Source organism: Schistocerca gregaria, chromosome 1 (genome assembly GCF_023897955.1).
Source record: "Schistocerca gregaria isolate iqSchGreg1 chromosome 1, iqSchGreg1.2, whole genome shotgun sequence".
Classification (NCBI taxonomy): Eukaryota; Metazoa; Arthropoda; class Insecta; order Orthoptera; family Acrididae; genus Schistocerca; species Schistocerca gregaria.
The window spans coordinates 745,997,612-746,141,790 of NC_064920.1; positions in this window are offsets into that span (position 1 = coordinate 745,997,612).

Consider the following 144,179-nt stretch of genomic DNA (forward strand, 5'->3'; position numbering starts at 1 on the left):
GAGGGAGCAATATACTGCTTGACTCTTCGGTGAAGGTATGTTCTCGAAACTTCAACAAAAGCCCGTACCGAGCTACTGAGCGTCTCTCCTGCAGAGTCTTCCACTGGAGTTTATCTATCATCTCCGTAACGCTTTCGCAATTACTAAATGATCCTGTAACGAAGCGCGCTGCTCTCCGTTGGATCTTCTCTATCTCTTCTATCAACCCTACCTGGTGCGGATCCCACACTGCTGAGCAGTATTCAAGCATTGGGCGAACAAGCGTACTGTAACCTACTTCCTTTGTTGTAGGATTGCATTTCCTTAGGATTCTTCCAATGAATCTCAGTCTGGCATCTGCTTTACCGACGATCAACTTTATATGATCATTCCATTTTAAATCACTCCTAATGCGTACTCCCAGATAATTTATGGAATTAACTGCTTCCAGTTGCTGACCTGCTATTTTGTAGCTAAATGATAAGGGACCTATCTTTCTATGTATTCGCATCACATTACACTTCGCTACATTGAGATTCAATTGCCATTCCGTGCACCATGCGTCAATTCGCTGCAGATCCTCCTGCATTTCAGTACAATTTTCCATTGTTGCAACCTCTCGATACACCACAGCATCATCTGCAAAAAGCCTCAGTGAACTTCCGATGTCATCCCCCAGGTCATTTATGTATATTGTGAATAGCAACGGTCCTATGACACTCCCCTGCGGCACACCTGAAATCACTCTTACTTCGGAAGACTTCTCTCCATTGAGAATGACGTGCTGCGTTCTGTTATCTAGGAACTCCTCAATCCAATCACACAATTGATCTGATAGTCCGTATGCTCTTACTTTGTTCATTAAACGACTATGGGGAACTGTGTCAAACGCCTTGCGGAAGTCAAGAAACACGGCATCTACCTGTGAACCCGTGTCTAAGGCCCTCTGAGTCTCGTGGACGAATAGCGCGAGCTGGGTTTCACACGATCGTCTTTTTCGAAACCCATGCTGATTCCTACAGAGTAGATTTCTAGTCTCCAGAAAAGACATTATACTCGAACATAATACGTGTTCCAAAATTCTACAACTGATCGACGTTAGAGATATAGGTCTATAGTTCTGCACATCTGTTCGACGTCCCTTCTTGAGAACGGGGATGACCTGTGCCCTTTTCCAATCCTTTGGAACGCTTCGCTCTTCTAGAGACCTACGGTACACCGCTGCAAGAAGGGGGGCAAGTTCCTTCGCGTACTCTGTGTAAAATCGAACTGGTATCCCATCAGGACCAGCGGCCTTTCCTCTTTTGAGCGATTTTAATTGTTTCTCTATCCCTCTGTCGTCTACTTCGATATCTACCATTTTGTCAACTGTGCGACAATCTAGAGAAGGAAGCACAGTGCAGTCTTCCTTTGTGAAACAGCTTTGGAAGAAGACATTTAGTATTTCGGCCTTTAGTCTGTCATCCTCTGTTTCAGTACCATTTTGGTCACAGAGTGTCTGGACATTTTGTTTTGATCCACCTACCGCTTTGACATAGGACCAAAATTTCTTAGGATTTTCTGCCAAGTCAGTACATAGAACGTTACTTTCGAATTCATTGAAAGCCTCTCGCATAGCCCTCCTCACACTACATTTCGCTTCGCATAATTTTTGTTTGTCTGCAAGGCTTTGGCTATGTTTATGTTTGCTGTGAAGTTCCCTTTGCTTCCGCAGCAGTTTTCTAACTCGGTTGTTGTACCACGGTGGCTCTTTTCCATCTCTTACGATCTTGCTTGGCACATACTCATCTAACGCATATTGTACCATGGTTTTGAACTTTGTCCACTGATCCTCAACACTATCTGCACTTGAGACAAAACTTTTGTGTTGAGCCGTCAGGTACTCTGTAATCTGCTTTTTGTCACTTTTGCTAAACAGAAAAATCTTCCTACCTTTTTTAATATTTCTATTTACGGCTGAAATCATCGACGCAGTAACCGCTTTATGATCGCTGATTCCCTGTTCTGCATTAACTGATTCAAATAGTTCGGGTCTGTTTGTCACCAGAAGGTCTAATATATTATCGCCACGAGTCGGTTTTCTGTTTAACTGCTCAAGGTAGTTTTCAGATAAAGCACTTAAAAATATTTCACTGGATTCTTTGTCCCTGCCACCCGTTATGAACGTTTGAGTCTCCCAGTCTATATCCGGCAAATTAAAATCTCCACCCAGAACTATAACATGGTGGGGAAATCTACTCGAAATATTTTCCAAATTATTCTTCAGGTGCTGAGCCACAACAGCTGCTGAGCCCGGGGGCCTATAGAGACATCCAATTACCATGTCTGAGCCTGCTTTAACCGTGACCTTCACCCAAATCATTTCACAATTCGAATCTCCGTCAATTTCCTGTGGGACTTAAACTTCTGAGGTCATCAGTCCCCTAGAACTTAGAACTACTTAAACCTACCTAACCTAAGGACATCACACACATCCATGCCCGAGGCAGGATTCGAACCTGCGACCGTAGCGGTCGCGCGGTTCCAGACTGCAGCGCCTAGAACCGCACGGGCACTTCGGCCGGTTGTAGTTATGTGATGTTGTCTCCGCAATGGAATTCTCACTCTTATAGATGATTAAAACAACCCTGCCATTGACAACCTACACCCAGGGTTTTCCATAAAACGAAGTATCTTGTTGTAGTTTCACTTGAATTTACCTTATCCAACCAATTATTCCTGTCGGAATGATACTAAAATTAATCACAACTTGGATACCGTAAATTATTTATTTTCAAAAAAATATGTGGAGTGCAAAAACTGTATATTTTGAAGCACACAATCTCAGGTTTACCCTAAATGTAATTTCGAGATTGGCAGAGCACACGTTTGACTTTCTTCAGACCTGCTGCTTTCATTAGAACGACACGCAGTTAGCAGTTGTTGATTAGCGGTGACAGACAGAAGACCTAAACCCTAACAGGCACTTTCAGCAAAAGCTCAGTGGATAAAGAAATGGAACTGAACACATTTACGGTGTCTCCCTATCGGCTTAATCGAAATGCCCATATCACCTACTGACTTACGTAGTACCGCATTGATGATCGGCTGTTTGGTCTGTTGGTCGCTGTGCATATGATGTAATTCCCTGCCTACTCAGTGCACCTAATACGCCGTCTCCAACTTACGTGAGTACTAGACAGAATACGAGTGAAGCTTCCTATTTGCTCTCTAGCTAGGAACAGAACTTCAGGATTCTTCCGTAAAGAAGCACTTCAGTGTGTGTCAGACTCCACAGAGAGGTAAAGAATCGCCGGTCGAGCAAACAGGACAACAACTCTGTTCACTTAGAAACAATTCCACGCCCTTATTATAGCGAAATCAACACTTCTCGAAATCTAACCACCATACTCTCTGGCGTGGCTCTCAGCAGCGAAATGTCTACGTCGATCCCTGGAGGGAAATGTCTCTACGTCATGTGCCTGCTTGCTCCTGGACAAGTGGTGTCTATGTTTGCGCACAGGTGATGCATCGCAGTTACCGTTACAAAAACATTATCTTTTCAGTTGACGACATAAAGTCTGAAAATCAGCCGGTGATCATATTTTTGGCACTTTATTTTACAGGTCCTTCTTAATCACACAAACTTTTACGCTTCACTATTACTGGTTTCGGTTACTGCCATTTTCAGATCGGTTACGAACAATGACAGTGTGTAAACAACAAAGTTCAGTTTACTGACGCTTAATTTTTCAAAGGCCTGGTGCGACATAAGAAAGATAAAAAGTGTTTACATGATTAACAATCATATATATACCAGTCACACGTATCATAAAATATCCTGATGTAGTATCATCGTCAACTCAAGCATGCAAGTACAAAGTAAATGTTGGAGATGATCAGAATGCGTCTGGTATTTATACAAAGAAACCGAGGCCAGCAGAGGGCACTATATCTAGGAAAAATGATGTAATGGTGAAAATCCGGTATGTGTAGTCATTACTTAAAATTACTTCACGAGGCAAAACGAGTGTCTGACAATAACACATCTACTGACATACTATACGTGGAATTAGATACATATTTAAAATCTAAATAAAAAGTGCAAATACTAGTAATGTGAAGCTCCTAGACTGGCAAGTTAAAACATACAATTGTAATAAAGCCAGTGCAAAAAGGATAAGACGAAAAACACATCTATAAAATGAAATCTTCCAGCCTTACGGATCAGTTACCGTAAACGTAATTGTAAAGTAATTAAGGAAACAGTGAAAATTAATTAAAAATTAAAAATATCGATAGTCGATAATACATCCAGACTGTGATCTCAATGGTGGCACGTCGTGGCTTTTCTGTATGACGTCCTTGTTTTCCTGTTCTTATCTCCCACTACATGGGTCATGAATCTGCCAGAAAATCGCCAGAAGCTCATACTCCTTTCAGAAAGTTTTCTGGAAGTTTCCGTTTCCCCTCTACATCCTTAGGACTCCGTCAATCACACGACTCTACTTTTCAGTGAGAAGTGTGCTCCGGCTCTTCCCATGAGGAGATTTCTTGGAGTCTAGCTCGCGACCATCCTTTGTGACCCTGCACATTCTTTTACACTAAAAAGGATGTGTTTCCGTCTTGTTCCGCGCCTGATACTCTTCCGCCAGGTATGATATTTTGAAAATTTTATTTTCGGTTCACCGGATAACAACATCCTACTTAGACTGTCTGCACTACGAGGATTCTGCGGTCTCCAGTGTTGTTATCTGCCACCTCCTCACGCTGCTCTCTCTCAGGGCAGTAAAAGTCCATCCCTGTCCAACATGACAAAACTTACCAGACTCTCTCTAGTCGATAGTGACCTCTGAGGAAAATGTTGCCTACATCACCATTTCTGTCAGCGCTCAGCTCTGATTAACTCCCAAACATGCAGTATAATAGAAACTGGAAGATTAAAACTCTGTGCCCGAACGAGACTCGAACTCAGGACCTTTGCCTTTCGCGGGCAAGTGCTCTACTATCTGAACTACCGAAGCACGACTCACTCCGGGTCCTCACAGCTTCACTTCTGCCAGTATCTCGTCTCCTACCTTCCAAAGTTTACAGAAGCTCGCAGAAGGTTCGCAGGAGAGCTTCTGTAAAGTTCGGAAGGTAGGAGACGAGATACTGGCAGAAGTACAGCTGTGAGAACCGGGAGTGAGTCGTACATCGGTAGCTCAGATGGTAGAGCACTTGCCCGCGCAAGGCAATGGTCCCTAGTTCGAGTCTCGGTCGGGCACACAGTTTTAATCTGCCAGGAAGTTTCATATCAGCGCACGCTCCGCTGCAGTGTGAAAATCTCATTCTGGATAATAGAAACTGTTAGTATCTAGTGTCACAAATTTAACCCAATCAAATTATTAATAATCCAGTTTTGCATTGTAAATTTAATAGTTCGCTCACCTTTCGAGAAAAATATCTGTAGTATTAAGAGAGAACCAGTCAAGAGAAGCTACACAGATAATCTATGAGCTATGAGAGAGATTTAGAAGAGGAAACAAGAGCGCAGAAGAAAGTTGCTTGTCACAGTGTATTGAAAAGTTGTTGGTGGATTGCCCTAAAGGCAGCAAGCGTCGTCAACGCAATTAAATCCTAGCGTGAATCTAGAACTACTAAGATCATTCTGTCTTGCACGTTAATCTTCCCATGTACTGTAATCGACCGACCGGATTCAGAAGCTGCTTAAAATTGAGCTCTGGAGCATGCTTCTCACAGTTTTATTACCTCAGAGGCGACACACCAGTGTTGCTACTCTGGAGAAAAAGTAGTTCTATACTGCTAGCCTGACTATAGAGGCAGTGATGATCCTCGTGCGACAGGTCAGACATTGATCATTCTGAGGAGATGCCAAACCAGTATTCCCATCCAGAACAATGCCTCTTTACGCAGACCGAAGTTTGAATGGAAGAGCTAAAGATTACCTTTTTCCTCAGATAAAGAGTTGGGGCTTTTACTAAATTGGTTTCTAGAAAACTGAAAATTACGCGGACCTAGTCTTTCAGTAGGTCTTTATCCTGCGTGCGCGTTGGGGCTTCAGAACTACTGGGAAAATTATCTAAAAGGGTAAACATTTCCATTAATTTTGCATATAATCCATCTGTAATCATCATAGTTTGATACGTTATCTCTCTTAGATCTGAACCTCTACTTAGAATTTAAATTACTGATATATTTCATACTCCTTTCTCTTTAAAGGTAAACTAAATAGTCTTTTAGACCTCTCGAAGTGGGTGCGTGAACATGATGGCCAAGTACCTTGTTTCAAAAGCTGTCTCCCTTGGGAGGTGGTACAGCATTTCCTGGGCACTGGATGTTGTGGTTGTGCTGCGAATGCTAGGTCGACAGAGGTTCGTCAATGGGAAAGGTACACCACTGCGAGGTCAGGTTGGTACTTTAGTGGGAGGGCTTATATTTTAACTTGGTAACCGCATTCAGAATCTTAGCTGTGCAAATAGATAATAAAGAGCAATGAAAATAAGCATGTCAGGAATTATTCAGGAGGACACAGAGACTAATAAATGGGTAAGAGAAATTGTAATCCAGGACGTCACTGTGATTTGTGGCATAGAAATAAATGTGCATATTGCATACAGCGAGATCAACTTGAAACGTCCCCTTAGAACAATTATACAAGACTGTGCTTAAACTGCCACACAGTATTTTTTTAGCCCAACGCAATATGACTTTCAGTAATCCCTCCAAGAGAATGGCCCTGACTAACATTAACCTATATGTTTCACAAATCACTTACCTCACAAAAATCTTCGTTACTCGAACTACTGCAATACAGCGAGCGCCACTACTGCCAGCTAACTAAAAGATTCAAACTACGGAAGTCACTAAATACTGATAGGCACAGTTAGCAAATGAAAGATTTTAATAGAGAACAAACAATGTATTTACCTTAATAGTCATAATATATATCAGTTCATGACACCAATTCTTACAAATTTCAAAACTCCGCCATCTCTCTCCCCACGTCCACCACTACTGGCGGCTCACCTCCAACTGCGCAACGCTACGCGCTGTTAGCATCCAGCTGCCGCTGCCCAACACTACAATGGCAGACAACAATGCAAACCAGCCACAGACTGCACACAGCACAGCCAGTGATTTTCATACAGAGCGCTACGTGGCGACGGCGTTACCAATAAAAAAACCTAAACAGCCTACTTACAAACTGAAACAAAAGATTTTCATGTTTCCTCTCTCTCTCTCTCTCTCTCTCTCTCTCTGTGTGTGTGTGTGTGTGTGTGTGTGTGTGTGTGTGTCTGTGCGCGCGAATGAGCTTGTTCCTCTTGGTAACATTCTACCTAGGCGACATCTGGTGTGTGTTTAGCCAGGTAAAAGCTGGGAGATTTGTGGATGAGAAAAGGTGAAAATTTTTGACACGTGAAAAAGTGTGGAAGATACGGTTCTTAAATCAAGCACAGGACAGAAATGCTGCTGATAAAGTTGATCACCTTTGTAGCAGAAACTCAACTAACATGACAACTAGAGTGCGCAAATTATTGATTACCGTTTTCTCTAAATCTTCCCATTTGATGGCGTGTACCATGACCCATGTAGTGGCAGATAAGAACAGGAAAACAAGGACGTCATACAGAAAATTATAATGCTGTTACTTTAAAAATAAGTTTTCAGTGTATTAAAATAGCCTGCGGCTGTTGAATACGACCGCCGCCCAACAGAGATAAACAGGGAAAGTAGCGAGAAACACAATTCACAGCTTTGGTTCACAGCTTTGGCGTGAAAGTGCTAAACATATAATTTGCTAAGTCCGTCGTGCGGCGACTTAGAGACCGTTAGCAGAGTTAGTTGGTCTCATATTCCAAGGATCATGTGCACGTTAAATCGTAGTTATATGGAATAAGTCATTTTACATTCAAATGTCAAATTAACTTGCAAATATGACTGCATGCTGATAATTTGTTAATATATACCCAACAAAGATGTGAGTTAATAAGACATATCCACCATCTTTCACACATTACAATAACGGGAAGCCTTCTTTGGAACAGAAGGATTCGTCAAGGAGAAACTTTATCAACCGACTGCGGTGGCCACATGGTTCTAGGCGCTCCAGTCCGGAACCGCGCGACTGCTACGGTCGCAGGTTCGAATCCTGCCTCGAGCATGGATGTGTGTGATGTCCTTAGGCTAGTTAGGTTTAAGTAGTTCTAAGTTCTAGGGGACTGATGACCTCAGATGTTAAGTCCCATAGTGCGCAGAGCCATTTGAACCATTTTTTGAAACTTTTTCAGTATGTTTTAAAATTTTACTTTATAGTCTGTCTACATTTTATATCACTGAACCAGTAATCAAAAGTTTTGGTTGCTCCCCCTTTGTACCCATTTCTGTGCTAAATACAAAGTTAATCTGGAGTAATGAAGAAGCTTTTTTCTTCTGGTATTGTAATTACGCACATCATTGTTCCTTTTGAACTGCAGTGGATTATTTACAAGAATATATTTACTGTGAAAGGGTAGTCAGAATGTCCAACTGCATAAACAGGTGTCTACAAGGTAATCTTGGGTTAACACCACATATTATTCTTGCTGCACGTTTATGGGTAGTAGATACCATTTTTCTTAAATATGAGTTATCCTGCAACAATATTCCGAATGACGTTAGTGAATGAAAGCGTAAAAAACATGTAACTTCGTCTCTTCCCAAGTTTCGCGTTGATTCTAAGTGCACCAAGTTATTCTAGGAGCTCCAAAACGTGTTTTTTTTATTTTAAATTCTTATCAGTGTGGACACCTAAAAACTTTGAAATTTCCACCCTGTTTTTTATTTCCTCGGAATGTGTTGCAGTTATTGTTGCAGCTCAAAGTGTAAAGAACTGAATATGCTGTTTGTTTTTGAAACTGAGAGCGAGACTATTCGCAGAAACCATTCAATGATACTTTTAATGGGACTGTTTACCATTTATTGTGTTGAGGCTTATGCATATTTCGATAGTTTACAATACTAATGTCATCTAAAAAGCGAAGTAATTTGGCTTATTGTACACTAGACGGGAGACCGTTCACATATTTAAGGTACAATGTAGCTGACCTAAAATTGAATCTCGGGAAACCCCGTACGCGATTTCTTCCCAGACAGAAGAATCTTCCCTGATTACACTGATTGAATTATTTAATACAACTTTCGGCATTCTCTTGGTTAGATATGGCTTTGTCCGTTAATCTGGTATACGAACACTAGCATAAACCGGGAATTTATCTCGGAAAACATTATGATTCACACTGCCAAATGAGTGAGACAGGTCGTACAAAATATCAAATACTGCTATTTTATTATATAATGCTTGTAAAATCTGGCGACTGAACGTGTAAATGGCATTCTCAGTCGAGCAACTCATCTAAAATCCAAAATGCAAATTACCGAGGACGTTGTTGTACTGGTTTTTTAATACGTATCAAAAGCACCAATTTCAAGGGTGGTAACGAAAAGCTGAACAGTTATGAATATGTGTGCATGGACCATAGACATTAACATATTCAAACATAGAAATAGACAAACATGGCAGTAATTAAATCGCTTTCACCCATTAAATCACTTTCACGCATTAGAGTTTGCATACAGTTGTATGTATTGGTACACACATTTAAGGATAGAGGAACCAATAAACATTAAATAAAATTGTTTTAGGCCAAAAATATGCTACGTCTAAGGCATTAGAGATACCCAGCCTTACATCTTCTTCGGTACATGAAGATGGACACAAATGGCAGCTGCGCAGGTGAGGCATTGTCTGCTCCTCCCTACACTCACAGGTTGAGGGTCCAATAAAGTGTCCCAGTTTTTCAAGATTTACTTTATGTCGCCCATCACCAGTTCGCAATCTGTTGAGGGATTTCCAGATACTTCAGTTCTAATTGTTACCAGGATGTAGTTCTTCTTTCGGTTTTCTCCAGCCTAGAGGAGCATTCTTCATTCTCTTTTCCCACATGTCTAGCCTTCGGATTGTATTGCTGTTGTTGATATGAACTCTTACAAAACATTTTTCGGATTTAAAACGTAACGGTGCTGTTGAGGGACCAAACAGCGGCTGAATATCAGAGGTGAAGCTCTATCTGTCCTTCTGCTTGGACAGCTGCTTCAGGCCTTATGTCAAACGTAGCTAGTACATGCAGCTGCTCCACTTAATTTGGTCTCAAGCATACAGTAATTTTGTGACACGCCTCATTCAGAGCGGTGCCCGCCTGTCTAGTATGACAGGAATTATGCCAGACATGCGCTGGATATTCGCCGGCAGAATGGCACATCGTAAATGCAAAAGCCCGGATAGTAGCTGGTTCTGCACCCCAGTTAGATCCCCTTCGTTTCTGGACAATATTGTTCCTTTCGGATAATTCTATTTTGGTTTTACAGCAATGGGTGTCAAAGGTTAAAGTGCAGTCTAAGGTCACTCCAAGGTACTTTGGGGTAAACAAATGTTCGAGTTGCGTGCCATTTCGTGACATATTTTGTTGTTGGTTGGCCGGTCTGCTTTTAAAGCGGGAAGCACAGGTAGGATACTGTTCTAGAATACCTCCTGAAAAATTATCTTCCACAGCGTAATTCGGCTTTTAGTTAACACGAATGGGCAAGGGCTCGATTGTAAGTCAGGGGAGTAGCAGTTTTCGAGATTCCCGAAAAGAAAAGCGAAGGTGAGGGAAGGGCTGCGATAAGCGGGCGCATCGCTGAGAAGCAATCCCCGCGCAGGCGGCGGACAGAGCAGATGGCGGCGATAAGCAGCGCGCTGCCGGCACGCACCGCCGTCCATCTTTCCGCCAATTGAAACGGTAGGAGAGGAGAGGAGAGGAATCCAATTCTGGGCTGACGGGCTGGGGGGCAGAGGGGTAGGGCGGAGGGCGGCAGGGCGGCAGGGCTGCAGGGCGGCGCATCGCCAGTCCGCAGAGCCGCCCATCGCTCACCAGGACAACAGGCGACCAGCCCTCTGCTACAGCCTCGCCAGGGGCGCCACACATCTACTTCTAATCAGAAGTCATCTCGTGTGCCACAGAAATTCAGTGCGTCTGAAATTCATACTCGTTTAGCAAAGAGCTCACATTAAATTATTGAATGACAAACAAACAAAATTGTGGATAAGTATGCACATTCACAAGCTCGTACGCTCTTACATCTCCGTATCTGATTCCTTGATCTATTCGATCACTTAATCCGGTGCCTGCTGAATGTCTAGCGCAGTTCCTTTCTATACTTGAAGTGGACAGTTACTAACGATATGGCGGATCGACTGTAAGGAGAATTAGCCAATTCCCATTCGTGCAGTGCATAACCGCACCTGTCATATCCGGCTCTAATCCGGTTCATGATCCTCCACTGATGTTAGGGGTCATCGAATCCTTGTATAGACAGAGAAATGGTCTCAATTGCAGAGGGTGGACAATAATATGGGAACGCCAAGAACCCAACACATTACCGTTCCCAATACGGTATACGAAAACCGACGACGTTCAAAACAGCTTCCAGTCGCCTTGGAATGGATAAATACAGACCCTGCATGTGTTTTCAAAGGAATCTTACACCCCTCTTCCTGCAAAGTAGTGGCAAGCTCAGGTAACGATGATGGTGGTGGACAGTGATCACGCACCTTTCTCTCCAAATTAGATCATAGAAGCAAAATGATATGGAGATCTGGTGATTGCGGTGGCCAGAGGATATGCGGCAATCAATCCTTGTGATTAAAAAACGCGTCTTGGATGATGCGAGCTGAGTGAACATATCTATAGCTTCCCTCAGGAGCCAAAGTTAGCAAGGGAATTGCAAGATCCCGTCAGACGCCGGCAGCGGTCGTGCAGGAACCAATGGACCCAATGGTGTACGCCCACCGAGTTATGCCTGCAGCAGGGCTAGACTACCAACGCCCTCTGCTGCCGCAATGGTGGTTCCCGACGGCAGCACTCGCATTTGGAACCTCTTCGCTATGTGACGCTACTCAGGCGCCATCTAGTCATGCCTCGAGCACCATCGTTCGTGATTTTTTTCAGAGGACCCATTCTTGTTGCTATAGTAGTAGCTGGACTTACTTCTTCCCAAGTCTTCGTAGTCTTGGAGAAATACAAGTTAAGTAGTTAACAAAACCTTATGTTTAATATGATAACTTGATAGCTAAAAATTTTTGCTCCTATCTAGCTTTCCTACGACGACAGTTCCTATATCAATCTTTAGTGCGTCTCTCCTTATTACTGTATAGGACGTTGTATACAACAGAACAGAACCTCAGTCATATGGTAACACAGCGTCGCCACTGACATACAATCACTGAACCATGGGTTCGGCCTGATCGGCCAAAACAGTCACATAACTCTTGACAGTAATGCGACCTTGCAGGATAACCATAGGGCTCATGGAGTATCAGAATATGTCTGTCCATGTCATCATCGAAACCTCAACAACATTCACTCTTGGGGTGTGAGCTCGATCCGAAGCTGGAAACAGTGTGAAACGAGTCTCATCCGACAGTGTGATATTCTTCCATTTCTCCACAGGCCAAGTTTCGACACCACGTTTTCCTGTAAAGGGCACTTGCATCAATGATGAATGGTTTGGAATTCCAGTTCGTCCTGCATTACTGTGCTTATGGAGCTCCTTTCGAGTTGTTTAAGTGCTGACAGGGTTCGCGAATGTAACAATCAGTTCTGTAGTCACTTTTGCAGATGTTGCCCTCTCAATTATCGTCACAGTACTCTTCAACGACTGTCCTTCTTTATCGCTCGACATACACCGTCGTCTGCGTTGTGAATAGTGGATGACGTTTTACTGATTTTCCTGTATGCGGTATTAATTTTCGATCTTGAAACTTCATCTAACTAGTTATCAAAACACACATCATACAGCCGCCAACAATTTCCCCATATTCGATTTCACATAGCTCCGACATAATCCAACCACAGTTCTATAGAACACTTTTGAACGCGAGCGACACTTTGAATGGATTGAGGACGTTGCACAGGTGACACTCGTGGTTAAGTGCCACAGTGAGGCCTGCAGGCTCGGCTAACAGTTGCACACATGTTCAGAATGCATTTCTCGTGGTGTTACCACATTTTTGTCCAACCCATGTAAAGGTTTGTTGACTACTGACGACCACTCTTTCTGTATTTTCCATGAATGATTGACACGCAAAGAGCATACGAAAACCCTGTTTGCTGTGCGCCATGATGGTTTCCTTGATTTCAAGCGTTGGTGTTCCTGTTGTGCAGTACGATTGATGAATGGGTAGCTGAGGGCTCTTCTAAAAGTTTTGTCAGACTTTCAGGAAAGATTCTGATCGTCTCAGAACTGGATGTGTGAAGTCACAAACAACAGGAAGCCACAGAGTATTTGTACTCTGAATAAATCCAGCAATGATTCACAATGGCTGATTCAGGTGCAAGTCGTCTGCTCAGTATCAATACTTTCGTGCCACGTCAAATAACAGTATTCATCAAAAGAGTATGATAGAAACAAGGCTATAGATCCAAAAACATTAGCATTAGCTCTTCAGACGTGCAGCTACATTTGAGAGATGGTGCTTGGAACTCTGATTTAGGTATTTTGGTTTATTACAGTCCGGCAAGATGTGGTCTTTGAATCTGACTTTTGATTTGTAATTGGGCAGACTACTCTATCGTTTCATTTTCGAGTAACATATGGTAAAAATGAAAATGTGAATGTTTCCGTAATACGGCTTCTCTTATTTTACTGTGCTGGTCATTTCTCTATGCTACTCGGAGTCGTCTGTAGACTGTATGTCTGGAGACAACTGTTCCAGTGGCTATGGCAAAGTGTCCAGCAAGGCTACCTGCTGTACTCCGTAGCCGTCTGCGGGCCCTGATGTTGAGATATTGGTATTCTTGTGGTTTTGTACACTGTGGACGTCCTGTACTGTAGCGCCTGGACACGTTTCCTGTCTGTTGGAATCGTTGCCATAATCTTGAGATCACACTCTGTGGCACACCGAGGGCCCGTGCTACGACCTGATGTGTGCAACCAGCCTCCGGTAGCCCAAGTATTCTACCCTTCATAACTTCATCAATATGTGTTCTTTGAGCCATTTTCAACACACAGTCGCCATCAACACGTCTGAAAAGGTCTGCACACTTACTCGCTGCAACGTACTTTGACATGCTCCAACACACCTTTGCGTATGTGGACTGCTGCTCGCACCAACGTGCGACGACCGCAGGTCAAATCCCCCGCATGGTCAAACCCCGAGGTGATTTAAACAGGCAAACAGCCCACCAGAGTGTTTTTCACCATGTAGCAGCATTATCTTTAATTTATGAGCATATATATATATATATATATATATATATATATATATATATATATATATATATATATATATATAGCATACGTCTGGGAACCATATACAGCTCACTGCTACAAACTGTGACGATTCAGATAGGAAGTCACGAATCCATTCTCGGATATGACCCAAGCAGTTTGATTAGAAGTGTCTTGTGAGGAACAATGTCAAAAGCCTTCTGGAAATCTAGAAATTAGGGACGACTTGAAAACACCTTTCGACAGTAATTATTATTTCGTGCGAGTAGAGATACACTTGTGTTTGATAAGAATGATATTTTCTGAATCCGTACTGGTTATATGTCAATAGATTGTGCTCTTCAATATATATCATAATGTTGAAACACACTATACGTTCCAGCATCCTACTATGAATCGACGTCACTGAAGTAGGTCTATAGTTCAGCGTATTATTTATTTTCCCTTTCTTACCTATTTGTGTCACCTGTTTCGTAGAGAGAGCAATTAGTTATATGTATTTGCTAAAAATGATATACAGGTAGAACCGGCAAACTTGCTTTTATTAAGTGATTTCAGATGCTTCCCTACAGTGAGGCTACCTAATTCCAAAGGAATCATATTGACAGCTATTGCTGATTTGTATTCTGGATTATGTAATGCATATTATTTGGCGAGGGAATTTCAGAAAACAGCTTTTAGTAGCTAAACTTTTGGGGCACTGTCGTCGATAAAGTTACTATTGCTGTTACGCAGTAAAGGTATTGATTTTGTCTTGCAGTTGATATAGTTTACATACGACCAGAATCTCTCTGGATTTTCTGCCGGATTTCTAGACAGAATTTCATTGTAGAAACTATTAAAACCTTGCGGCACTGAAATCCGCGCATAATTTGAGTATCAGTAAATCGTTGTCATTCTGAGAGATATTGTGTTCTTTTAAATCTGGCACGCTTTTTCATTGTTTCTGAAACAGAACCCTGTATCCTGGGGGATCTGTTCCATCTGTTATTAATTTACTTGATATATAACTTTCAATTGCATCAACTCAATTTCTTTGAATTTAAGTCACTTTTGGTTACCGCTTATGTAGCTAATATGAAAGGAATGGAGACTGTCTCTTAGGAAGATGTCAAAAGAATTTTCATCTGCTTTTCTAAATGGACATATTTTGTGTTTATTATTGGTGGATTTGGGTGCCACGGTATTTAATTCCACAACTACATAATCTACGTATAATAGCAACAAACATGTCATCAACCACTGAATGTACTCACTGTTTCTGAACGCCCGTAAGACGTTGCCTAAAAATTCGGCTGAATTTATTTCTGGCTTCTATGAGCCCTTGGTACTCTAGTTCTTTCCCAACACACCTTTGACAAGGTACAAAAATAGCAGCGATGTTTCCTAAGTCTACCACCATCCTCTACTCAGTTCCTTGTTTGAGCTGCTCTCTCTGACAGTTTACCACTTTTTGTATTTTTACGAGAATCTATAACCTATAAAGCCACCCATTCCACTCCAAAGAACCCAGCTATCCTTGTAGCAGCCTCCGTTGGCTATTCGATCCATAATCTACTAAGTTGACCTCGATATCTCCTCACCCTTTGACGCAGGTAAGAAGGTGTGCTGCCTCTGAATCAGAGCCCGCAGCAAAGGTGTGCGGTCGGTCTTGTGAACGATGTTACTGATGGTGAGCTCCGCTTTCATTTTGGAACCAAGACTCGTTCTGTTTACCGTTACAGACAGCCGTAGAAACTAAAGAGAATTTCTTAGGATCTAAACAGACACCGTTGGTACAGACAAAAGCCATCATCTGCAGCTGACTGCACCCTGCGGCATCTGGAAAGACCAGTTCCACATCTCACGTGAGTCACTACTGTATGCACACAAAGAGATCACTGAATTTTTTTCCCTCTTTGGCAGCCATATCTTCAAGGGGCTCTGTCATACGCTTCAGACTGGAGCTCCCAGCTATCAGTTATTTAATCTTCTATGCATACTAAGACACAGCCTACCGAGAGGCTTTTATGAAATATGGAGTACGACTCCATCTCGCTCAAGATCTTACAGATAGCGACTGGATCCTGATTCTCAATCAAACTAGGAAGTCTTTTCGTCGGTCCCCTGCTGCCTGCCAAACATTCAAACGACTCCAGACTAGATCACAGGTAAGGCGTTGCCATCAATGGGGACAGTTGAATGATTGGGACATACGCGCAAGATGCTGGACATCCCTTCAATCCCCACGTCCGGTTCCACAAAGTGATGCCCATTAAATTCTTTGACCGAACGCAGAACTGCCTCGAGCTGTGAATGAAGAGACTCCAGCCCAAGACTCTAGTGTAGACTACAGATCCACACAGAGAAACTTCCACTTGGAAGCTTGTAATACAATGCGGCTGATGCTGCTCGAACGGAACCGTCTACGACTGTCGCTGGCCTGTTATCATCTTGAGGTCATAGTCGGTATGTTGACATTAGGACTGGAAATAGACTGGAAGGTCCTGTGCCGATACTGCACTTGTTCATTTTCGCTGCTGTGAATCTCTTCTACAAAACCTTGCTGATAGCTGTTAAGGCATGCACTTTAGAGGCCATGTTTACGCTTTTTTTCTTGTATTGGTCCATACTACCACCTTTCAATATATGGTAATCAACAACCTTGCAGCTGAAGAGAATTGTTTCTCAGTATCGAAGGTGATGAAGTGGTCATAGCTGCTAAGGTATGCATTTTAGAGCTCATGTTTCCTAGACTTTCTTCACTGCTATTGGTCGTCTTGTCATATTTTTGAACACTGACCCTTGCTCCTGGAACACCCAGTGAGCCATGGCGACGGCTTCTTATCAATTCTACATGTGAAACAACCTCTTGGCGGTGTATCGAGGTGGCGCCGGAACGTGGCGGTAGCCGATACGACGAGGGCAAGCGAATCAGGACGAGCAGCGGCCGGGACTACTGGCGACGGCTATATTTCTCGGGTGTTTGTTTTGGTCTCGGCCTTGGAGTTTCTCGCCTGCTGCAGTTTTTTTTCTGTGGTGTTGGGGCGGCGAGGGGAAGCATCCTGTCGTGTGAATTCCATTCGTCTTGACGTCCGTTGGTTTGTGACGCAGGTGATTCAATACTGTGTGCGACTGGATACTTCCTACTGCCCTGACATTATTCAACTTACCTTTTGCACCTTTCATGCACAATGGTCGTACTACGAGAGATTCTGGCGTCAGCTGGTCCTGATGGCTTCCTGAAGGACTGAATTTAATGTAATTATCTATTGCAACCCCTTCTTTATTTATTGGCTTTTTTTATTAATTATGTATTTGTGCCTTTCAGTGCCTGTCTAATGGCGGTTACCTGATTTATTTGTTGCATGTGCAGTTTGGCCTCTTATGTCCAGTTACAGTGGCTATAGGTACACTACTGGCCATTAAAATTGCTACACCAAGGAGAAATGCAGATGATAAACAGGTATTCATTGGACAAATATATTATACTAGAACTGACAAGTGATTACATTTTCACGCAATTTGGGTTCATATATGCTGAGAAATCAGTACCCAAAACAACCACCTCTGGCCTTAATAACGGCCTTGGTACGCCCGCGCATTGAGTCAAACAGAGCTTGGATGGCGTGTACACGTACAGTTGCCCATGCAAGCTTCAACACGATACCGCAGTTCATCAAGAGTAGTGACTTGCGTAGCGTGACGAGCCAGTTGCTCGGCCACCATTGACCAGAAGTTTTCAATTGGTGAGATATCTGGAGAATGTGCTAGCCAGAGCAGCAGTCGAACATTGTTTGTATCCAGAAAGGCCCGTACAGGACCTGCAACATGCGGTCGTGCATTATCCTGCTCAAATGTAGGGTTTCGCAGGGATCGAATGAAGGGTCGTAACACATCTGAAATGTAACGTCTACTGTTCAGAGTGCCGACAATGGGAACAACAGGTGACCGAGACGTGTAACCAATGGCACCCCATACCATCACGCTGGCTGATACGCCAATATGGCGATGACGAATACACGCTTCCAATGTGCATTCATTGCGATGTCGCCAAACACGGATGCGACCATCATGATGCTGTACACAGAACCTGGTTTCATCTGAAAAAAAATGACGTTTTGCCATTCGTGCACCCAGCTTCGTCGTTGCCTGTGATGCAGCATCAAGGGTAACCGCAGCCATGGTCTCCGAGCTGATAGCCCATGGTGCTGCAAACGTCGTCGAACTGTTCGTGCAGATGGTTGTTGTCTTACAAACGTCCCCATATGTTGATTCAGGGATCGAGACGTGGTTGCACGATCCGTTACAGCCATGCGGATAAGATGCCTGCCGTCTCGACTGCTAGTGATACGAGGCCGTTGGGATCCAGCACGGCGTTCCTATTACTCACCTGAACTCACCGATTCCATATTGTGCTAACAGTCATTGGGTCTCGACCAACGCGAGGAGCAATGTCGCGATACGATAAACCGCAACCGCGACTTTTCAAAGTCCTAAACGTGATGGTACGCATTTATCGTCCTTACACGAGGCATCACAACAACGTTTCACCAGGCAACGCCGGTCAACTGCTGTTTGTGTATGAGAAATCGCTTGGAAACGTTCCTCATGTCAGCGCGTTGTAAGTGTCGCTACCGGCGCCAACCGTGTGTGAATGTTCAGAAAAGCTAATCATTTACATATCACAGCATCTTCTTCCTGCCAGCTAAATTTCACCTCTGTAGCACGTCATCTTCGTTGTGAAGCAATTATAATGTCCAGTAGTGTAATTATTTAACTAATTTAACTAATGTTATTTATGCTTCTTATTTTATTGGTGATTACTTTGAGGGTTGCCGCGTTTTATTTAAATGTTAGTGGCCACTCTTTTTTGATAATGGTGTTGTTAATTGCTGTTCAGTCTTTTAGTATTTTTTAAACAATTTAGTGGTGTAACTGGTCAGAGTTTTCTTATGGATGGTTACGTGAAATTCTGGTTGAACTGAAATGTTTAATTAGCCACATGAACTCCTGAGTCTAAAGTCAATTACATTTACTAATTGTATTTTATGCTGCTGGATTTTTTAGCATTTACCATTTGTTTTATTTGTAGGAGAGTGGATTTAAGTCTTGTACGTCTAATACGTATGCAAATTGTATTATAGATTTACTTACTTAAACTGTTGCGTAAGCAGCTAATGGGCGTTCTGTAGAGGTACGCTCATTCCTTCTTGCCTTGTTGTGATGTACGTCAACAAACCAACAAATTGCTTGGTGGCCTGGCAGTTATCGGCTGTATTTGTCCCTGAGCATCTGATTATAATTGTGACTACCCAGTCGATTAAAGCTACAGGCTGTCTTTAATTCTCACGTTCTCTTTTCTTGAATAGAGATCTTTGTTAGAGTTAAAGATCAGTTGCTACTCTCCGGTATGTTCTTTAAGGGCTTCATTTATGGTTATGAAACCGCTTCTTTGGCCGTCTCTTGCTTAGTACCTTTTTTCACAGCGCTGGCTTGCCTCAGATTGTGGCTGACTTCTCTATGCCTCATGGGCTCGCGGACCCGTTGATGTTACGCGCCGCCTTCTTGTTTTTTAACTTGTCTTGTGGCATGGAGGATTGTCCTAAGCACAGTAATTAAGGCCATCTCTTGGAGCGAGAAACTTTAATTAAGTTCTGTTGTGTATTTTACGCCCTGTATTCTTATTAAAAACTGTACCCTTTCTCTCACAACATCTTGCTTGTCAGAGTTTTAGATTTAAGTAAGTGTACTGTATCGGATTTCTCTCAACCATTAGCGATTCATAGTTTATGTGGCTTAAGCCTAAGTTTCCAATGTACTGCTTTCAGCTCGTATCCTCTTGAGGCACTTTAGGGTTATTTGTTTAGATTTTTTCTTTTCTTTTTTCTTTTATTGTAAAAGAAGGAATAGGGGGTCGAGTATTCGGCTTTAACCATATATTCGCTTCCTTTCTTGGTATAAAGAAATGTTGATTTGCTATGAATTAACTTGTTGCTTTTTATGAACTTATTGATTGTAGGATAAGCTGTAACCGTTTCTGCGATTAGCAATATAGCTTGGTCGAGTGCAGACTGAATATGGGAATAGCACCGAAGCCTCACTTTCGCCACTTTCTTAATGTGAAATGCTACTCTCCTTTTTTGTGTGTAAATCTCTGTTATACATTTTGAAATATTTGTCGTGTCGTTGTTGTTTCTTAAGAGGGAGTCTGATCATTACTGTGCTCAATATTATTGGTCGTTATTTGAATAAATGTAATCAAACAACAAATGACAGTACTACTCTCGGCTGCCCCCTCACGTTTCCTTATCCTTCCATCCTGTGTAGGGGGTTATCGGTATGTTAATAATCGATGTCCGTTTCCGTTCCCAACTGTGCCAGGATTATCACTGAGTCACAATGATTTTCGCTACTTAAATATTCTTTACCTATGAATGAAATGAAATCCAAATTACAGTGGTTCAAAGGATAAACGACTTTTACAAGCTGAAAATGAAGTTTTCGTCCAACCATTCGCGTTGCACATTAATTACAAGGCATCTTCAATGGGTGTCAGATCATCGTCTAATTCATTATTTCTAAGCCAACAGCCTTCTCTCTCGTGATAAACTGGTTGAAAGTTTGCACTTTTCCCTTTTGTCACTGTTTTCAAAAGAACAAAGTTTCAATCAGTTTGCCACCACAGAGAGTGCTGTTTGGCTTAGAAATAATGAATTAGTCGCTGAGCTGACATCCACTGAAGGTGTTTGTAATTAAGGTGAAACGTGTCTCGGTGCACAAGATAAATGAAAATACTTAATGTACAACATGAAAAAGGCGTTTTTCTTTTGAACCACTGTAATTTACATACATCTGTGCGAAAATGGTCAGCACAAGGAACTTGTGAAATGAAATCCGTTTAGAGTCAATTTGCCATTGAGTTTAGTTTATTTCACTTTCGCCAATAGGCTTTTAGTGAAGCTGGCGACTTTTAAATGTCAGTTAAGCAGGTACTGCTCCGATGAACTGCTGAGTTGGAGGCGTGGCTAATTCACTTAGTGTACAACGAGCAGGCCACCTGCAAGGATTACTAAAAATGTGAGTTTCTACATATTTGCCGCATTGACAAATGGTAACTATACTCAAGAATCAATGGTAATTAATATGTAGCTATGCTCAAACATATAGTTTTAATAAATTATTTCTCAGTTTTATGTCAATTCATTATACCCGCAGGGTTCTAATGCTGCACAAATTTTCTCAATTTGCTTTTGAAGGCTTCCTCACACATTAACATTTTATGTGATCTACCTCCCTGGCTAGCATTATTGTATAGTTCTTTTTATTCGGTAAAATGTATTTTTCACGTTCAGCTAGTCACTGGAATCCGTTCTATTAATTTTTTACAGGTTAATTCCATTACTCAGCCGAAACTGTTAGCTCTGTTACTATTTGATGGTAACCACTGCGTAGATCGATGGTGGAAAGATACCCACTGTTACCGAGATGGTCAATGGTGTCAGTAATGTTTGGTAATGGGTAAACGTCTGAAATGGTTTTGCTATTTAGGTGCCTGTAATCGCAGCAGAATCTGTATCGCTTCGTGCCGTCAGCCGATTTTTTCGGAACAATGACAACGTTCGTGTTATACGGGGAGTCCGAATATTCTATGATACCGTCTTTGAGCTGTTGATCTATGAACTCATCTAGTAATGGCTGTAATTTATGTGGAACTCTGTACGGTTTTCTGTAAACTGGGGCACTATTTCCTGTAGGAATTCGGTGTTGGGTTATATTTGTAGCTGGTAGTGGTCCTTGTGAATTAAAAAGATCTTGAAATTCGTTTAACACTGTTTCTATTGCCTCTCGTTCGCTTCCTTTCAAATGAGAAATCTTTTGGCGCAATGCAGTGCTGTGGGCGGCTGGCTCAGTACTTGAATCTGACCAATCAAAATCGTCCGCTTCCAGTGTACTTATATTAGCTATTAGCATTCCCTTCCTTAATCCTTTATCCTCAGACCCAAAATTATCTACATGTACTCTTCTGTACTCCGTCAATTTCTGTAACATGAACTACACTCCTGCGCACAAAACATTGTGCTGCGTTTAATTCGTCATTTTCTTCCAAAGGTTCCACTATGCATAGTACGTTTGTGGGTGCGGCAATATGAATGTCTACCCAAAGTATTTTTCCCGTACCTACCGGTATTGTATCCCGCGAATCTACCTTCAAGGAAATAGCGTGCAGTTTTGGTGATTCCTCATTCCGGGGTAAGGGATCTTGCAGCTGAATTTCCTTGGCAACGGTTTCACTTAGTCGAAACACGGTTCTACTAAGTTCCACGGTTTGTTGCCCGAGGTTGATTATGGCGTGATGTTTGTGCAGGAAATCTAACCCTAGGATAGCATCGTACTCGTCGCTCACCCTCGATACTACCTCCATAACTTCTTGGAATGTTACTCCATTTATGTGAAAGGAATTGACGTACAGCCTGCTGAACGTATGTCGCTTCCGCCAATACTACTCAACTTATACCTTGGAGGGTCGTATTTCTTATTTACTGTACATTTCTTACTAACAACTGACACAAAAGCTCCGGTGTCCACCAATAGCCTATTTTCTTTACCATTAATAATGCCAGATAACCAGCATTCCGCCTTTGCATGCGCTTTGATAGCATGGAATTTTACTGGGAACGCCGGGCGGAGGTTCCAGGGTTCCCTGATTCGTTCAACTGTCCCCTATTCTCTGATCTCCTTACACTTCTACATTCCCAAAATGTGTGACCTATTCTGTGGCAAATTGTGCACTGTGGCTGCCTGCAATTTTTTGCAATGTGTCCTTGTCTGTCGCATCGAAAACAGCGAATTCTTGTGGCGAATACATTTTTCTTTTCTTTGTATTTTGTCACGACATCGATTTACTCGAAAGCGGTAGCAATGCTAAGTGCTTCGTTTAAGTTTTTCGGAAATTCTGCACGGACACGGCGTGAAGATTCGGGTGGCAAACCACGTAAAAAAAGTATCTAATGCTCTATTTTCAGCTTCCATCAAAATGTACTTATTCGCTTCGTCGCTCGCGGTCAACTGGTATGTGTGACTATTGACTTTCCGTATCCTATACACAAAACTTTCAAGTGTTTCATTATGTATCTGAGACATGGTGTTTAGTTGTTCTCTGTAAAAACGGCAACTGTTCTGTTTTTTATATCTTTTTAACAAGCCTTGCTTCAATTCCTCAAATGTTAGTACATTCCGCAATTCCTCTTGGTATAAGACGTGTGTCTTTGCTTCTCCAATTAATCGTAATTTTGTCATTTGTAGTAGCTGTTCATCCGTCCAAAACCTTTGTTTAGCTGCTGCTACTAAATCTGCAAAAAATGCATCTATGTCCTCACCCGGCTTGCCAGAAAACGGGGTCACTAAGGTTGCTACTGATGGGTCTAACATGGTTGGGGTTGCTTTGGATGATGAACTATTCTGGGATAATCTGTTTAGCAAGTCATTGTTATCTTGTTTTAACTGAGCAACTTGATTAACTAAGCTTTGTATAGCTTCGGTTGCGGAAACTTCTTGTACCTGACTGTTTGCCATTGTACTATTTTCCTTGTTACACAAGTACAATACAAACCAATATTTAACTTTACTACAGAAATCACTACCAAGTATTTGATTTAATGAAAGAGATAATGAGTACTTGTCTATGTCATTACCAAGAGGGAAAAAGAAAATACAATATCAATTACTACTTGAAAAGAATAATAGTGACTCACATGAGTTTCGGTAAAAACAAAAAGAACGAAAGAGCAAAAGAAATATCGTTAGCCATTTTGCACTCACCAAAAACTGAATTAACGTCTGTTGATTGTAGATGGTTGCTAGCTATCTTGTGCCTCTGACCGATACTGGTGTTGATGACTTCTTGCGCCATGGTCCTCGGATCAATATAGCCACTACCGACGTTTAGTTACCGGATAGATCCAAGTTATTTCTGCCAATATATTTATGACCTACACCCGAAAGTGCCAAGGTATTCTGACACCAAAAATGTAGAGTCTCTTTTTATTTATTTCTTGTTATTCTTATTATTTGTCAGGCATGGACAGCTGGGCTACATGGGTTCTTCCCTTTGCTCAGACGATGAGGTACAATAAAACATCCCTTACTCCAAGAATTATTTATTGACAAACATTTCCTTGACAACAGTGCATTCAGTGGACTTCAACCGGTTTACTTTACTCGCTTGGTTCAGTGCTTCCGTAGTAACACGGCGTAGTGGCCTCGGTGCTGGCGGCGGCGGGAGATGCTAACGTAGACTGCAAGGAATGCCCCAGAAACAGCCGCTGACGACGGCCGCACGTGCCGAGCGCTGCTTACGCGGCAAGTCTGTGTGCCGGCGAGTGTACTGGCTTGCAATTCCGGGCGGCTAACCGGCCACTGCTATGACGAAAGTTGCCCCGTGATAGGAGCGAACCCGTGTTCTCAGATTCGGCGGCTCTGGGTGGCGTCCATTGAACTGGAGTTCTTCCCAATTCACGGGTGACTTCACTGGTTCGGCCGCATCCCTTCGTCCGAGCCAGTCACCCGGGTTATTCACTATACGTCTTCCTCCGTTGCTATTGGTGAGACTTCGACTTTAATGACTTGACTCAGAACGAAGACTAGACTTCTGTGACTTACTGGCGAAGGGACGACATCTTCTTCTTTCTTCGTAAGTCGTGGTAACTAGACGCTGCTATCAGGTTCGATGCTGTCCTATGACCTCCATAGCTTCCGCTTCTCCTTCATGCGTACCGTCGGGAGTACATCAGCCCGCCCAGCAACCGTCACGAGGCTTCCGAAACATGACAAGCGTACTCCATAAGTTGACCAGCACTTCCAGCAGACTTCGAGCATACTCCCAGCAGACTTAAGAAGAAGCTGCAAACTTCGAGCGGGAGCTGCCTCTTTCCGGGGTATTTATTTCGTGTTCCTGCTGACGGCGTGACGTTTGTAGCACAGTGACTGACCTCTGTGGTTCGATGCTAGAAGGTTCCCTCGTGTATCGTACACGTGACTTATGCTGGTTCCTGATCCGTCTGCCCTGCTTTCCAGCGGGGCGGGCAATGTCCTCCGGACGACGCCCCCAGTAGACTGCTGACTGCTTGGTTCTCATACTCGATCGGCCGATTACCTCTCCGCGGTCCTGCTCCACTTCCGTGTCTCTGCTAGCGTACTTGAGTTCCTGTAACTTCCTTCACCAAGTCTTTACTTAATTTTATAACTAATATTTACACATATGATCACTACACCTATTACAGCTCTTATCAAAAATTGGTCGTTACATATCGAGTAGTCTCTGCCCATTTTCAAATGATGCCTACAAGCCGTGAAAAATGACTTCTAAATACTCTCTAAGGCCGAATCTTGTCAGTCGAGCCATACCAATACATTTTAATTTTTATCGTAATCTTACAGTCCCGGTGGATCTCACGTTTTACCCTTTAATAAGAGCATAGTGACTATGGAAATTACAGTAAACAAGAAGAGGGCAATCTACTGATTCTCAGGTCTTTCTTCTTGATTTTGTTCTCCATAATCGAGTTGTAATCATAATTCTGACGTCATTCAACTGTTTAAAAAAAGGTTCCTTTCTTACTGGGCAGTATCATCTGGGAAACTCTGCACCGATATTTTTTCACTTACACTTCCATTCCTATTCGAAGTTGTTTTTGATTCTTTACTTGACACTCTGTAAGTCTGCAGTTTAAAATGAGAACACAGTGTCATTCACGATCATACGTTTTCTGAAGATCAAGGGGACAAAATTTCTAATTCGCGATTATTGAATGGACGAGTAGTAGGGACTGTCATCATGAGAAAGGTTGCGATGGAAGTGACACTGGTTAGCAGCAATCGTAAGTGCTGGTTTAGGTGTTGTGAATGTATACTAATAGAGAATGCATTCAAAGATATTGTTAAACAATGAAATGATGTCGATGGGTTCTAGGCGGATAAATTATAGATTTGTTGAGGATTTTTACGGTTTATGACGGAAGAACGTGTGAAGTATCACACAGCAATTGCAGGGAAACGTTACTAGGATGGAATGCAAGCGTTCTGTCTCTTTTAGATAGATCAGGTATTCATGATTGCCTCTTGTGATGCATACGTCCTGCATATTTAGCTTTGATTCGAGCATAATTCGCCCATGTCCGGAAAACTGTTCGGCAGTCACCTGTGGTAGCCGCACTAATGACTGCAAGAAGCAGTTGTGTACAAAAATGAGTGCATAGACCGAATGCGGCCGGTTTGGGCGTATAAGCCTGGTTAAAGTGTATGTGGATAGGGAGGCAGCCAACATCTGCTGCAAGTAAATGGGTGACTCTGTGACTCTTTTTGGACCGAAGAAGTGTTTGTAATACGCCGCACTACGTCGACCATGGGAAAGGACTGGATTTGGATAGGAGTGGGTAGCGAAATCGGCAGTGTTCTTTTGAAAGATAGCATCTCGTACACATCTCGTATTCGGCTTCACCTGACTCTGGATTCTGGACGGGAATTTGAAACTCATTTCTGCCAAATACTAGTCCACTTCAATCGATACAGAGTTGGCCCATTAATCGTGGCATCAATAACGACCATTGGTGAATAGATGAATGTGCTATTCACCGACGAATCTCGCTTCAGTCTGCAAAACCATTCCTTCTGCACACTATGTGATCAAAAGTATCCGGACACCCTCAAAACATACATTTTTGATATTTGTTGCATCATGCTGCCACCTACTATCAGGTACTCCGTATCAGCGACCTCAGTAGTCATAGACATAGTGAGAGAGCAGAGTGGGGCGCTCCGCGGAACTCACAGACTTCGATCGTGGTCAGGTGGTTGGTTATGACTTGTGTCTTACGTTTGTATGCAAGATTTCCACACTCTTAATCATCCGTAGGTCCACTGTTTCTAATGTGATAGTGAAATGGAGACGTGAAGGGACACGTACAGTACAAAAGCGTACAGGCCGACCTCGTCTGTTGACTGACAAAGAAGAGGGTCGTAATGTGTAATAGGCAGACATCTTACGAGACTATCACGCAAGAAGTCCAAACTGCATCAGGATCCAATGCAAGTACTATGACAGTTAGGCGGGAGATGAGAAAACTTGGATTTCATGGTCGAGCGGTTGCTCATAGGCCACACATCACTCCGGTAAATGCCAAACAACGCCTCGCTTGCCGTAAGGACATTGGTCGACTGAACAGAGGAGAAACGTTGTGTGGAGTGACGAATCACGGTACACAATGTGGCGATCCGATGGCAGGGTGTGGATATGGCGAATGCCTGGTGGACGTCCTCTGCCAGCGTGTGTAGTGCCAACAGTAAAATTCAGAGGCTGTGGTGTTATGGTATGGCCGTGTTTTCCATGGAGGGGGCTTGCACCCGTTGTTTTGCGTGGCACTATCACAGCACAGGCCTACATTGATGTTTTAAGCACCTTCTTGCTTCCCACTGTTGAAGAGGAATTGGGGGATGGCGATTGCATCCTTGAACCACCTTTTCATAACGCACGGCCTGTGGCGGAGTGTTGGACGACAATAACATGCCTGTAATGGACTGAAATGAAATGATCCTACGGCATTGCTGGCCGGGAGACCCCAGGGGGGGGGGGGGGGGGTTGTTCGGCCGCCGAAACTGCAAGCCCTTTCTAGCTGTCGCCACTTCGGCGACTTGAGAGTCAATGATGATGAAATGATGATTAAACACACACCACACCCAGTCATCTGGAGGCACAGAAAATCCCTGACCCCGCCGGGAATCGAACCCGGGGCCCCGTGCGCTGGAAGCGAGAACGCTACCCCAATACCACGAGCTGCGGACCCTGTAATGGACTAACCTGCACAAGGTCGTGACCTGTATCCTATAGAGCACTTTTGGGACGATTTGGAACGCCGACTTCGTGCCAGATCTCACCGACCCACTTCGATACCTCTTCTCAGTGCAGCACTCCGTGAAGAAAGGGCTGCCATTCCCCAAGAAACCTTCCAGCACCTGAATGAACGTATTCCTGCGAGAGTAGAAGCTGTCATCAAGGCTAAGGTTGGGCCAACACCATATTGAATTCCAGCATTACCGATGGAGGGCTCTACGATCTTGTAACTCATTTTCAGCCAGGTGTCCATGTACTTTAGATCACATAGTGCATATATGTTTGGATGCAAAGTAATAGGTGATATAAGTATACGTATGCTTTAGAGAGAGATCATTTTGGTGACAGTGAATTCCTATAGCGGGCAAAGATCTCCGGAACCTTCATATAATTTGTAAAACGTTGTTAGTGATAGGAGGAATTATGCCTTGGTCCAGAGTAGCAGAGTATGGCACCAGCATGTGTGACTTTTAAATGTGCAATTCCGTCTGACTTCTTCCATTTGGACAGTCGTTCCATTCGTATCAAACTCCGTTCCTATATGAGCCGTGCGTGCGTGAGAATCGATACCTATATTTTATATCGCAGCGACCGGTTCGTCGGCATCCCAAAAGAGGCAGCGCACCCCCGGTCTGAGAGGATTCAACCGCACGTGATTTCCCTCCACTCTCGACGTTTAATTGCTGTTCCGCATGGCAGCTAGGGTTGTTCACCGAGGCCTGAGGAGAATTCGAAGAATTACTGCTTCTCGCTGCCTTCGTGGTCACAGGTCGCATCTTCAGAATTACAATACACCCAAGGACCGGAATAGAAAGAAAAAGGTGACCACTTTTTGTAACTCGTGACTAAAGCACTGGTTGTGATTTGTGATAGCCCCTGTTCTCTGAACTTGGCTTTGTTATAGAAATTTAGTTTGGGTTGTCACGTGTAAAGCTGTCTCGCTTTGATCAGTGGCCGTTATACTGGTCTTAGTCCTCGCTCCGTACTTTAGTCGGCAAAACTGAATCATTATAGGCTTACTTTGTTGTCTGCCAGTCTGTCCGACTCTTAAAAAGCCCTTTCCTCAGCAAAGGATTAACATATCACGTTAAAGTTTATGTCACGTATTAAGGTAAGAACCTTCAACATCGCACCGCGTCAGCAATCGTTGATTAATATATAAAAAAACTAAAAACTCGCCTCGATTGCGAAAAAAGCACCTAGTGTTAAGTGTTAACCCAGTTTTCGGCGTATATAACCACCCCTTCTTCAGAACAACAATAAAACCCACAAGTGCCTAAGAAGACCTTTGTCAATGATTAAAAGAATACCATAGCTATACATTTATAAACGAAAAAGAAAAGGAAAACACAAACAGTACATATGTACAAAGTCAAAACCACTACTTAACTTAATGGTGTACGCTCCGTCTCATACCGGCCAATGTTTGATGGGCCATGACCCGCCATAAACTGCAGGCTTTCGGATGCTGGACTTTGGTCTGGTAAGGAGATATCTGGTCGATGCTCTGGCACGTGTGGTTGGTGCTTGGGACCTGTGGTAAACTTCTTACTGTACCGACAGTGTGACATCAAACGTCTAGTATTACTCATTTGTTGAGGACACACTTATTCGTTTTTGGTTTACCAGTCTTGACGTTTGGTATCCTTGGGCGTTCACATAAGTGAGCCAAACTGGCCCTTGTGACGACCAGCGAACGGGTGTGTCACACAATGAAATCTACCGTGATTTCAGGGCTCTGTTAGAGAGTAAATTGTGATCCGTCTGCCTGATTGCTAGACCGTGAGGTATTTATATTTCTTTCGTAGCCTCGATCGATTTACAGGTGCCACCTCACGTCTCTCGCCTGTTGCACACATCTCGCCAGGTGCAAGGTACATCACGAAGCAAAGAGGGCAATGTGCTGCCGCTCTGGCCCTCATCAAGGCCTCTTGCTCTCAGCGGCGCCCATATAGACTTCTGTAGATTTGAACAATCAAAGTCTGCTCAGCGTCAGATCAATTCAGATTGCGTTATCGACATTCTTAAGGCAAGAGTACTTGTCTCACCTCTGCCACCCAGGATCCTTGTCCATTGTGGTTTTAAACCACCTGTTAGTTGTTTCGGTACTCAATCAAAACTTTTTTTGCATAATTCATGTCTGTCTGCGTTTTGGGAAAAATAAATGTTGTCAGTAAACTAAATTTTGCAAACATTCTCATTCATTTTTTATATAAAGTCCCAAAAAAGGGTTAACTTTCAATAGCACAAAAAATTTTTTTGTGGTTTGTTATCCAACTGTCTGTCTCTCCTTCTGTTAAGATCCATTTCTCTCAGAAATGGGTAGATGTATATGTTGCCAGTATCGATATCGATAACAGGGAAAAATCGTCGATATTCTCGATTCCCAGGTGGACTGCCCATGTACATAATTATGTTTCTACGAAACCCTCGTTGCTTGAGTCCTACTCGCATTTATCTGGGCTTTTAAATTGTGTGTTTCCTTCAGAAGCCCATGAGTTGTAGCTACGAAAGGTTTGTCTTTCGAGAACTCATGTGTTAAACTGCCACAATTATTTATTAGACTGCTGAGTCGAAATATTAAAACTTGTAGTGCTCCTAGTTAAAGCCTGGAAGAGCCTGATAAAACGTTTCAGCGTATGACCAATAATCCATTTCTATTGTCAAATTTAGGTTACGTGCTTTCAGTATTTAGCTTGCATATGTTTTAGAATACCTTGTCTGAGCTGAATGGATGGGCCGAGCGAAACCTGGGCTAAGCTCAAGTTGGTCATCCTATGTCAACTCCTGATTATTAATCAAATATATTTGTTTTCATCTTTTTCAATTGTGGTTTAATACTGTTAACGTTTTCATTGATTAATTTTGTTACTACTGCTTCTTTCTATGTTTATGGACGAAATTTTAAAATTTTCTTTAAACATTTAAAGGAACAACTTCCACTTGTTATTTTCATTGTATGGTTCATTTTATAGAGGCTCTAATTTGAATCGTTCATCTTGTGGCAGCATTGTTTAAATGCCGCTGACGTTAATAATGCTGTGGAAAAACCTTGCTTCTTTGTGGATATGTTGAGTCCAACACCTTACCACTCCCTTATCCATGCCATACACTATTTCAGTACACCCAGCAACAAAGGGCAGACGAAAGGCAGCGTATCAGCTGACATGGAGGCCCATTCAGTCATTCACAACACTCTTACCCAGGAAAGAAATCGTCTGCCAATAGAGATTTTGAAATATCCAATAACATGTAACTTACGGTAGCTTCGGGTAATTACATTACTTATTAATCAAAAGGTTGTCCATGTTCAGTGTCACAGTCGTAACCAGTCAGTGTGATATCCTGTTTGAGAAATATCACCTCTTTTATCCTTAGTTTTTGGACATTACTATGGCAGTCAAACACATCCCACAACCGGAAAATGAGAAAAATTTACAACAATGAGAGAGTATTAGTTTGACTTAAGGATGACAGTAAGAGAGAATCCAGATCTAGTATCGGACCTGCGGCTGTTTTCAACAGCTAGTTTATCAGGTAAAATTCAAATATCCAGATTTATGACTCAGTTTCGGTATCAATCAGGAGGATGCGTTATATGGTTCCCTAGAGAGGCAGATACCTCATTAGACACGAGAGCATCAAGATAGAAGAAACACTAAACACACGTTTACATCGATCCACGCACGCAAACACGACACACACACACACACACACACACACACACACACACACAAAGACAGAGAAAGAGAACTGAAATAATTCTGACAATTAAGCATTATCCGTTATCTTCTGCTTTTCACTGTTAGTAAGATATTCTGTTGAATTCTTCGTGATTTCTGAAAAGATATGTTGTATAACCGGACAATACGTTATGGGATAAGAGATACATATGAAGAGATGTTTCACTGCCAATAATGACAGTTTAATTAATAAACAAAATACGCTCTCTTAACAGCAAGTTCCTCGAACAGTGTAAAGTGCTGCAATTAAGTACTCTCAGCTACGCAGCGGAGATCGCTGTTTGTTTACTGGGATGCGAGTGGTTCAACATAGACGTGTGCGTATCGTGCAAACACTGCTTGCCTGATTATGTTGGCCGAGCTCTACTTTCCGGTTGCGTGTTCACTGCTGGTGCAAGCAGATGAGCTGAAGTAAAGTAATGTCAGTCGGCAAACATGACCTCTAATTTGGCGGCCGTTATTAACTTCACCATTATATTCAGATTATGAAATTTACTCTCAGATTAATTACGTGGTTTATGCTGCTGCGGCAGCTCATACTTACCTTGTTTGTCCACGGATCGGATCACTGAGTTCTTCATGAATTTCCAATCATTTGTGTTAGCAGTCCTATTCGTAATAAATGCTTCCAATCCTCAATATAATCATTTTTGGTCCCATTCGACGTAGTTTCTCCGAAAAGCTCATCTCTTGCTTTTGTTTGCTCTGTTGAGCAGGCTGCGTGAAACGTCCCCTTCTCCCCCAGATTTATCTCCAAAATTATGGATCGAATGCTACTAACCCAGCGTACGTATCGGTAGAAATTACTTCAAAATTTACTGGAACTTAACTTGTAGATGCTGTAACGCGATAGAACGTTTAATAGCTCTGAGGTATAGGTTCGTTTTAAACATTAGTTAGTATGAACGTCAATATTTTTACTCAAAAAACGTGTGAGGATGCAGCCGGCCGAAGTCTTCGACGACTGTTGATATTTCGCCATGTGGGATACCCTGTCATATACAACTCACACACACACTCACACAAGAGGGCATTGTGCAAAGAAATTCAAACCCTCGGTAGGCGTGGCTACACTGACCGAAACCATGTAACGGCTTATGTAGAGAGACAACACACACACACACTCACACACACACACACACACACACACACACATACATACATACACACACAGTGATCAACTAGCGCCATAACACAACAAAAGATGATCAATGTCAGAAATTACCAACGTGTGAGCAGGTAACGTTAACTCCCTCCGTTTGCCGTCTGGCCAGTGGGAAAAAGCAATTCCAAGCAGAATTTAAGCAAAAAAAAAAAAAAAAAAAAAAAAAATGGCTCTGAGCGCTATGGGACTCAACTGCTGTGGTCACCAGTCCCCTACAACTTAGAACTACTTAAACATAACAAACCTAAGGACATCACACACATCCATGCCCGAGGCAGGATTCGAACCTGCGACCGTAGCAGTCGCACGGTTCCGGACTGCTCGCGTAGAACCGTGAGACCACCGCGGCCGGCATTTAAGCAGAAAACCTCCATCTCTATTTATAAAGTAAATTGCTAATGTGGTCACAACTACTTCGTTAATAACACTATCCCCATAGCTGGAAGTGAATACCGGTATCTTTTTGTTGTACCCCACAGAATGACCGGTATCGAGGCAGTGTTCTGAAACAGCAGGTTTACTTGGTCGTTGTTAGCTTGTGTGACGATTATTCTCTGTACACCAGTCCTCCTTGGTCTCTATGATCTGATCAACGCATGACATGTCACAACTGCAAGGGATACGGGAGACACATCTTTTACAGACCCTAAAGCGATTCTAAACTTAGATGACGGGAAAACATACTTCACACTGTGTTTCCGCAGAAGACGACCAGTCCTACTGGAAACATTACCTGTGTAAAGGAAAGAAGATGGTCGACATAGGCGCCACCTCGTTATTTCACCCTCCCACCTGATTCATCGTGGCTCACTACCAACGGACGTATGCCGTGTTTTCCGCTATAGCCAGCCATACTGGTGAAAGGTGATTTGTAGGTGGTATTGCTCAGCTGACAGACTTTCAGGGTCTGAGATGAGGTAGAGCGAATGAATGGGGTCCGTAAGCATGTGCTTCATAAGTGATGACGAAACTCCTCCGCAGTAGAGTATCGGTTATCTGAATGCCGATCAGCAAGTCGCCCACAGCAAATTCCAGTTTTCAAATGTGCCATGTGAAAGTCCCATTGACACCGGGCTAGGCTGTTTAGCAGTTTCCGTCCCTGCTAACCGTCATTGTTGCTGTTCTGTGTTAACATCTGAACCATCGCTTGTGACAGAGCGTGCCCTTATTGTACCGTTCGCAATAGCGGCTAAATCTAACGGAGATGCTCCTAGTGTTCCCGTTGAAATACTAGACCACTTGGCGAAATATGGTAGTGGATAAAGCTTAGTCTGGGACTACGGAGTTGGGAATGCAGAAATATCGGACGTTAAAAAGTAAAGATGAAAACGGTAACAAAAAGGTGGTTTAGACGTGTTTTATGCAGGCACAGAGCCAAGGATATTATAGCGTGTTGCAAATCTTGACATGGAATTAAGGAATAAGATATACAACGTGAAAACTGTCGGCTGATACATGATGAAGATTACAATTTTTTTTTGAAAACATGATTGATAAGGGTGTGTGTGAACCGGTGGGCTAGCAGTGGCCTCTTTGGCTAGTGAGCAGAATGTCCTGCGTCTTGGATTCGATACCGGTTAGTGCTTAAATTTTGAATAAAAGTCACCATCAATGGCAGCCAGAGACACCACATACAAAAAGTCACCCATGTTCTGCCAACTGCCTTGTCAAAGAGGGCAGAACCTGCCCCTAAAAAACAGGAATCTGGACTAGTGGCAATTTCGGATCTGCAGGAGGGGACTGCCAATGAGGAGATGACAAAGAGAAAAAGACTGAATAACCGACGAAAACGCAACATTCTATGAGCCGGAGCGTGGAATATCAGAAGTTGGGATATTGTAGGGAAGGTAGCAAATCTTAATAGGCTGAGTTTGTAGTGGGGAGCAGGGAAATGAAATGGAAAGGAAATTTCTGGTGAGAAAGACTTACTGTAATACCAGCAGCAGCAAAAAACAGGAATAGGATTAGTTATGAGTAGCGAGGTGGAGTGTGAGAGGGCTACTGTAGACTAGCAATAGCGTCTTTGGCTACTGAGCAAAATGTCCTGGGTCTCGGATTCGATTCCAGTTAGTGCTTAAATTTTGAATAACAGTCATCTTTAATGGTGGCCAAAGACACCTCTTATAGAAAGTCATCCGTGTTCTGCCAATGGCCTTGTCAATGAGCGCGGAAGAGCGGACAGAATTTGGATGTGAAGCTGCCCTTAAAAGGCGGAAAAATCCGGACAAGTGGTCTTTTTGGATCTGCTGGAGGGGACAGCCAAAGAGGAGATAACGTAAGAAAAAGATTGAATAACGGAAGATAAGGTAACATTCTTCGAGCCCGAGCTTGGAATGTCAGAAGTGGGTACGTGGTAGGGAAGCTAGCAAATTTCAGTAGGGAAATGCAAAGGTTCGGTTTGTACGGCGGATCAGTGAATTGAAATGCAAATATTTCTGGCCAGAAGAATGTAGAGTAATATCAATAGCAGCAAAAGCAGGAATAGGATTACTTTTGGAAGCAAGGTAGGGCAGAGAGTGGGTTACTATGAACAATTTCGTATAGGGTGATCCTCATCAGAACAGACAGCAAACCAACGCCAAAAACAATGGTTCAGATATATATGCCAATGTCATAAGCAGGACATAAAGGCGTACTGGATGTATATGAGATTATTGAATGGATAATTCAGCATTTAAAAGGATAAGACACTCTAATAACCATGGGGGATTGAAACGCGGAAGTAGAGGAAGGAACAGAAGACAGAGTTATGGCTTAGTAGAACGACGTAGAGGGGAGAAGGGCTGATTGTGGTTTACAATAAATATTAGTTAATAATAGCGAACACAGCAATCAAAAATCTCAAGAGAAGGAGGTATATCTGAAAAAAGGTTGGAGATTTGGGAAGATTCCATCTAAGTTACAGCATCGTCAGACACTTGATTGTACGGCATACCTCTGAATAGATACGGACTTGGATCTTAATAATGACGAAGAGAATCGTTTGGGTGAATCAGTGCGGAAACAAGTGGGATACCAAATAACTATGACGAGATACGTTTGACGCTCTCTGACATTGTACACTGCGATAATAAATACCAGAATACGCAGCTCAGTTGGAGAGGAATGAACATCTCGAAAAAGGGAAATGACTGAAGTTGGAAAGACAAACATAGGTGGAAAGAAATTGGGTAACAAGAGAGATACTTCAGTTGATCCATGAAAGAAGGAAGTGAAAAAATGTTAAGTGGAGTTAGTACAACAACTATGTCATGAAATGAATCGGAAGTACAGGGAATTCGAGACAAAAATGGTTGCACCAAAGATGTAACGAAATCTAAAAGGTAAATGTTTGAGGAAAAAGATCTTAAGTGAAATTAAAAGCAGGGATATCAGCATCAAGAGTCCAATGGAAATTCCACTGTTAAATGGAGGGGAGTGAGTGGACATGCACTAAGAGTAAATCGAAGGCTTGTACGAGGGGGAGGACATTCAAAGGACGCCTCTCAGGAAAAAATGGGAGTCGATGTGGAAGAAACAACAGATCTGTATTTTTGATTTTACTAGAGCTCTGAAAGTCTTGCGATCAAGTAAGGCAGTAGCAGTAGGTAAATCCCTTCTGAATTTCGGAAATCATTAGGGGATGTGGCAATCAAGTGAATACCTAGCGATTATTCCATCTGATGAGTAGAAGCTATGAACCTGGAGGCATACCATCACACTTTCGGAAAACTGTTATCCAGCAAAATTCCGAAGGTAGGAGGGGTAGACCAGTCGGAGAACTATCGCACAATCAGTTTAACAGCACGTGCATCCAGGCTGCTGATAACAGTAATATACAGAAGAATAGAAAAAGAACCGAGGATATGTTAAATGACGATCGCTTTGGGTTTCGGGAAGATACGGTCACCAATAGGTGCAGTTCTGACATTCTGATCGATAATTGTGGCAACACCTAAGTAAAATCGAGACAAACTCATAGGTGCTGTCAACGTGTAGAAAGTGTTAGATAATATAAAGTGGTGCACGATGTTTGAAATTCGGAAAACAATACGAGTAAGCTGTAGTGGATGAGTAAAATACAATATGTACAAGAACCAAGAGCGAAGAATAACACTGGAAGATCAAGAAAGCAATGCTCGGATGAAAAAGGGTATAAGGGAAGAATGCAATCTTCCGCCCCTACTGTTCAATCTCTACATCGAAGAAGCAGTGACGAAAATAAAAGGAATTTCCAAGGGCGGGATTATAATTTATCGTGAAAAGGTATCAACGGTAAGATTCGCTGATGACACTGCTATCTTCAGTGAAAGTGAGGAAGAATTACAGGACATATGGAATGTAATGAACAGTCTGCTAAGCACAGCAGATGGATTGAGAGTAAACTAAAAAGGAACAAAACCAGTGAGAAGTAACAGAAATGAGATTAAATGAAACTCAATTGTTTCAGAGACATTTACATGTCCTAAGCATATATATTCCAGAATTCGAAACACGAACAGCTGCTAGCATGAGTTTCTTAGAAGGGGTTGCGAAGCAACTCAAATCGCTTGATATGGGCAAGTCTTCAGGTCCAGATTGTATACCGATTAGGTTCCTTTCAGATTACGCTGATACAATAGCTCCCTATTTAGCAATCATATACAACCGCTCGCACACCGATAGATCTGCACCTACAGATTGGAAAATTGCGTAGGTTGCACCAGTGTTTAAGAAGGGTAGTAGGAGTAATCCATCGAATTACAGACGTCGGTTTGCAGTAGGGTTTTGGAGCATATACTGTATTCAAACATTATGAATCACCTCGAAGGGAACGATCTATTGATACGTAATCAGCATGGTTTCAGAAAACATCGTTCTTGTGCAACGAAACTAGCTCTTTATTTGCACGAAGTAATGGGCGCTATCGACAGGGGATCTCAAGTTGATTCCGTATTTCTAGATTTCCGGAAAGCTTTTGACACCGTTCCTCACAAGTGACTTCTAATCAAGCTGCGGGCCTATGGGGTATCGTCTCAGTTATGCGACTGGATTCGTGATTTCCTGTCAGGAAGGTCGCAGTTCGTAGTAATAAACGGCAAATCATCGAGTAAAACTGAAGTGATATCAGGGAAGCTTCCTGGGACCTCTGCTGTTCCTGATCTATGTAAATGACCTGGGTTACAATCTGAGCAGTTCTCTTAGGTTGTTCGCAGATGATGCTGTAATTTACCGTCTAGTAAGGTCATCCAAATACCAGTATCAGTTGCAAAGCGATATAGAAAAGATTGCTGTATGGTGTGGCAGGTGGCAGTTCACACTAAATAACGAAAAGTGTGAGGTGATCCACATGAGTTCCAAAAGAAATCCGTTGGAATTCGATTACTCGATAAATAGTACAATTCTCAAGGCTGTCAATTCAACTAAGTACCTGGGTGTTAAAATTACGAACAACTTCAGTTGGAAGGACCACATAGATAATATTGTCGTGAAGGCGAGTCAAAGGTTGCGTTTCATTGGCAGGACACTGAGAAGATGCAACAAGTCCACTAAAGAGACCGTTTACATTACACTCGTTCGTCCTCTGTTAGAATATAGCTGCGCGGTGTGGGATCCTTACCAGGTGGGATTGACGGAGGACATCGAGAGGGTGCAAAGAAGGGCAGCTCGTTTTGTATTATCGCGTTATAGGGGAGAGAGTGTGGCAGATATGATACACGAGTTGGGATGGAAGTCATTACAGCATAGACGTTTTTCGTCGCGGCGAGATCTATTTACGAAATTTCAGTCACCAACTTTTTCTTCCGAATGCGAAAATATTTTGTTGAACCCAACCTACATAGGTAGGAATGATCATCAAAATAAAATACGAGGAATCAGAGCTCGAACAGAAAGGTTTATGTGTTCGTTTTTCCCGTGCGCTGTTCGGGAGTGGAATGGTAGAGATATAGTATGATTGTGGTTCGATGAACCCTCTGCCAAGCACTTAGAAGTCAATTGCAGAGTAATCATGTAGATGTAGATGTAATGAATATATGCAGACTGAAGAGAAGAATGAATATTTGTACCAAGGCCAGGATTCGAATACGGGTCTCCTACTTACTAGACACATTCGCTGACCTAGTTTAGAGGGAATACCAAGTGGTCTGAGGCGTGAACGGGGATTTGGATCGAGGAGGGAGGCGTGCTAGGGCAGTCCATGCAGCTGTGCAAAGCCCCTGATCCAGGGTGGCCTAGTGGGTAGTCGTCCACCTAGTGAGGCGGAGTATGGGTTCAAATCCCGCCCTTGGTACAAAGTTTCAATCGTTCCTTCAGTCTGCACATACACGCCGTACAAATGAGATTAGCGACAAATTTACTGTGTAACTGGGGACCACGAAGCAGACGAAACTAAGAAATTGTGATACCTCGGAAGCCAAATACAACACGACGGAAGAAGTATGAACATAAAAGCGGACTAACACAGGTGAAGTGGTCATTTTTCGGGAAGAAAAGACAACTAGTATCAAACACCAGTCTTAATTTGAGGAAGAAATTACTGAGAACGTGCATTTGGACCACAGCACTGTTTGTTAGTGAATGATGGGATGAGGAAATACCGGAAGAGAAGAGACTCGAATGCTCAAATTTGGTAGCTTGATAAGAAATGACTGGTTTTCCGCAGAAATGGTGAGGAAAGGGACAATAAGAAGGAGGTGCTGGAATATAGAACACGAGGTAAGACAGGGAAATAACTTTCATGGTACTCGAGAGATCTGTAGATTGGGGACGGAATGTGCAAAAGCTACTCTGAGATGAAGAGGTCAGCGCAGGAGGGGAATTAGTGGCTGGCCGTATCAAACCAGTTAAAAAACTGATGACTCAAAAAATGCAGGGCTTAAAAAAATCTTTACAACATACTCTATAAATTCGTGGGAATAAAAAAAAATTGCTGGTCGCCTGAAAGAGCTACAGAAATTCATGGCCTGTGAGAAGTTTTTTAAAGAATGGTGTGACGTAGTATTTATCTCTGAAGTCAAGAGGCATCAGCTTCCTTCTAGGAATTCTGGAAATATTTTCTTACTGACTGAAAAGACTCAAGTCAACCAGTGTTAGTTCAGTCCTCCATTTGATGGATCATTGCATAGATGATAATGTCTAACATTCTTGCAAAAAGGCATTGCTGCATATGGCACTGACAGGGAAAGAACGTGAAAACACAAAGGAAAGTTGCAGTTGTTCTTTTTGTCTCTGAACCTTACTTCAGTTCAACTTCCAATGGACAATTCCGAAACTGAAAGCTTTTTAACGTTATTAAGGAACTGCATTCCTGTGTATTGTACTGATTCGAGAAGAATATAAAAATGAAACAACTTAGCAACTTATAGATCTTATAATTAAATGTTTCCCTGTGACATTTAAGTGTATTTTTATTGTCTATGATAATGATCGAAGCAGACGAAATGAATTACAACTCGTATTGCGACCGGAGCTCGAACCCAGGTCTTCTTACCTGCTATGCAGAAATGCTAGCCGTTACACTACCACAGCACGATGGTCAAGGTCGATGCACGAGCTACCTAAGCTGAGTGCCCTCCCTAACACAAACTTCAATTCATTTTTCCCTAACCTATTTTCACTACTGCCAGGGCTTCGGTAGTTCGTGCAGTTGTAGTTTAATGGTTAGCATTTCTGCCTAGCAAGCAAGAACACCTGGGTGCGAATCCCAGCTGCAGCACAAGTTTTAATTTATTTCCTCTGCTTCGATCATTAACTTAGCAACTGTAGGAAGTATGCTGTATGTATGGCAGCAGAAGCTTGGTCTACTCTCAGGGACACTATACAGCAAAGGCTTGGGGGCCTATCAAGAACACTGTAATGGCAAAAGTTTGGAAAAACTCCTTTCTCCAGATGAGTCAGTTACTGCACTTCAAGTGTCATCAAACACTCGTTTTTATCTGAATTGACTTTGCTAATTAAAGAACCTTCTGGATCTGACGTATGCTATCAGGGAAATATTCAAGATTGGTTCGAATGTGCTGTTGATGACCCTGGCTAGCAAATACTGGCGGTAATGAAATAACTGCCAGTATCGTCGACGACCGAGGCCCTTACGAACACGAGAAAGAAGGTTGGAGCAAGGTCACAAGTTTGATTTACGAAAGGATGGAGAAGGAAATCGACCGTGCCCTTTTCAAAGGAACCATCCCGGCACTTACATGGTGCGATTTGAAGGACTCACAGAAAAGCTACGTCTGGATGGTCGGGCGGGGGATGTGAACCGCCGCCTTCCCGAATGAGAGTCCATTTTGCTAATCACTGCGCCAGCTGGCTCGTTTGCAACGACGAAGAAAATCGTAACGACAACGATCGTGCTGAAAGTGGAGCGTCCAGTAAAGAAACTCTCACTGTAGTGAGAAGAATGTAGAGTTGTTAAACCAACAAGTGGTAAAATACGAGTTTAGGCTGCAAAGAAAAATGACTTCTGAAAATGTTACCTTAAGCTGTAAGCTTACCATAATGGTTATTTTGATCTATTCAAATTAAATCGTACAATCACTATCTGTCAAAAGCATTTAAGGATGGCATGAGAAATGCGGACACTTAAGACAGTTACTTGGCAATTTAAAGTAAATAAATGAACAGTAAATTGTAATATAGATACCGAAAGTTAGGTCTGTAGCGCTGTCTTTATTTTTTGCACTACGGAGTAAGATAATAGCGCTGCTATGCACATCGGATCATAACACCGCTAGGAGAGGTGCAGCAACACCACCAGCCTGTTCCCCCATTGAATGCCAGACGACAGCGCCTTTAATAACGACAACACACCAGGAGAAGTAGAGCACCCACGGAAACGGCAGGGAACCTACTACACAATCTTAGCACAGAATTGTTTTCGTGTATGTGGTGGGAAACGATGCCCCAGCATGACAGGCATAACATCTGCATCTGAACGTTAGGTCTGTACCGCTGTCTTTATTTTTTGCACTACGGAGTAAGATAATAGCGCTGCTATGGCTGTTGCAAAAGGGCCATGGAAGCTAGCAACGCAGAGCTGTTCATAATACTGCTAGGAGCGGTGCAGCAACACAAACAGCCTGTTTCCAAATTGCATGACAGAGGACAGCGTACTCTATAACGACGACACACCAGGGGAGTCAGAGCAACCATGGTAAAGGCAGGGCACTTACTACACGATGTGAACACAGCCATGTTCTGGTGTATGTGGTTGGAAACGATGCTCCAGCATTACAGGCATAACACCTGCATCCGAACGTTAGGTCTGTAGCGCTGTCTTTATTTTTTGCACTACGGAGTAAAATAATAGCGCTGCCATCGCTGTTACATAAGGGCCGTGGAAGCTAGGAACACAGAGCTGATCATAACACTGCTAGGTGAGGTGCAGCAACACCACCAGCCTGTTCCCACATTGCATCACAGAGTACAGCGTACTCAATTTAGACGACACACCAGAGGAGGCAGAGCACCTGCGGCAATGGCAGGGAACCTACTACACGATCTGAGCACGATCTGAGCACGATCTGAGCATGATCTGAGCACTTGTTTTCGTGTATGTGGTTGCACGATCTGAGCACGATCTGAGCACGATCTGAGCACTTGTTTTCGTGTATGTGGTTGGAAACGATTCCCCAGCATGACAGGTAAAACACCTGCATCCGAACGTTATGTCTGTAGCGCTGTCTTTATTTTTTGCACTATGGAGTAAGATAATAGCACAGCCATGGCTGTTGCAAAAGGTCCGTGGACGCTAGCAACGCAGAGCTGATCATAACACCGCTAGGAGAGGTGCAGCAACACCAACAGCCTGTTCCCACATTGGATGCCAGAGGACAGCGCCCTCAACAACGACGTCACACCAGGAGACGCAGAGCACCCACGGCAATGGCAGGGCACTTTTACACGATTTAAGCACAGCCTTGTTGTCATTTGTGTGGTTGGAAACGATGCCCCAGCATGACAGACATAACACCTGCATCCCAAAGTTGGGTCTGTAGCGCTGTCTTTATTTTTTGCACAACGGAGTAAAATAATAGCGTTGCTGTTGCTGCTGCAAAATGGCCGTGGAAGCTAGCAACGCAGAGCTGATCATAACACCGCCAGGTGAGGTGCGGCAACACCACCAGACTGTTCCCACATTGCATGCCAGAGGACAGCGTACTCCATAACGACGATACACCAGGGCGGGTAGAGCACCGACGGCAACGGCTGGGCACCTACTACACGATCTGAGCACAGCCTTGTTTTCGTGTATGTGGTTGGAAGAGATTCACCAGCATAACAGGCACAACACCTGCATCCGAATGTTAGGTCTGTAGCGCTGTCTTCAAATTTTGCACTTCGGAGTAGAATAATAGCTCTGCCATGGCTGTTGCAAAAGGGCCGTGGAAGCTAGCAATGCTGAGCTGATCATAACACCGCTAGGAGAGTTGCAGCAACACCAACAGCCTGTTCCCACATTGGATGCCAGAGGACAGCGCCGTCAATAACGACGCACACCAGTGGAGGCAGAGCACCCACGGCAAAGGCAGGGCACTTGTGACACGATCTGAGCACAGTCATCTTCTGGTGTATGTGGTTGGAAACGATGCCCCAGCATGACAGCCATAAAACGTGCATCCGATCGTTAGGACTGTAGCGCTGTCTTTATTTTTTGCACTATGGAGTAAGATAATATCGCAGCCATGGCTGTTGCAAAAGAGCCGTGGACGCAATGCAGAGCTCATCATAACGCCTTAGGTGAGGTGCAGCAACACCACCAGCCTCTTCCCACATTGTTTGCCAGAGGACAGCGCCCACAGTAACGACGACACACCAGTTGAGGAGAGAACCCACGGCAAAAGCAGGGCACTTACTACACGGTCTGAGTACACCCATGTTCTGATGTATATGGTTGGAAACGATGCCCAAGCATGACAGGCACAACACCTCCATCCGAACGTTAGGTCTGTAGCGGTGTCTTATATGTTATCACTATGGGGTAAAATAATAGCGCTTCCATGGCTGTTGTAAAAGGACTGTGGAAGTTAGCAATGCAGAGCTGATCGTAACACCGCTAGGAGCGGTGCAGCAACACCAACACTTTGTTCCCACATTGCATGCCAGAGGACACCGTCCTCAATAAAGAAGACACACCAGGGGAGGCAGCGCAGCCATAGCAACAGCAGGACACTTACTACACGATCTGAGCTCAGCCTTGTTATCGTGTATGTGGTGGGAAACGATGCCCCAGCATGACAGGGGTAGCACCTGCAACCGAATGTTAGGTCTGTAGCGCTCTCTTCAAATTTTGCACTATGGAGTGAAATACTAGCGCAGCCATGGCTGTTGCAAAAGGGCCATGGAAGCTAGCAATGTAGATCTGATCATAACAGCGCTAGGAGAGGTGCCATGGAAGGGCCATGGAAGCTAGCAATGTAGATCTGATCATAACAGCGCTAGGAGAGGTGCAGCAACACAAACAGCCTGTTCCCACATTGGATGCCAGAGGACAACGCCCTCAATAACGACGACACACCAGAGGTGGCAGAGCACCCACGGCAGTGGCAGGGCACTTACTACACGATCAGAGCACAGCTTTGTTCTCGTCTATGTTGTGGGAAACGATGGCCCAGCATGACAGGCATAACACCTGCATCCGAACGTTAGGTCTGTAGCGCCGTTTTAATTTTTTTTCAGTACGGAGTAAAACAATAGCGCTGCCTGGCTGTTGCAAAAGGGCCGTGAAAGCTTGTAATGCAGAGCTGATCGTAACACTGCTAGGAGAGGTGCAGCAGCAACACCACCAGCCCGTTCTCACACTGCATGCCAGAGCACAGCACCCTCAATAACGACGACACCCCAAGGGAAGCAGAGCGCTCACGGCAACGGCAGGGCACCTACTACACGATCTGAGCACAGCCCAGTTCTCACGTACGTCGTGGGATGCTATAACACAGCATGACAGGCATAAAACCTGCATCCGAAGGATAGGACTGTAGCGCTGTCTCGAAAATTTTCCATTACGGTGTAAAATAATTGCACTGCCATGGCTGTTGCAAAAGGGCCGTGGAAGATAGCAATTCAGAGCTAATCATAACACCGCTAGGAGAGGTGCAGGAACACCACCAGCCTGTTCCCACATTGCACGCCACAGGACAGCGCCCTCAATAACGAAGACACACCAGGGGAGGCAGAGAACCCATGGCAACGCAAGACACTTACTACACGACCTTAGCACAGCTTTTTTTTCGTGTATGTGGTGGGCAACGATGCGCCAGCATGACCGGCATAACACCTGCAAGTGAATGTTAGGACTGTAGCACTCTCTTCAAATTTTGCACTACGGAGTAAAATAATAGCGCTACCATGGTTGTTGCAAAAGGGCCGTGGTAGCTAGCAATATAGAGTTGATCATAAAACCGCTCGGATAGGTGCAGCAACACCCAAAGCCTGTTCCCACATTGGATGCCAGAGGACAGCGCCCTCAATAACGACGACACACCAGGGGAGGCAGAGCACCCACGGCAAAAGCAGCGCACTTACTATACGGTCTGAGCACAGCCATGTTCTGGTGTATGTGGTTGGAAAGGATGCCCCAGCATGAGTGGCATAACACCTGCATCCGAACGTTAGGTCTGTAGTGCTGTCTTTATTTATTGTACTATGAAGTAATGTAATAGTTCTGCCATGTCTGTTTTTAAAGGGCTGGGGAAGCTAGCAATGCAGAGCTGATCATAACACCGCTGGGACAGGTGCAGCAACACCAACAGCCTGTTCACATATTGCATGCCATAGGACACCGCCCTCAATAAAGACGAGACACCAGGCGAGGCAGAGCACCCACGGCAACAGCAGGGCGCTTACTACATGATCTGAGCACAGCCTTGTTTTCACGTACGTGGTGGGGAACAATGCCCCAGCATGACAGGCATTACACCTGCATCCGAATGTTAGGTCTCTAGCGCTGTCTTCAAATTTAGCATTATGGAGTAAGGTAATAGCGCTGCCATTGCTGTTGCAAATGGGCCGTGGACGCTAGCAACGCAGAGCTGATCGTAACACCGCTAGGAGGCATGCAGGAACACCACCAGCCAGTTCCCACATTGCATGCCAGGGGACAGCGTCCTCAATAACGAAGACACACCAGGGGAGGCAGAGCACATATGGCAACGGCAGGATACTTAGTACACGATCTGAGCACAGCCTTGCTTTCGTCTATGTTTTGGAAAACGATGCCCCAGCATGACAGGCATAGCACCTGCATCTGAAAGTTATGACTGTAGCGGTGTTTTCACATTTTGTACTACGGAATGAAATAATAGCGCTCCCATGGCTGTTGCAAATGGGCCGTGGACGCTAGCAATGCAGAGCTGATCATAACACTGCTAGGAGAGTTGCAGCAACACCAACAGCCTGTTCCCACATTGTATGTCAGAGGACAGCGCCCTCGACAACGGCGACACACCAGAGGAGGCAGAGCACCCACAGAGGCGACACGGCACCTCCTACACGATCTGAGCACAGCCTTGTTTTCACGTATGTGGTCGGATACGATGCCCCAGCAAGACAGGCGTAAAACCTGCATCTGATGATAGGTTGTAGCGCTATCTTTATTTTTTGCACTATGAAGTAATGTAATAGTTCTGCCATGTCTGTTTCAAAAGGCCTGGTGAAGCTAGCAATGCAGAGCTGATCATAACACCGCTAGGAGACGTGAGGCAACACCACCAGCCAGTTCCCACATTGCATGCCAGAAGACAGCGCCCTCAATAACGACGACACACCAGGGGAAGCGGAGCAACCAAGGCAACGGCAGGACACTTACTACACGATCTGAGCACAGCCTTATTTTCACGTATGTGGTGGGATACGATGCCCCAGCATGAAACGCATAACACCCACATCCGAACGTAAGGTCTGTAGCGCTGTCTTAATTTTTATCACTACGGAGTAAAATAATAGTGCTGCCATGGCTGTTGCAAAAGGGCCGTGGAAGCCAGCAATGCAGAGTTGATCATAATCCCGCTAGGAGCGGTGCAACAACACCCAAAGCCTGTTCCTACTTTGGATGCCAGAGGACATCGCCCTCAATAACGACGACACACCAGGGAGGCAGAGCACCCTCGGCAACAGCAGGTCACCTACTACACGATCTGAGCACAGCCTAGTTTTCACGTATGTGGTGGGATACGATGGGCCTGCGTGACAGGCAAATCACCTGCATCAGAACGTTAGGTCTGTAGCGCTTTCTTAATTTTTATCACTACGGAGTAAAATAATAGTGCTGCCATGGCTGTTGCAAAAGGGCAGTGGAAGCTAGCAATGCAGAGCTGTTCATAACACTGCTAGGAGAGGAGCAGCAACACCAACAGCTGTTCTCACATTGGATGCCAGAGGACAGACCCCTCAATAACGAAGACACACCAGGGGAGGCAGAGCACCCTCGGCAACGGCAGGACACTCACTAAACGATATGAGCACAGCCTTGTTTTCGTGGATGTGGTGTGAAACGATGCCCCAGCATGACATGCTTAAACCTGCATCCGAACATTAGGTCTGTAGCGCTGTCCTAATTTTTATCACTACGCAGTAAAATATGAGCGCTGCCATGGCTGTTGCAAAAGGGCCATGGAAGCTAGCAACGCAGAGCTGATCATAACACTGCTAGGAGAGGTACAGCAACACCACCAGATTGCTCGCACATTGCAAGCCAGAGGACAGCGCCGTCAATAACGACGACACACCAGGGGAGGCAGTGCACCCACTGCAACGGCATGGCACCTACTACACGATCTGAGCACAGCCTTGTTTTCACGTATGTGGTTTGGAACGATGCCCCAGCATGACAGGCATAACGCCTACATCCGAACGTTAGGTCTGTAGCGTTTTCTTAACTTTTATCACTACGGAATAAAATAATAGGGCTGCCATATCTTTTGCAAAAGGGCCGTGGAAGCTATCAAGGCAGAGCTGATCATAACACCGCTAGGTGAGGTGCAGCAACACCATCAGCCTGTTCCCACATTGCATGCCAGAGGACAGCGCCCTCAATAACGACGACACACCAGAGGAAGCAGAGCACACAGGGCAACGGCAGGACATTTACTACACAATCTGAGCACAGCCTTGTTTTGGTGTATGTGGTGGGAAATGATGCGCGAGCATGACAGACATAACACCTGCATCCGAATGTTAGGTTTGTAACGCTGTATTTAACTTTTGCACTACGGAGTAAAATAATAGTGCTGCCATGGCTGTTGCAAATCGGCCGTGGAAGCTAGCAATGCAGAGTTGATCATAACACCCAAACCCTGTTACCACATCGGATGCCATACGACAGCGCCCTGAATAACGACGACACACCAAGGAAGGCAGAGCATCCACGGCAACGTTAGGGCACCTAATACACGATCAGAGCAAATCCTATTTTTCACGTATGTGGTGGGATATAATACCCGGGCGGCAACGGCAGGGCGACTACTTTACGATCTGAGCACAGCCTAGTTTTCACGTATGTGGTGGGATATGATAACCAATCATATTATGCCTAACATCTGCATCCGAACATAAGGTCTGTAGCGCTGTCTTAATTTTTATCACTACGGAGTAAAATAATAGCGCTGCCATGGCTGTTGCAAAAGGGCCGTGGAAACTAGCAATGCAGATCTGATCATAACACCGCTAGAAGAGGTGCAGAATCACCAACAGCCTGTTCCCACATTGGATGCCAGAGGACAGCGCCCTCAGTAACGACGACACACCAGTGGAAGCAGAGCACCCACGGCAACTGCAGGACACTTACTACACGATCTGAGCACAGGCTTGTTTTCACGTATGTGGTGGGATACGATGCCCCAGCATGACAGGCATAACACATGAATCCGAACGTTAGGTCTGTAGCGCTGTCTATACTTTTTGCACTACGGAGTAAGATAATAGCGCTGCCATGACTGTTGCAAAAGGGCCATGGACGCTAGCAACCCAGAGCTGATCATAACACCGCTAGGAGCGGAGCAGCAACACCACCAGCCTGTTCCCACATTGCATGCCAGAAGACAGCGCCCTCAATAACGACGACACACCAGTGGGGGCAGAGCATCCACGGCAAAGGCAGGGCACTTACTACACGATCTGAGCACCGCCAAGTTCTGGTGTATGTGGTTGGAAACGATGCCCTAGCATGACAGGCGTAACACCTGCACCTGAACGTTAGGTCTGTAGCGCTGCCTTTATTTTTTGCACTACGAAGAAAAATAAAAGCGCTGCCATGGCTGTCGCAAAAGGGCCGAGGAAGCTACCAACGCAGAGCTGATCATAACACTGCTAGGAGAGGTGCAGCAACACCACCAGCCTGTTCCCACATTGGATGCCAGAGGACAGCGCCCTCAATAACGACGACACACCAGGGAGGCAGAGGACCCACGGCAAACTCGGGGCACTTACTACATGATCTGAGCACAGCCATGTTCTGGTGTATGTGGTTGGAAACGATGCCCCAGCATGACTGGCATAACACCTGCACCTGAACGTTAGGTCTGTAGCGCTGTCTTTATTTTTTGCACTATGGAGTAAAATTATAGCGCTTCCACGGTTGTCGCAAAAGGGCGTGGATGCTAGCAATGCAGAGCTGATCATAACACCGCTACGAGAGATGTAGCAACACCAACAGCCTGTTCCAACACTGGATGCCAGAGAACAGCGCCCTCAGTAACGACGACACACCAGGGGAGGCAGAGCACCCATGGCAACGGCGGGGCACTTACTACACGATCTGAGCTCAGACTTGTTTTCGTGTATGTGGTTGAAAACGATGCCCCAGCATGACAGGCATAACACTTGCATCCGAAAATAAGGTCTGTAGTGCTGTGTTTAATTGTTGCACTACGGAGTAAAATAATTACGTTGCAATAGCTGTTGAAAAATGGACATGGAAACAAGCAATGCAGAGCCGATCATAACACAGCTAGGAAAGGTGCAGCAACACCAACAGTGTGTTCGCACATTGCATGCCAGAGAACAGCGCCCTCAATAACGACATACAACCAGCGGAGGCAGAGCACCCATGGTAACACCGGGGCACCTACTACACTATCTGATCACAGACTTGTTTTTGTGTGTGTGGTTGGAAACGATGCCCCAGCATGACAGGCATAACACCTGCATCCGAACGTTAGGTCTGTAGCGCTGTTTTTATTTTTTGCACTACGCAGTAAGACAATGGCGCTGCCATGGTTGTTGCAAAAGGGCCATGGAAGCTAACAACGCAGAGCTGGTCATAACACCGCTAGGAAAGGTGTAGCAACACTACTAGCCTGTTCCCACATTGGATGGCAGAGGACAGCGCCTTCAATAACGAAGACACACCAGGGGAGGCAGAGAACCCACGAGAACGGCAGGGCACTTACTACACGATCTGAGCACAGACATGTTTTCATGTATGTGGTTGGAAAGCATGCCCCAGCATGACAGGCATAACACCTGCATCCGAACGTTAGGTCTGTAGTGCTGTGTTTATTTTTTGCACTACTGAGTAAAATAGTAGCGCTGCCATGGCTGTTGTAAAAGGGCCGTGGATGCTAGCAATGCAGGGCTGATCATAACACCCCTAGGAAAGGTGCAGCAACACCACCAGCTTGTTCCCACATTGGATGCCAGAGGACAGCGCCCTCAGTATCGACGACACACCAGGGGAGGCAAAGCACCCTCGGCAACGGCAGGACACCTACTTCACGATCTGAGCACAGATTTGTTTTCGTGTATTTCCTGGGAAACGATAACAGGCATAACACCTGCATTTGAACGTTAGGTCTGTAGCGCTGTCTTTATTTTTTGCACTACGGAGTAAAATAATGGCGCTGCCATGGCTGTTGCAAAAGGACTGTGGAAGCTAGCAATGCAGAGCTGATCATAACACCCCTAGGAGAGGTGCAGCGGTACCACCAGACTGATCCCACATTGGATGCCAGAGGTCAGCGCCCTGAATAACGAAGACACACCAGGGGAGGCAGAGCACCCACGAGAACGGCAGGGCACTTACTACACGATCTGAGCACAGACTTGTCTTCGTGTATGTTGTTGGAACGGATGCCTCAGCATGACAGGCATAACACCTGCATCCATACGTTAGTCCTGTAGCACTGTCTTTATTTTTTGCACTACGGAGTAAAACAATAGCGATGCATGGCTGTTGCAAAAGTTCAGTGGAAGCTAGCAAGGCAGAGCTGATCATAACACCTCAAGGAGAGGTGCAACGGTACCACCAGTCTGTTCCCACATTGCATGCCACAGCACAGCACCCTCAATAACGAGGACACACCAGGGGAGGCACAGCACTCACGGCAACGACAGAGCACTTACTACACTATATGAGCACAGCCTTGTTTTCATGTATCCGGTGGGAAACGATGCCCCAACATGACAGGCATAACATCTGCACCCGAACGTTAGGTCTGTAGCGCTGTCTTTATTTTTTACACTATGGAGTAAAATAATAGCGCTGCCATGGCTGTTGTAAAAGAGCCACTGGAAGTAGCAACGCAGAGCTGATCATAACACCGCTAGGAGAAGTGGAGCAACACCCCCAGCCTGCTGCCACATTGCATGCCAGAGTACAGCGCCCTCAATAACGACGACACATCAGGGGAGGCAGAGCACCCACGGTAACGCAGGACACTTACTATACGATCTCAGCGCAGCCTTGTTTTCGTGTATTTCCTGGGAAACGATGGCCCACAATGACAGGCATAACACCTGCATTTGAACGTTAGGTCTGTAGCGCTGTCTTTATTTTTTGCACTACGGAGTAAAATAATGGCGCTGCCGTGGCTGTTGCAAAAGGGCCGTGGAAGCTAGTAATGCAGAGCTGATCATAACACCCCTAGGAGAGGTGCAGCGGTACTACCAGCCTGTTCCCACATTGGATGCCAGAGATCAGCACCCTCTATAACAAAGACACACTAGGGCAGGCAGAGCACCCACGGCAACGCAGGACAGTTACTACATGATCTGAGCACAGCCTTGTTTTCACGTATGTGGTGGGATACGATGCCCCAGCATGACAGGCATAACATTTGCATCCGAACGTTAGGTCTGTAGCACTGTCTTTATTTTTTGCTCTACGGATAAAATAATAGCGCTGCCATGGCTGTTGCAAAAGTTCCGTATAAGCTAGAAACGCAGAGCTGATCAAAACACTCCTAGGAGAGATGCAGCAGTACCACCAGACTATTCCCACAGTGCATGCCAAAGGACAGCGCCCTCAATAAGGAAGACACATCAGAGGAGGCACAGCACCCACGGCAACGACAGGGCACTTACTACATGATATGAGCACAGCCTTGTTTTCATGTACGTGGTGGTAAACGACGCCCCACCATGTCAGGCATAACACATTGCATCCGAACGTAAGGTCTGTAGTGCTGTTTTTATTTTTGGCACTACGGAGTAAAATAATAGCGCTACCATGGCTGATGCAAAACGGCCGTGGAAACTAGCAAAGCAGAGCTGATCATAAAACCCCTAGGAGAGAGGCAGCAACACCACCAGCCTGTTCCCACATTGCATGCCAGAGGTCAGCGCACTCAATAACGACGACACACCAGGGGAGGCAGAGACCCACGGCAACGGCAAGACACTTGCTACACGATCTGAGCGCAACCTTATTTTTGTGTATGTGGTGGGACACGATGCCCTAGCATGACAGGCATAACACTTTCATCCGAACGTTAGGTCTGTAGCGCTGTCTTTATTTTTTCCACTACGGAGTAAAATAATAGCGCTACCATGGCTGTTGTAAAAGGGCTGTGGATGCTAGCGATGCAGAGCTGATCATAACACCGTAGTGAGAGATGGAGCAACACTCCCAGCTTGTTCCCACATTGGATGCCAGAGGACAGCACCCTCAATAACGATGACACACCAGGGGAGGCAGTGCACCCACGGCAACGGCAGGACACTTACTACACAATCTGAACACAGCCTTGTTTTCGTGTATGTGGTGGGAAGCGATGCCCCAGCATTACATGCATAACACCTGCATCCGAAAATAAGGTCAGTAGCGCTGTAATCATTTTTGGAACTACGGAGTAAAATAGTAGCGCTGTCATGGCTGTTGTAAAAGGGCCGTGGAAGCTACTAGTGCAGAGCTGATCACAACACACCTAGGAGAGGTGCAGCGGTACTACCAGCCTGTTCCCAAATTGCAAACCAGAGGACAGTGTCCTCAATAAAGACGACACACCAGAGGAGGCAGAGCAGCCACAGTAACGGCTGGGCACCTACTAAACGATCTGAACACAGCCTTGTTATCGCGTTTGTGGTGGGAAACGATGCCCCAGCATGACAGGCATAACACATGCATCCGAACGTTAGGTTTGTAGCGATGTTTTTATTTTTTGTTCTACAGAGTAAAATAGTAGCGCTGCCATGGCTGTTGCAAAAGGGCCGTGTAAGCTAGAAACGCAGAATGATCAAAACACCCCTAGGAGAGATGCAGCGGTACCACCAGACTGTTACCACATTGCATGCCAGAGGACAGCGCCCTCAAGAACGACGACACACCAGGTGACGCAGAGCACCCACTTCAAGGACTTGGCACCTACAACACGATGTGAGCACAGCCCTGTTTTCGTGTATGTCGAGGGAAACGATGCCCCAGCATGACAACCAAAACACCTGCATCTGAACGTTAGGTTTGTATCGCTGTCTTTATTTTCTTCACTACGGAGTAAAATAATAGCGCTGCCATGGCTGTTGCAAAAGGGTCGTGGAAGCTAGCAATGCAAAGCTGATCGTAACACCCCTAGGAGAGGTGCAGCGGTACTACCAGACTGTCCCCACATTGCATGCCAGAGGACAGTGCCCTCAATAACGACGACAAACCAGGGGAGGCAGAGCACCCACAGTAACGGCTGGGCACCTACTAAACGATCTGAACACAGCCTTGGTTTCACGTACGGTGTTGCAAAAGCTCCGTGGAAGCTAGCAATGCAGAGCTGATCATAAAACCCCTAGGAGAGATGTAGCGGTATCACCGCCTGTTCCAACACTGGATGCCGTGGACAGCGCCCTGAACAACGACGATACACCAGAGGAGACGGAGAACCCACTGCAATGTCAGGGCACCTTGTACACAATATGAGCACAGCCTTGTTTTCACGTATGTGGTGGGAAAAGATGGCCGAGCATGACAGACATAACACCTGCATCAGAAAGTAAGGTCTGTAGCGCTATGTTTATTTTTTGCTTTATGGAGTAAAATAATAGCGCTTCCACGGCTGATGCAAAAGGTTCATGGACACTAGCAATGCAGAGCTGATCGTAAGACCCCTAGGAGAGGTGCAGCAACACCACCAGCCTGTTCCCACATTGCATCCCTGTGGACAGCGCCCTCAATAAGGACGACACACCAGGCGAGGCAGAGTACCCACCGCAACGGCAGGACACTTACTACACGATCTGAGAACAGCCTTGTTTTCGTGTATGTGATGGGAAACGATGCCCCTGCATGACAGGCATAACACCTGCATCCGAGCGTTAAGTCAGTAGCGCGCTCTTTTTTTTTTTTTTTGCACTACGGAATAAAATAATAGCGCTCCCATGGCTGTTGAAAAAGGGCCGTGGAAGCTAGCAATGCAGAGCTGATCATAACACCGCTAGGAGAGTTGCAGCAACACCATCAGCCTTTTCCCACATTGCATGCCAGAGGACAGCGCCCACAATAACGACGACACACCATGGGTGGTAGAGCATCCACGTCAATGTCAGGGCACTAACTGCACGATCTGAACACAGCCTTGTTTTTGTGTATGTGGTGGGAAACTATGGCCCAGCGTGACAGTCATAAAACCTGCATAAATACTCATAACTTTTAGCCAAAGGCGTCCCAGTATGGCAGCATCATTTACGAGTGAAAAGGTATGCCAGGTGACAAGATCATATGGTGCTGCAAACAACCACTACAAGACTTGGTCCCAGCCATGAACAAAGTTACTGCAGTCCCAAGTCCACCCTCGGCGATCTGGCGCCTTTCAGCTGGTGGGCCGCCTCCGGACTTATTTTTCGCGCTAATCTGGTTTCTCAACTTAAAATTTACACCTTGTATACACTGTAGAGTACGTCTTCGGAGACTAGTGAGCCACGTCTCTTTGCCGATAAACCGGCAAAGATCATAATACACTAGATTTGTCGCCTTCTCATTCTCCGTGGAACTGTCACACTGACGATATTTATAAAGTCCAGATTAAGATCCCACGCTACACAGAACTAGTCCATCCATAGAGGTCGTAGAACAGTGTTTATTTATTTCGTAAGTTTTGTGTCATTTCATTATCATCTCTTTGTGTTTCTCCTCACTCACAGCCATATTTTTTTGTGTGTGGCAGAGTCTCTAAATTGTGGCAACGTTTCCTCCTCAATCTCTCGTGTGTTCTTTAGGGCGTCATCCTTAATTTGGTGTAGAGTGTAGTACCGTTTCATCGTACTTGTTTTCTCCCCGTATTTATAATAACCACAGTAAGTATGCCAGAGGAAAAATTAGTCACCGCCAGGAGATATCCCGCTAACAGCCTGTAACACCACCTCTGTCTTTGATAATGGCCTCAGGTCGGCGAAGTCCACAAGTTTCTACAGGAACGCCGTATTCAGATGAAGGCACTCATATTTTCGTAGATGCCCCATACCTATGAAACTCTAGACATTTTGATTGCTACCTTTCACCCTGTTGCAGATGGCTCTGAGCACTATGCGGCTTAACTGCTGAGGTCATCAGGCGCCTAGAACTTAGAACTACTTAAACCTAACTAACCTAAGGACATCACACACATCCATGCCCGAGGCAGGATTTGAACCTGCGTCCGTAGCGGTCGCACGGTTCCAGACTGAAGCGCCTAGAACCGCTCGGTCACTCCGGCCGGCTCACCCTGTTTCAAATAGTGCGAAAAATGTTCAGTTCTTTGATTCTTATTTCTATTGTAGACTCCTGGAAATGGAAAAAAGAACACATTGACACCGGTGTGTCAGACCCACCATACTTGCTCCGGACACTGCGAGAGGGCTGTACAAGCAATGATCACACGCACGGCACAGCGGACACACCAGGAACAGCGGTGTTGGCCATCGAATGGCGCTAGCTGCGCAGCATTTGTGCACCGCCGCCGTCAGTGTCAGCCAGTTTGCCGTGACATACGGAGCTCCATCGCAGTCTTTAACACTGGTAGCATGCCGCGACAGCGTGGACGTGAACCGTATGTGCAGTTGACGGACTTTGAGCGAGGGCGTATAGTGGGCATGCGGAAGGCCGGGTGGACGTACCGCCGAATTGCTCAACACGCGGGGCGTGAGGTCTCCACAGTACATCGATGTAGTCGCCAGTGGTCGGCGGAAGGTGCACGTGCCCGTCGACCTGGGACCGGACCGCAGCGTCGCACGGATGCACGCCAAGACCGTAGGATCCTACGCAGTGCCATATGGGACCGCACCGCCACTTCCCAGCAAATTAGGGACACTGTTGCTCCTGGGGTATCGGCGAGGACCATTCGCAACCGTCTGCATGAAGCTGGGCTACGGTCCCGCACACCGTTAGGCCGTCTTCCGCTCACGCCCCAACATCGTGCAGCCCGCCTCCAGTGGTGTCGCGACAGGCGTGAATGGAGGGACGAATGGAGAAGTGTCTTCTTCAGCGATGAGAGTCGCTTCTGCCTTGGTGCCAATGATGGTCGTATGCGTGTTTGGCGCCGTGCAGGTGAGCGCCACAATCAGGACTGCATACGACCGAGGCACACAGGGCCAACACCCGGCATCATGGTGTGGGGAGCGATCTCCTACACTGGCCGTACACCTCTGGTGATCGTCGAGGGGACACTGAATAGTGTACGGTACATCCAAACCGTCATCGAACCTATCGTTCTACCATTCCTAGACCGGCAAGGAAACTTGCTGTTCCAACAGGACAATGCACGTCCGTATGTATCCCGTGCCACCCAACGTGCTCTAGAAGGTGTAAGTCAACTACCCTGGCCAGCAAGATCTCCGGATCTGTCCCCCATCGAGCATGTTTCGGACTGGATGAAGCGTCGTCTCACGCGGTCTGCACGTCCAGCACGAACGCTGGTCCAACTGAGGCGCCAGGTGGAAATGGCATGGCAAGCCGTTCCACAGGACTACTTCCAGCATGTCAATAAAATTCTTCTGGGTTAGAGACCGCGGTCTCTAACCCAGAAGAATTTTATTGACATTGACAACGGCCGCGGAAGCCTACGGTTACATTTACATCCAGTATCTCTACGATCGTCTCTATGGGAGAATAGCAGCCTGCATTGCTGCGAAAGGTGGATATACACTGTACTAGTGCCGACATTGTGCATGCTCTGTTGCCTGCGTCTATGACACAGCCCGCTGCATGGGAGGTAAGCACGTTACCACTTAGCTAAGCAGGTGGACTTCATCAAGCATGTTTCAGTATGTGTTCATCCAGTGTGTGTGTGTGTGTGTGTGTGTGTGTGTGTGTGTGTGTGTGTATGTATGACACAGCAGAAAGATATACTCATCCATTATGCTCTGTGAGTTGTCATTTTCTCATAATCTTGTGTCAGTTTGTGATCATGTGATGTATCTGACCCCAGGAATGTGTCAATAAAGTTTCCCCTTCCTGGGACAATGAATTCACGGTGTTATTATTTCAATTTCCAGGAGTGTATAATAAACCAAAAGCTTTCGATTCTCTGCTCCCATCCGGGGAAGTTCGGCCGCCGAGTGCAAATCTTATTTCAGTCGATGTCACTTTTTTATAATCTCATTTTCTTCGTTATTGTTCGTTCAGGGTGGACGTCCCGTGATGCTTGTTCAAGTTCATTATTGCTCCATTTATGGTTTTTTTTTTATTACAGAGGGCTGCTAATCCTCTGACCGAACAGGCTGAGCTACTGTGCTGGGTTGCTTGACTTACGTACTGGTGATAAGGACGACACATCACAGTCCACGAACGCAGAAAATCTCCAAGTTTGCCGGATATCGAACCCGGGCCCGCTGCATGGGAGGCAAGCACGTTACCACTTAGATAAGCAGGTGGACTTCATCAAGCATGTTTCAGTATGTGTTCATCCAGTGTGTGTGTGTGTGTGTGTGTGTGTGTGTGTGTGTGGAGTTTACAGACGTTCGACGGCGAGATTATCAGCGACCTTACTAATATTTAAGGAAACGAATGTGTATACAAGGACTAAAAATGTTGTCAACAGTGAGTGGTAAACCTATGGAATAACATTCACTCACTCGCGATGACTTACACAATCGCTACATCTCACACGTCGTAAGACGGCGGAAAAGTATGAAAGATGGTTCAAATGGTTCAAATGGATCTGAGCACTATGGGACTCAACTGCTGTGGTCATCAGTCCCCTAGAACTTAGAACTACTTAAACCTAACTAACCTAAGGACATCACACACATCCATGCCCGAGGCAGGATTCGAACCTGCGACCGTAGCAGTCGCTATGAAAGATGGTAACATGGCATTAAAACAGAAAGATAATCACAGAGAAGCTAAAATAACAACACAAAAAAGCTGTCTGACTGGTCACTTACGAAAAACATGAGTGAGCCAGTCACTATGTTAACACAATAAGAACATCTCCTTAAAATTTATGAAACAAGTTGGACATATCGCAAAAACCTTAAAATCCTAACCAAATTCCTCTGAATGTCTAAACAGAGGACATGTCTGCTGGCAAATCTGCAGCTGCCCTCTGTTCTCAAAAATAAAACACAGTGTAATAAGATGTGGCACACAGTAATCTATACGCCACAAGCGCCATACATTGGAGGCTCCTCTGGCCGGAGCAAGAAGCCTCTCCGAAGACGAATAAGGAGGATTTGATCCGGTGGCGTAGCTGGAAGGAGGTACGCGTTGTCGTGTCTACTACATGCAGCTTCTTATCTGTCACTTCGTGCCACTCTTCTTCCCATTGACGCAAGACTCTTTACCTAGACAGCGAGGCGATAGCATGCAGGGGGATGGCACACTGAACTAACTAGCTGGCTGCTACATCAGCCCTTTCGTTCCTCACAATGCCCATGCGACGTGACACACAGCAGAAAGATATACTCATCCATTATGCTCTGTGAGTTGTCATTTTCTCATAATCTTGTGTCAGTTTGCCTCTTTTACAATATTTTAGTTTGAAACAGTATTTCCCAATTTGGGCTCATAGTTATTATTATTTATGGAGACGTTCATAATACCTGACTCATGACTTTGTTGTTGTCGAGGATGAAAAAGAGATTCCGTATTTGGCCCCACATGGCTTCTGCAGTTAATGAAGATTTCTCATTCTCGTCTATGCCTCTCTTTTATTCACCTTTTTCTATCTGTGCGACATACACATTTTCAGCGAGCGAGGTGGCGCAGTGGCTAGCACACTGGACTCGCATTCGGGAGGACGACGGTTCAATCCCGCGTCCGGCCATCCTGATTTAGGTTATACGTGAGTTCCCTAAATCCCTCCTGGAAAATGCCGGGATGGTGCCTTTGAAAGGGCGTGGCCGACGTCCTTCCCCATCCTTCCCTAATCCGATAAGACCGAAGACCTCGCAGTCTGGTCTCCTCCCCCAAACAACCCAACCCAACCCCCCCCCCAACCAATAATAATAATAATAATAATAATAATAATAATAATAATAATGGTAATACACATTTTCTGAATAAAATTAATCCCTGCTGTGATTTCTAAATCTGCAACGTTCCTGTCTAGCGTTTTATGCAGCGTTCTGTAATCTTGGTGTGCCGTTGTTCGTCAGGTGAAGTTATAGGGTTACAGGCTGTCGTTTTCTTAGGAAATCCAACGTTAATTATTTTACGAAATTCGGATGGTTTGTCGTTTCTTTTGACAGATAATAGTGAATAGCCTAACTGTGGAAACTTCACAATGATTTCAGTTTCTCCCAAAGTGTCCCATCGACACCTGACCATTTGTTTGAGGTGAAGTGCTCTTGTAAACATGTAAAATGCAACAGATTTAAACTTTCTTCCATTTCGATAATTAACCTAATACTACATATATCACTGACATAAGATAAAGTCGTAGGGTAAGGTTGGCTGCGGTTCCAACAGGATTCGTTTAGCCATGCACGAGGGTTGCCCAAAAAGTAATGCATCGAATTCTTTTTTCTCAGCCGAAAACAATGCTACGAATGAGAAACGTTATTTATGTATTATTTGAAATCTCCTGAGTGAGCGTGCCAACTTCCCGTCACATCCAACGGATAGCGTAGCTGCAGGACAGTTTCAAAATGGTGTCTGTAGGTGGTGTGCGTTACAAGCAATGTGCCGTCATTGAATTTTTCACTGAAGAGAAAGAAACTGTGGGGAATATTGACAAAAGCTTGTGCAAAGTCTATGGAAAGTCTGATGTCGACAGAAGTACAGTAGTCGCTGGGCACGGAGGGCGAGGTCATCAAAAGGCGGTTCGGCGGAGCTCCCCGATTTCCAGCCCTAATCTAGCCCCCTCGGACTTCCTCTTGTTTAAGCGATTAAAGAATGCCATTCGTGGAAGATATTTTGAGGACGATGAGGAGGTGATTCACACAGTGCAGCACTGGCTCCGCCACCAGGACAAGAAGTGGTGCCGACATGGCATGCACGGCCTTGTTTCGCTATGCAGGAAGGCCGTAGAACGGGATTATGTGGGAAAATAGGGTGTGTAGATAAAACACCATTCTTTCGTGTTTGTGTAAGTCTCATTATGTTCAATAAAGAATTGCTAAAAAAAATACAGTACATTACTTTCTGGGCAACACTTGTAGTTTGGTTCTGTTTTTTCGCGCACATAGGCATCTTTTCTTAGCGAAAAGTGAGAGTTGTTTTGTAAGTGTGCGTGTTGGTTGTAGTTAACTGCAATGAGTATGTTTGCAATATAGTTTAACGTTCGTGTTCAGTCACAGTGAGAGGAGAGAGGTGTTGAAATTCGGCACCGGCATCCAGCCTACTCCGTCCGGGTAGCACCACGGTGACCGTCGGGCTTAACATCCACGTGCAAAGTTCAGATAGCCATTTCATTCCAAGAGACACTGCCGAGAGGTTTGGAATTTAATTCAGAAGTTGGGATTAACTCTTATGATGAACTGCAGGTAAGGAACTGTAAACCACCAGCTTTCTTCTCCTTCTGAGCCAAGGCTACTTCCGGGAGGAGCGCCAAGGCACAAGCGTTCGTTAGCTACGCAGGCAGGTACAGCGCCGGCGGATTTAAATTTTTAACTAGCGGTCGAGCTGACGTCGTGTTGCCCGTGTTGGCGCGAGGTACAAAGAGTGATTTTGTCAGGTTCCTTTGCACAAATCGGCCGCTCAACAAGCTGGATGTGAGGAATTACGTTAATGTTGCTAATTGCTGTTGCATTTATGCTGTTGCTTAAGTTTGTGTACTCAGTCAGAAAATGTTATTTTTACTCCGCTGCTTGAAATATGTTCAGCGTGGAATGAAATATTTATATGAATAAGCTTTATGACATGTGCAGAGACTGTATGGTCAAAATTGCAAGCTCTCGTTTCTAGCGTCTATTTCGTCATGCACAGTCCGCTGTTTTCATGGCTTCAGAAAACATCGCTCTTGTGCAACGCAGCTAGCTCTTTATTCGCACGAAGTAATGGCCGCTATCGACAGGGGATCTCAAGTTGATTCCGTATTTCTAGATTTCCGGAAAGCTTTTGACACCGTTCCTCACAAGCGACTTCTAATCAAGCTGCGGAGCTATGGGGTATCGTCTCAGTTGTGCGACTGGATTCGTGATTTCCTGTCAGGAAGATCGCAGTTCGTAGTAATAGACGGCAAATCATCGAGTAAAACTGAAGTGATATCAGGTGTTCCCCAGGGAAGCGTCCTGGGACCTCTGCTGTTCCTGATCTATATAAATGACCTGGGTGACAATCTTAGCAGTTCTCTTAGATTGTTCGCAGATGATGCTGTAATTTACCGTCTAGTAAGGTCATCCGAAGACCAGTATCAGTTGCAAAGCGATTTAGAAAAGATTGCTGTATCGTGTGTCAGGTGGCAGTTGACGCTAAATAACGAAAAGTGTGAGTGATCCACATGAGTTCCAAAAGAGATCCTCTGGAATTCGATTACTCGATAAATAGTACAATTCTCAAGGCTGTCAATTCAACTAAGTACCTGGGTGTTAAAATTACGAACAAATTCAGTTCGAAGGACCACATAGATAATATTGTGGGGAAGGCGAGTCAAAGGTTGCGTTTCATTGGCAGGACACTTAGAAGATGCAACAAGTCCACTAAAGAGACAGCTTACACTACACTCGTTCGTCCTCTGTTAGAATATTACTGCGCGGTGTGGGATCCTTACCTGGTGGGATTGACGGAGGACATCGAAAGGGTGCAAAAAAGGGCAGCTCGTTTTGTATTATCACGTAATAGGGGAGAGAGTGTGCCAGATATGATACACGAGTTGGGATGGAAGTCATTACAGCAAAGACGTTTTTCGTCGCGGCGAGACCATTTTACGAAATTTCAGTCACCAACTTTCTCTTCCGAAAGCGAAAATATTTTGTTGAGCCCAACCTACATAGGTAGGAATGATCATCAAAATAAAATTAGAGAAATCAGAGCTCGAACAGAAAGGTTTAGGTGTTCGTTTTTCCCGCGCGCTGTTCGGAAGTGGAATAGTAGAGAGATAGTATGATTGTGGTTCGATGAACCCTCTGCCAAGCACTTAAATGTGAATTGCAGAGTAGTCATGTAGATGTAGATGTCTTCACAATATGGCAATTTTTCTTGTTTTAAATTAGTTAGCGTACGCCATTCCTGTCCGATGGGAAATTGTTTGCGCCACCTGTCGATGAACTGTGTAAACTTTGTTACTCGCGTTATCGTGTTCTAATTGTTTGTGTCTCGTTCTTTCTTAGGCTGACATTGGGGATGTGCCCAGCATTTACCTGAACATGCCAAAAAACCATGCATCAGGCTGGTCGTTGTACGGACCAAAGATCGTTAATCCGCCGTACTAATTTCTGATTTCATCGGGGTCTGGTCAATTTCCCCGTTATGCAGGCTGAAGCATTTCCCGTTATCTGCATGACTGCGCCTGGCGGAAATTTCAGTCATGATGACTAGAGTTAAATTAATGGCCAGTAATGAAAATGACTGAACCCTGATGAAGAAAATGAGTAGGTTACGGTACTGTCATTTCTACAGATAAACTGATGGAGGGAAAGTTACACTTTAACGTCTAACTGACATCGACGCTATTAGAGTTGCCCTTCTGATGCAAACCAAATCAGAATGAGAGAAATAATTTTTGTAATATTCATGGCTGTCACTTTTTGACTGTCGTATTTGCGTGTACTGTCATCTCTCAAAACGCTTCTTTAAATTCTGTATGGTGTGAGGCCTTCAGGGGGCCTCTATTGTCGAAGATTGTTCTTCGTACCTTTACTTAAAGATGTTCATTGCAGATCGTTCCAGAAATATGATGCGGTACACTGCGTTTAAAATAGCACGAAGAACTATAAACTTAATTTGAGACGTAGAAACCTTATGTTATCTGTTATGTAACCTGACAGTTTGTCTTACCGATAAGGCTTCGTACAGCTGTCACGGTGACAGAGAATAAACTAAATCAGTGGCTCGTTCTAAGAATAACGCGGATGTATGCCTTACATATTTGCCGTATCATGGTGTGTAACCACAAATAGCGCGCCAACAGAAAACTCAAGGCCGACACGCGGCGTCCATCCTTACAGAGCGTGGCTGTCCCTCCTGCCACCACGTGTCGCTTGTCGATCACTCTCAAGCAGTATTCGTTGCAGTGCTTCCAGAAAAGCTTGTTATTTCGTGTACATGCTGTCGTTTTATGCAACCCGCGGTATTATAGCTGTCCTTTATAAATCAAGCGCGAGATTTTCATCTTCTCTCGCTTGCTATGCGCAAACTGTTACTCCTACGGGAAAATAACGGGTACGACCTGTTTGTAGGAAATTTAATGTGCAGAAATTTTTTACTGGAATACATTTTTCGCTAGAGGTCGTAGTTGCGAACTATTCAAGAAAAACGTACAACAAAGATCTTCAAACGAATCCGCACCCCTATCCTCAGCCCTCAGCGGTCGGGATTTCCAGTATATTTTTCGTGGCTCTCCCTCCTACCACTGTACAAATTTTTTCTACTACGCCAATTATTTCCAACATTCGAACTTTTTCGTTCTTTACTGACTGGGCTTGTGACGCCACTGGCTTAGTCGAGCTCTTGCAAATTGTAAAAAATTTAACTAACAGTTTTGTGAATTCTACCAGCACAAAATAAACGATTACATCGTTGTATTCGCCAGGCCTTCCGACTGCCAAACCACTGCGCTTGTAGCAGTTACATCTGGATCGGTTTGCCAAAGTAATTAGTTTTAGCGTAACGTTCACAAAAGTCGTTTTCCTTTGATTTCCCCTCACGAGCACGTTTAAATTATTAATGTCAACGAAGTAGCCGACCTTGCTGGTGTCGTAGTAGCCCAAACAATAGCGATCAAAGAACGTCTAACATCGGGAATAATTCGTGTAGTCGGAAATTTTTTGTATAGTGGTAGGAGGGTGTGCCACGAAAAACACACTGGAAGTCCTGACCGGTGAGGGATGCATGTGGGTTGGAGGTACCGTTGAAGTTCACTTTTGTGCGTTTATCTTCACTAACTCGACAACTGTGGCCTCAAGCGAAAACGAATCCAAGCTCAAAATTTCACTACTTTGAATCTCCTACGAGAAGGCCCTGCTCATTTTTTCTGTAGGACTAGTAGTTTGCGCGTGGTTTATAAAGGCCAGTTATAATATTGTGAGTTTCACAAAACGACAATGGTAGGTGCCGCTGAATCACCCTCATTCGCGTCCCCTGGCAGTCGGTGGAAGATCACAGGCTTATTGTCCCTTACCAAAGCTATTTTTAGAAAAAGCTTCGTAGATATTGAGGTCAGTGCACACACAGCGTTACTCGAATTGTGCAAGAATAGGGCGAGGAATGAGTTCTGGCCTGTATGCAACCCAAAATGATTTATGGTCAAAACGGGATAACAAATCGATCTAATCGGAAGTGAACTCTGTAGCCGTTCTTCCGTGACTCCCGTGTCTTCAGCTGTAGGATCTCCTCCGGACAAATTCAAAGTATTGCTTCTGTCGAGGACGCTATTAACTCAACAATAGAAGACTTCAGTACGGCGTGCGCCACTAGATTGCAAGACGATGTACGTATAAGTCACCACGACAGACATAGACGTAAAAGACGTGTAAATTGTTACTGTGGCGTAATCTATTGTCCAGCATGTAACCACCAGTTACCCCTGTCGTTTATCAACATCAAGCTCTACTCGAACTTTTGTGAGTACTTGCACCGAAACTGTTTCCTGCCCATAGGAATATTTGTAGAATTTTGATGTATTGTCTCCGTAGGCACCGGACTGGAGGATTACATCCCACATATTACAATTCTGTAATTATTGGTAACCCGGCCCCAATCGAACTCCCACTATCAAACAGGTTCAAATGGTTCAAATGGCTCTGAGCACTATGGGACTTAACATCTGTGGTCATCAGTCCCCTAGAACTTAGAACTACTTAAACCTAACTAACCTAAGGACATCACACACATCCATGCCCGAGGCAGGATTCGAACCTGCGACCGTAGCGGTCACGCGGTTCCAGACTGAAGCGCCTAGAACCGCACGGCCACACCAGCCGGCTCAAACAGGTTCTAACGTCTAATTACTTTACAAATGAGTAAATGTGTTAAACTTATAAAACCTTTTATGCCTGACGAAGCAAAACAGTAATTATGTTGCTTGATGCTGAAGTTTTACAGCACGAACAACGAACAATTATTAACCATTAAAGCGTTTTCGTTTCATTATTTTGTGGAGCTGTAAACGAGAACTACTTAACAAAACGTTTGAAATTATATTTAAGGCTTGTGGTGCTCTTGCTATGAAAATCCCGAGAAGCTGGTGTTTAAAGTATCTTAATTTTTATAACACACAAGCGCGTGCTGAAAAGTAATGCTTATGAATGTTTTGTATGAAAACTCTCAATTCTTCTTAAACAAAACAACTTTATTGACATTCTGCATCTTTATTCTTCATGTCCACGTATTTATTTCTCAGTTTAGTCATCCTGGCGACGAATACATTCCTCCCAACGAAAGACTAGTTAATTTGATGCCGTCACTGTAGAATGTTTGACTTTGTGGACGGAGCCACAACCTCACCTCTGCTTGCACCGCTTCATCCCTATTAAAGGGAAGTCCTCGAAGGTGTTCTGTAAGTTATGGTAACAGATGAACATCGGATCGGGCGAAGGAATTGTCATGATGGAGGAAACGATGCTTCATTTGTGGACGATCTCTTCGAATTCGAGCAATTAGGTTTTCAGGCTACTTCTCACGCAGTGACATAGTTACATTACACACCGACTCGTCACATCTACAATTCGGAGCACTGTAGAGGTAGAGGGCTGCAACTTGCAATAGTGAAGCGGGAAGGTCGATCGAGTAATGCGATATATCAATCGATATTGAGAACAGAATAAAAAATTTGGATGCATTATACTTCTCAGCATGCCCTCCTATCTTCTAAATTATGTGTCGTACAATGATATGTGATTTCGAAGGTGCATTCAGTGCTATATTAGCGTGTTGTCTATAAAATGTGATGAGTACAGAGTTAGTAGTAAAGAAGTAATTGATTAAAACGTCATGCGTGATGAAGTTTTACTGCATGAATAGCGAAATTATAGTAAGCAATAAACTGCCTTTATTTCATTACTTTGTAGGGAGGGGGGCGGGTATCAGCGAGAAAAAGTTTCGAAAACGTTTGATATTAATTGTAAAGACGGGGTGACGCAAAAGTCCGTTGACGTTTGAAAATATACTAAAAAAATGGTTCAAATGGCTCTCAGCACTATGGGACTTAACATCTGAGGTCCCCAGTCCCCTAGAACTCAGAACTACTTAAACCTATCTAACCTAAGGACATCACAGACACCCATGCCCGAGGCAGGATTCGAACCTGCGACCGTAGTAGCAGCGCGGTTCCGGACTGAAGCGCCTAGAACCGCTCGGCCACACTGGTCGGCTGAAAATATACTGGTTCAAGGAATAATGCATGTAGAGAAGTAAAACGACACACATGTCTGAAATGACACGGGGCTTTAATGAAACCAAAAACGAGTGCAAAAACTGGCAAACAGATGACGCTAACAGCAACCCCTCAGTGACGCCGCATGAGAAAGAAATGTAGTGAGAGAGGACATCATATGCGCCAGCAATCGCGGCAGATTGACTTCACCGTGAAAGGCGTTATAAATGTAGCAACACTGTCAGAATAGAGAATATGGTACCGCAGCATTACGAACCTAGTTCCTCTCTACCTGGTGTAGTCAGCGAACACTTCAGTGAACAAATTTTAAAAAGAGAAACAACAGTTACACAACTTCAGCTAGTGAACACTTTAAAATTTAAACATTAAATAAACAAATTCCAAATAACGTAAATCTCAGACACACAGTCTTTTCAAACAATATCTGTCTACAGGATGCTTCTCTTTAGAAACCGTGATAGGTCCAAGAAACAAGTGGTGACGGCTTACAATTAAAAAGTGATTTTCTGTGACAAACATAATGTAATAATTACCACTGACTACCTTACAGTATAATAAATTAAAATATTGACTAGCTTAGAACACGACAAATTAAAATCCAGACTAGTTAAGAGCCTGGCTCCAAATAATAACACACAGGTAGAAGCCCCACTGTCAGATGGCTGCTTCCTGGATTTTTAACAAAACATCAATAATCAAGGTGGCCTTTACAATGCAATAACGTAGAAGAACATTTGGGTAGGAATTCCTGAAACTGGATGATATTTGACCTCAAGGTAAAATATATCCTATAAATGCAGCGTCTATAACTACAAATCAAATTGTTATCATAAGCAACCAACATAACTAAATCATATGGTATGGCACATACACACTTGTTATGTGCAATACGATTGATCTGAATGTTAACAAAAGACGGCCAACTTCAGGTCGCAGCTCTGTTCAAACGTTGACACGAGAATAAACGGAACTCGGCTTTCAGATGTAACCAGAGCGCGCGAAAAGTACAAGTAGTAAAAAATCTTTACCGCTTTCTGGGAAACTCGGTAGAAGAAAACCACGGGCACAAAGCTTAGCTCCCTAAACCAACTAGAATTAACACGGGAGCGACAGGATACCAGGATAAGAATAACTGACAAGACCCCCACACTCGTTTGCCGCAAGGTCGCCAATTCAGTGCAGGCTCCACAAGAGCCCGCTCCACAGAATTCCAGACTAGTCTGCTGATTTGCTGTTCAGGATGCCAATAGAGCCCTTCGAGGCACAAGTGACTCTAGCAGTGGCAAGCCGGACCACGCTGCCATCAAGTACGAACTACTTTAGACGCCCTATAGCCGACTGCACCGGTTCCTGGCGTCACAGTCTGCGTCACTTGCAGCACCTCGCGGGGAGCCACCATACAGACCACAGCGCTACTCTCGAAGATATCCCCACGGCAACGAGCACCAGCCTAAATAGCCTTCCCCTCGCTACATAAAAAACCTTCTGAAGGAAAATATCGAGAGAGCAACCGAATTATCCGAGAAGTTTGAAGGCACAACGAAACCGTCGGAAAAGCCGAACCACTCAATACTAATAAATTTTATCTATCTAATTTAACCATTGCTGATGACATGTTCAGATACGTACATATAGTTTACGAAATATAGAATAAAACAGGGAACCTAATGTTTGGAATGGCTTATTATATAATTAATTTTAAAATTCCGAACGCATCTTAGAATTATTTATCACACAGAAATTTGTCTAATTCATACATTTAACAGTGAGTTTTTGACTGCGGCATAACAATTATACTGACAGACACACATATATGGCTTCCAATACCTCCCGTGTCGATTAACATAAATGAACTGTTTCTTACAACATATTACTCGTATATAACACGGTAACCCGTGGTCTAGGCGTAGCGTCTTTGACTACTAATGGAAACGTGCTGCATTCCGGTTCCGAAACTCGCCACTGGTTAAATTTTCAATAAAAATCATCAGCAATGGCGGACGAAGGCTGTCGGCACCAGAAGTCATCATTCTACCAAAGGCCTTTGCAAAGAGGGTGGAGGAGCGGACAGAGGTTCAAGACACTCTTTTGTTCTTGGGGCGGGACACTGCTCGTGAAGGAGGGCAGAATCAGCAATGATCAAAGGCAAGAGGACGCAGAAGGCAATGGCAACCACTGTGTTAAAGGCACATAACATGTGTCCAAATTACGTGTGACCTGTTACTAAAAAAAGTCTCATGATAAGAATCTGAACTAGTCCTCCATCCAGGCTTCCTGGAGGGTACTGCCAAGGGGGAGGTGACAATGAGAAAAAGACTGAATAACCAACGAAAGGTTTACGAGGCGGGACGTGGAATGTCAGAAATCAGAACCTCGTATGGAAGCTAGAAAATCTGAAAATTGAAAAACAAAGGTTCAATCTAGATATAGTGTGGAATCACTGAAGTGAAAAGGAAAGAAGACAATGATCTGTGGTCAGTTGACATATTGTAGTATCGATAGAAGCAGAAAATGGTATAACGGGAGTAGGGTTCGTTATGAATGGGAAGACAGGGGGAAGTGTTACTACGAGCAGTTCAGTGACGGCGTTGCTCTCATCACAGTCAACAGTAAACCAACCAGAGAAAGTATACTGGATCGGTAATACAATACGTAAAGGGAGGCGAAAGTGTAATAGTTATGGGGGAGTGGAAAGCGGTTGTAAGGGAAGGAGTAGAAGAAAGGCTACGTTTTGTGCACAGCATTGTATGATAGTGAAACAAAGGATAAGACATCTTTGGGAAAACCGGAACAGAAGAGAATCAAAGCATTTGAGATGTGGTGCTTCAGAAGGATTTTGAAAATAAGTTGAACAGATAAGGGATGAGTAATTTTCCGAGGAAAGGAGTAGAAGGAAAACACTAACAAGAAGATGGGACTCTAGGATAAGACATCTCTTAAGACATGAGTTAATAACTTCCGTAGTGCTAGAGGATACTAAAGGGAGCTCTTCATCTGTGAAGTTTGGAAAGTAGGAGACGAGATACTGGCAGAATTCAAGTGTGAGGACGGGACGTGAGTCGTGGTAGGGTAGCTCAGATGGTAGGCAAAGGCCCGAGTTCGAGTCTCGCCCGGCACACAGTTTTAATCTGCCAGAATGTTTCATATCGGGGCAGACTCCGATGCGGAGTAAAATCTCATTCTACCTCTCGATCATTTGCTAGATGTATTTCACCCTCCTAAAGCTTTTCCTCTCTACATCTCCCACAGTCTCCTGTAATCCTCCTTCTGCTCTTTCCCCTGCAAGCTCATTCAATCCCTCATAACTACTAGATTTACTTAGTGAATTACCCGGTCAGTATCTTAATATACTTTATCTATCTCTTCATCTTCTACTTGCGACGTCGGCATGCACACCTGAACTATAGGGCTTGCTGTCGACTGTAATGAAAGCAGCCCTATCAGTGAACAGTTTACAGCAATTTTTTCACGAATGATGTCAAGTAGCTCCTTAACAGACTTTACGTTGTACATAATTAGCAGGTGAATTAACTCAAACGGTGCATATCTGACCAGTTGGAAGAGTACGTAATTCAGTCTATGCCTTCCATAAGCTGTAATTTTTCCGGTCCTGAAGTAAGAACGCGAGGTTTAAAATCTGTCGTCGTCTTTTGGTGAAAAAGACTTACCTTTAAGTTTTCATTTTTCGTAACACTGCTATAAATGTCCTCCAATTATGTGCGTGAGGTCAGTTTCTTTAGTTTTTGTGTTGCTTTTACGGTTACATAAAGTCATTCTAGACTGATAATCGTCTGTTAGTAACGCAGTTTGCAGTTTTTCTTCGCGAAGTTATCAAATCTAAAATATTCTCAATATTTTAGAAATCAAAATTTTTCATAGATAGAGCATGAGGAAATAAGAAAACTTTAGAGGAAAACTTCCGAAAGCGACATTATTTTGCATTTTAAACCGAAAAGTGTAGCAAGAAACCAAGGAGTGGATGAGCGAATCTTTTGTTCTCATTTACACAGAGAATGCGGCGTCATTTCTGCTGCGTTGAGTGCAATGTGAGCGCGTGAAAACCACGTGGAGCCCACACTATCCCATTATCGCTCTCACTGTGGCCATAAATAAAATCACCGCATACATTTTCTCCCACGGTGCCATATACATGTATTTCCTTGTTTTTCGTAGAAAGTGTCCCTGATTTAGTTGATTCCGTCTTACAGAGATAACCGTTCATGTCTTATCGCAAAGACAAATTGTCACGTTATATGATTGATTACGTATTGCTTCTACGTCTCTGGTAATGAGAGCTTCACGTCAAGCTTAACTTTCCCAAGTGCGTATTTACTTCAGTCTGACACGGAGATGAATCAGATGAGAAAGAATTTGAGCACTATATTAAGGGCTTTTTTCTGATTCGCCAGCAAGACTGATGGTCGATAATGTACAACCGTTCATGCTTGCTTACCCGATTCTGTCTCAGAAACATGCAAATGTTACCTCTCACATTAGATCAAAACAAAGGTGGAGGGATAGGTACCACATCTGTACCAGAATTCATTAATTGCGAACTGGGAAAACAAAAAGAAGGGAGATTGGAGCTTAACATCACGTCGACACAGAGTTCATTAGGAAAGGAGAACAAGCTCGGATTTAGGAAGGATGGGGAAGGAAATCTACTATGTTCTTTTCAACGATAAAATGCCGGGTTTTCCCTTAAACTATTTGAGGGAATCACGGAGAACCTACATGTGGATGACTGGATAGGAATATGAACCGCCGTCCTCTCGAATGTGAGTCCAGTGTGCCACTTCTCTGATCTGGAAATAACAGGCACACGATGATATAGTGCAGTCCATATATAGAGATAAATGCAGTTAATAATTCACACAATCTCATATTATTCTGTACCGAACTATCGGAGATCACGTGTCGATTATATGAAAATGCCCAGAAAATATTCCGAAACAATTTACGCAGTTTCCTCAGTAAAGTAAGGGCACACCTTATGCATAGAAAACTGAGATGTAAAATTTGCACAACTGTACTTTTGCATTAGTTTGTATCAATGAGATACACTCCTGGAAATTGAAATAAGAACACCGTGAATTCATTGTCCCAGGAAGGGGAAACTTTATTGACACATTCCTGGGGTCAGATACATGTCATGATCACATAGACACAGACAACAGAGCATGCACAATGTCGGCACTAGTACAGTGTATATCCACCTTTCGAAGCAATGCAGGCTGCTATTCTCCCATGGAGACGATCGTAGAGATGCTGGGTGTAGTCCTGTGGAACGGCTTGCCATGCCATTTCCACCTGGCGCCTCAGTTGGACCAGCGTTCGTGCTGGACGTGCAGACCGCGTGAGACGACGCTTCATCCAGTCCGAAACATGCTCGATGGGGGACAGATCCGGAGATCTTGCTGGCCAGGGTAGTTGACTTACACCTTCTAGAGCACGTTGGGTGGCACGGGATACATGCGGACGTGGATTTGTCCTGTTGGAACAGCAAGTTCCCTTGCCGGTCTAGGAATGGTAGAACAATGGGTTCGATGACGGTTTGGATGTACCGTGCACTATTCAGTGTCCCCTCGACGATCACCAGAGGTGTACGGCCAGTGTAGGAGATCGTTCCCCACACCATGATGCCGGATGTTGGCCCTGTGTGCCTCGGTCGTATGCAGTCCTGATTGTGGCGCTCACCTGCACGGCGCCAAACACGCATACGACCATCATTGGCACCAAGGCAGAAGCGACTCTCATCGCTGAAGACGACACGTCTCCATTCTTCCCTCCATTCACGCCTGTCGCGACACCACTGGAGGCGGGCTGCAAGATGTTGGGGCGTGAGCGGAAGACGGCCTAACGGTGTGCGGGACCGTAGCCCTGCTTCATGGAGACGGTTGCGAATGGTCCTCGCCGATACCCCAGGAGCAACAGTGTCCCTAATTGGCTGGGAAGTGGCGGTGCGGTCCCCTACGGCACTGCGTAGGATCCTACGGTCTTGGCGTGCATCCGTGCGTCGCTGCGGTCCGGTCCCAGGTCGACGGGCACGTGCACCTTCCGCCGACCACTGGCGACAACATCGATGTACTGTGGAGACCTCACGCCCCACGTGTTGAGCAATTCGGCGGTACGTCCACCCGGCCTCCCGCATGCCCACTATACGCCCTCGCTCAAAGTCCGTCAACTGCACATACGGTTCACGTCCACGCTGTCGCGGCATGCTACCAGTGTTAAAGCCTGCGATGGAGCTCCGTATGCCACGTCAAACTGGCTGACACTGACGGCGACGGTGCACAAATGCTGCGCAGCTAGCGCCATTCGACGGCCAACACCTCGGTTCCTGGTGTGTCCGCTGTGCCGTGCGTGTGATCATTGCTTGTACAGCCCTCTCGCAGTGTCCAGAGCAAGTATGGTGGGTCTGACACACCGGTGTCAATGTGTTCTTTTTTCCATTTCCAGGAGTGTATGTTTTCAAAAGTACTAAGATTTGTACAGGTTCCATGCTTCGAACAGCAGCCACATATCGTAGGAATTTTGAAAACATATCACGTTGATACAGACCAATGAAAAAGTATAGTTATGGAAATTTTACATCTCATTTTCCTATGCAGAGGATGTGCCCGAACTTTACCGAGAAAACTGCGCAAATTGTTTAGGAGTATTTTCTGGGCATTTTCATATAATAGACAAGCGACCTCCGATAGTTCGGTACAGAATAATATGAGGCTGTGTGATTTATTAACTGAGTTTATCTTTATATATGAACTGCACTTATATCAGAACAACAATGAAAATATCGGCAGTATGCAGAGTCTGTCCAGTTTGGAAACAAATTCATTCAGAGTGCCCACAGGTTTGCATCCAGTACTACTTGCTTCTGTATGGGGCTTTTTTCTGGCAGTGTTAGATGTAAATTAAGAGTGATACTAAGCACTGTGGATGCGCATGTTATCACGAGCATCTCCGAAACGTCAGGTCGGCTATTCACGGGCGCTGTATACAGTGGTTGAAGGACTGTGAAACCAAGAGTAGACGAAAACGTGTTACATATCCGTCCTTCATCTCAGAACGTGTAAGTCAGAGGCTTGCTCACTCTGAAAAGCGCGACTGGCAGCCGTCTCCGGCTGATGTTCGCAACCCTGGTGCAGGGAAAGATGTTTAGAAGCATTTGGGGCTACGCAGCAAGCGAATCCTGCGCGTTTCCATGTTGACCCAACGACGTCGTGTCTAAACATTCATGGTGGTGTCTGATTGTTCTATATCGTGTCTCTCTACCACTTTTGCGCAACGACGCTCTGAGTGTGTTTTTTAGGGAATTGACTAGTTTGAACCTGGGACCTGTTGCTGGTAAGGAGACGCCAGACCACACATGACATGTAGAATTCAGAAGAGTTCAGTGAGACTAGCGATGATATAAGCAAATACTAAATGATCTCAGCTTCAGCTCCACTGCACTCTTAATACTAACTAAATTTAGTGGAAGGGGTTCAAGGCTTTCCTATTTTTAGTTAGCTGGTAAAATAACGTCGAAAAAGCAGTTAAGTTTACCATTGGAAATTTTGTTCTACTCACAAAACATTGTTTATAAATATCACTATTGATAAAAGGAAATGTTTTAATACAGGATGGTAAAAACCAACTGCGTTCAACAAAAGTGTGAACGAATATTCCCTGAATGGGTTTCCAACTTCTACAATGGATCTAAGGATGACCATTGCCATATCACATCTATAATCTAGGTTTAAATTAAGTTTCACAAAAGAGAAAAGCTATCAAAATGGTCTACAGTGACCCTCAATTATCTTTAATTAATCTAACTTGTCGTAAATTACAGTGGCTGATGTGGCTTCTCAATAACTATATAACAGAAAAATCATCGCGTTTCAGATTTTTACTTCAAGTGGCAAATGTGAACACCATGAGCTTTAATTTACGATCGACACTAGTATTACGCAAAAAGGGGGTGTAACAGATGAGACTTCTGCAGTTCTGAGTGAAGCTTTACGCGCTGTTATGCGGCATCGCGTGTGTTCATTACCTTGTCGTTGGTTAGGCAGCTTCAGGGGGGCAGCACAGCTCCGCTCACATCGCCATCTCGGAAGCAACTCCTTTCTAACTTCTCCTTACTATCATTTACCGAAGTTGGTTTAAAAAAAAATTATCTGGCTGTGTTTTCATCTGACCAATCAGGGTCTCAATGTTAACCTACAAAAATTCTGTCTATTCAATGAGAAACGTTATACTTTTCGTGTTGGGGCAATGTTTTTAAAGTTTGCAACGTAACAGAGACGCGAAAAAGTCTCACGCTAAAAATTGCAGCTGATGTGGTCCTTTTAGCGTTATCGTAAGATCTACACTGTTCTTCTGGAGGGCTCTATCTTTTAACATAGGCAAGGGGGTGGTCCTAATGTAACAGAGAAGCGAAAAAGTCTCACGCTAAAACTTGCGGGTGGTGTGGCCCTTTTTGTGTTATTGTAGGATCTATTCTGTTTTTGTATAGGGCTGTAGATTTTAACATGGGCTGGGGGGTGGTCCTTGACATAACAGAGACGCGAAAAAGTCTCACGCTAAAACGTGCGGATGGTGTGGTCTTAGCGGTAAGCTGGCGACGTGGGTGTTCAGTCCGTCCCTTATCGTAGGGCCTTCTAGCTTAACACGGTTCTGCTCTTGGCTTCTGTTCTTGTTTTTCCCCTCGGAACTGCGTTTGTCTCACAGTGGGAAGGTATGACATGTATTTAGGCATTCTTGTGTTAGTCTGTGGTATTCGATTTGCTCACTCGTTACTCTTATTACTTTGGTTAATTTAATGTCACGATTTATTCGGAGCTATGTGACATACTACTGGATTTGCTTATCATGTTATGGTTTTCATGGAAGGTGTTGGATTTTCCCGACACCTTACACGTGAGTACGGTTGTAACGTGCGCGGTATCATCGAGGTTGGGCCATGGATCAGTGGGAACGTGTCCCCTGGTCAGATGTATCACATTTCTTGATAACCAGGTCAATGGTCGTGTCTGAGACTCCGTCAGCCAGACGAATAGCTGCTCGAAACAGACACCACGCCCCGGACACCAGTCAATAGCGGCCGGTGTGGCTGAGCGGTTCTAAGCGCTTCAGTCCGGAACCGCGCGACCGCTACGGTCGCAGGTTCGAATCCTGCCTTGGGCATGGATGTGTGTAATTTCCTTAGGTTAGTTAGGTTTAAGTAGTTCTAAGTTCTAGGGGACTGATTACCTCAGTTGTTAAGTGCCATAGTGCGCAGAGCCATTTGACCAATTTTTGAACCAGTCAATAGGGGCAGTATTTTGTGGGTATCCCACTGGGCTTCCGTGGGACCGGTGGTTATAATGGCACAGCTACGGACTAAGTGAACATTATTGCGAAAAACCTGCGTCCCTCTATGCTTGATGTCTTCACTGTCGGCCATGGCCTTTTCCTGCAGGATAAATGCCCATGTCACAAGTCAAGAATCGTGCTGCAGTGATTTGAGGAGGGTGGTAGTGGACTTAAGTTGATTTCTTAGCCACCAAATTCGCACCAAGTCCGTTCTAAAAACCACGCCTGTAATTTGCGGGAACTGCTTCACTTGTGCGTAGACATCCGGTGCCGCATACCTCCGGAAACTTACGGCAGACTTGTCTAAGCCGTGCAACACAGAATCTTAATGTCCCATAATCTTGATCCGCATTTAATGCTCTCACCAGTTTTGTTGTTCATCATGTTGCTATTTTCTTTGACATTACTTCTGAATCCTATTGAAAAGCTTGTACACAATTCTTGATGCAACATACTATTTAAAAACCATTCAATAATTCTTCTAACTTTCCATTCCTTCGCTCGAATGGTCTGTGTCAAAACTCATCTGCGGCACTTAAGATGTAAGGAAGAAAAACTATTGTATGAGTAAAGTAGTTAGTCCGGTGTCCAAGGATTAAAATTATTCAGGTGGTAGATGGTTCAAATGGCTCTGAGCACTAAGGGACTTAACTCCTAAGCCCATCAATCCCCTAGAACTTAAAACTACTTAAACCTAACTAACCTAAGGATATCACACACATCCATGCCCGAGGCAGGATTCGAGCCTGCGACCGTAGCGGTCGCGCGTTTCCAGACTGTAGCGCCTAGAACCGCTCGGCCACCTCGGCCGGCCAGGTGGTAGACCATCGTAAATTCACTACGTGTAATAATGATCAGACATGAATATTTCACACTTTAGGAGGATGAACGAGCAAGGTGTAAAGGGTGCGTGTTTACAAACTTATTATATTCCATTACAGACACCTGCCTGTTATATCGACGTCGGTTACACTACTTGCATGTCACGGCCAGATGTCGAAGACGATGCAATATTCGCTGCAGAAATGTGTGACGCAGCAGGGCGTAGTTCTCGAGAAACCAATAAAATACACAGAGTGTAGACTCGCAACAGGTTTCATCATAACTGGAATAAATTTTACGTCCTCGGATAGACATTTAGAAGAAGATGAATCGTTAAAGCCCGAGAGAGTAGCTCAAAGTCCTATACATTGCATTTATTTTCTCGGGGCTTCATGAAGTCGTTCGTGCATGAACTCCCAGTAGAGGTTGAAGAGGAACTAAAAGGTACATCAGACAACAGATATAGCCCCAAGGGTGCGGAAAAATTGCATGCGCTCTTGAAATACATGCATTGAGACTATCGGTAATCACTATGAAAGGTTGCTATGAGCTTAAGTTGCTGCTGCAAGCTGTTAGGTAATTTGTCAATAAAAACCCGGATGCTGATTTCCCACTACTAGTTCCTTCTGTCAGAGTACTCAGCTTAGGGAAGCTCCTCCACCTCCAACTAGCAGAGGAGAAGTATTCGTGTCCATCCAGTCATAATCATTTGTCTTGAAAGACATCATGTTTGCGCCAGCGACTCGTAAACTTTTTATTTCCATTATTGAAATTTCGGCCTTAGGCCATTATCAAGTGCAGATGTTTATATACATTCGTAACAGCAAATGACAACAACATATACATGCGTCAGCTTGTATAAAGTAGACATGGCTTAAAGCCAAAACATCTGCACTTGGTGATGACCTAAGGCCGAAATTGCAATAGTGAAAACAAAAGGTTTAACAGTCACTGGCGCAAACATGATGTCTTTCAAGAAACTTCACATGACTGTGAATCCTAGTTATTAAAATTAAATAATCATTTGTGTTTGCACAGCGATATGGGACACACAAATAGATAAAAAAATTCTAAGAAAATTTTGTTTTTAATATTATAAAATGTGGAAACTAATTGTAACTCTGACTCTGACTTGTTATTCGAAAGAATTGTGGAAAACAAACGAAAGAATAAGTCGCAGATACGGGGAACTAGAAAAAAATGTTTTCAGAAAAATTTCCAGATCGATAATACAATGTAAATTTCATTCAGCCAGAAACAAAACAGTCTAACTCCTAAACTTTTACGATGTTCTCAAAACGAAATTATACTTCTGACAGTGATTAGCAGAAACAACTGCAACAAAAACAGTTCTGTCCCGTTAACAAGTATCTTGTTTTATTTTGTCGAATAGCGTCATTGCAGATTGTCACTCTATCCATTAAGTCGTCGATTGTAAGAATCCAGCGGTATATGGTATATGGTATCATATATCGAAGTACGCAGGGTGAATCACCTAACACTTGCACTGAAGACATTTGAAACACGGTTGGCACTATCGCTACACGGTCATCGCAGAATTGAATTGTAGGCAAAGGCGCGTATTTGCAGCCAATAGACAAATTTGAGACGTTGACGAAAATGCAGTTGAATTCAACAGTTACAGATTTTTAAATGGGACAATGTCTATACCGGCCGCTGTGGCAGAGCGGTTCTAGGCACTTCAGTCAGGAGCCGCGAGACTGCTACGGTCGCAGATTCGGATCCTGCCTGGGGCATGGATTTGTGTCATGTCCTTAGGGTCGTTAGGTGTAAGTAGTTCTAAGTTCTAGGGGACTGATGACCTCAGATGTTAAGTCCCACGCCGGCCGGTGTGGCCGAGCGGCTGTAGCCGCTGCAGTCTGAAACCGCACGACCGCTACGGTCGCAGGTTCGAATCCTACCTCGGGCATGGATGTATGTGATGTCCTTAGGTTTAAGTAGTTCTAAGTTCTAGGTGACTGATGACCTCAGAATTTAAGTACCAAAGTGCTCAGAGCCATTTGAACCATTTGTTAAGTCCCATAGTGCTCAGAGCCATTTGAACCACAATGCCTATTGACAGTGAAATCTTGAAAGTAACAAATGGGGATGTCAATGGCGTTTGTAGCTGGAAGCTAGTACAAGTAATTTACGAGTTACCGTACTGGGAGAGTTGTACAAACCGACAGCCGTTCGTTCCATCCTACTGCTTAGGTCAGGGTCTGCCATGGGGTGCCAGACTCCACGTGTGCAGCGTTTGCGAGCCGCGGGCAGCCGAAGGCTCGGACTGTCATTCGGCTTTGTTCGGTACTTCTCGGAAGTACTCGGAACAGCGCGACATTTCACTGAGTATCGTCGTGCGCCGTTTTTCGTCGGCACAACTCTCTGAGTCCGGCAGAATCATGCTGTCAGCGCTGATTATCCTTCACTATTTGTTCGTGGTATGAACGAAGGTGAAAGGTCCAGAGGCTGTTTGCACTAAAAGAGGGAGTCTAGCGATCTATCGTCGCAATCCTTTAAATTGAATTGAAATGTCAGAAGAGAGGGTTGTGACTTCTCAGTTCGCATAACGACGGGTACTGCATATTTAATATGAAACGACATTACAGCACCTTGCAGAAGAAATTTAAACATTCAGTTGACAATGAAAGAGCAAAAAATTACGATTATCGAATGATCGACAGGCGGGTTTCATTGTTCTGTACATAAATTACAGGCTTGGTGCACGTTAAGTAATTGGTCGGACGAATAGTAATATTTCTGAATGCGCACACATTATTCCATTGTCAGTAGCAACAGTTTTCAAGGAAAATGAACGAAGATTGTGGACACTTCATATATTACTGCAAAGTGCGTTGATAAACTCAAGGGGCATCCCTGGAACGATTTTTCCATTGAAAACTCACTATTGTTCAATTTATGAAGGAAAAGGAGCGCAGGAGAGAAAGTTAGAATAACCAGAATGGATTGCAGACTTCGCTTTTTGAGTGGACTTGACTGTACACTGCCCACAGTAACACATTGCAAGCTAAATTCTTTCTGATTCAATGGGGAACATTGAAAAAGAAAACCGTGTAGTAGAATGGACACATTCCAATAAAGTCCACTTCCCTGAGCTAACTGCATAAAAAAAAATGCGAGGCTTGAAGAATTCATCGTGGCCTTGAAAGAATTAAGAGGATAGTTTTATAAAGATTTTGAGGGCAATGTTACATCTGATTCCGTGCTGTTTTTTGAGACCATTTGCCATTTCAGTTGAAACCACTCCCGTGCATATGCCCATGTAACGGGTTGGCCTGCAAGGTGATTCCACTTTCGATGACAATTCTTTTTACGTTAAAACTATCCAGTACGTCTACATTGATCTCCTCTGGTAGAGTTTGCAAGTCACCATAACGAGTTTGCAAAAGTCTACAATATATCGAGCGATATATTCGTGTGAAAGACCTTGTTTATGAAAGTAAATAAGTCTCAACTTCAGCGTGAAGCTGTGTGAAAATGTCTTCATCTGTCAGTATGCCAACAGCTTGTACCAGATAAAAATTATATTATGTCGCCAGTCCGTCAAAAAGTAATTAAATAGTACTGAAAATTTGTTTTGTTTCTGACCTATGTTGTTGAGAAATGAGAAATATAAAACCACGTCGTATGCATTGCGATTTAAATGCGGCGCTCTTTTCGCTCCTCCCCCTCCTCAGGCCCAGACAGCATCGCGTGGGTTGAGGGAAACGTCAAGCGAGGCTGAGCAGTTTGGTACTCGGACCCGGGCAGGGCCCGTGAGCCAAAATCTTGGCCACCCCTGGCTTAGATGCTAAACAACGATGTTTTATTTTTCTTTGCATGGTGCTGTGTGTGTGTGTGTCTGTGTGTGTGTATGTGTACACTATGATTGTTGCGATTCCACTGCTATGGTCCTAACACTTACGGTCTGACAGTGGACGTTGTAGAACATGCTTGGAAGATAGTATTTCCCAGTACGAGGTCAGAGCACGTGCTCATAGTTTACAGTGAACATCGGAAGTACGCCGTTTGTTCACGTACCTTGTACACTGGAAGCTATCCCTGTACACGTCAACCTCTTGACACAACTACAGATGTTATGAAACGTAGTATTTCTGCTGTCTGCCCTGCAGTTTCTGATGAAATGCTATAACGTGCGCAGGAATCGTTGCATGGAAGACTCCAAACACTTACTGACGCTGGTAGTGGTCATTCTGACGACAGGCTTTGAGAGAACTTTGGTTCTTTACGTGTTAGAGCTCACAGAGGTCACTTTTGTTTGTGTTTAGTTTCTATAAGCAATCTCCTGTTTAACTGCACGACACCTCGGGAGACTTATTAGCATTTATGTAGGGCTGCAGATACGGACCCTGTGGAGAAAAAAAGAAATGAAATGATCGTGTGGCATTGTTGGTCGAGAGGACCCGTCCGGGAAGTTCGGCCGTCGGGTGCAAGTTTAATTCAGGTGACCCCACATTCAACCCATGTGAGTCACATTCGTTTCTGCTACAAAATGGAAGAAAGAACTGTGGGTGTTAACAGTGTTCAAACTACGATATTTTGTAAACTACTTTCACTAGACACTTCCAACGAACACATGTTCTAATTTAGTCTACTTTGATTGTATTGCTGTCTATAGAAATTATTTCATTGAAATATTTGTATTTTTTAAAAAATAAATACACATCTGGAGCCTATAACACTTGTATGGTCGACATAGGTGGGTCCTGCCTACCATTCCTATCTGTGAAATAAGCATATCGACGACGCCTTACATTATCTAAATATTTGCGGTTCAAGTTTTAGGTGATTCACCCTTATATTTATCTATATGGAATAATGTAATGAACAGCCGATAGGCCTAATTAACTGGTTTTACGGAACCAGAGAACAATAGGTGTCCACAAGATCAGCGTACTGAAGCGAACTGTCCGCCTACTTAGCTGAGTGTTCAGCGCGTCTGACTGCCAGGCATAGGTCCCACGTTCAATTCCCGGTACTCTAAGGATTTTTCGTTCTTGGGAGGACTGGAACGGAGTCTATTCTGCCTCGTGATGGCAAATTAAGACCTATTTGAACAAGAAGTAACGGTTCCAAGGTGTAGCCAGCCAACGAAGCCGAGGAGAAAGGCATGCTAATCCCGTGCTCCTGTATAGTTCTCAGGTTTTTGCCTTGAATTCAGCTCCTTATGAATACAGTACCCAGTGGCATCCATGAAGAGCTACGCCGTAGCTGCCTCAGCAACTGATCTCACTCCGTTTTCTTATCTCTTGCGTGGAAATACCAGTGCAACATTGCACTAGAAATACACTTGCGTACTTTGGGTCGTTACGTATAACGTCATCGACAAAGTGCAAGTTTCACTGGTAAAACACGGCTTCTGACACTTGAAGAGGCTGCTGCCGATAACGTATTTGTGGATATAGTTCTTAAGTAGTAGAATGCTGACGCAACGTCACAATACATTGGCGTCATTCTGGGAGTATTACTCTATCGACTTAAGCCTGTAATAGTGACGTACCTCTATTGTGAAAGTCCAACGCCTGGTGTCAACTGAAAAACAAGTGTTGCGCACATTTACCCGTATTTTGAAACGACAATTTGTATAAGACAGGTATTATTACCGTTTGACTGTGATTCCTACGTTGGCTTTATTGTAAGAGGAATTTATTGCCTGATGTCGTCACACATGTTATATCATCCTGTCTCTTCTCCCCGATGGTGTTTTCCATATTTGATTTCTTCACTGATTCTGCGGAAAACACCCCATACCTCCTTATTTTATCAGCTCACTGTAATATTGAGTATTATTTTGTAACACCACGACTCAACGGCTTCGATTCTTTTTTGTTCCGGTTTTACTACTGTTCTTGATACACTAACACACAATTCTGTGCTCCAAACGTACATTCTCTGTAATTTATTCTTCAAATTAAGGACTATGCTTGATTCCACTGGACTTCTCTTGGCCAGAAATATCTTTTCCCTGTGTTTTTCATGTTCTCCTTGCTTCGTCCACCGTGCGTTACTTTGCTTCCAAGATAGCTGAACTGCATAACGTCGTCTACTTCATGATGAACAGTTCTGATGTTAAGTTTCTCGCTGTTCAGATCCTCATTACCTTTGTCTTTTTCCAATTTGTTATCAGTCCATATTTTGTCCTCATGACACTCTTCATTCCATTCAACATATCATGTAATTTTTCATAACTTTCACTGGGGATAGCAATATCATCAGCGAATCTTATAGTAAGTATCATTTCACCCTGGATTTTATTCCGCCATTGCTTCTGAACAGTGAGGGCGAAAGAATGCATCCCTGTTTTAGACCTTTTTTAGTTCGATCACTTCGTTCTTCGTCTTCCACTCTTATTGTTCCCTCTTGGCTCTTCTACATTTATATTCCCCGACTTCCGCTATAGCTTACTCGTATTTTTCTCAGAATTTCTAACGTTGACCCTCCATACCCGCATCCAGTGAAGCCTGTGGGCTAAGGATGACATGGCGGCCGGTCGGTACTGTTGGACATCATGTCCTGTTCGGGAGGAGTTCAGTTTTTTAGTTTGCACCATTTTACACTGTCGAACACTTTTTCTAGGACGAAGAATCCTCTCGCTTACGTGATGGAAGCGCAGCATCGGCACAGTCTCTCTGGTGCTATTACTTTTCTGAGGCCAAACTGACCATCATCTAACAGGTCCTCAATTTTCTTTTACGTTCTTCTGTATTTTATTCTTGTCAGCAACTCTGATGCATGAGCTTTTCAGCTAATTTCACGATAGTTGTGGCACTTCTCTGCCCTTTCTATCTTCGGGATTGTGTGGATAATGTAATGACTTAAGTTATTCGGATGGAATGCCTTATTTGATCACAAATCTTCTAGAGCGCTTTTAAATAAGTGATTTTTATTGCAGCATTCTTTTCTTTTCTGAACATTTTTGTACTTTCTTTCTTCGTTGATAAAATTAAGTATTTCTTGTGTTGCTCAAGGTTCCTTCACAGTTATTTTCTGTCTAACTACGTTTATCTGTCAACATTGTTCGTTATAGAGTTATTAACTCCACTTCATTTCTGAACTACCTACTCTAGTATTCCTTATCGCAGCGTCCAAGTCCCTAGCGAACTTCAAACACATCTCGTCACTTCTCGATCAGTATCCCACTTTCTTCCACAGTCATTCTCCCGGACTATTCTCTTAAATTTATGTCTACTTTTCACCATTACGAAACTGTGATCCAGCTCTATACTTGCACCTCGGTTCGTCTTACAATCCAGTATCTGATTTCGTAGTCTCTGTATGACAATGATGTAATCCCAATTCAATCTTCCACTGCCTTTGGGTCTTTTCCAAGTGGACCTCCTCCTCTGGAGATTCTTGAACAGTGTTCGCCGTTAACATCTGAAATTTACTGCAGAAATCACCTAGTCTTCTCCCCTCTCATTTCTCTCAATTCCCCATGATTATTAGATTTACATCTCTCTTTGCATTCTGAATTATTCGTGCAATATTCTCACATACAGTCTCCATATCTACGACGTCTGCTTGTGACGTAACCTACACCTCAGCTGTCGTTGTCGGCGTTGGTTCGGTGGCAAATCTGATGAGAGCAACCGTATCACTGAACTGTCCACTGCAGCTGACTCTCCGCCCTACTTTCTTATTCATAACGAATTCTATTCCCGTTGTACTATTTGCTACCGTTGTCGATGTTACGTTATATTCGTCTGACCAGCAGTCTTTATCTTCTTTTCATTTCACTTTACCGATCACCATAATATCTAGATTCAGTCTTTGAATTTTCGTTTTCAAATTTTCTAACCTTCCTATTATGTTCAAAAATCTGACATTGAGAGCTCCGTCTCGTAGAATGTCACCTTGCTGTTGTGTTCATTATTCTATCTTTTTTTCATGGTTGCATCCCCCTTAGCAGTCTCCTCCGGGAGATCCGAATGGGGGATCGATCTTTAATCTGGAATCTTTGTCAGTGGAGAGATCGTGAAGAAACACAATTCTCTGTTGAGGCACAATATCGTGAGTCTGTGGGAGGAGGAGTTTTTAGGGGTGAGAAAAAACGACGGTTGGTGAAACAAACAACAGGGTGAAGAACTGTCCACTCCACTCGTTTACAGATTATCTGAAAGACTTGCGTTAAGCTACAACGAGCTGCGTGATTTGGTTGTCACACTTAAATTATAACCTTTGTATATACTGCATATGTATATGTGTGTGTATTCGATATAATAACAATAATAATAATAATAATAATAATAATAATAATAATAATAATACCGTATATACCCGATGTGGATGGTTGTTTTCCGTTTTTTATTCACGAACATGTACATTTACCACAGATATAATTTCATTATAATAATGAATTCTCAAAGGTTTAAGCATTTCAATGGGCAATATAATTATATTATTAGCTTCAAAGGTTGACAGTCGGTTTCCTTTGTCTCGATTACACATTTTTGTCTGAGCCTTCGTGTACAGTACCGTGTAGGACATCTTACAGTGAGCTGTTGTAACGGAGTAAACGGTGTAAAATAAGAGGAAACATAACATGATTTGTGACAATTAAACGGCAGAAGCTAAATATCATTAGGGGTAGATTGCATAAAAGGCATTACCGAAAGGTAACTCTGTGCTAGTTCTGCCACGCCTTTCTGTCGAGGCTGGCTGCATGAAAAAGTACAGTAGAAGCAAACGGACGGGCTCTTCTTGCCGTGCCAACAATTGTTATTACGTTGCCAAGACACGAGCATAACAAAAATGTGAACTCAAACGTGTTTCTCGAAGAACTTGTGGTACATCAGAGTCGAGTTAGTGGAATCACTGAAGAATAACAGATGCTGGTCCAGCGACGATTATACAGCGAGGATAGTGCATGATTCGCAGTTTAGTTTACGGAGTAGACGACGATACCAAGAATTTAGGGAGAGACTCTTGCGGATGTATTGTTCCGTTTCAACGCAATCAGTCTTGACACATAGTGTTTCTCGGAAAGTAAAACAGCACAATAACAGAAAACCATATCCAAACATACTTGCAACTTAGTAATCACAATTCACATACAACATGTACTTGTAGATGTATCGAAGTACTTAGCTCTTTGAACGATGTGTACCAGTTGTGTAATAATTAGAAGTCACAAAATTAAACAGCGAAAGAAGTATGCCATGAACTATTAAGAGTCATCTGCAAATCGCAGTGGTCACTAAAATTTCATTGAACAGGGGATAAATGTACGGACTTAGAAAACGAGCTACTCGTCACAAAACATGAATCCAGACAATGCGGATCAGAGAGAAAGTTGAGGAAACCTGATAATGGACGCAATTTTATGAAATCTGTATATGTTTGTGTTAACGGAAAACACATCCCAAGAACCATGGCCTTAGCTGTGTCTCAACGGAAGGAGATCTGTGGAGAGGTCAGACTAATCCACCGTTTCTGAAGAGGGCAGCAGCCTTTTCAGTACCTGCAGGTGCTAAAATCTAGCTGATTGATTGATCTGGCCTCCTAACATTACCCAAAATGGCCTCGCTGCGCTATTACTACGAATGGCTGAAAGCAAGGGGAAACTTCACCCATTCTTTTTTCTCCCGAGGACATCCTGTATGGCTTAATGATGTGGGTATCCTTATCTAAAATACTCCGGAAGTAAAAAATCTCCTATTTGCATTTATAGGTGGGAATACACAGGAGGCTGTTGTCACTAGGAAATACAAGACTGCCGTTCTTGAGGTCGAAGTGTGGAATTTTAGATACTCAAATTGGGTAGGTAGGTGGGTTAGAGAATTTAAAAAGTGTTAATGGATAGTTTGAAGTTAGATACAGTGGCAGTTAGCGAAGAATGGTGGCAGGGACAAAAGGAAAGTCACCACAGACTTATTGTATTAATTTGTTTGTCTGTACGTGTACATTACATCTACTGATTTCAGCCCCGTTCGGGTTATTCTTTCGTGGTGGGTCGTTTTTTCGTGTTTTGTTTTGTCTTTGAGTGTATAATTACAGATTTCTACACCATTGTGTAATCAATTATTGTTATTATATTTCTATTATTATAAAACAGAAATAGAATCATACATTTATTAACAACTTATTAATTCACTACAGAAAATAGACATTCTGATGCGAATTTTAAAGTAAATATCTCTACTAACATCTTCAATGTGCTACTGAAGCCTGCTCAACTGCACACAGACGGCTGATTCGTAGCAGTATCTTTGGCAAAACTAGCTCATTTTTCCATCGATGAATATGAGTCACCGTCTTTTCGATGTTTTGATTTCAGTCTGATTTTGTCCATTGTGAATGATTTTCTAGAAAGTCTGACGCTGTGAAAACAATGCGTTTGTTCATGAATAACTTTCCTCTGCCAGTCACGATCTTCTTTTATTTGTATTGAAAGGAGTATACTGGAATAAGATAAGAATATTAATAAATTAAAATGAAACTAGTATACTATAAACATTGAATGTCTCTGATAGGCTCGATAATGCGGATCGCTGACTGCTCCCAGCGCTCTCTTATACCAAGTAACGTTGGCTCTCCGGTCACGCACGGTCAGCGATCTGCATTATCGAGCCTATAATATAATAGTTTATTAATATTCTTATCTTATTCTGGTGCCACATACAAGTGTGCCCCACTATACCCCTTTTAATAATATACACGACGCGTTTCGGGAAATGGTTCTCATATTCAAGTGCTTAGTTTAGTTTTGTTTAGTTTACCGCAATATATAGCTAGTTATCGATTTTTACATGTAGCTAGTGGAGAAATTTGGAAGAACTTGTACTTACGGTTTTCTTATGGTCCATTTGTCCAGAGTCCCACATACGTTAGACATCACTCACAACTTACAGTGCACACTACACATAGAAAATAACTTACATAAATTTACTATTATAAAGAAGTTTCTAGATGTAGCTGACAGTAGTTATCTGAATAACATGGATTTGTTTACATCTCTTTTAGAATGGTGTTTATTTCTATATGTTTCTACTTTTATTTGAGTATATTGTCGAAGGATCTAAAGAAATTCGCCGATTCATTTTCAAATTTTTCGTTTAGGATTTTGTCTTTGTATTTTATATAATGCGTATATATCTCCGGTTCTTCTAACAAAACCATTCCATGCCCTTTATTTAGTCAGTGGAGTACTTTGACATTTTGCTCTACTTTCCCAAATGGATTTCCTGTATTGTATATATGTGTAACTATTCATGATGTTGTGCATCTGTTCTGTGTGTAGGCATTAATGTGCTTTGTGTACCTGATTTCGCCCTGTTTGTGCTAGATAAAACATGGAGCATTTCTGGAATGTTACTTTGATACTGCAGATTCTGAATATGGCTCATGATTACATTTTACATTGTGTATTAGTTTTTCTTGTAATTTATTTGGTGCAGAAAGTCCAACTTTTACTTTGTGATTTTTCAGAATATATGCTATCTTTAGCGATACTTTGCCAATGTATGGGGTTCTAGACCTACAGTTGCCTGTTTCGTCTGTGGAGCATTTTGTGTTTGGGTCTTTTTTCACTTTGTTTGTATTGCAGTTAGTGAAAAAAAAAAACAAGGTAGAACCTCACACATCGAAAACAATACGAAAACAAATACACCCTTGAAAATGGGAATAATTTCTCGAAACGCGTCGTCTAAAACAAAAATAAAAGAAAATCGTGACTAGTAGCAGAAAATTATTTATGTCCAAGCACACTGGTTTCAGTCATCGTCGAAAAGCCCGGTTCATACAAGTAATGTATGTAGTTGAAATGGGAATAACACATTAACTGTTAGCTCGGAGAGAGCTGGGTATTGACCACTTATTAATAATCAAACTATATCCAAAGGCAATACGAAAAAATTGATTTCATTGTTTTATGTGCATTTAAATCTGCCAGTTCCTCTTGTAAGCCTTAACTTACATTATGTAGAAGATGTTTCTAATCCATGAAGGGGCCTTGAACGCAATCAAAACCTTCAACACTCCCTCCAAAATATTTTTCTAAAGTTTGCTGAAAAAGTACTAATTAAATCCATCAACAACTTATTATCGACCATAAGGGTACATACAGTTCGGTACATCTAGGACGATCCATTTTCAACTGTCTATGTCGACAAATATAGTTTATTAACAAATCATTGAATGAAACTTCCTGGCAGATTAAAACTGTGTGCCCGACCGAGACTCGAACTCGGGACCTTTGCCTTTCGCGGGCAAGTGCTCTACCATCTGAGCTATCGAAGCACGACTCACGGCAGGTACTCACAGCTTTACTTCTGCCAGTACCTCGTCTCCTACCTTCCAAACTTTACAGAAGCTCTCCTGCGAACCTTGCAGAACTAACACTCCTGAAAGAAAGGATATTGCGGAGACATGGCTTAGCCACAGCCTGGGGGATGTTTCCAGAACTGTTTTAATCTGCCAGGAAGTTTCATATCAGCGCACACTCCGCTGCAGAGTGAAAATCTCATTCTGAAATCATTGAATGTTAGCCGTACTAGTCACAACATTTTCGTTTCTATCTCGCATTTTTCTTCTTAGTTCATTTAGTGAACGAAAATATCGAAAAGATATGCCAACTTAGATACTCATTCATCATCTGCGAATAAAATCGCACACTCATGCATCTCAACAGTAAAAAATGAAAGTATCTCATCTCTAAGTTCAAATATTCGCGTTAATACTTTATCCCGAGATAACCACCATACTTCTGTTTCCAGCATAAGTATAGTGTGCTGTAAAGGTATTTCTTGACACAAAGCGTTAAAGAGTCGCATGTTTAAGGGGCGTGACTAGATGAAGTCAAGACTTTTACTACTGCGTCCATTATAATTTTCAGTGGAGTTGGCAAAGACTTAGCGAAAATGGCTTCGAGATGATTGAGACAATGGTCGGTTCGTAAGTATTTACTGTACCCACGAATCCTTTGACTCTGTCTCTCATAGAAGCTGCTCCGTCTGTACAAACACTAACACAGTCCCCCACGTTAATTCATTATGGACCAAATATTCATAAGTCGCGGGAAACATTTCTTCACCGGTTACTCATTGGGATAGTTTTTTTATAAATTACTTGCAATTACATCCGAATCAAAATACCTTATGTAGGAAAGTTGCACTTGATCGCCAGTGTCGGTGGACTCGTTTTGAACTTACTTCTCTTTATTTCCTCCTTCAAAATGTCTTCGCTATCACTGGAAAAGTTAGTAACTCGGCGGCTGATTGTTCAGCAGAGAGAGGAATTTTTGGAATTTCAGTAGCAACTTCTGAACGAAGGATTAAGATTGCCATTTCCTTACATGTGGTCATTACCAATGTTTCTGCTGTTGTGTGTGGTTTTTGACCTTCCCAAGTTTGGCTACCTCACACTACATTCCTGTACTTCATACGAAATAAATACCGACGTAGTTATGAACTTCACTTTTTCTTTATTTATTCCACCAAGAGATGAAAATAATTCACATCTTTCCTTAACAGAGAGGAATGTCTTGTCGTCAAAAATGGTTTCAGTTTATTGGGAACTACAGCAACATTACTGAGTTTTTCACCACACACAACACGCATAGGGACTGGACACGTTCTATTACCACACAAAAAAACCGTAAGACAAATAATGCTTCCTTTGAACTACTTTGAGTTTTTCTTTTTTGGGTTAGATGATTACGGACTTATCCATGTCGAAAAAAAAAGCCTAAACAGTCTAACAGAAAATACTGGTGTCGAAATCACAACATTCGCAATACTACATCCCACAGGTATAACAAAACTGAACTGAAATACCCTAACAATGGATAGTCCGGGATGAAATAATAATAATATTATTGAACTGAAATACTGGAGTGTTGTCTGCAAGTGTGTGTGTCCTTTAAAAGCGAACGAAAATAGCAAAGACGTTTGAAAAGCGTATACAAACTAAAACAAATATCCAATCGAGGCAGTAAAAAAAAGAAAAACCCGAGGTGTAGTTTGGCTAATCTCCGTAACTGTAGGTCACTGTTAGCCGAGGGATACCAGTGGCGCCACTTTTCACCCGACGGTTCTGGGCAAAAATAGCATAACGTCACTCGAGCACGCACTCCCGGCCCCACAGTACTTTAAATACTAGTTGCTACAATGTAGCGAACATCGTGTTTGCTGCAGTGCATTATAGCATTAGCATTTTTCAAATAACAAAATACATATGGAAACATCATATAAAGAAGTCCGACAGGTGAGGCAAGTAGAATAAATACCTGATTTTTGCGATTAGAAGGAAACCTGCAGTGGATTCGGGGAGAAACCTGTAAGCGAGAAGAACGTTTTAGGAGAGTTTGATACTAATTTCACCACCTCAGTGTACAAATAACTGTCACCTGCTGAAAAACGCTCGTTCAATTCTGCGTCGATTTCAGTTATATTTTCTTTTGTGTAGCCAATGAGCTCGTAAAACGAAGATTTCGACATTCAGAGACTTAGGGTCAGATGTGTAATATACGTTGAATTTTCCTACCCTTTTTGATTTTGTTTTTTAATAGAAGTATAAGAAAAAGCAAATATTTATACGACGTCATTCTCTCATCTGACTATTTCCCGACGAGAAGTGAGCTATTATTAAAAAGTGGCGCCACAGATTGCCTGGTTCATTAAATCTCTGGCAGCTAGTGGCTCCAGTTGTGACGTCACGAGTGGTTCCATTCGTGACCCTCGGCTAATAGGAAAAAGCAAATACAAAAATGGTTCAAATGGCTCTGAGCACTATGCGACTTTATCTTCTGAGGTGATCAATCGGCTAGAACTTAGAACTAATTAAACCTAACTAACCTAAGGACATCACACACATTCATGCCCGAGGCAGGATTCGAACGTGCGACCGTAGCGGTCTCTCGGATCCAGATTCTAGCGCCCAGAACCGCACGGCCACGCCGGCCGGCAAAGCACATACAGCCAGCTGTGCAGTAAAGATGTGGTGCTACAAAGTAGGTCCACTCTAATGGCGTAGCCGGTGCAGTGCTACAGACAAGACTAAAATTAACTTAATCCAAACTAAGTGCAAAAACAATATTAAGTAAATAAATTACATAAAAGTTATTTATGTATTAAATAATTAAAGAATAAACAAAGACCTTCTTACTTAAAATCTAAGGAAACGAAGACATTTAGTTTCTTCAAAAGATAAAAATTTGCGGTATTCCTAAATCTAAATCCATTGATTTCTTAACAATAGCATGAAAATATTCGCGTTACATGCTTCACTCTGTGACGGCCCACCGGTTGCGGATCACTGCTGTAGAACAGTGTTGCAGTATACATAGGTAGATCGAATAACAAATGAAGAGATAATATATCAAATGGGGGAAAAAAGAAATTTGTGGCCAAACTTAACAAATGGAAGTAGGGCACGTCCTGAGGGATCAAGGAATTATCAGTTTGGATAGCGAATTAAGTGTGGGAGAAACGGGGAGACCAAGGCTTGAATGCACAGTAAGCGGATGTAAACTGCGTTACCTACACAGAGATGGTTGTACAGTGAAGACTATGAAGACTAGTATAGAGAGGTGCACCAAATCAGTCTTCGGACTTAAGTCGACAACAACAACGACGTTAACAGCGAGTACGGTAAACGTGAAAGAATAAGAAATAAGTCATAAAATGTGTAATATTGGTGGCAAAATGTGAGAATAACTATAATCTCAGACAGTGGTTCAGTGAGCAGTCAGTGATATACGCTTGTAGCTATGTTTATTGTACTTGTCGAAAGTTGAATATTGTTCTTGGTAAGTACAGTATCATAAACAGAGGACGTGAGACCTTAAAGAATCTGTTTACAAAAATTATATGGTGATTCTACTTAGGGTCAGGTAATGTGTGAAGAAGAGGAGCAACCCGCCTCGGTAGCGGTCAAAAATGGCTCTGAGCATTATGCTTGAGCACTATGCATCAGTCGCCTAGAAATCAGAACTAATTAAACCTAACTAACCTAAGGACATCACACACATCCATGCCCGAGGCAGGATTCGAACCTGCGAGCGTAGCAGTCGCGCGGTTCCGGACTGAGCGCCTAGAACCGCGAGACCACCGCGGCCGGGTCGGTAGCGGTCAGTTGGGTTAGAGCGGCGGAGGGCTAACAGCAGGGGTCCAGGTCCGATTTGTTGCGGGGACGGTTCTCACCACCCGGTGACTGAGTGTTGTGTTGCTTCCACGTTCCTGTCGTCGTAACTGACATTCAGATATTGAACTGTCTATATGGGCACGAGCCGAAAGCCACTATAGATAATGTTTTATTATTTATGAAGCATTAGAGGTAGCGAAGAAAGAGGATTAAGAGGAATACAGCTTTCGGAACCATGTTGTTGTTTAATGGTAGTATATGTTGTATAGAACTGAATTAATGAAACGAACGGATTTCATGCCAGGTGCAACAGGCTGCTGTCGGAAAAAATTGAGTGGTACCACCAGGCATGAGGAGCATGGGAAAGTATTGGACTCTGAGGACGCTCTGGTGTGATTGGGCTTTGGATTGTGGTAAGTGGTTAGTTCTATGGGACCAAACTGCTGAGGTCATCGGTCCATAAGCTTAGACACTACTTAAACTAACTTACGCTAAGGACAACACACACACACACACACACACACACACACATACACACACACACACACACTCATGTCTTAGGGAGAACTCTAACCTCCGACGGGGGTACCTCGTGAACCGTGACAAAGCGCGTAAGACCGCGTGGCTACCCCGCGCGGCGATTGGGCTTTGGATATAGTGTCGCGGGAGAAGTGATGAGAGTGCAGCAGGACTACGAATCTGAATTAGTACAACATTCTGACAAAGTATATGGGAGTTGTGACGGACTGCAGGAGACGCCAGTACACAGAAGACAGTGCCAGATAACGATGGGAAAACCTCAGAACGATTTGAAACGACTTGTGAGCAATTTACTGCGGAAAGCCGACGAGATAATGCAAGGAACTGGACACAAGTAGCTGAAAGAGCTGGAGTTATATGTGATATTAATAAAAACCATAAACAATAAATTGCACAAACAAGACGATATAGGAAGAAGAGGAACAACAAAGCTCCACGTTTTTGTACATTCGGCTACATCGGTTGTGGGGAAGGGGCCGGAGACTGCTGTAATGTTTAACATTTAATGGAAAGCGCGGAATAAGTGGTAACATTAAATAGGAGTCAAATGAATGGATATTTCTTAACATAATGTTATATAGTAAAAGGGCGTAGTGGTTTATGGTAATTTATAAATTAATGGAATGAATATGATGTGTTTTACTGTATGCAAGTGACAAAGCAGGTCGATAGAATGAATCATGCCAGGTACTGTGCGAATATATGGAGTTTGCGTTGAGTGAAACTGTAAGCGTTCAGGACAGTGATGTGCACTGGTACACTTTAAAGTCAGCATATACTGCAAAATGTTTGTTTAATTTTTCACAGTGACATAAGATGAGTTGGCTAGTATGTTGATCATACGTGAGCGTGTTGTACTATAGGGAAACGTAAAGCAGTGTGACCCTCTTGCTATTTTTGTCTCATTCCTTTATAAGTACCGTGAAATCATGTGACCTAAATGTTATATATCGATCAAATACAGCAGAGCTCTGCGCCAGCCTTCGTTCAAGTGTTTCCAACGTTGAAACAGTCGTCTTATAAAGACTTTCGTCTCTTGTGAGCATCGAGCAACATGTATTATCTTGTGTAGAATTGTAGCAGGAGTAAGCGGTGACGGCTCCCTGTTACGAGACACCTATTTTATTGGACAGCGCACGCAAGAAATCCTCAGTTTTTCGGGCGATTTTCCCCCAGGCGGCAGCACAGGGAGCAAACGGCCGTTCGCAAGGCCCAGTTTATGGAGCGGGGCACGAATGATGGGACACATCATCTCGGAGGTAACGATGAAACGGGAATTTTCCTGTACGACCATACAGGAATCCAGTAAAACTTCTAATCTCCGACATCGCTGCGGCCGGAGAAAGATCCTGCAAGAATGGGACCAACGACGACTGAAGAGAATCCTTCAGCGTGACAGAAGAGCAACTCTTCCGCAAATTGCTGTAGATTTCAACGCAGCAACATCAACAACTGACAGCATGCGAAACCACTCAACGAAACATTATCGATATTCTTTCCGAGCCGAAGGCCCACTCGTGTGACCTTGATGGCTGCACGACACAAGGCTTTACGCCTCGCATGGGCCCGTCAACACCGACTATGGACTGTTAATGACTGGAAACGTGTTGCCTGGTCGGAGTCTCATTTCATATTGTATGGAGTGGATGGGCGTGTACGGGTATGGAGCCAACCTCGTGAATCCAAGAACCCTGCATTTCAGCAAGGGACTGTTCAAGCCGGTGAAGGTTCTGTTGGACAATTCCAGCAGGACACTGCGACACCCAAACGGCCAGAATTGCTACAGAGTGGCTGCAGGAACACCCTTCTAAGTTTAAACACTTCCGCTGGCCATCAAACTCGAGAGATTTGAACATCACTGAGCATATCTGGGATGCCTTGCAGCGTGCTGTTCAGAAGGGATCTCCCTCTCTAATGGATTTATGGACAGTCCTGCAGGGTTCGTGGTGTCAGTTCCCTAGAGCACTACTTCAAGCATTAGTCGAGTCCATGCCACGTCGTGTTGCGGCACTTCTGCGTGCTCGCGGCGTCCCTATACGATATTAGGCAGCCCCTTCAGCTTATAACACATATGCTGGAGGATGCCCGTCCACATATGTTAAGATCTTAAAAACTTGCGAGCACGGAAGTACTGTTCAGCCAGGTTGATACAGAGAGCTGGTCAGCGCAGGTAAAAGGTGGGCAGATCGATGCTCGTTAAGGCAACAGTGGTGCACAGGATGCTTGGCCAGCGCTAAGAACTGAGACTTATCCTACCTTTAAAAGTGAAGAAATATCCAGATATTCGACAGCTCCTTGTACAGCTAATCCGAATATATCTCAATCACTAAGCAATCATGACGCCTCTATTGAGCTAGTGATATCTGTGATAGCTTTAATAACACGGAAACTACCTTTGAATGCAAGTCAATCAACTGAGAATTATGTTAAGTTTAATCACGAGTGAGCATTGAGTGCGATCCCGACGGACATTGTATTGGACTATATCATTGCAATATAGCTATCGGTCGTAAATGCTACACAGCGAGACTCAATCTAATATTATGAGTAAGTTTTTCGATTGTCGCGTCCTCCATATAAACACAATCAGTGTATCCAGTACGACACTACTATCATCGGTCGTCCATGCATTCTAGTTGTTTATTATTTCATTATTTCCTCATGGCAGCGACAACAGCAACCGTTACGAAATTGTTTCGAACGAAAAACAGCCCACAGTTGCACTAAACTATGTTTATTTTAAACCGCGACCATGGTTTCTGCTATAATAAATAGCCTTCTTCAGAAGTCCTAAAAATGATCAAAATATCTAGACCAGTGATACAACCTACACATAAACTTCAAAATTACGTAAGTGACAACGTATTACTTACATACACACTGATAAATCAAAAATGTCTTAGCCCAGCGGCTGCGTCAAGACCAATAAAATAACGTCAACAGACATAAGCCTGTTTCAAACATAAGTAATATTGCATATGGCACTGTATGTCCTCCGCCACTACTTCTCTTATACTGGGCGGACGGTCGTCAAATGTTCTGCAACCTGAGCACCATAGGTGGCGCTCACCACAGTGGGCAACATCGCACCGATTACCAGGCAACTACTTAATATATACGACAATAAATTAATAATAAACCTACATGCAAGTGGACCATATACTTATTAATAAGAATGTCCCACAGATGAAATGCTGTTGCATACAATCATTAGAGTGGTAGAACATTAAAAATTCCGTATATAAAGTCTGTCGCATCACTGTTTGATTCATCATATGCACATATAACTTCAGCTTACATTATACGCTCTAATAGCTTATAGAGATAATTCTAGCAGCCGACCGTAGTCGTTGTACATAGCCACACTACCAATGATCGACATTATTTCTACGACTAGCACCCTAGTGTATGAGTGCGATAACATGGTACAATATAACAAAGGGCACATTAACATATCTGTCTCAACACAAACCACTGTTAACATAAAACCATCTCATGACCCTTTATGACAAATACCTACTGGAGCATTGTCCTGAAACATTAGTTTATCTCAAAAGATAATCACACAATCATGTGGCACAATCGAGTGACTACTAGTGCCTATCTGCTACGCCCAATACGGGCTGAAAATCATCAAGGAAGCTGGAACTTTTCAAATAACACTGATCATTCAGTACATTCCCATTGTCAAACGTTTTGTGCTCGTATATGTGCACCTCTTCTAATAAATCTAATTTCGTACCCTTTGCTTCTTTACACAATAGTTCGATGTCATTAACAGGTTGGGGCGTGTGTCCTTCTTCAATGATGTGTTCAGCAAACTTAGACCCTTTTTATTTATACCCATCCTCGACGTCACATTTTCTTTTTATTTATGGCTACAGACCTAGTTGTTTGCCCTATGTAAGACGCCGGGCAATCATTACATTTAAATTTACAAACGCCTGATTGCAATAGCTTATTATAATTGTTATTGATGAAACAAACAAAATTCCATTTTAAGCTGTTGTTGGTGGAAAATGCTACATTACAATCGTGTTCATGGAGCACACGTTGCATTTAATAAGATATGCTTCCGAGAAACGGAATAGCTATAAATCTCTTACGTTCATTCCTGTTGTTCGTGGACCTTATCAACGTTGAAACTGTCATTTTCGTTTTGCGCTCAATTATATTATTGACTATGTTGGGGATATAACCATTATTACCGGCAATTTCTTTCAGAGTACATACTTCTTTTTGAAAGTTAGTCTGGGTAAGAGGTAAATTTATTGCCCTGTGTACACTTGAATTGAAAAAAGCCATTTTGTGCGTCCACGGATGCGAGGACCCGCTGGGAATGACGTAATCTGTAAACGTAGGCTTTCGGTAAATATTATACTCTATCTATAAAGTTAAATCCAAGTAATTAATCTGTCTAGTAATATTCACTGGTTCCATAGTGAACTTCAGTTTTTCATGCATAGAATTGAAATGAGGATGTAATTGCTCCAGCTCTTTACGGGACCCATCTATCACAAACAACAAATCATCGACTTACCGTGCATAGAATCTAATGTTATCTTTAACGTCCATAGCGCTATTGAAAAAAACTGATTTCTTTTGAATTGATAAAAATTATTTCTTTAATACCGCAGTGTGAGAAAGGACATTGTTAATTATTTATATGAAATTATTAAACGTGATATATGTTGTCCAATATTCTACGAACCAAAAATAAATGTACTTTTATTGTAAAGTATGGGGCAAGGCTTGGTGATCCATTTTATTAAGCATTCCCTTTCATTAAGTATTAGATTTATGAAAGATTGTAAACTGACGTGGACCTGTATGTGATTACCCGTATTGTTGGCTCTGGGCAACAATGGTGGAGTGTCCACAGGGTAGTTGGTAGCCGTCTCATTGATGATTCAAATCAGTTGAAAAAAATACTGAAGCATGAATATTTTTATATTCGAAGGTCAGTTTTCAGATATGTGTTTCGAGTAACATCAAATATTGTTATAGAGCTTGTCGAATAATATTTTAATAATTTTTTTTATTTTTATTCGATAATTGCATGAAATTTGGATACACAAAATAGCTTAAGATACTGTACAAAAGTGTAAAACATTAAATATATTACAAAATATTCGGTTGTTTTTGGAGACTGAGCAGTATTATTCATGGAGACATAACTTATCCATTTAACAATAAGACATTTTGTATTTTTGCATCGAATTTTAATTATTGTCACGCGAGTAGTTGATAAAAATAAAATGACATTATATTTCTTAAAAATTTGTTGTTAAATATCTGTTTACTAATATTTGTGTTGTTAATACATATAAGATTCAAATAATTGTAAAGAGGTTGCTGATAACGACATTCGAACCAGCGTTTTCGAGATTACAGCACTTGTATATAGTGCACCTGACCTTCAAATCCTTTGAGTACAAAGAAACTCTTTGAGGGAGTATCAGTCCGTAAGATCCCCTTGATAGCCTCCATGACCAACTTTACCAAATCGCTACATATGTCTGAACTGTAATGATAACTTATTTACACCACATCGATATACTGAAAACAAAAAAAATAATATGGCATGTAAATAAATGAAATGACATATGTTTGTTTTCGTAAGTGGAACTACACTCCTGGAAATGGAAAAAAGAACACATTGACACCGGTGTGTCAGACCCACCATACTTGCTCCGGACACTGCGAGAGGGCTGTACAAGCAATGATCACACGCACGGCACAGCGGACACACCAGGAACCGCGGTGTTGGCCGTCGAATGGCTTTAGCTGCGCAGCATTTGTGCACCGCCGCCGTCAGTGTCAGCCAGTTTGCCGTGGCATACGGAGCTCCATCGCAGTCTTTAACACTGGTAGCATGTCGCGACAGCGTGGACATGAACCGTATGTGCAGTTGACGGACTTTGAGCGAGGGTGTATAGTGGGCATGCGGGAGGCCGGGTGGACGTACCGCCGAATTGCTCAACACGTGGGGCGTGAGGTCTCCACAGTACATCGATGTTGTCGCCAGTGGTCGGCGGAAGGTGCACGTGCCCGTTGACCTGGGACCGGACCGCAGCGCCGCACGGATGCACGCCAAGACCGTAGGATCCTACGCAGTGCCGTAGGGGACCGCATCGCCAGTTCCCGGCAAATTAGGGACACTGTTGCTCCTGGGGTATCGGCGAGGACCATTCGCAACCGTCTCCATGAAGCTGGGCTACGGTCCCGCACACTGTTAGGCCGTCCTCCGCTCACGCTCCAACATCGTGCAGCCCGCCTCCTGTGGTGTCGCGACAGGCGTGAATGGAGGGACGAATGGAGACGTGTCGTCTTCAGCGATGAGAGTCGCTTCTGCCTTGGTGCCAATGATGGTCGTATGCGTGTTTGGCGCCGTGCAGGTGAGCGCCACAATCAGGACTGCATACGACCGAGGCACACAGGGCCAACACCCGGCATCATGGTGTGGGGAGCGATCTCCTACACTGGCCGTACACCTCTGGTGATCGCCGAGGGGACACTGAATAGTGCACGGTACATCCAAACCGTCATCGAACCCATCGTTCTACCATTCCTAGACCGGCAAGAGAACTTGCTGTTCCAACAGGACAATGCACGTCCGCATGTATCCCGTGCCACCCAACGTGCTCTAGAAGGTGTACGTCAACTACCCTGGCCAGCAAGATCTCCGGATCTGTCCCCCATTGAGCATGTTTGGGACTGGATGAAGCGTCGTCTCACGCGGTCTGCACGTCCAGCACGAACTCTGGTCCAACTGAGGCGCCAGGTGGAAATGGCATTGCAAGCCGTTCCACAGGACTACATCCAGCATCTCTACGATCGTCTCCATGGGAGAATAGCAGCCTGCATTGCTGCGAAAGGTGGATATACACTGTACTAGTGCCGGCATTGTGCATGCTCTGTTGCCTGTGTCTATGTGCCTGTGGTTCTGTCAGTGTGATCATGTGATGTATCTGACCCCAGGAATGTGTCAATAAAGTTTCCCCTTCCTGGGACAATGAATTCACGGTGTTCTTATTTCAATTTCCAGGAGTGTATAAACAACGTCAATCGCTAGAACAGCACACGAAAATCAGCTGCTTCAGATACTGTAACGATCGTCAAAAGAGTGTCTGTACGTCGGTCAAGAAACTGCGAAATATCGATCAGCACAGTGTTTTATAGCACCTGTGTCTGCAGCAAAAGATCATCAGCAAGTAAAATAGCAAATGATTTATTAACCTTATTTAAATTATTCACAGTACCAAGAAAACACTACAGATAGAGTAGTCTTCCGTCGACAAATACATCCCACAGAAAGTAAGCGCAATAGTAGGAAAGGACACAACTTACGAGGTGTCACAGCCATAACTGACATAGATATCATTTACCAACAGTTAAGTGCAAAGCGTATGTCACGCAGATTGTAAGAACTAGTTTGTAAAACATGATAACTGATGTACTATACTTTGACGACTATCCAAACGACTCTTAAGTTGATATCACATAGATCTCGCTGTTGCATTTTGAGTTACCATCTGGCAATTTAAATTTTTTTGGCAAGAGGAATAGTTCGACGAAAAATAAACCATGTTATACATGTGTCCTACAAGCTAGCATATTCCACATCCTTGAGCCTAAACATTACTATACTTACTTTCAAGAGAAACGTCACATAGAATGCCTACTACAGGACTAATCATTTGCTATAACATGTAGTACTACTGATTGAAACTGGGGTTGGCCGTGTAATACCGAAGTATTGTGAAATGTGGTAGCAGTAAACAAAAAAGAAACGCAAATCAAGAGAATTATAAATTTTAAACTGAAATATTATTTACATAACCTTCACACTTCAAGATAAATGAGTTCAAACAGTAGGTTACCCTCCGGAGAGCTACAGACGCATTTTCTCTCGTATTTTGGCAGATATTTACAATTTAGTTTTTGCAGTGTATAGCTGCTGTCATCCCAAACAAATACTGCTCATCATGTCTTTCATGGTTATTACTTTGTGAGTACTGGAGCTGTGTGGTTGTGAGAAAAGCTTTGTTTCTCACACGGCGACATTACCCATGTAGTCTCAGGGTCCTGTTGTTTACAGGAACTGGCGGTGTCCACGGAAAGCGTTATGTTCGTTTTCCGATGCAAACAAAATTATTTTGGAAGTGGTATTTTACGTGCTCATTTGATCGAGCGGCCTCAAATTAATCTAGTAAGATATTCGTTTTATCGATGTGTTTTGACAAGATCAGTAAAACAGGAAGAATAACCAGCAAAATAACAACGAATAGCATGATGCCCTGTCCCGTGCTGTCTGCTACTGCCATGCGACACTGCTGCACATTTGCTGCTGGAGTACTGGTTACTCTCCGTGTTTTACTGAATCTGTTCATACATATCAATCAAACGAATAGCGCACTGGACTTAGGGACTGCTCTGTCGATTAGGCTAGTGAAATTTCGCTTTAAAAATAATTTTGTTTGTAAAGGGAAACAAACCGACATGTTTAGATATCTCATGAAAAACATTTCTCTGTGTTGTATATAGTTTCCACAATGGACCACAATTTGCTTTATTATTCACTTCTAACAACAAACGAACTAATTTACGGCACAACCCTACAGTAACTGCATAATCGCTACTACACCTCTGTATTATTTTCATTATTGTTATTGTTATTATCAATAGTCGTAGCAGTGGTCAGATAAACAGCACTGAAAGCCTGAAGTATTCCTATTTCTGCCGGTTCGGAAGTAAGGACTCCAGCAATCAAGAGATTTACAAACAGCAAGTATAGTGCATAAATTTTACCTTAGTTTATTTTAAAAGGAGGTGCAGAGTGTGTATAAATCAAGTGTCACTCGGGAGAGAAGTGATGCAAAGGAAGTATGTTTTATAACAAGTTCCTACGCTCACTACGGAAAATTTGCTATCTTTCCTGAATAGAACGAAAGACAAACAGCTGCTAGTAGCCATTGAAATAAATCAAAGGGGAAAATTGAAAATTTGCCCCCGACTTCTGCTCGAACCCAGTCCAGCACACTCTCAACTTTCCCCACTGATTTATTGCACTGTCCACTAGGAGGCGTTGTCTTTCTTTACTTCGATTCATATTCATATAAGCCAACAGGATTAAACAAGTAGTATCTGTTCTTTATCATATGTCCAAAAGAACAGACAACATATCTGTGCATATATTCTTCCTGTAGTTGTAGGTAGCACTCCATATCAATCTCCAATAATAGGTTTATCGATATTTTGATCACATTGTGTAATTGCTTTCAACAGGTACGGGAGTATAGCAGAACCACAGCGTAAACACTGTGAAATTAGTGTCAAATATTGCTAAGTGATATTGTTCCATTCTCTGCCACTGTTTCATGATTATTATTTTGTGAGATCTAGACCTGTGTGATTGACAAAAAAGCTTTGTTTTTTGCACTGGGACAGTGCACTGCTGGTGCGGTCCCAGGTACTGTTGTCAGCAGAAGGCAGTTACTCCACTTGTGGACAAAGCCAAGCTGTGGACAGGGGGCCCTGTACCGCCACACCTGTTACTAGAGAATACTCAATTTGACTTGTTGCCTTTTTGCACCTACATCAAAGGTCACGGCGCTGCAGCATTGCCTGACCACCCTGAGAATGATGGTTGTTTTCATTCCAAAATCTCTCATATCCTCCCACACAACATTGAATGCTGGTCACTCCATGCAACTTTTTTCTGCGATATGCAACGAAAGAAATTTCTTCACGTGGTGTGGCTAAAATAAACTGTTTTATGTAGATGAAGGAAAGCTACATCTGTCCCTGCAGTACTTTCTCGGTGAAACTATTACTTTGCATAAAAAATTAAAAACCACTGTTTTGGAATTCAGATGCAGTCTCCACTGTTTGCATTTTATTCGCTAAAAATACTGGCATCACTGGTTTTCTTTTAGTTATTGTCTACAGTGACCGTGATACTGTACTTCGCAAATAATTACACCATTGGGCATATTTCAAAAATTTTGCAGTGAAGAATGTGATCACTAGGCAATTTACGTTAGGTGAGTTTTAGGCCATAGAATGCAATGTACGAAATACAGCTAACATATCGAAATTGTTTTCTTGGGAAAATATGTGAGATATATTGGAGGTTGTCTGCAATGAGGCTGGCAGCTATGCACCACATTTGATGCTATTTCCATCTGCTACAGCCTGCTGTCCAGGGTGTGGAGCTGTCTCATGTTTCTGTTTTTCATTTGCTTCTGCTAAAAGCTGAACTAATCAAGATGAAAAGTAACCTGAACTCGTCAGCTGATGATGCTGACTATATGCTTTTCCAGTCCATTATTTTGTTTAACACACAACCAGTTTCGGCCTTGTGTCCATCTTCAAGTGGCTTACATTTATGTACATATTTCGATATTCAGTATAGGAGTCACCATTTAAATAAAAAGCAAATAATAAGATGATCAGTAAATAGACACAAATGAAAAATTTGGAAGCGGCAATGCCACATGTGTTGTAAAATATTTTACTACTTACATATAACTGGTGTATCCACATTGATTTCAGTTTACATTTAGCACACCTTTTTTTACAAAGTATTTCATTTTAATGTATATTAGTTGCCATGATACTTGTTGGTGTTTACATATTGTGTTTTTAATAAAAATAACTTAAGACGTTATTAACGACAGAAGCACATGCACTCACAACTTCCAACGTGTTATCATTAGAAAACAGAGGTTAGTCAAAAAGCTAAAGTGAAAGAAGTACAGAGACATTATACATGCACATACATAACAGATATTACAAATCACGAAAATCGAGTTGGTACATGATTGTGGAACTGCACTGTCATTTAGAATATGTAGAAATGTTGCTGGCAAATTATATAAGGTTAAATAAACATTTTCTTTTTTTCTAAAAAAAAAGATGCTATTTGTTAGGTGCCATAAGATACAGTTTTTGATTTTTAAAGTATTCCATTAAAGACTTGTAGAAATGACTTGTTTTCAAGGTCTTCTTGTTCACTGACAATGAGGCATGGTGATTTGTAGCTATGGTACAAATTTTGAGCTCTTCAAGAAGATGCATTTTCTTTCCTTTGCTGACAGCAGACAGTATCTACAGTTTTTCTTCAATGGCTTTGGCTGAGTCACCATGTTATTTCAGATGTTTTGCAAAAGTGGATTTATCAAAATTATTTAATTGGAAGCCATTAATGTGTTTTGGGTACCTTACAGTGAAACTCTTTCCTGTCTGGACTATGTAGAACTCTAGACAATTGTCACATAAAAATTTGTAAATAACGGATTTGCTGTGTCACTGGCTGTTTGTCTTGTGGAAGTGAATAATAAGCTGTTGTAGCTTATTGTTAGTGCTGAAGTATATTTGAATACCACTTTTACAAATAAGGTAAGCTATATGGTACGAAATTTTTCCTGTAAAAGAGATGTATGCAAATGTGTGCATTTTTTCTTCTAAATCTTATTTAAGAGGTGCGAATTGTTTCTGTTTGAGTTTGGTGTGAAGTTTATCAATTATATCTGGGACGTATCCATTCCCGTGTGCAATTCCTTTGATAATGTTAATTTCTCTTTGTTCACCAAGAGGACTGAGTGGGAATTTGTTTATACAATTAGGTGTAGGTCTGGAGAAAACCATTTTGTGTTGTACTGGGTGACAGATGGAGTTGTTTATGACATCGCTGGTGGTGGGTATTCAGCAAATTGGAAAGGCATGTTTATTGTTTACATTAGAGATTGTAAGCTCGAGAAAGTTGATTGTTTTATCTACATGATGTTGTACAGTGAAGTGCCCGCCTGCTTAGCTGGGTGATAACGTTCTAGCCTCCTATCCAGTGGGCCAGGGTTCGATTCGCGGCTGGTTTAGAGATTTCCTCCGCTCGTGGACTGTTTGTTCTGCTGTCATCATCCTTTCGCCCAATGTGGCGTCGACTGAAATAAGACTTGAACTCGGCGGCCAACAACGCCACACGATTATTTAATTTTTTGCTGTGAAGTTAACGTGCATGTTACTAAGAGCATTTGCAAGTTTTTCAATCTTTTAGTAGTACCCTTATACAGGATATTGGTATCCTCAACATTTCCTTTATAATAAAATACTTTATATCATCAACATATCTCTTATAGTAAAAAATTTTGTCTTCGAATAGACATTTTGACTTCTAGAATTGATTTTCTATGCGATTAATAAAAATATCTGCAAGGATTACTACCAAACTGCTGCCCACTGCAAGACCATCTTTTTGCTTGTAAATTTTGTTGTTAAAAGTGAAATAATTTTGTGACAGCGTTAGTTCTATAGTTAACCGAGTTCATAATCTCATCCTTTTTGTGTTTTAATAGGTTGTTCTTAATTATACGGATTGTGTCATAATTAGGTATGTTGGTGTAATGGTTGCCCATTGAGGCAAATTGGTATTGGTATGTGTTTGGTATCTTCTATAAGATCATAGCTATTCTTAATTGAAAAATTCTCTTCATAAGTAAAAACACTGCTGAGAACATCTTTGAGTTTCCTGCTGATAAAATATACTGAACAGTACGTCCTGTAGTTAACTCATCCGCGCGGTATGGCCCTGCGGTTTGAGGCGCCATGTCACGGATTGCACGGCTCTTCCCACCGAGGCTTCGAGTCCTCCCTCAGGCATGGGTGTGTGTCTATTGTTTTTAGCCTAAGTTAGTTTAACTTAGTTTAAGCAGTGTGTAAGTCTAGGGACCGACGACTTCAGCAGTTTGTTTCCTTAAAAATTCACACACACACACAAAAAAAAGTTAACTCAAGGAACAGTCCAACATATCAGCAGGAAGCTAAACGATGTGTTCAGAAATTATACACTTAAGGAAAAAAGTCTCTATTAAAAATAGCTATGGTCGATGTCCAAAGCATACTCTTGTGTTGCACCACCACTTTTATACTACATCAACGAATGAACTATTACTCTTAAGGCAGTGCCCCTGATTATTTCAAAAGGTCTCCACGATAGGACCCATGGTTATATAATTTCTATTACTTTCTTAATTTTTAATTTATTGATTTTTTACTATGTGATTATAATTAGTAAATGTGGCAAACGAAAATTTTATAAAATATAATGTTACAAAAATGTTATCCAAAGCATAAACTAAAATAACATTGTATAATACTTGTGCTACTTCAGCTAAAAGAGACATGGTGCAAAGGGTGTCTTCATGTCCACTGCCATTGGCGTTTTCTATCGCCAACAATGCCATTTAAAATATCTAAATAGGCTCATGCTGCTTTGCTAATGCCTCAATGAATGCAACTTTTCGTGAATCACTCTTTCTTTCCTTTCTCACCATTTACAATACAGGTCATTCTGTTTTTAACATTATGCCATGCAGAATGTTCACTGGTAGCAGTTACTTCTGTAAAATATCTGGGAGTATGCGTGCGGAACGATTTGAAGTGGAATGATCACATACAATTAATTGTTGCTAAGGCGGGTACCAGGTTGAGATTCATTGGGAGAGTCCTTAGAAAATGTAGCCCATCAACAAAGGAGGTGGCTTACAAAACACTCGTTCGACTTATACTTGAGTATTGCTCTTCAGTGTGGGATCCGTACGAGATCGGGTTGACGGAGGACATAGAGAAGATCCAAAGAACAGCGGCGGGTTTCGTAACAGGGTTATTTGGTAACCGTGATAGCGTTGCGGAGATGTTTAGCAAACTCAAGTGGCAGACTCGGGCAAGAGAGGCGCTCTGCATTGCGGTGTAGCTTGCTCGCCAGGTTTCGAGAGGGCGCTTTTCTGGATGAGGTATCGAATATAATGCTTCGCCCTACTTACACCTCCCGAGGAGATCACGAATGTAAAATTAGAGAGATTCGAGCGCGCACGGAGGTTTTCAGACAGTCGTTCTTCCCGCGAACCGTACGCGACTGGAACAGAAAAGGGAGGTAATGACAGTGGCACGTTAAGTACCCTCCATCACACACCTTTTGGTGGTTTGCGAAGTATAAATGTAGATGTAGATGAATGTCAAACTGAGCCTGGCAGTCCCCACCTAGAGGGAGGGTTAACGAAAACACTACATACGTGATTTATGAATATGGTACATTGGTGTGCATTCAAGAGCGTTGTGAACGTTTTGCAGGTACCACCAGTAATCAAGCTCCACTTTCTCCCCTTCATCAAAGATGTAGTCGATGGTTAATCCCTTGAACCAAGTAAGTGCATGACATTTTGTTAGGGGAAAGTAATAGTCATATGGAAACAGGAGGGTCTGAGGTTCAGTCACATGAAGTGAGACACGGAGGTAACAAGCTAAGATCTGTGTCAATCGCCAAACGGCAGACAAGGACACACATGTGAAGTGATATTCAGTGGGGTCCAGAATGCAACAGTCAGAGGAAAGGGGGGACTCCTTTAATCCGAGAATGTGCAGCCAGTGTCATGTGGCATATTTTTGTTGGTAACTTGATATCACATCACACTCCTGGTGGTTGGCAGAAATTGAGGGTATATGATTTTCTACGCCCATTTCCCTCACCCATGAACATTTGGGTCCTCGGTTTCTATCAATCTATGCAGAACCGCCCATAGAAAGGTGCTGTAAAAATCTCATTCGATAGGTGGATGCATCGTGTGGAAATCCAAGATCACAAGCTATATTCGAGAGTAAATGTCGACACATAGTAGGAATGTATCATGCTGTGCACTGCTTACACTAGTAGGATGTGAGAGACTGGGATCAGAACCTCCAACAGATGACACATGTGGGAGGTGTGTTGACTGTTCCATCGTTTCCACATATTGCTCATTTAAAGTGCAGCTCCCTGTACCTAGACGTTAACCAGTCCTAGACATTCACGAAGCAGGAGGAGGATGAGAGTGTCATAACATACTTTAAATATGTCTGTCACTTATCACCTCCATGAGGGGGAGGACCAGTATCACATGATTGAGTGTTAACACCAGTTAGAGGCTCAGTTATTCCACACATTTCTGCTGGTTCAAGTCCAAAACAGATTCTGGTGCATCATGACACATGATTTGTAGTAACCCACATCCTTCATAAACGTGACTCCCAAATATCTCAGTTCAGTAACTAAAGTAAATGGCCCAAAACTGCACACCATGTCCAGCACTGTGAACTTGTTGATGTTCAGAAGACTGCCTACAACTTGCTCATATTGCTTATTCTAGTTTATTACACTGCAAATTTCATCAGTGGAATGACCCGGCAGTATCAGATCATTGGCGTATGCCCTATAACGAAAGGTGATGTCCACAGGGCGATGACAGATTGCCTTTGGTTGAAATCCCCGAGGAGTGACTTGAGTGTATTGTGTGAAGGAAGGCAGAAATGTGGCAACCTTGTCCTTGAAGACCTTTTAAGTGACCTGGACCGGAGAGATGGTTGCCGTCAGAAGGCATTGCAGTGTCTCAATCAAACTTGGAATGAATCTCAAATGGTCCATTACCTGTAGGAGAAAGTTGTGGTGTAATCTATCGAAGACCCAACTGAAATCGACGGAGGCGCTCCCAGGCCGAACGATAGACATTAAGCCTCTGCACTCACCAGCTGCCATTTGTATGTTGGCATCTCCCCCTTGTGATCTCTGTTCTGGGGCGTGGGTCATCAGCAATGTGTTCTAAATGCTGCCTGCCAAATGCCTAGCGAAGATTTTGCAGGTGGCCTTCAACGTTGCAAGTGTCCAATAGTTATTGACCAATTGTCCTCCCGCTGGCTTGTTTATCGGTATGGGAATTCCATCGACCAAAGTGTGCAGTACAGTGCAATACAGGACGTGAATTCTCGGAACATTGTAATCCAGTGGGGCATCGTATCACAGAAGGTCCGGTAAAACTTGATTCGTAATCCATTGGGCTCTGGAGCCTTATTCACCTTCATTCAAGACGTTCCCCACCTCCTCAGGCGAGACTTGCTCCATTAATGCCAGCTGTTGCGGCCACACGTAGTAAGCGTTGCTTCACGCAGTGGAGAATGGCAAAACAGAGGCAGCCGGCGATCGCGGCATTGCGAAGTAGGTGCGGCACAGATACCCTTGCTGACGGTTGCAGTCTACGAACCAGCTGACGCAAGGACGCACGCAGACCGAGCGCCGAGCAAAGCCTGGAGAGTGCTGAGTAAGGGAAGTGAGGCCAGCACCTTAAGTTACGATCCAATATACAGCGGGAGTAATAACAAGGAGCTGCTACCGAAGGTAAAAAACGTCCTCCTGCCAGATATAAATAGTGGAGCGCAGGCACCAAAGGACAGAAGCCATTAGGAAGCAGTTCGGATCTGAGGACGGATGTGGTCCATGTCCAAATGTTCAATCTTCGTAGATGACGATTCCGGAAGTCTGTTCCAGCTCTGAGGAGTCATCCGTTCGCCGCCAGATGTCTACTTCAGCTCTGGGGGTCGGCCCGAGTCTGGTGGGCACCATGGCTGACTAATTACAGCGAGAACTTCAGCAGGACCGGCCGCAGCGTTGTCTTGGGCACAGGCGCCGCCGGGGACTGACGGCAACCCGGCCCCACGGCGCGTGGTCCGTCCATGACGGGAGCTTGCGGACATCGCGACTGACGTCTTCCCAGCCGCCGGTGCAGCAGGCGGCGGCAGCTGACCTCACGGCGATGCGGCTCCGTGGGGGTGCCATACTGAGCTGCTGAGCGGCGACGAGTTCATCTGAACCACAGGGCATCCTGACTTCAGCGGAGCACTGGTGGCGCGCCTTGTCGGAGAACCTACACAGCAGCAACCAGGCGAAAGGATCTGCTGGCCTGGGCAGCGACGACGAGGGAGAAATTGTAAAGAAAGCTCAATAAATAATTGTAAAACTCCACTCCGTCTCACTCTTTGGCGCAGCCACTGTGTTTGCTGTTAACGAGTACTTCAGAAGTCGTAACAAGTACCAAACGGCCATAACAAGTACTGTAGAACTCGTAACAAGTGGCCATCTGACGTAACACATCATTATTGGTGTGTCGATAATGGCCTTGTCATCTACAGTTCTTTCCTGGAAAAGATGATCCTCCGTGACTTTCAATATGGTTGGTTGTGTCACACTGGAGCGACCGTCTCGCATCATAAGGAGTGTGTTTAACAGTCGGCAGTGTTGGCACATGTCCACCACAATGTGGTGAATGATGGGTACCTCTGCGGCCATTCGATCCGCGCGACCAGAAAACTACGTGTGTAATCGGTGCTTCGTCAGCGATAGTATGTGAGCCTAGATTCGATGTTGTTCTCGTTGTCTATCTAGCGATAGGGTTAGAGCATTGAGATCCCTGAGCACTGCATAGTAAAAGCCCAGGATCTGTTGCTGTCAAGCAGCTGCGTCCATGGCAAACTGCACAAGTGACGTGCGATTGCTGTTTGGGCCAGAGGATCCACCACGCCAAGGTTGTGGGGTAACAGGAGTAACGTCGTTCACAGTTGGTGCTCGCTGCGGAACTAGGTCCTAGAAGCGTGTTACGTGCGGCTCCCAAGTGCCGTTATTATGCCAGACAGGATGGAGATACAGCGTGCAGATATAGGCTCTGTGATCACAGAAGCCTAGAGACCATTGTTCGGCGGCCATCACTTCCTGCGCAAGACCTTGTGACACATATATGCGATCCAGTTGACTCATCGAATGGCTGGTAAGATGCAGGTGTCGCCGGGTATCTTTCCCATGTGTCGCACAAGTGAAGATCGAGAATCGCCATACGTGTAATACGGAATTTGGTTCATGGGATGAAAACGGAGGCGATATCAGTGAAATACAAAGTGTCCAAATCACGACATGTGGTGGTGCCCAACGAATCGGGTGTAGAATGTAGTGACTGTTAACCCTATAGCGAAAATACGTGATGTCGGTGGCTTCAATATTGTCGTGTATTAAAATCGCTAAACCGAAGTGCGTCACGTACTTAACCATAAAAGTTTGGTAATACTTTCATTAATACTTCTTGCAGGAAAGCAAAGTGTACTCCTGTTGCTTGCCTTCTTTCTCTCAGGAGTTGCATCTTGACAGGGGAACTAATCATGCTGATATTCATCATGACCAAGTGTTAAGCTTGGAGGTGCAGTTGTTTCACAGAATTATACATGTTGGTAGTGGAGAGAAGTGGACATCATGAGTAATGTTACACCTCACCGACCGTGGGCCTCTTGGTGTTGGTCAGCCTTATTGTCGACGTCCTGCAGGATCGGTTCTTTTTCCTCCGGCTAGTGAGAGCTGCCACGCCCCGACTCGGTCCTGTCACGTCGCTTTCAGTATTTCGGTGAATGCTTTTTTCGCTTCGGCCCTGGAAGACGGCGGCATTGACTCAAGCGCGATAAGTGTATCGGTTTCCTTCCTACAGTCAGCGTTGCCTGCAGTGTGTGATGGTATCAGTGGATTTCTACGGAGCTCTGCCATTGGCCTGGCTGACTGATCGGCCAGGCGTCAGTCCGTGGAGGGTTTTTCCAGTACTGCAACGTCGGTCTGTTGCGCCAAGATGGACGGAGACGCCGTGAGCACTCCCGTGTAAGTTACAGGGAGGATTGCGTGACGGGGTGGCAGGCTGTCATGTCCTGTGGTAGAAGTCGTGTGATACGATGTTGGAGCACTCTAAACTTAGGTGACCTTCTTTACCGCATCCGGAATGCGTTTTAGGCTGGCTGTCATAAATAAATATCGTCTAGCAGCCTTTTATTTGGAGCTACAATGCTATGTGTCGTCGGAATTCAGTGGACACCTGTTGTACTCCGTTGAGGACTGGATATTTCTGAAACTGGGTCCAATTTTCTGCCACCTGTTGTTTTACTGTGCCGTCTGCCGCTGGGATTTCGGAGGGGAGTTAGAGTATGCGTACAGTCCTTAGTGTCAGTTTGACATGATCAGCCTTGACGTTGCCAAAATTACCATCTGCGTGGCAGAAGCGGATTCCTTGCTTCATCTCTCTAAGAACCCTACCGCACCTAGGATAGTTAATAGGTTTCACATAGACTGGATTGCTTATGATCGAAAAGTGGGCGCCGTCGATGTCGGCAGCCGGGATCTTGGCCTCTTCCATTAGAAGTCGCTAGACATCAACTGCTTTTGCTCTAGCAAAATCGTTATTAAAAGCGAATTTCAATGTTGCTTTTCGGTACTGAGGCGCCATGATCTTGTTGCGCTATGGGGTCACGTTAGTGTCGGCCGAAGGATATAAACAAGGCTAACATGCTCGCACTGTAGGTGGAAAACGGCATGTCACCTCTGCTCGACTGCTAAAACCTTGAAGTCTTGTGGTATCGCGTAGTATGTAGTTTACCAGTTCTTTTTGGTCCTATATCACTTTCAACTTCGTAACCTTATTTCGCTCCTTTTTCCTGGTTACGAAGGACGACAGAAGAAATGATAATTAGAATTTTGGATGGTGTGCTACAAATAATTCCTCCGAATTTTGTACGTGACTGCTCTGAAGGCTTTTTCAATAAAATAAAAGTTATTGACGTTCGACACCTTTATTTTCCTTGTCTACGTATTTATTTCTCAACTTAAGTCACCCAGGGACGAAGAAGTTTCTCCCAACGAGAGCACAGTTTGTTGATACCGTAATTATGGAATGTTTGACTTTGTTGATGGAGCCACAACCTCACCTCTGCTTACACCGCTTCATCACAATCAAAGTGAAGTCGTCGGAGGTGTGGAAACTGGTGGATATCTGAGGGGGTTAAGTCGGGACTGTCGGAGGGTGACGGATGACGGTGAACCCAAGGCGTCTGATTGTTGCAAATGTCGCAGAACTCGTGTGTTGTCTGACATTGTCATGTTGAAGGAGACGGTGCTCCATGTGTGGGCGAACTCTTCCAATCCGAAACTCGATTATAGCAGGCTGTTTCTCACCCACCAACACAGTTACGTTACAAACCGGCATATTACACACTACTGTTCGGAGCCCTCTAACAGCAGAGCGCTGCAAATATGTAGGCATGAAGAATAAAGGTGTAGAGTGTTAATAACGTTTCCTTTATTTGAAAAGCTTTAAGACTGTCCACGTAAAGAAATTCGGAGGCATTACTTTTCAGCACCCCCCCCCCCCCCCCGTAATTTCCCGTCTTCAACAGATCAGTACTACCCCTTGTTCTACCCCTTGGGGAAGGGGAGGGGACGTTCTTTCAAAGGAACCCTCCCGGCATTAGCCTCAATCGGTTTGTGGTAAATAATGAGAACTTAAATCTGCAGTCTTCCGAATATGAGACCACTGCCTCATCACTGCGCTATCTCGTTCCTTCGGCAAGAAGAGAATCCTGTCATCAGCTATGCTGTAAGGGTGCCGTGGTGGACAACCAAAGGGGTCCTGCTGTGAAAAGAAACGGCTCACCAAACCATCACTTTAGGTTGTCGTGCCGTGTGGCGGGCGACAGTGAGGTTGGTACTCCACGACTGTCTGCGGTTTCTCCAGGCAAGTCTTCGAGCTGGAAACTCATTTACTGGAGTAGGATTGTCTTCAGTCCCGCTTCGAAATGATCACGGATGACCAGCGAAGACGTTTCTGGAGACGACCCAGACAGCAGTGGGATACCAACCTGTCAGCCGCCATACGACCCGACAACCTAAAGCGATGGTTTTGTGTGTCGTTTCTTTTCACAGCAGGAACCCTTTGGTTGTCCAACACGGCACCCTTACAGCACAGCGGTACATCATCGATATTCTACACCCAGTTTTGTTGTATTTCATGACAAGCTATCCTACGCTTAAATTTCAACAAGATAATGCCCACCTGCACACTGCGAGAGTTCCAGGTGCCGATCTTCGTGCTTGCGAAAGACTACCTCGGCCAGTAAGGTTACAGAAGATTTCGAACGTTTGGAGCATTGTGGACAGGGTCTTCCAGTGAGCTCGGTATTTTGGCGATTTAACACACCAGTTGGACAGAATTTGGCACAATATATATCAGGAGGATATCCAACAACTCTAACAATCAATGCGATTAACTGCTTGCTTAAGGGCCAAAGGTGGATCAACACGTTGTTGACTTGTTCCATTTCTGAAGCTCCTTCTCTTCAAAAGAATCATCGAATTTTTCCAAAAAGTGTAATAAACAATTTGTCTGTAAACGTACATCACATCTACCTTCCGTTACCGGGTAAGTCGTTAGTAGTGCACCTTTTTTTCTGTCTTAGAGTGTATTAACTAGTTCCTGAAGTATCATCAGGACGGTGAACGCCTGAAGATTTTTTCCTTGACAGAGAGAAACTAGTTTTGTCTTCTAAGATGAGATTCATATTACTGCTTGGCCTTGTTGCCATGTTGTTGTTGTTGTGGTCTTCAGTCCTGAGACTGGTTTGATGCAGCTCTCCATGCTACCCTATCTTGTGCTAGCTTCTTCATCTCACGGTACCTACTGCAACCTACATCCTTCTGAATATGCTTAGTGTATTCATCTCTTGGACTCCCTCTACGATTTTTACCCTCCACGCTGCCCTCCTATGATAAATTTGTGATCCCTTGATGCCTCAGAACATGTCCTACCAACCGGTCCCTTGTTCTTGTCAAGTTGTGCCACAAACTCCTCTTCTCCCCAACTCTATTCAATACCTCCTCATTAGTTATGTGATCTACCCATCTAATCTTCAGCATTCTTCTGTAGCACCACATTTCGAAAGCTTCTATTCTTTTCTTGTCCAAACTATTTATCGTCCACGTTTCACTTCCATACATGGCTACACTCCACACAAATACTTTCAGAAACGACTTCCTGACATTAAATCTATACTCGATGTTAACAAATTTCTCTTCTTCAGAAACGCTTTCCTTGCCATTGCCAGTCTACATTTTATATCTTCTCTACTTCGACCATCACCAGTTATTTTGCTCCCCAAATAGGAAAACTCCTTTACTATTTTAAGTGCCTCATTTCCGAATCTAATTCCCTCAGCATCGCCTGTCTTAATTCGACTACGTTCCATTATCCTCGATTTGCTTTTGCTGATGTTCAACAAAAACAAACAAAAATCGATCCAGTCCCCTTTCCCATATATTCCGAATAGGGAAGTCCTATTCCCTACTTCCATCTCTGTAGGACCTGGCTTTAAATAACCATTCACTACAATGCACTGTATCTCAAGAATCTTATTCTACCTTGCGGGAAATCAAGATACTGTGAGAAAGACCTGCTGACGCTTCTACATAGCACCGGATCACTCATACGACAAGTTATTTATCAGAGGAGTGTTGCGACTGGACAGAAGAGTTTCTAGCAGATTGAGGCACATCGTTCTTAACAGAGAGCGATTCTGGCACATAAAAGTAACTTCTTTTGGGGATGCAGAAAATATCGCACTGCTGTAGATCCGTTGATAACACCTACTTTGACTGGAAAGAGGTTCGTTACAAATGATTAATAGGGTGACTGACTGCTGGCAACGAGTATTCAGACTTATCTAAAATATTCTTGTGGAATGTGGGCCACTCGTATTCACAATCACTCGTCATATAAGGTAGTCGCATGAACGGCTGGGAGACTCGGAAGGGCAGTTTCAGTCCCCTAACTGAAAAGCTTATCCTTATCCCTCGCCGGCGGGCACATTTTCTGCGCTAAGTATGAAAGCTGTTTGCGTAAGTGTATCTGTTAAATGTAGGTCACTGGGATGGATGTACGTAGTGTAGTGTCATGTTCGAGTTGTAGATGGTGAGAGAAGTGAGATGTTGAAACCTAGTGCCGGCACACAGCCTAATCGTGTTGAGGAGCTCCAAGGGGACCGTCCGGCGGACACATTACCATCTGTAGTGTCGCATTCTTTCACTTCACTAGACACTGGCGAGACGTTTGGAAATTGTCGAGAACATCGGCTCTGCCTTAAATGCACATCCGACGGTCTTTAACTTTGGTGTTCTGATGGGAATTAGCATATGTAACTTGGCAAGGTAGTTGACACAGTCTCTTTGACATAATCGCCCACAACTGAAGTAAAAAGTAATTTAAATCTGAACTAATTAGAGGACTGTCTGCACTAAGCACGCCTTTCTCCACGGGGGTCACCCTCTTCCATTAGGCTGACGACTATGCTGGTGGCGCAACAGCCCAATCAATAGTGACCAAATAGCGTCGAATATCGAGAATAATTCGTGTTGTCGGATATTTTTGTGCGATGGTAAAAGGGAACGCGACGAACAACATACTAGTAATTCTGACTGGTGAGAGAAGAATATGAGAGTAAAGGGTGTTTGAAGATCACTTTTGTACGTTTTTCTTGAATATCTCGAAAACCGAGGCCTGCAGGGAAAACATACCTTGTTACAAAATTTAACTACATTAAATTTGTTACAAAAATGTTCCGTTCCTTCGAAGGACTAACAGTTCGCGCGTTGTGAGCGAGACAACGTGAAAATCTAGCTCGTGGTTTTCGAAGGCCAGTTATAACATTGTCCGTTTTATAAAACGGCATCATTAGAGGCTGTATATTATTGTCGCCAGCAAGTCTCTAAATGATACGAAGCGACAACAACAGAGGGGGAGAGGAAGAATTAAAACCTGTGACTCGGCCTGTACTAGCTCCTGTAACAGCTGGGTGTGCTGGCAGCAGCGCTGCAGTCGCAGTGTTTGCAGGTGGTGGTGATACTGTAACGATGTTTCTATGTTGGCACGTTCCAAGCAGCCGTTCGCTACTCACAACAGGGACGAAACGCAGGAACAAAATGCGGCTTGCGGAGTGGTCGTGGGTGCGCGGCGTAGGCACACAGTGGCACAGTGGCAGCCGCTGCGCCAACAAAGCGCCGTGCGCGCCGTTTGGCCGGTTTATTCTGCAGCGCGGGCCTCCCCTGGGGGAACCGCCCCCGCCGCTGCGCGGGCTGAATTAGGTTCAAGCCGCACAATGCGGACCCCGCAAACAGCCGCCGGCTTTTGTTCGCCGCCATTCGCAGTCCGGCGTGGGCGGCGTCTACCGGCTGTTTCTTATGGCACACGCTGCCTCAGCACCACCCGAGCCAGCCACTGTAAAAGATGCAGTGCGTCCGACAAAAGAGCTCGAAATCTCGGCAGAGATTGAATCCTCAGCGTCCTCACTGCGTCCTCTTGTTTTTACCTTCTAGTAATCGCAAGATAGAAATGAATTACAAAATAATTTAGAGGAAGTATCTACATGGTGTGAAAAGTGGCAATTGGCTATTTACTCCATACGAGTACTAAAATATAATTCGTTAAATTTTGGTTACACTGTGAATCACACATGTTTACAGACTTAAATGCCTACGAATTTGAAACACGAACAGCTGCTAGCATGAGTTTCTTAGAAGTAGATACCTTAGGGGTTGCGAAGCAACTCAAATCACTTGATACCGGCAAGTCTTCAGGTCCACATTGTATACTAGGTTCCTTTCAGATTACGCCGATACAATAGCTCCCTACTTAGCAATCCTATACAACCGCTCGCTCAGCGGTAGATCTGTACCTACAGATTGGAAAATTGCGCAGGTCGGTCCAGTGTTTAAGCAGGGTAGTAGGAGTAATCCATCGAACTACAGACCTATATCATTGACGTCGGTTTGCAGTAGGGTTTTGGAGCATATACTTATTCAAACATTATGAATCACCTCGAAGGGAACGATCTATTGATACGTAATCAGCATGGTTTCAGAAAACATCGTTCTCGTGCAACGCAGCTAGCTCTTTATTCGCACGAAGTAATGGCCGCTATCGACAGGGGATCTCAAGTTGATTCCGTATTTCTAGATTTCCGGAAAGCTTTTGACACAGTTCCTCACAAGCGACTTCTAATCAAGCTGCGGGCCTGTGGGGTATCGTCTCAGTTGTGCGACTGGATTCGTGATTTCCTGTCAAGAAGATCGCAGTTCGTAGTAATAGACGGCAAATCATCGAGTAAAACTGAAGTGATATCAAGTGTTCCCCAGGGAAGCGTCCTGGGACCTCTGCTCTTCCTGATCTATATAAATGACGTGGGTGACAATCTGAGCAGTTCTCTTAGGTTGTTCGCAAATGATGCTGTAATTTACCGTCTAGTAAGGTCATCCGAAGACCAGTATCAGTTGCAAAGCGATATAGAAAAGATTGCTGTATGGTGTGGCAGGTGGCAGTTGACACTAAATAACGAAAAGTGTGAGGTGATCCACATGAGTTCCAAAAGAAATCCGTTGGAATTCGATTACTCGATAAATAGTACAATTCTCAAGGCTGTCAATTCAACTAAGTACCTGTCTAAACATTCATGGTGGTGTCTGATTGTTCTATATCGTGTCTCCCTACCACTTTCGCGCAACGACGCTCTGAGTGTGTTTTTTAGGGAATTAACTAGTTTGAACCTGGGACCTGTTGCTGGTAAGGAGACGCCAGACCACACATGACATGTAGAATTCAGAAGAGTTCAGTGAGACTAGCTATGATATAACCAAATACTAAATGATCTCAGCGTCAGCTCCACTGCACTCCCTGTAAAAGAATCTTAATTCTAACTAAATATAGTGGAAAGGGTTCAAGGCTTTCCTATTTTTAGTTAGCTGGTAAAATAACGTCGAAAAAGCAGTTAAGTTTACCATTGGAAATTTATTCTAATCACAAAACATCGTTTATAAATTGCACTATAGATAAAAGGAAATGTTTTAATACAGGATGGTAAAAACCAACTGCGTTCAACAAAAATGTGAACGAATATTCCCTAAATGGGTTTCCAAGTTCTACAATCGATCGAAGGATGACCTATGCCATATCACATCTACAATCTAGGTTTAATTTAAGTTTCACAAAAGAGAAAACTATAAAAATGGTCTACAGTGATCCTCAATTATCTTTAATTACTTATTTAACTTGTCGTAAATTACAGTGGCTGATGTGGCTTCTCAATAACTATATAAAAGAAAAATCATCGCGTTTCAGATCTGTTCTTCAAGTGGCAAATGTGAACACCATGAGTTTTAATTAACGATCACCATTAGTTTTACGAAAAAAAGGGGTGTAACAGATGAGACTTCTGCAGTTCTGAGTGAAGCCTTATGCGCTCAAAAAATGCGGCATCGCGTGCGTTCATTACCTTGTCGGTGTCTAAGCAGCGTCAGGGCGGCAGCGGCCGGCGCAGCAGCCATCCAGCCCGCCGTCTCGGAACTAACCCTCGAACTTCTCCTTACTACAATTTACCGAATTTGGTTTAAAAAAACTATCTGGCTGTGTTTTCATCTGACCAATCAGGGTCTCAATGTTAACCTTACGCTCCGCCTACAAAAATTCTGTCTATCCAATGGGAAACGTTATACTTTTCGTGGTGGGGCAATGTTTTTAAAGTTTGCAACGTAACAGAGACGCTAAAAAGTCTCACGCTAAAACCTGCAGCTAGTGTGGTCCTTTTAGCGTTATCGTAAGATCTATACTGTTCTTCTGGAGGGCTCTATCTTTTAACATGGGCTGGAGGATTGTCCTAATGTAACAGACACGCGAAAAAGTCCCACGCTAAAACTTGCGGGTGGTAGTGGCCCTTTTTGTGTTATCGTAAGATCTATACTGCTTTTCTGGAGGGCTCTAGCATTTAACATGGGCTGGGGGTTGTCCTTGACATACCTGAGACTCGAAAAAGCCTGACGCTAAAACGTGCGGGTTGTATAGTTGTACAGGTAGGCTCGCGGCGTGGGTGCCCAGCCCCTCCCTTATCTGCTTTCGGCTTCTGTCCTCGTTTCTCCCCTCGGAACTGCGTCTGCCTCACGGTGGGAAGGTACGACATGCATTTAGGCATTCTTGTGTTAGTCTGTGGTATTCCATTTGCTCACTCGTTACTCGTATTACTTTGGTTAATTTAATGTCACGATTTATTCCGAGCTATGTGACATACTAGTAGATTTGCTTATTATGTCAGGGTTTTCATGTAAGTTGTTGGATTTGCCTGACACCTCACATATCACCACCCTTCGAACTTAATTTTTGCACTGAATTTGGTAATGATTGAATCGTTGTCTAAGTCAGTCAAAAATTTTCTAATTTATCTAAATTTTGTTGCGTGTTGTTCAGCCACGTTATTCTGTTCTATACTAGTTTATATTACTAATTTATATTTTTATATTCTTCCACATTATAATTAAAAATGACAAGAGAAGAATATTTTTTTACTATTATTAGTTTTTAATTATTTTTCTTTATTTATTTAAGTGTGAAGTTTGTTTTTTAAGAAGTTTGTTATCGAAAGTGAGGAGTCTTTCACATCGATTTTCTTAGATATATTGTTTTTATAAATGTAGTAATTAAGTAAAATCTGTTCCTAATACATTTTCTAAATATCATGTGCAAGAAAAAGTGTTTTTGTTTCTAGACACACATTTCAACATTGTTACACTAACAAGTAAGAATTATTTCCAAGAATTGCTTTGACAAAGAAATACACATACACAAGTATCGAGATATTATCGTAACAAATGGTACAAATGTTAAAAAATTTGCTTTGACTGAGAAATATACATACACACGTATTGAGGTATTATCCTAATAAATGGTACAAATGTTAAGGAAAGGGAAAACATCCAACAAGATAATTTTTTATTCTTTGTTTTTATAAGGAGAAAATAAGTAAAATATAGTTATTCTTTTATTTTTATGAGGAGAAAATAAGTGGTATATAGTTTCTTTATATACTGTCCATATCAGAACTAATGACTTGTTTTTATCGATAGTCTATCTTTTACTTAAGTCCATAGTCAATGAATGTTATTTTTGTAGTTTATTAGCTGTCTGGTGTGCTTAACTTATTTAGTTTTTCACACGTTTCTTTTGCACAATTCCTACATCACATAATTTGATTTCACACGTTCACACAATCCTATGAATGTTCAAGCATGAGGTTGGCGAATGTTTTTGCACGAAGGTGATGGACTTGAGCGGGATGGATCTGGGCAAGTACTTGACGTACAGCTTCGTTCGTCGTTCCTTGTTGGCTTTGCAAGTGTGTGTTGCTGTTGCGGAGGTCCCACAATGGAAAGGAGCTGTGAGTGCAGAATCTCGTGGTTTACTGGCTTTGTATGCGTGAAAGTCATCGTTATGTGTCGCTGAATGCGGTCGTTTTTCGTTTATAATACTTCGCAGACGACTAGTTTACAATAGGGTAGGTAGTTGGGAAGGTATGTCGTCTATTCTTCACCCATCTTCTTTCTTGGTCTCAATCTTGCGAATCTTCAACTTCTGTTCTTCCTGCTTTTTCTCTGCTTCTTACTTGCTTCTTGGTTCTTCTCTGGGCAGGATATGGAAATATTTATTGATAACTAGTCGCTTTGAAGCTCTCCTCCTAGTAAAGTTTGATAAATTGTATGGGCGCGTCATTTTTACTTTGTGGAAGTTCTTCTTCAGTTTCGTGCATCAGCGTGCTGTTTAATAGCAGTAGTGTGACTTGTACGCATATTTTTTGCCAGCGGTGGCTTGCCCAAGCGGTCTTCTCGTCCGGCCGTTTTTTGCTCGCTCCGTTGAGTCGGGGGTGCCCTGGGGTTTACGAGCGGTGAAAATCCGGTGTCCTGGCGTCCCGTGGCGCCTCTGCAGGGCTGTCACTGTGCGGCTTCCTGTTCCATCCCAGCAAGGTTCTACCTAGCGGGCATATTTATTGCCCACTTTCTATACAAGGGCCTTTCGCTGTCCTTTCCCTTCTCTCGACGCTCCTGCTATGTAGGAATCGTGTCTTGCTAATTACGTCCTTTTCTTTCTTGATACATCTCGCGTTGCAACTTGTGGGTCGTTGCATCTCTTCCTTGCTGAAGTTTTTACAATGGTTCTTACAAAAAGTTTTACTTATAATCATCTAACATGTCTAGTATCTACTTGTTTTGCGCCTACTTAAAAAGCTTTACAAATTTCGGCGCCCTTTCCATGTTACAATTCTAAGATATTTGGTGTCTTAACGTCTACTCAAGAATCCTCAAATTCGTTTTTTATTTTTGTGTAGTGTCGTGGTGTATAGTATTTTAGTATTTCATGCTGTTAGACTATCTACGCTTTATCCCTTCACCTTAAGCTATGGTACTATTGGTGTTATTATGGAAACTACTTTCTTTTTCCCACCTTCCTCTCTCTTCATTCTTCTTTCGCCTGACGATCTTATCTGCAACATAATCTTGAAATATTGTGCTGATTATTTACCAATAATAAAATTAATCTTCAAACTTGTACTGAAAGTGTGTAATACTACCAGTCTTAGGTAAATGTACCTCTGCTTCATCTCGTAAAATACCCTCTAATTCTCTTTTACTGTGTTCCGAAATACCGTGAACTTCTTGTAATTTTTCGACGATTTCTTTATGGACTTCTAACATGAGTTGAGGCGATTCCTTCTTTTGTGCATACCATTCTAATTCTTCATCCTCTTTATCTCGCATCATTCTTAATTGTTTGTTTATAACTGGTACTACTTCTAATTTTAGCTTTTGCTCAAAGAGAAGTGTGACATTCCCGAGTGTTACGCTACCTTTCCCCATATCTATTATCGCTCGTCTCTCATTTAAAAAATCTGCACCTATAATCAAATCTACAGTTAGTTTAGGTATAATCACGAAGTTGCCTTCGATCTTTTGACCTTGGCACGAAAGAGTTAACCTTGTTTGTCTCGTAACTTCCGCAGCATTGTTTCTAATAGGACCTCTTACTTTAATCTTACGTGTTTTCAGAACTGGCAATTCCTCATTGGCATTACACTGCATGAATAAATTTTCTGACATCGCAGTCAGTTCACTTCCGCTATCAATTACAATATTTACTGGGATATACTTTACCATGGCCTTCACAATTGGTTGAATTTGAAAGGGTTGGTTCTGTTCTTCTTCCTCTTGCATCAACGAATCCTCCACTGAATCATACATGAGTCTTTTTAGGAATTTCCCTTGTGAATTCCAACTTTCTGTAGGATAAGCTTCGACTGCTACTTCTCTCTTTTTTATTTCCTCTTCTCTATTTCTTCCTTCATTTACGCTTTCTTCTACACGCTCTACTTTTTCCTCATCCTCATCTATCTTCTTCTTCTTCGTCGCTACTTCCACATAATCACATCTAAATGCACTAATTATCGCTTCAGAACTTCCTTCATTATATACGTTGGGTTGTGTGCCCACTCGTAACTTATTTTCAACTTCTGTCGACTGCGCATTATCCTCATTGAATTCGCTTTCCCTGGTTTCCATCTCAAATAGCTCTGCAATACTCATTACTTCGTCCTTTCGTCCTACATTCGTTGTGCATGCCTCTGGTAATTCATCTTCCTCGTCAGTATTCTCCCAATTAATTTCGTCGCAACACGATATTGTTATTTTCTCTTCTTCGTTTTTATCTGGTCCCTGCGGATTTGTTTTTTCCTTCTTCTCTTCTCGTGATAAGATTTTTACTTCTCTGTTCAAGGTGCTGCAATTGTCCTGGGTCGGTGCGTCATTCTCTTTGGCATGGGCGCTTAGCTGTCAACTCGAACGTTTATTGGGGTTTGGTGGTCTTACCTCCACGTCTTCTATCTGTATTCGCTTTTCTTGTTCAGCTTGTTGATAGTGGTTTCTTGGTTGATAATTTGTCGGTCTATTGGTTCTCCAGTACCCGTTCCGGTTGTCGTTATTCCCTCTGTAATAGTTGTTGCCGTTCCTGGGTGAATTATAGTTATTGCCATATTCTCTTCTAAATCCATAACCGGTTCTTTGTTGAAATCTATTCTGGTTTCTTGGTGCAAAGTTATCACGAGGTTCGTAATTATTGTTTCTTCGTACTGTGTCTTGTGGATTCCACTGCTTTTTGCTTTCGTTTTCACGTGCGCTTCGTCTTTTTCTTGCGTCATCTTCCGAAAATATGGTCTCTAGTTCCCTTAAAATACCTTTAAATGCTTCGACGTCATTGCCTCCGCGACCTACTAATGATTGCTGGTATTTCAATGGTAGCTTCATCGCGCACAATTTAATCAACTCTCCGTCACTGTATGGTACATCTAAGCATTGATTTTTGTTTTCCATTACTTCGAAATATTTCACGGGACTCTTCTCTCCTGAATTTTCAAAATATGGGTTCTGTAATAATCCGTACTTCACTCTGTTCTGTGATTCGCTGGACCAATATCGTGAGAGAAACTTCTCTCTGAAATCTTCGTACGATCGGCATGTCGCTGCAACATTCTGCATGGTTTCTGCGACTGTTCCTGACATGTGTGCACATATAAAGTCTAATTTGTGTGCTAGCGTCCAGTGTTCTGGTAATCCTACTCGGAATTGATCAATAAAAGTTCGAGGATGTAATGAGTTTCCTTCTCGAAAGTGTTGAAATTTTCTGACTGTGAGGAAATGATCGTTGTCGTACTTCGTCATAGTTCCATATGAAGTTTGTGATTCTTCGCCACTTTTGTTTCTGATCATTTCTCTCGTCGTTCTTTCCGGTTGTGGTAAATCCATTGGATATTGTCCACTGTAACTTTCGAGTATCCGCGGTGCAGGCTGTCTGATTTCACGTATGTTACTTTCCGCTTGTGATTGGAATCGCAAATGCGTAATATCTTCGTTAATTGCTTGTTTTTCCGGTGCTGTTACAGATACGGATGTAGTTGCAGACTCAGTGCTTGTTCGATCCTGTTCACTACGCTCTTCAATAATTTGCAACAACTCTCTTCGCAATTTCTGAAATTGTCGCTTCGTTTGCGCTTCTATTTTGACTATGCGGTTATCATATCTTTTCAGCGCTGCTTTTGTGATACGTTTGTGTAACACACTGTTTTCAACAATTTCACGCGCTGTACCTGCTGCTTGTCTAGTAATTCCGTTTATCTGTTTCATTAGTTTCTTGACTTCTCCCTGGGTGTTGTTACGTAATGTTCTGATCTCGTCCTGAATGTCATTACGCAATGTTTGTACGTCCGCTTGTACCTTGTCAATGTCTGTTCTCAATTGATTGTGACCTATTATTAAGTTTCCTATCACTTCTCGAGATTCTTTTGCCTCGTCTTCAATGTGACTTAGGTGTAACTGAATTTTTTTGTTTTGTTCTTTAATCTCACGCATTTGTCTTGTGGTTTCCGCATTCTGAATTTTAATTTGGTTCGCAATTTCTTTATTTTGCCTTGTCATGGTTTCCGTAATTTGTTGTAATAATTCTGCCAGAATGGTGGGTCCTATTGCGTTTTCTTCCGACGTCCTACGCTCTGTGTTTTCGCCCAAGTGTTGGTTCGCAACCGTTTGCATTGATCTCTGCTGTGACACGTTTCTGCTCGCAATCCTTGTACTCTGTGGTGAGGGAGCTCTGATTACATGTACCATGGGTTCTACGTATTCAAGACGCAAGTTAAAATCCTCATCGACTGTGTCTTTATTTTCCTGCTCTGTTGTATGCTGATCTAGGTTTTCTGTGCCTTGGCGTACATTGTCCTCGTTATGGTGCGTTATCTGTCCTATTTCTCGCGATACTGCATCGTCTGTTGTACTGTCCTCTATTCTCTGTCCATTTTTATACTGAGTCTCTACCTCCATTCGGTCAAGGTCTCGATCTGCCATAGCTAATCTTTCCGAATCCCTTATTTTCTGTTTTAAAATCAATTCACGCGCCCTACTTCGCGTCAACACGCGCTCATATGATCTCACACGTTTCATAAACCTTTTGTTCACACGACTTGACACTACCAAGACTGACAATCCATTCACTTACTTGTTGGGTCAGAACCAACTTGTCAACGCTGTATACGCCACCTGCGTGCTTGCATTGGAGAGAAAACTTAATTCTAACAATTTTCAAAATTCATAACTTAATTATGCTATTGTCTCTGCTAGAATGTTATTGAATACTTTCTTACTATCTATCGCTGCATCTACTGTTTTCGACTATGTATAACATTAGAGAAAAAAATTTTTTCAACGAAAAATTTTTAGCAGGATATTTTTATGACCTAATTAGGCATGTGGTCGACCTTCAATTATGGTATTTTACCATCCTGGAAGGGTCGCCATTTTCTAAACATTCATGGTGGTGTCTGATTGTTCTATATCGTGTCTCCCTACCACTTTCGCGCAACGACGCTCTGAGCGTGTTTTTTAGGGAATTAACTAGTTTGAACCTGGGACCTGTTGCTGGTAAGGAGACGCCAGACCACACATGACATGTAGAATTCAGAAGAGTTCAGTGAGACTAGCGATGATATAACCAAATACTAAATGATCTCAGCGTCAGCTCCACTGCACTCCCTGTAAAAGAATCTTAATTCTAACTAAATATAGTGGAAAGGGTTCAAGGCTTTCCTATTTTTAGTTAGCTGGTAAAATAACGTCGAAAAAGCAGTTAAGTTTACCATTGGAAATTTATTCTAATCACAAAACATCGTTTATAAATTGCACTATAGATAAAAGGAAATGTTTTAATACAGGATGGTAAAAACCAACTGCGTTCAACAAAAATGTGAACGAATATTCCCTAAATGGGTTTCCAAGTTCTACAATCGATCGAAGGATGACCTATGCCATATCACATCTACAATCTAGGTTTAATTTAAGTTTCACAAAAGAGAAAACTATAAAAATGGTCTACAGTGATCCTCAATTATCTTTAATTACTTATTTAACTTGTCGTAAATTACAGTGGCTGATGTGGCTTCTCAATAACTATATAAAACAAAAATCATCGCGTTTCAGATCTGTTCTTCAAGTGGCAAATGTGAACACCATGAGTTTTAATTAACGATCACCATTAGTTTTACGAAAAAAAGGGGTGTAACAGATGAGACTTCTGCAGTTCTGAGTGAAGCCTTATGCGCTCAAAAAATGCGGCATCGCGTGCGTTCATTACCTTGTCGGTGTCTAAGTAGCGTCAGGGCGGCAGCGGCCGGCGCAGCAGCCATCCAGCCCGCCGTCTCGGAACTAACCCTCGAACTTCTCCTTACTACAATTTACCGAATTTGGTTTAAAAAAACTATCTGGCTGTGTTTTCATCTGACCAATCAGGGTCTCAATGTTAACCTTACGCTCCGCCTACAAAAATTCTGTCTATCCAATGGGAAACGTTATACTTTTCGTGGTGGGGCAATGTTTTTAAAGTTTGCAACGTAACAGAGACGCTAAAAAGTCTCACGCTAAAACCTGCAGCTAGTGTGGTCCTTTTAGCGTTATCGTAAGATCTATACTGTTCTTCTGGAGGGCTCTATCTTTTAACATGGGCTGGAGGATTGTCCTAATGTAACAGACACGCGAAAAAGTCCCACGCTAAAACTTGCGGGTGGTAGTGGCCCTTTTTGTGTTATCGTAAGATCTATACTGCTTTTCTGGAGGGCTCTAGCATTTAACATGGGTTGGGGGTTGTCCTTGACATACCTGAGACTCGAAAAAGCCTGACGCTAAATCGTGCGGGTTGTATAGTTGTACAGGTAGGCTCGCGGCGTGGGTGCCCAGCCCCTCCCTTATCTGCTTTCGGCTTCTGTCCTCGTTTCTCCCCTCGGAACTGCGTCTGCCTCACGGTGGGAAGGTACGACATGCATTTAGGCATTCTTGTGTTAGTCTGTGGTATTCCATTTGCTCACTCGTTACTCGTATTACTTTGGTTAATTTAATGTCACGATTTATTCCGAGCTATGTGACATACTAGTAGATTTGCTTATTATGTCAGGGTTTTCATGTAAGTTGTTGGATTTGCCTGACACCTTACACCTGGGTGTACAAATTACGAACAATTTCACTTGGAAAGACCACATAGATAATATTGTGGGGAAGGCGATCCAAAGGTTGCGTTTCATTGGCAGGACACTTAGAAGATTCAACAAGTCCACTAAAGAAACAGTTTACACTACACTCGTTCGTCCTCTGTTAGAATATTGCTGCATGGTGTGGGATCCTTACCAGGTGGGATTGACAGAGGACATCGAAAGGGTGCAAAAAAGGGAAGCTCGTTTTGTGTTATCGTGTAATAGAGGAGAAAGTGTAGCAGATTTGATACGCGAGTTGCGATGGGTCATTAAAGCAAAGACGTTTTTCGTCGCAGCGAGATCTATTTACGAAATTTCAGTCACCAACTTTCTCTTCCGAATGCGAAAATATTTTGTTGAGCCCAACCTACGTAGGTGGGAATCATTATCAAAATAAATTATGAGAAATCAGAGGTCGAACAGAAAGGTATAGGTGTTCGTTTTTCCCGCGCGCTTGTCGGGAATGGAATGGTAGAGAGATAGTGTGATTGTGGTTCGATCAACCCTCTGCCAAGCACTTAAGTGTGAATTGCAGAGTAATCATGAAGATGTAGATGTAGATGAATTACAGTTACGAACGACTTACACTGGAATCATAATATATGAAATGTTGTGAGGAAGGTGAATCGAACGCTGCACTTTATTGGCTTGCCGTCCGTTGTGGCCGAGCGGTTCTAGGCGCTTCAGTCTGGAACCGCGCTGCTGCTACGGTCGCGGGTTAGAATCCTGTCTCGGGCATGGATGTGTGTGATGTCCTTAGGTTAGTTAGGTTTAAGTAGTTCCAAGTTGTAAGGGACTGATGACCTCAGATGTTAAGTCCCATAGTGCTCAGAGCCATTTGAACCAGCTTTATTGGCAGTAAGAGGATTATAGACTTGTTTGTCCTCTTTCTGAATATTCCTCCGTAGCATAAGATCCTTACCGAGATAGGAATGAAGGAGGACATCGAAAAGAAAGGCTGTCACGAACGTGAGAAATGAATTTGGAGAGAAACCGTTAAGACAAAGACGAGATCTTTTCAATTAGTTTCAGTCAGCGACTTTTCCTTCCTCCCACTTGTATAGAAAAAAAAAATCATCCTTATAAAATGAGAGAAATCAGAGCTCGCATGGAAAGACTCGGGTGTTCATTTTTCCCACTTTGTACTCAGGAGTAAGAGAAAAGGAAATACAGTGGCGGATAATAGCACACTTGGAAAGTCGACGTCGATTTTGATATGATGACGGCGTATGCCACTTGGGATATAATAGATATACTGATGATTGTTTCAACGTAGTTTACAAACAGATAGCGTAGTGGCATAGCCACGAGAGCGCCATCTTTGCCCAACCTTTAATATGGTATACTGAGAGCCAGCACGTTCAGTGTGGTGCAAACGTGTGAAGCAAGCAGACAACCATGCCACGGAGAGGCAATCGCGCTTTCGACAGCCAAATGAACGAGTTCTGGGTGGCAAGATTTTCGTTTTTGAGAAGTTCCACACAATGTGGAAGTGCTGCATCAGTAATGCAACAATGCTGGTGTCAAAGGTCACATGAACAGTCTCACATCCGTAGACGAAGTTCCGTACGTCCACGCAGCACAGATGCCTTCCCGGGCAGTTGTATTGTAAGGGAAGCAGTGGCAGATCGTACTGCTACCACAGCAGAGATGAGAGGGCTTGTGAGCGCTGCCGCAGCGCGCTGTTCCTCGCCCACATCGCGCCAGTTTCTGCTGCCGTCTGAATTAAGGTGAAAGGGTAAAATATTGCTCCATCGGAATAGGGATGTTAAATGATATTCACAGCTCCCTGTTCGGTGAAGCATAGTTCGCGGTGTGTACTTGGTCGTAGTTGATTCCATTTAAATAGAATTGGGCCTCACAGTGGATTCATGTAAACAAAGTCAGATTGTGCCGTAAAAGGGATTAATTCAGAAGAGAACTTGTATACCTTCCACCCCAACTAACAAATGGTTCAAATGCCTCTGAGCACTATGGGACTTAACTTCTGAGGTCATCAGTCCCCTAGAACTTAGAACTACTTAAACCTAACCAACCTAAGGACATCACACACATCCATGCCCGAGGCAGGATTCGAACCTGCGACCGTAGCGGTCGCGCGGTTCCAGACTGTAGCGCCTAGAACCGCTCGGCCATCCAGGCAGGCCACCCCAACTAACGCTTTGCCAATCAAACACCTTACCTTTCCTGATTTGTGTTTGTAATTTTTTTAGTAAAATTTATCAGCTTGTTGTGGTTATAAAAGGATTAATTAAACCTTGTTATTAATTTTGTAAACTTAAATACGCCACTGTTATCAACTGTACTCCCTCAACTATGCACTGTTTTTATTTTATTACCGCAGTACAAAGGTACACCAGCAATTCAACTTTAGATCTTATTGAATTAGTTAATCTGATTATTAATTTGAGCTCTGAAAGTGACCGTATACACAGGCAACAAAACAGCCACGAGTAAATTCACTAATTTCATCTACACTACTGGCCATTAAAATTGCTAACCACGAAGTTGACATGCAACAGACGCGAAATTTAACTGACAGGAAGAAGATTCTGTGATATGCAAATGATTAGCTTTTCAGAGCATTCAAATCAGGTTAGCGCCGGTGGCGACACCTACAATGTGCTGACGTGAGGAAAGTTTCCAACCAATTTCTCATACACAAACATCAGTTGACCGGCGTTGTCTGGTGAAACGTTGTTGTGATGCCTCGTGTAAGGAGGAGAAATGCGTACCATCACGTTTTGCGACTTTGATAAAGGTAGGATTGTAGCCTATCGCGATTGTGGTTTATCGTATCGCGACATTGCTGCTCGCGTTAGTCGAGATCCAATGACTGTTAGCATCATATGGAATCGGTGGGTTCAGGAGGGTAATATGGAACGTCGTACTGGATCCCAATGGACTCGTATCACTAGCAGTCGAGATGACAAGCATCTTATCCGCATGGCTGTAACGGATCGTGCAGCCACATCTCGAGCATTGAGTCAACAGATAGGGACGTTTGCAAGACAACAACAATCTGCACGAACAGTTCGACGACGTTAGCAGCAGCATGGACTATGAGCTCATAGACGTGGCTGCGGTTACCCTTGACGCTGCATCACACACAGGAGCGCTTGCGATGGTGTACTCAACGACAAACCTGGGTGCACAAATCGCAAAACGTCATTTTTTCATATGAATCCAGGTTCTGTTTACAGCACCACGATGGACGCATCCGTGTTTGGCGACATCCCGGTGAACGCACATTGGAAGCGTCTACTCGTCATCACCATACTGGCGTATCACCCGACGTGTTGGTATGGGGTGCCATTGGTTACACATCTCGGTCACCTCTTGTTCGCATTGACGGCACTTTGAACAGTGGACGTTACATTTCAGGTGTGTTACGACCAGTGGCCCTACCCTTCATTCGATCCCTGCGAAACCCTACATTTGAGCAGGGTAATGCACGACCGCATGTTGCAGGTCCTGTACGGGCCTTCTGGATACAGAAAATGTTCGAGTGCTGCCCTGGCCAGCACATTCTCCAGATCTTCAATTCAAAACGTCTGGTCAATGATGGCTGAGCAACTGGCTCGTCACAATACGCCAGTCACTACTCTTGATGAACTGTGGTATCGTGTTGAAGCTGCATGGGCAGCTGTAGCTGTACACGCCATCCAAGCTCTGTTTGACTCAATGCCCAGGCGTATCGAGGCCGTTATTACGGCCGGAGGTGGTTGTTTTGGGTACTGATTTTTCAGGATCTATGCACCCAAATTGCGTGAAAATGTAATCACATGTCTATTCTAGTATAATATATTTGTCCAATGAATACTTGGTTATCATCTGCATTTCTTCTTGGTGTAGCAATTTTAATGCCCAGTAGTATATGAAAGTCAAGGGCGTGTCTTGCAATTTGAAGGTTGCTGAGAAGATAATACTTTTCTATATATGAAGATAATAAACTTAAGCATCACTCGGCCACATATTTATGATTAAAGCAAGGGACGGCTAGCAGTTGGACACCACGTTGCGTAAGCTGTTAGAATATATCTGTGTCGTGTCATTTTGTCTCCACCATATCAAATAAAGCTTTCTTGAAGAAATAAAAAAGTTATTATTTTACTCTATATCCTCCCATGCATTATAACTGTGTCAAACTGGATTGACTGCCAGCAATGAACTATTTCCAGTTTTGATATTACAATAGCACTTAAATAACGATATTTTTGTCCTCCCTAAGCCCTTCTACAACTTGTAGTTCTCGACACTATTCGACAGTTGCTTCATCCTTTATCAGCTTTGTTGTTCGCTTGAGACACAGCAGCATGCCCCAAATTTTTAGGGTCAAAATAACACAGGTGGTAGGCACCTTGAACAGATTACTTTGACGTAAGGAATCAATGATCGAAAACGATCATTTTATTCACATAAACAACAACGTGGGTTTACATAAAACTGTGCCAAGTGGCGACCGCCAGGCTCAGTGAGTGTATTATAGTGATCATGAAGTTTCACTGCACTCTCGCAGATGTCCATGTTGTCTGTTATACAACTGCAGTGAGTGTATTATAGTGATCATGAAGTTTCACTGCGCTCTCGCAGATGTCCATGTTGTCTGTTATACAACTGCAGAGGCAGCTACCACCCAGCAAATAGTTTTTCTTCACTTTCTATTGGGTTTTGTACCTGGACTACTTCATGTACCGCCATAGAAGAAAAGTCTCTCCGGTGGTAGCGCTAGCAGTCCAATCCAACGATTGGTGTATCTATTGGTGAGGTGCCTACGACCACATTAACGAAGTGTGCAGGTCAACCGTCGTGTTGAGAAACAATCCTGTTCATTAATTTTTTAAGCCATTAGTCTTTTATCTCATTATGTAATTGCCGTTCATATTTGCTTATTGCGCTAATCTCTCCGTCAATGCCGCACCCGATATACAATGTGACCGGAAAGTTCTTGACAGATTAAAATTGTTTTCCGGCCTGGGACCCCAACGTGGAAGCATGCCTTTCGTGGACAATGCTCTTACTCATGCGAGACTTGCGCCCGGTTAGCTCATTCGATACGAGCAGTATAGAGTCCCGCTCCGGCACATAGTTTTAAGCTGCCATGGAGTCAGGCCGTGGCTAATTATTAACCATTTTTCTGCAGTAGCCTTTTCCCATGCGTGCGGATCCTGCAAGGTACTCGGAGAAATTGTGTGAAGCTAGGAAAGTAGGAGAGAGATACAGCAGTGAGGGGGGAGGGAGAGGGAGAGCAAGTGGGTTAGCTGGATAGCTAAGCTGATAAGCGCATTACTCTCGAAAGCCGTGGTTCTGAGTTTCAGACAGAGTCGGGCTCCCAAGTTCAGTGTGGCAGAACAATAACGGGAAGTAGTAACTTTCATAAAATGTCTAGGAGTACGCGTATGGAACGATCTGAAGTAATAACTTTTAATGTCAAGATGTTCATTCTTTCTACAATTTTTGCACCTTGTCTTCGTTCTCCTGAATGACCAATTCGTCATGATAAGACCTTACCATTTCGACTTCGACTCCACTCAACCTTACCTCTTCCATACCTTCTCTACGTTCCTTAATGCTTTTCTCAGTATGCGGATTGTACAATACTGATGAGAAGTTACATCCATGACGCATTCCAATACTGTACGTAAGCATCCTATTCTTCACCACTTGTATGTATGATGTCTCCTCGATTTTTACAGAATTCGTTCATAGACCAGTACAAGACATGGTATTCATTAACATATTCCACTTTTTGAGGACCTGCGAATCCAAAAGGTACTGTTTTTTGATGTCCAGCATTTTGCCTACAACTCGTAGTAATAGTAAGACTGCTCCTCTTGAGACTCTGTTCCATCTAAATCCATACTGACCTTGAGCTAAATTTCGTTCAGTTTTCTTACTTATTATTCTTCTCAGTACTTATTATTCTTCTCAGTACTTTCGGCATGTGCTACAACAGACACATGGTCCGATGTCTTTACATTTCAGTGTTGCAAATCAAAGAGAACGATGAGACACTTTTTAAAATGTAATGGCATTTCTCGCTTCCATGTAATTCCGTGATTAGTTTGAAAATGTAGTGCTGTGTTTCATGTGTTTCATCAGCAAATTCTTTCAAAATTTCTCCGGTCACTTCATCACATCAATGCATTAATAGTTTTCAATTGCTTTACAGCTTTAAGATACGCTCTCATTGTTAAAGAGAGCTTCTGCAGAACACTTGCTACACTTCTTTTTTTTTCTTTTTTTTTCTTTTTTTTTGGTCATCAGTCTACTGACTGGTTTGACTGGTTTGATGCGGCCCGCCACGAATTCCTTTCCTGTGCTAACCTCTTCATCTCAGAGTAGCACTTGCAACCTACGTCCTCAATTATTTGCTTGACGTATTCCAATCTCTGTCTTCCTCTATAGTTTTTGCCCTCTACAGCTCCCTCTAGTACCATGGAAGTCATTCCCTCATATCTTAGCAGATGTCCTATCATCCTGTCCCTTCTCCTTATCAGTGTTTTCCACATATTCCTTTCCCCTCCGATTCTGCGTAGAACCTCCTCATTCCTTACCTTATCAGTCCACCTAATTTTCAACATTCGTCTACAGCACCACATCTCAAATGCTACGATTCTCTTCTGTTCCGCTTTTCCCACAGTCCATGTTTCACTACCATACAATGCTGTACTCCGGACGTACATCCTCAGCAATTTCTTCCTCAAATTAAGGCCGGTATTTGATAATATTAGTAGACTTCTCTTCGCCAGAAATGCCTTTTTTGCCATAGCGAGTCTGCTTTTGATGTCCTGCTTGCTTTCTTTTATTTCCATCATTGCTTCCTCGATGTACAGATTGAAGAGTAGGGCGAAAGGCTACAGCCTTGTCTTACACGCTTCTTAATACGAGCACTTCGTTCTTGATCGTCCACTCTTATTATTCCCTCTTGGTTGTTGTACATATTGTACACTTCTGGAAATGGAAAAAAGAACACATTGACACCGGTGTGTCAGACCCACATACTTGCTCCGGACACTGCGAGAGGGCTGTACAAGCAATGATCACACGCACGGCACACCGGACACACCAGGAACCGCGGTGTTGGCCGTCGAATGGCGCTAGCTGCGCAGCATTTGTGCACCGCCGCCGTCAGTGTCAGCCAGTTTGCCGTGGCATACGGAGCTCCATCGCTGTCATTAACACTGGTAGCATGCCGCGACAGCGCGGACGTGAACCGTATGTGCAGATGACGGACTTTGAGCGAGGGCGTATAGTGGGCATGCGGAAGGCCGGGTGGACGTACCGCCGAATTGCTCAACACGTGGGGCGTGAGGTCTCCACAGTACATCGATGTTATCGCCAGTGGTCGGCGGAAGGTGCACGTGCCCGTCGACCTGGGACCGGACCGCAGCGACGCACGGATGCACGCCAAGACCGTAGGATCCTACGCAGTGCCGTAGGGGACCGCACCGCCACTTCCCAGCAAATTAGGGACACTGTTGCTCCTGGGGTATCGGCGAGGACCATTCGCAACCGTCTCCATGAAGCTGGGCTACGGTCCCGCACACCGTTAGGCCGTCTTCCGCTCACGCCCCAACATCGTGCAGCCTGCCTCCAGTGGTGTCGCGACAAGCGTGAATGGAGGGACGAATGGAGACGTGTCGTCTTCAGCGATGAGATTCGCTTCTGCCTTGGTGCCAATGATGGTCGTGTGCGTGTTTGGCGCCGTGCAGGTGAGCGCCACAATCAGGACTGAAAACGACTGAGGCACACAGGGCAAACACCCGGCATCATGGTGTGGGGAGCGATCGCCTACACTGGCCGTACACCTCTGGTGATCGTCGAGGGGACACTGAATAGTGCACGGTACATCCAAACCGTCATCGAATCCATCGTTCTACCATTCCTAGACCGGCAAGGGAACTTGCTGTTCCAACAGGACAATGCACGTCCGCATGTATCCCGTGCCACCCAACGTGCTCTAGAAGGTGTAAGTCAACTACCCTGGCCAGCAAGATCTCCGGATCTGTCCCCCATTGAGCATGTTTGGGACTGGATGAAGCGTCGTCTCACGCGGTCTTGCACCAGCTCGAATGCTGGTCCAACTGAGGCGCCAGGTGGAAATGGCATGGCAAGCCGTTCCACATGACTACATCCAGCATCTCTACGATCGTCTCCATGGGAGAATAGCAGCCTGCATTGCTGGGAAAGGTGGATGTACACTGTACTAGTGCCGACATTGTGCATGCTCTGTTGCCTGTGTCTATGTGCCTGTGGTTCTGTCAGTGTGATCATGTGATGTATCTGACCCCAGGAAAGTGTCAATAAAGTTTCCCCTTCCTGGGACAATGAATTCACGGTGTTCTTATTTCAATTTCCAGGAGTGTATATGACCCGTCTCTCCCTATAGCTTACCGCTACTTTTTTCAGAATCTCGAACAGCTTGCACCATTTTATATTGTCGAACGCTTTTTCCAGGTCGACAAATCCTGTGAACGTGTCTTGATTCTTCTTTAGCCTTGCTTCCATTATTAGCCGTAACGTCCGAAGTGCCTCTCTCGTGCCTTTACTTTTCCTAAAGCCTAACTGATCGACACCTAGGGCATTCTCAACTTTCTTTTCCATTCTTCTGTATATTATTCTTGTAAGCAGCTTCGATGCGTGAGCTGTTAAGCTGATTGTGTGATAATTCTCGCACTTATCAGCTCTTGCCGTCTTTGGAATTGTGTGGATGATGCTTTTCCGAAAGTCAGATGGTATGTCGCCAAACTCATATTCTACACGTCAATAGTCGTTTTGTTGTAACTTCCCCTAATGAATTTAGAAATTCTGATGGAATGTTATATATCCCTTCTGCTTTATTCGACCGTAAGTCCTCGAAAGCTCTTTTAAATTCCGATTCTAATACTGGATCCCCTATCTCTTCTAAATCGACTCCTGTTTCTTCTTCTATCACATCAGACAAATCTTAACCCTCATAGAGGCTTTCAACGTATTCTTTCCACCTATCTGCTCTCTTCTCTGCATTTAACAGTGGAATTCCCGTTGCACTCTTAATGTTACCACCGTTGCTTTTAATGTCACCAAAGGTTGTTTTGACTTTCCTGTATGCTGAGTCTGTCCTTCCGACAATCATAACTTTTTCGATGTCTTCACATTTTTCCTGCAGCCATTTCGTCTTAGCTTCCCTGCACTTCCTATTTATTTCATTCCTCGGCGACTTGTATTTCTGTGTTCCTGATTTTCCCGGAACATGTTTGTACTTCCTCCTTTCATCAATCAACTGAAGTATTTCTTCTGTTACCCATGGTTTCTTCGCAGCTACCTTCTTTGTACCTATGTTTTCTTTCCCAACTTCTGTGATGACCCTTTTTAGAGATGTCCATTCCTCTTCAACTGTGCTGCCTACTGCGCTTTTTCTTATTGCTGTATCTATAGAGTTAGAGAACTTCAAACGTATCTCGTCATTCTTTAGAAGTTCCGTATCCCACTTCTTTGCGTATTGATTCTTCCTGACTAATGTCTTGAACTTCAGCCTACTCTTCATCACTACTATATTGTGATTTGAGTCTATATTTGCTCCTGGGTACGCCTTACAATCCAGTATCTGATTTCGGAATCTCTGTCTGACCATGATGTAATCTGAAATCTTCCCGTATCTCCTGGCCTTTTCCAAGTATACCTCTTGTGATTCTTGAACAGGGTATTCGCTATTACTAGCTGAAACTTGTTACAGACCTCAATTAGTCTTTCTCCTCTTTCATTCCTTGTCCCAAGCCCATATTCTCCTGTAACCTTTTCTTCTACTCCTTCCCTTACAACTGCATTCCAGTCGTCATTGACTATTAGATTTTCGTCCCCTTTTACATACTGCATTACCCTTTCAATATCCTCATACACTTTCTCTATCTGTTCATCTTCAGCTTGCGACGTCGGCATGTATACCTGAACTATCGTTGTCGGTGTTGGTCTGCTGTCGATTCTGATTAGAACAGCCCGGTCACTGAACTGTTCACAGTAACACACCCTCTGCCCTACCTTCCTATTCATAACGAATCCTACACCTGTTATACCATTTTCTGGTGCTGTTGATATTACCCGATACTCATCTGACCAGAAATCCTTGTCTTCCTTCCACTTCACTTCACTGACCGCTACTATACCTAGATTGAGCCTTTGCATTTCCCTTTTCAGATTTTCTTTTTTCCCTACCACGTTCAAGCTTCTGACATTCCACGCCCCGACTCGTAGAACATTATCCTTTTGTTGATTATTCAATCTTTTTCTCATGGTAACCTCCCCCTTGGCAGTCCCCTCCCGGAGATCCGAATGGGGGACTATTCCGGAATCTTTTGCCAATGAAGAGATAATCATGACACTTCTTCAACTACAGGCCACATGTCCTGTGGATACACGTTACGTGCCTTTAATGCAGTGGTTTCCATTGCCTTCTGCATCCTCATGTCGTTGATCATTGCTGATTCTTCCGCCTTTAGGGGCAATTTCCCACCCCTAGGACAAGAGAGTGCCCTGAACCTCTATCCGCTCCTCCGCTCTCTTTGACAAGGCCGTTGGGAGAATGAGACTGACTTCTTATGCAGGAAGTCTTCGGCCGCCAATTCTGATTATTTATCAAAATTTAGGCAGTGGCGGGTATCGAACTCGGGACCGAAGACGTTTTGATTATGAATCAAAGACGCTACCCCCCTTTTTTTCTCATTTTGTCCAATTTCCTTCGTTGCATCTGCTCGGGGCGGACGTCGTAAGACTTCCGGTTAAGTTCGTTGTTTATCGATTAACTCAGGTTTTTTTATTGCAGAGGGCTGCTAACCCTCTGACCGAACACGCTGAGCTACCGTGGTGGCTTATAAAATGGTTCAAATGGCTCTGAGCACTATGGGACTCAACTGCTGTGGTCATGAGTCCCCTAGAACTTAGAACTACTTAAACCTAACTAACCTAAGGACATCACACACATCCATGCCCGAGGCAGGATTCGAACCTGTGACCGTAGTGCCGTAGCGGTTCCGGACTGCGCGCCTAGAACCGCGAGACCACCGCGGTCGGCATCCCTAGATCACGGCTACACTCACGTTTATTTAAACCGATTTTCTTGTGAAAGATCATCTACGTCTGCCTCGACTACCCTGCAACTCACATGTTAGTGTTTGGCACAAAGTGCACGGAACCACTTTCAGACTACGCTGCCAGAAAAAAATTTAGTACACCATTGTTGAGGTTTCCAATTCACTCAAGATATATTGTTGCATATAGGGTATATAAAATGCCTACATATACAGATGAATAGCACAAGCGTTTCTGAGATATCAGGTATCGATCCATGCTAATAAACAACCGTTTTAGTATGTGGTGTAGCAACCACGGCGGTAATGTTGCCACTGATTTTGGCATCCAGTCGTTTGTACAGATGGCAAATACTGTCCTAGGGTACATTACGCCACGTCTGATCGTCCTGTTCACGTAGTTCTGTAAGATTTGTTGGCTGACGAGGTGCACGAGCCACTTCTCGTCCCTTCAGATGCCCGATGTGCTCGATTGGAGACAAGCCCGGAGATAGTTCTGGTCACGGGAGTTGCTTTACGCCTTCCAAACCACGTTTTATTTCGTGGGCAGTGTGTGTGCGAGCATTATACTGTTGAAACAGTACAATACCTTACTACTACAAAGATGTCAAAATAGTTGCAGCTTATCGCGCCACAGACTATAAGGCCTGGGATGGAGTGAGTGTGTCTTGGACGAATGCCCTCTCTGCGACACAGCAGTCACCAGCTCTGTGTTGTACGTGCAAACGACTATCACTTGCATGCTTTCATCGCTGAAGTTCATGGCGCACCATTCCATTAGCGCTTTGTGTGCGAGGAGTGGCATGGCGAACTGCAGCAGCTGTAATGTTATGACACATCCACGAAAATTTGGACGTATTGGAGTTTGTATTATTAGAAGGCGGTAAACTTTCTTATCAAAGCCCTGAAATCCCGGCAGATTTCAGTGTGAGGTGCATCCGTTCGCTGGCCTGCCCAAACCAATTTGACTCACAGGCACAGTGGCGCATGCTGGAATTGTCAAACTTCAGACGGTGGCTCAGGACGAATTAATTGAGCCTCGTGACACACAATATGATGGAGATGATATGCACTTCCACTTTAAGTAGTAGAAACCAATCGAACTAACCTCCACTCATTGAATCTTTCCTCTTGATTGTTCTATTGGCCTGGTAACCAGTGCAGACACAACACTGGGGATCCCAGGCTGGGGAAGCAAGCCTCTGCTTTGCGTACCCTAAGAGAAGCCAATCAGCGACTCAAAATCTCTCTTACTTGCAAAAAGATTTTAAACTAGGGAGGCGCCGTTGTCTTGGTAAGCATGGCAATGTTTTGCTATAAAACGACAACGACCAGTCCCTCATTTTCAGAGAGATCTAATCCTTCCAGGCCGACCATTTCCAATTTCTGAAAGAAGGCTGTTAAGCTTTCCAGACAGTCGTGGTCATGAAATCTATGTTTTTGTTGCTCACTAAAAGAATCTGACAGCTTCCTGGCTTGACTCCACTAAACACTTGCACCAGCCACTCTGTCCGTCTCAATTTCTAACATGAGAATGCTCGATGTTTTACGATCTGCTCAGATTACAGCAGTCTCTCTTAAATGGCTTTCCCAATCCAATTCCGGTCAAGTGGCTACCTTTTGCGATGGACTGTCGTGTGGCCCAGATAAAATTTTTTGCAAACCGACGCTCTCCTGCTCTGACCCCAAGTGGAAAGCCGGGAGGTCCTTCTGCAAGTACAATCTACAGAGCGCTGCTTCCCAGATACGTCACTCCCCCTGTTCTCCAACAATTTCACTATGGCCCCTCAAGTACAAGTTCTCTACAGGCTATACATGCAGTTATATCAACATTCTGCCCACAATTTCCTCATGTAAAAAAGTGTTGAACAAGAAATTAAAAATGTAGTACAGGAGAACACCGAGACCATGATTTAAAATACGAATATTAATCTAATTGGCAGTTTTGTTAAATTGAGATCGTGGTGTGCAAACTCTCGCTAGCTGCCCATTATCCAATAATTTGTGCATGGAGTGTTACATTTCAATAAAGAGGTTAGTATGACAAGGAGAAGAAAAAATTGTGACACTGAAATTGGGTCTTTGAAAACGACGTGCCAGACCACGATAGCTTTGCAACCAAAAACAAAAAAAGGAAACCACATCCTGTCTCGACGTCATTCAACCAGGGGTCATGCACATAGTCACTCTGTATCCTGCAGAAGTTTTGTGATTCTCGTGGTGTCAGAATTGTTCCTGTGGACCCTCAGGTCTTTGATATACATCCATGACCGGAAATGCAATGACTAAATTGTTAAGAGGTCATGAAGACATTTAACTATCCTATTTACACCGAATCTGTGGTGAGGGAAGATTGGTTTCCTAGCCACAATACAATATCGTTGAGCATTGAGCATTTTTTGCCTCAGAGATTTTGTCCACCCTGCAGTGAGTGATTCAATCTCCTATAGAAACAATAACATGACAAATTCTATCCAAACATTTATTAAGTCTAGTTCTTTTCGTACAACACTGTAAATGGTGTAAACACAAAATAAAAAAAATTTAACCGCATTTGTAATATAGTGAGACTTTACACATACAACAAAGACAAAATAAAAACTGAGTCAATTTCAGCAGGTCGTTTGAGTATTAGTGTATTTGATGCGTGTGATGTTTTGTCTATTTTAGATTTTAGACGAGAGTGACCTCATACTCCAGTACCTAACAAAGTAAATACAGCAAGGCACACAAAAGTAATAATTAAAGATATTTTAAATCCCCTATTGCTCCCTTCTCAAAGATCTTTAGGAACTGCCGAAATTGACATTAACATTAGACAGGCAAATAAACACAGTACTACACTCAAAAGGTATGTAATGTGTTGGACGTGATAGGTATAGTGGGTGCTTTTATGCTAAGAGAAGTGTTACCTAGTATTTAACATCATCAGTGGAGGCAGCAGTGTTGGGGGCAGGACCTGTCTACAGTCTATGGCAGTAACTATTAGGCATCTGGAACATTGACGGACCAGAGATGGGGTAGTAGATGATAAACAGTCAAGACAGCCCTCCATCAGCAGTTGTCAGTGTTGTAGTAAGTGTCCAGAGACGTCAGTTGCTTGGTCCAGGCCTCTCCGGTTCCTCCAGTCCCTCCTTTCTGGTCGACATCGGCGTTACATTCAGATCAGGTCCCTCGAGCCTCTTTTGTCAGACAGTGGTGGTCTCAGGTGGTCGCATGACATCCAGGGCAAGCCCCTTATACCTGCTGGGTGCTGGCATGGCACCCCTGCAGATGCTTCCACCCTCCTATAGCCTGAGTGAAAGGGACGTCCATGCCACAATCGCCCTTGAGCTGCCCCAGTATGATAATGTATACCGGCTGCCTGTCCTGTCACCTCAGGGTGCGACGGACAGCTGACAGCTGTCAATATAGCCATGCGGTGACGTCACATCAGCTGGTCTGTCGCCTGGGACCGTCATTCCTGCTGTGATGTCATTCCAGCAGCTGCCCCGAACGTTGTGCTATGACACCAGGCAGCTCCACCAGCCACATTGCGATGTGGGTGGCTACCCTACGCCATGTCCAGCCATGGTCTGCTACTCGATCGCCGTTCAGAATGTCTTAGTCCTCTGCACAATCCTTAGCGCTTGTTTTAGTGCCCTGTTTTTACAGCGAATGTTTACAAAAACACAGACATAGAAAGTCATAACAACAAAATGGCTCTGAGCACTACGGGACCTAACATCTATGGTCATAAAGCCCCTAGAACTTACAACTCCTTAAACCTAACTAACTTAAGGACATCACACACATCCATGCCCGAGGCAGGATTCGAACCTGCGACAGTAGCGGTCACGCGGTTCCAGACTGAAGCGCCTAGAACCGCACGGCCACACCGGCCGGCTCATAACAACAATATGAACTGATTGTTATTAAAAGTTACAATATTATTAATGGGAAAAAGTATCCCACTGTTTTCTTTCATTTAAATAATGTACTAATCGCCGCTAATGAACAGCCAATCTACAAGTCATAAAGTAATCATTTGTTAGTTGTGAAGCCGTGTTACTGTTGTGCATGTCAGTGTTACGTTAGTTTTCCAGTACGGCTCATGCACCCCAGTCAGCTAAGTCGGCAGAGTCTGCACATTCGTACTTGAAGGACTTTCACACCATGCAAAGCTTACTTATAATTATTCAACCCATTTCCCAGTTCACCTACCTCTAACCCTTTCCACTGTACGCTAATCTGGACTTAGATACTTCTCCTGATGTCAGCTTACTGGATGGTGACGCTGGCGTGGATATCTGACGCAGAATCTGGGTCTTATACTGCTCACCACCACCTGTACACTCCTCTCTGTACTGTCAACGCAGATCAGACATCGGCAAGAAACCGCCATTCCCTCTGAAACTGACCAGTAACTCTCAAAAATATATGCACAGGTATTATCAATTAGCAGCTGCTGCAGTGTCATAAAAGTGCCAGATCTTTTTAATAATTTTTTTGGTGCAGAAGGATTTGCGTCTCTCGTTTTAATCCATTCGCCATTTCCATCCTATCCATCTAAAAACGTACTGCCTTAAGTCGCACTCCACGTGCTCACGCCATGAAATAAAAAATGGCAACTCT